Raw genomic sequence first — 113,288 nt, forward strand, 5'->3', positions numbered from 1 at the left:
ACAGACTTGTGAAATTGTCTCACATTGGCTTTGTCACTGCTGGGTGTGTGTGTGTGTGTGTGTGTGTGTGTGTGTGTGTGAGTAGGCAGGAATCACGGGTTTGTCTCTCGCTGTCATGTGATTGGCTGTTTTTCTCAGCTTGCGTGTGATTCCATTTGTGATGAAGATTTCCCGTTTTTGGCTGAAGATGCCGCTACAAAATCACTGTGTCTTCTTAAGCTCTGTTACTTTTTTTTTTTTTTTTCTCTATCTGTGGAGTTCTTCATCAGTCTTTCAGTCTGTGAGGTGCTGTGAGAGTCTCTGTAGTATCACAAAGTGTAATACAGTGAAGTGCTGAGTTTCCTGCACGCACCGGATTTAAGGGTCAATGGGGTCAGGTTTCACCCCGAGAGCCTCTCACACCTTTGCTCTGAATTATAGACTTGATAAGGTGCACTTGACTCTGTGATGACCCCTCATCAGTCTATCGGCCGTTGTGCTCTGCCCTACTTTGTCCTTTTCCCATCCTGATAACACCCAATTCAGGCACTCATGGGATGCCAAAAGCTGTTCCTGACCCACCTCACAAAATGGTTGATTTTTGTAAATTAGTACTTTGTTCTGCTTGTGTTGTGTGTCGGTTTCAAATGCAGTCACAGTATGATAAAGGTCAGAGGCTGAATGGACACATTTTTGTCTTTTACATCCTGGATCTTATTCTTTTACATGTTTGTGTGTGAGTGTATATCAAATAGACTCAAACAAGCATTCATTCCAAGGTCCTTTATTCTGCTTAACCTTTTAACCCAGGGGTGTCAAACTCATTTTAGTTCAGGGGCCACATACAGCCTAATATGATATAAAGTGGACCGGACCAGTAAAATACTATCATAATAACATATAAATAATGACACCTCCAAATTTTTCTGTTTGTAAATGCAAATATTTTCGTGTATTTACACTCAAAGTATAATTTTGAAAAAAATAAAGTGAATAATAGGATAAGAATGTCGAAATAATATCAACTCCAAAGTTTTCTCTATGTTTTTGAGTGAAAAAAGTCAAATTTCGTAATTGAAATGTTTACATCTACAAACCATACTTGAACGTAACATGAACAAATATGAATAACCTGAAAATTCTCAAGAAAAATAAGTGTAATTTTAACAATATTAAACCTCAGTTTATCATTTATTACATGTGCATCACAATTTACAGATTACAGTGGATCTACAAATACACAAAACATTTGATAATAGGCAGAATATTGCTAAAATACTACATACTTCTGTTAAGAAATTTCAGGTTGTTCATATTTTTTGTGAAAAGCCAGTCTGTAAATATAAACATTTTTGTGTAATTTTACTTTTTGACACTAAAAAATAAAGAAAAAAGTAACTTTTTTTCATTATTTATAGGTTATTATGATAGTATTTTACTGGTCTGACCCACTTTAGATTGAACATTCTTGATTGTTAATATCTTCAGTGTAATTTTTGCATTTCACAAATTCATCCCAGGGGCCGGATTTGGCCCCCGGGCTGCATGTTTGACACCTGTGCTTTAACCCCTGACGTGTCTTTGGTGAGCGTTCCAAATGTTTGATTTATTGTAAATATTTATAAAAATTCAACCTGTTGCTCAAAAGGAAAAACTTCAAAATGTGCTGATAGAATAGATCGTGTTCGTGCCATAGACATCTGAGCATGCTCAGTGCATCCCCCGCCACCTGTGAAATGGGGGGGTGCAAAACACAGAGCAGTGAGTTAGACCAACTCCCAGTAATAATTGATGGTTTGGGCTTTGTTTTTGTTTTTTTATACCATTTTCCCTGTGGTTTTTTTTTGTTTTTACTGTTTGTAGTGTTGTGTTTCTTTTTTTTTCTTTTTTTTTACAGCGTTTGGACTGACTTTTTACTGCGTAACTACTTTTTGGAATTCAACCAGGTGCCAAAAAGCAGCTGGACTGATTTAGAAAAAAAAAAAAAGTCCCAAAACAAAAACTACTGGGCCTAAATTCAAATACTTGTTCAGTGTGTTCCAGTTCAGAGCTCATGTTCAACATCCTAAATCTCTTATTCATGTACATTCTGAGTGCCTTATTTAGTAAAAACCTGTAAAACCCTAAAACACACGGTAAAACAAAACCACTGAGGAAAAGAAACACGCACATACTCACAGCAGCTTTTATGACACTGAAACAGACACAAATTCACAGCAGTCTGTTTCAATGAAATAATGTTTCAGCGATTAAAGGGTTAATAAACTAAAGATTTTTTTTTTAGTATTATTAGTATTATGTATATATTTATCATCGCATTACTTATTGCGTACAGTACTTATTTTAACTCATGCTGTATGCCTATGTCTGTATTGTCTTGTGTATGTGTACTGTCTATGTTGTTTCCAGCTGTTTTCCACTTTGGCCCAAGACTAAATTTCCCTTCAGGGACAATAAAGTTGATGCACGTGATAAAATATTCATTGTTGGCCATAAAGTTGAGATAAAACATTTTTACCTCTTCTCATGAAATGATCATGTCAATGTGATTTATTCTTGATAGATAAAGTGCAACTGGGACTCAGTATATAATCATTGCACCAGTCAAAAATGATTACTGATGTGTATAAATAAGAATAAAAACAGTAATGTGTGTGAAAATAAAATTATTCCAACTTTATGGGCAAATGTCTTTTAATTTTTTAATTTGTTATCAGAGAATTAGAGAGAAAAGTTCTTTTAGAGATATTATAAGTGTAAATGTTTAATTCCAAATTTAAGAGAGTGTAAGGCTGGATTTTTTTCTCTCATTTTTGGGTGTTAGACAAATTTTCACGCCACAGAAACAGAGTGATGTTTTTTCCCAGTTCTATTTACAACAGTGTTTATAGGATGTTGTAGTGTGAATGCAGAAGTGAGAGTGGGAGAGAGAGAAGGAGAGGGGAAATGATACTAAAACGTTTGGCCTGTGCAGTGCCTAATGATCACAAGAGCAGCAACATGCATATGAACACACACACACACACACACACACACACAAATCACACAATCTCTGAGTGTGTGTGTCGTGTTGTAGTCACACCCTCCCACTCTCTCTACTTGTTTGATCACAATCTCTGCTACTCCTGGGCTCCACTCAAACAGAAACTTTGAAAAGATTACGCTCGCTTGACATTAAATTGCTGATGACCTTTGTCAAAGAGGCCAGTATACCGAGCATTTTTTGAGTTCCGTATATAATTACATGTCCATGAACAGCGAGCGAGCTTGTATAAAAAATGATCTAGTCATCAGACACTGACATAATTTACTATTAAACTTTCTGCTCTCTAACCGACGTTTGGGTGAAATGGCTTGGATCCATTTTAATTGCACTTTTTAAAACTATGTAAAATATCTGACACACAAACATAAGAGAATTTCATAATTTTAAATTGCTTTTCCCAAGAGAGACACAATGAATGTTCTAGAATTGTTTTACAATGTTTCCTTGACTATTTGCTTTTTGTCTCTTTTCCTGCTTGTTATTGTGTCTTCACCAATTTCAGGAGGCGACAGTAACAATCTCTTTCCTTGAATCTGAATGTGAGTTCTTTTAACAGACAACACAAAAGAAAAATATTATATAAAAGCATGCGGTATATCTCTTGGCACCAGTTTATTACTACTTATGATGAGTTACAACTTCACTGAATTACCAGCACTGGAATTTTTTTTTTTTTTTTTAAACGACACAAGAGAAAATACATCAAATCAAATGCACCAGTGCAGTTTGTTCAGTCCAGCAGGGAGGACTGTGATCACAACTAAATGTAGAGTCTCAAATAAGATCTCACTTCACTTTCAGCTCAGGACTTAGATTCCAGCTTCTATTGACATTGCAAAGAAATCCTTGTGGTTTAAGCTGCTCATGTGACCTGGCCTGGCCTGTCTTGACCATTTCCGTTCTGGTCCTGAGTCAAAGATTTGAGAAAAAAAAAAGGCAGTGACACTTCTCATAAAGTTCACTTTGGTACATAATCTGTGAAGAGCAATATTCCTTTTTTTTTTTTTTCTCTGACTGACTTTCTTGCATAGCTGCCTCTGGAAAATAAAGGAATCCTCCATGACGGGTTTATACCAGGTCACATGTGGTGGGAAATGGGGCATACAGTACAGTAAAAAAGAGCATATGACTTATTGCTGCATTACACAGGACATTCTCATACCTCACGGTGGTTTCACAATAAGATGTGTGAGTGGTCTTTTGTGGTTTCTTGCTTCAAAGTAAAGCACATGATGAACAAGTGATGAAGCTAAAAGAGAACTGAGTCATTATGACTGATGAAATCCTCAATGTGTCAGATCTGGCCAGCTGGTATTACACTTGACTTGCCATAACATGTCAGTACTCAGCGATTATGCTTAGCTCTGTCACCTACTGAGCGTCCAGTGAGCACACCTTTCCCCCCCACCATCCCCGCGGGCTCTGATTGGCTGATTGGCTAAGAACCTGAGGTGTTGCAGCAAATAGCATGATCCGTGGGCCGGTCCATTCTGCAGCTTCAGGGAGGTTAATGAGTGAAGCCACTGGGCTATCAGCCAAACATGAGCAGCAATGCTAAGGCTCCCACAATGAGCCTGACTGTATTACCACTGAGCTCTGTCTAATTATACACTCCAAGAGAGAGAGAGAAAGGGGGCGAGAGAGAATGAGCATATTAGATAAAGGGGGAAAGAAAAAGTTATCAAGTGTCACTGGGTTTCCATTACCCTCAGAAATGCGCAAAATGTAAAGTGTGCAATAGAAAACTGGTAATGGAAACAGAAATGTCGCAAAAAGTGTCAAAGATCGCAAAAAGTTTTCATGAGGTGGTTTTTGAGATGTTTTGGTATAGAAGTATAGCGAAAAAGTCTAATGGAAACACATTTTATGTATTTACACACATCTTTGCGCGGTGGTTTTGCTCAGGCTAAACGTCTCCCCTATGAACCTGAACTCAGAACAGGTCGCTAGTTTGTTTAGAGCAATAGACACTCGCTTTTGTGTAGGAACTTTTTCCCGAGGGCATGACAAGTCTGGTGCCACGAGAAGTTCAATAACATTACACAGTTCATTAAACGTTGCCCGGGTCATTTGGAAATTCTAGATCCACAACTCGTTGGTGAATTCCTGATGTACAATTCTCTCCCAGAAATCCATTATGCGTGATCGCTGCCATGAATAAGGACTTTGCCTTTGGATGATTATACTTTCCCTTCTTCTTTTGTTTAAGACAGTCACTGCAATAGTAGTAGATGAACTGACCCTACAGTGAGGTTTTGTATGAAACTCAGTGTGTCCATCTTCCTTAAACGAGCGTCTTCTGAGAACTATACAGTATTTTATGAGAATTACAACATGTCATGTCATCAGAAGCCAAACACTCTTCAATGGAAACACCTACAAGTAGCAATCGTACTTTGTGGAAATTGTAGAAATATTGCTTTTATTTTGCGGAAAACTGTAATGGAAACCCAGACTTACTAAGAGGGATGAGTGTAGACTGAAGTTGTAAGGGTGAGAGAGAAGGTGTATGCCAGTCAGAGGGAAGAAAAAGAGAGAGGGAGGGAGGGAGTGAGGGAGGGAGAGAGGGAGGGAGGGAGGGAGGGGGTTGGAGAGATCAAGCAAGCTAGAGAGAGAGAAAGAGAGCGCACTCACAGGGAGATAGAGAGAGAGAGCAAAGAGGCGTTTAGAGTGTGAGAAGGAGGAGAGGCAGGAATAGGATGAAGGGAGGGAAGGCTGAGCAGTAGAGAGGAGGAAGAGACTCGCAGCCTCAAAAACTGGATATTCCTACGTGTCTGTTGCTGCCTGATCCAATGAGTAAACTCTTTGCTACCTGCTACGCAAAGGCACCCAGCGAGGTATGTGGCCACACCGCTTCCTCCTCCAAGAGAGTGTGTGTGTATGTGTGTGTGTGTGTGTGTGTGTGTGTGTGTGTGTGTGTAGGAGAGAGCGAGCAGGGGTGTGTTATCAACTTTGAATGAACATACAAACAGATGGTGTTGTGTGTGTGTGTGTTGAATGCTCAAAAGAAACCGGCTGAAGAGTTACTGCTCTGTACATGTCATCAGTGAGAGTGACTTAACTGTAGGGAGAAAATATGTTTCAGTGTGTGTGTGTGTGTGTGTGTGTGTGTGAGTGAGAGAGCATGTGGTGTGCTCTCATGTAAGTTGGCACCTGTGTGTGGGGGTGTTTGTGTGCGTGGATCAGGAAAAAAAAAAGAGTGTGAACAAGAGGGAGAGTGCGAGAGGAGTGTGTGTGAGGAAGACACAGACAGACAGAGAGAGAGGGAGAGAGAGAGAGAGAGAGAGAGAGAGGTGGAGGTTCATCACTCAGCATGACGGCAGATCAGGACTTTCAGAATTAGAGCAGTGGGCTTAAATAGCCTCAGTCCAGAGATAGCCAGGGGCCCTGGAGGAGCCCGCTTAAACTTAGAGGGATGGATATGAGATTGGGGAGGGTGGGGTTGGTCGAGTCAGGGAAAATTTGGGAAGGAGACAGAATGAGGGAGGAGGAGGGTGAAAATAGGAGGTGCAGATGTTGGGGGCAAGGCAGGGGAAGGAATGGGAGTCAGAGAGGATATCGCAGGTGCATGGGGCCTGTATGATCAAACTTTTTATTAATGAATGTACAGCTGTGTTGTGTTATGTTACGTTCAAAATAATCCAACTTACAGTAACGCCTAACGTCACAGACTTTAAATTCGTCCGCTTTCTGCCTTCCTCTTTTGAGAACAGAGAGCCGTGTTTGTTTTTCTTTCACAGATTCTGTTCAATCCCTGCTCATTTCTCGCCATTCTCGAAGGATTATACTACGCCAGTGTGCTTGATTATAATTTCTGTATGTCTATTTCTGCTACATCAGGCGCTGTCCTTCTGCTGCAGTGATATCCCTCCCATATGCTGCGTATAGGAACATTTCACAGGTTCTAAGTGTTCTTTGCTATAGAGGTCTTTCGAGCGACGTGTACAACATTTGTCCCTGCTGACTTAATTCACTTATTTCAATTATGAGGATGATCCGCCAGCGTCTACAGGAAGCCTCTTGTCACTGATAGACTGCTTATAGAAATGATTGTTTTGACTGTGCGCTATTACAAAATGTGCACCATTTGTCACGTGTGTTAGAAAAATCACTCATGCAAAGTGAGTCTCTGTGTTGTCAAGAGGTTTCATGATGTTTAATGTGTGTTTTTACTGTAACTTCCTGAGGGTCCCGCTGCGTAACTGTACCATAGAAGTACCTTCATGAATGATGTAAAGATGACAAAGAAAAACTGAATGTAGGTTTGTGTCTATGTCCTTTCAGGGGGGGAAATACAACTTGCCTCTGAGGGCTGAATGAGTGATACAGTATGTTCTCCTTTCCCATGTTTCTTAGAGTAGTGTCACCCTGTAGAGCAGAACAGGCCTCTTGTGGGAGAAGGTTGAGTGGCTGCTGGCCCTTTAAGAGGTCTATTTTTACAGGGGCACACTCATGCATGGAGCGAGGCGCACAGAGGAGGCAGCGGCACACGGAGACTCTATCTGCTCTGCCTCACTTCTGTGACTCCACACAACACATCCTATAGGACCCTAGCCTTGTGACTGAATGACAGTCATAAAACTTGTTCAGTCCATAGAGGAGCTTTTGTTCCTTTAACACAAGCTCCAACACGAAAATCATCAAAACTTAAGAGGTTTTCACCCGATGAGGAGAACCAGCCCTTTTTCAAGTGGATCTCTCTGAAGTCTAAAAGTGATAATGAGTGGGAGCTTGCAATAAAGACACCCTTATGCACAGTGTACACAAATGTGCCAACATTCCCACATACTTGTTTTGATATGCAGATAGCTATGAAAGAAATCTGAAAACATCCATGCCCCCTTCTTACAAACACATAATACACTTTAGTTTACTTACACCCACACGCTCCTCGAAAGACACCACAAAAATGAGCACATTTCAGAACACTTTTATACAAATAGGCATCCTTGCGCACATACTGCTGTACACCCACGAAAAAAAAATACTTATACATCCTCAATATCTGGACCTAAAATAATCTTCTCCTTATGCAATCTGCATGTTATATAATGCATGGCCTGTCATTATCACAGCGCTCCTTCACGCCCTGCTGTGCCTCTCCACCTACAGCACCACACAGACACACACACACTCACACACACACACCCTACACCTTGTGTTGACAGTCATATACTCTACTCTAGCACTCTCACCCACGTTGAGTGTGTGCTCTCAAACTGCCAGCCAGTTGAGTGAGAGGGAAAGACAGAGAGTGGGAGTGGAAGGGGGACTGAAAGTGAAAGAGACACAGAGGGAAAACTTAGAGAGAGAGGTGTACATTCAAGCATAGACTTCGCATTTGCATGATAATATGAATCTCCGCATTTGTGTGGTGCATGTATGTCTGCTTGCTGTAGATGTACAAATACTCCCATCCATCCATCAAAACCCTTTGTGTGGGCTACAGTTCATCAGTTATTTCAGGATACACAGTCCCACATTATATTCATGCGTCTGTTTTCTTGACTACTTCATTGCTCGTCAGGGTCAGTGAGATCAGTCCTTCACGGGGTATGTGATGGATAATCACTGTCAGTGTCACTCACATTCACACCTTAGGGCAAATGCAGACCAGCATGTTAAACACAGATACTTCCTGCTGTGCATCAGCGGTTTCTCCTACATAAGCTCTTCTTCATTTTTTTTTTTTTTTTTAAATCAGTACATTTTTTTTAAGCTGACGATAAGCAGTGTATGTCACATAAATTTAGATGCACACACATTTAAACATCAGATTCAGACATCACATTTCAGCTGTATTTACATAAGGAGTCTGTCACACGGACTTGGCTGCTGTTCCCAGATCAGCGCGTTCACAGTTAGAGGACCATAACAATTGCCTTGGGAACTTAACTGAGGAACCTAGAGTGTGATGAAGGATCAGAATCATAGGCAAGTGTTTGAACACCGCTGACACTGTGCCAGACTAGTTTAAGGTGACAGACACACCTGTCGGTCAGGGCATCCCATGAGAGGAATCTGCAGAAAGTGTTATTTCATAGGATACATTTACATCCACTTATGTGTGAACTTAGAGCAGTGTATGACTTTCATCCCTAATTTTTCTTCAAATTTCTAAAATCTGAGTGATAGCCTAATTGTCACTGAACAATTTGTCTTTCCGTACTTATGCACCTAAATTACTTCCCTTCAACTTCGAAGATGACTTGCTGTATTCTTGCGAGGCGTGTATGATAAGCCTACATGATATCATATTCTGAAAATGCCATGAAACTGATGTCTAAGTAATGTTTCTCACGATCACACACCTCGTATTATAAGATGACAATTGACTTTCAGTGATTCCTTCCATTACTTCTGACCCGGTAGCTGACACGGTTTCATTGCTTGTTGTCTCAAACATGTTTGTTGCTGCTGCAGCTGCGTGGAACTCCCATTCCCACAATGCACTTTGCGACAAAATTTCCAAAAAGGCCCGAGTGGTGTATCGGTTTGGTATGTAAACAAACAGACTGCTTGTGACGGAGTTTTGGAGTTTTTACAAATTTAAAGAAAAATTAGTGATGAAAGACATACGCTGCTTTAAGATGTGTGTGTGTGTTCATTTGGAATTATGTATGAACGTATGCAATCTGTAAGTTTTCTGAATCTTTTCATTGCTCTTTGTATTTGAACAGATCATTTTCTTTGGCCGTGACTTACTAACCCGTGTGTATGATCAAGCAGTATGTTCGCCTCCTCCTCCACACTTTAGCTACAATAGGGGTCAACGACCTTTCAACTCCACCACCCACCACTCACACCCACAGTTTTTTCAGCCAGGCCTGACTTTCTTTCCGTATGCTGGAGCCCAAGCAAGTGAATCTGTTCCCTCTTTCAGACAGACCCACTGTGCACAAACACAATATAGTGCACGGTATCGGTTTTGGTATCACTGTACAGAAAGTGTAACATCTGAGACATCCTGTAGCCTACAGCATCAATAGTGTCCTGAAAGCCTGTCCTGAAGTTGGATGGGTATTACCTTCCCTACCCTTGCAAAGCGTTCCTATTCATTTATATGTTTATAATCTGCAAAATAAAATCACTTAGCAAAACATCATTCTCTAATTTAATTTCATTTTTGCCATTACCAGCAGAGTTTTTCTCAAATAGATGTGTGATACAGGTTAGGTGAAACTGGGACTCTCCCTATTTTCATTTTGAAAGCAAGCATTAAGCCCACACAATCCTATTTTAATGTAATTTGCATGTTCTTCTATAACAAACAGCATTAGCGATGTGTTGAGTAAATGGCTGTGACTGTGTGACTCTGTGTGTGTGTGTGTGTGTGTGTGTGTGTGTGTGTGTGTGGCTGGGCAGCAGATTTGGTGTGGGAGGGGTTGTAGAGCAATAGCAATAATGGAACTGTATAGCAATGTTGCCTTGAATACCAGCAGTGATAAAGGTACTCCAGACGCATCTGTGAAGTGAGTCTAGACAGTGTCTCTGAAACTGAATGGCACTTGAGCAACCAATGGGAGACCTGGCCATGCTCTCTCCATGGAGATGTCATCACTATGTTTGCTTACAGCTCACTGACATTTTTGCTGGTAAACCAAACAACAAAAAAAAATCAGTTTGAGAGGCAGTTGCCATGGGACAATGCCAAAAACAACAACTCTTTGAAATAAAAGTCCCCCCTCCCCTCTTTCAAACACATTCAGCCTTGTCCTCCCTCTTTCAAGCTGCAGGAACCTCTTCAGATTTGCTGTTGCTCTCCTTTGCTGTCTAACTCTCCTCTCCTCTCGTAAGCTACTGATCTCTTAGCGTGAGAGTAGTAGGCTTCGGTGACTGTAAGTTGGGATAATCATGTCAAACTAGTGAGAGGAGTTTCTATCTACCTATCACAAGACTGGAGATGTCTGTGAGAAAAAAGCTGCAAAAGTAACTAAAAAAAAAAACAAACAAAAAACAAGATTTCGTAGTGTGAAACAAAAGCATGACTGACTGTTATTGCATCTAAAATGCTATTACTTAGGTGTCATTTGGTGTTTGTTTCATGTTCTATACAAGTTTGTGATGTATATGATATGAACAAATTGAAACCAAACTCAGCCTTTTGTGGTTGAAAATAAAGCTGGTGCAAATGCCGCATTTGAGGCATAGAAGACTGAGACGGTGAAAAAGTGCAGAAATGAAACTCCCATCAGAAGACACTTAAATGTCAATGAATGATAACAACATAACAACCGCCTAAGAAAATGTCAGCTACGATGTTTACAGACTACCTGTTAACTGTTCTGCTTGCTCCCCGCTGACCTCTGTGTGCACACTTGTATGTATAGCACATGTTGTGAACATAGAAACACTGCAGCAGTCTGCCACGGTCAGAGAAAGAGGAGAACGAGGAGGAGGAATTTTTGCTTCTGCTGACTGGCTGACCTGCATGTAATTAGTCAAGTCATATTTTTAACTGATATTGCGTAAAAGCCAGCTTAAGGAGCCATAGCTGCCCTATTTATACCCTAGGGGCTAATGGCCTGTACCACTACACAGGGGGATTTCCTCCCAGAACTATACTAAGCCTGCCTTAGGCCGTACCAGTTAGGATTCACGGGGATTAACCCAGCAATACATTACAGGCGTCACCCTCTAGTCTGCATCACTCACACTGTTCCGCTACCTTCTTCTTGCTCTACACTTGTAGTGTTTAGCCTGTTATATTTACAGCTCCGTATTCTAAAAGCCAGCATGCTTGGCTTTTTATGCTACAATTACAACACACGTTAGATCTTATTCCATAAACCATGAATGGTTTTTAAATGTCCCACAGGGAGGTGCGTAGGTTTGTCGAGCACTCACACGGTCTTAACATGACTCCGTGCATGCATGTTTATGTTCTGTGTGCATGCAGCATTCCATGTTTGTGTGTCGCCAGGGGGGTGTTAATAGTAACTCCTGAGCCATAAGTCCATCCTCGTTGTGGCTGAGCCTGCTGAGGGTAGGGCTGCTGGCTCATCCTGTTGAAGAATGGGTCAGGGCCCTGCAGGCTGACCTGGCCCTTTGCCCAATAAGCTATTGCCCGTATCACCCTGTCCTTTTATCAGCTTAGCCCGGCTCCTTGTGGAGTAAGCCTCCATACAAGGCTAGTAGTACTCCCCCCTCCCTCTCTGTCTACATCACACCAAGATTGCGACTGTCACTGTAAGACCTATGTTTGCTCTCTAAGAGTGTTAGGAAAACTAATTCACATTGGAAGAGTGCATGTAGTTTCACAATGCAGTTAACTAAAAAAAAACACACTTTGCAAATAAACTGACAATGTAAAAACAAATAGGTACAAGCCAGAAAAATTAAGTTTACAGCAAAATACTCATATCTATCTATCTATCTATCTATCTATCTATCTATCTATCTATCTATCTATCTATCTATCTATCTATCTATCTATCTATCTATCTATCTATCTATTAGGGCTGAAAGATACATCGTTATCGTATCTATATCTAGAGATATGAACATTCAAGCTATTAATATCGAAAAAGCAGCAATATAAACAATATAGATTTCACAATACTAGGATCGCAATATGATATATCGCGATATATCATGATAACGTTAAAAGGACAATTTTTTGTTTCTTTTTTTAAATGACTATTTCCTCGAAGAATTGAATTACACCAGAAATCTGCACAAATACTAAACACATTTTTATTTGATCACAACAGGATCTAATGCTATATCACAAAATGTTCCTGTGTTCCAACTTAAATTATGTTTTACAGACATTGCAGGTTAAGATCCTGTTCAAATGTTCATATTTTGTTTGTTCAGAACTAACATCAGAACATTATTTATGTGCAATCCCAACAAAGGAACTAACATTATTTAATAAAGGAGTGTTAAAGAATAATAAGTAAAATATAAACAAAAAAGAAAAACAAAAAAGAACCTCCACAATATCTGCATTTGAATAAATACCTAAAAATATCGATACAGTACTTTTTAATATCGATACAGTGTTGTGAAATGAAATATCGCGATATATTGCAGAACCGATATTTTCTTACACCCCTATTGGCTAAGTTTATTTACATCTATCTATCTATCTATCTATCTATCTATCTATCTATCTATCTATCTATCTATCTATCTATCTATCTATCTATCTATCTATCTATCTATCTATCTATCTATCTACTAGGGCTGAAAGATTTATCGTTATCATATCTATATCTAGGTATGAACATTCAAGATATTAATATCGAAAAAGCAACAACATAAACGATATAGATTTCCCCTGCGCTCGCCCTGCATGTACAGCTCTGGTAAAATAGAGCTGCAGTATAATGTTTGATTTGTAATTTATTTATTCGTACTTTATGTTAATGTTGATGACTGGCAGTGAATTCTTATAAATAAAACTACACTTTCCACATTCTTTTGTATTATGATGTTTGTATTTTTCTGAAAAGTGCTTGGTTTTCACCGAACCCGTAATTGTATCGTATCGATATATCTGGCATGAATATCGAGATAAGAAATTTTGTCCATATCGTTCAGCCCTACTATCTATCTATCTATCTATCTATCTATCTATCTATCTATCTATCTATCTATCTATCTATCTATCTATCTATCTATCTATCTATCTATCTATCTATCTATCTATCTATCTATCTATCTATCTATCTATCTATCTATCATGCCCTTTATCTACCCCATGCCCTCCCCTCTCTGCTACTCTTCTCTCTGTTCAGATCCGTTACATTCAGCAACAAATTTCTGCTGCATCAGACGTCCATCATAGCACCCCCACTCAGCCTGAAACGTGATCAGACACCCGATACGAGGTTACGCATAAGGGAAAAAAAACAAAAAACAAAGTAAAGTGCCGTTTTCGATTAAAAAAAAGGACTGGGAGCTAAAACAGAGGTTACATTCAGAGATCAACTGCTCTCTCAAGGCTCACCTGTGGAAGTCTGTGACCCCTGTTGCTACTTCATTCTTCCACTGCCATCATTTCTTTTGTGCAGTGTGACTCACCTGACCTTTTTTGTTTATGCCTGACCTTGTGTATGTGTGTGTGTGAATATCTGTGTGTCTTTGTGACTGAGGGACAGATTAAGCAGTGCAAAGTCTGAGAGTGAAAGACAGACAGAAACAGCATGCATTAGATGAAGGAAAGTGTACGCCAAATGCCTCAGTGGTGCTGTAGATGACTGACAGCACAGCCAGACTCCACTGTGCATTTGTCTGTGTGTTGAATATGCTAAATATCAAAGTGTGCATACATAAGTAGAGCACAACACTCATTTCTATAGCTCTGTATTGTAGTAAATACCCTTTGATGAACCCGGCGCTTGCTTTGTTTCCTTCTCTTTCACTATGATCAGGCTGTGTCTAATTTTACTAAACATTGCCTTGATCATGTCATGATTTATGTAAAATTATGTTTAATCTCTTCTCTCTATCCACATGTTGACTGCAGGGCATAGGAGTCAGAGCTGGAGAGATGTTTTTAATTACTTAATATGTATTTTAATTTGTTTTCTTTCACTTTACTTTCACATGAAAACAATAAAAGCGTGATTTCTTGCTAATTAGCTAACCCTAGGTTCTACTGATTCAAGATTATGCATTATTTGTACTGGATATTTTCTTGTATAAGCATGTTGGGAAATTTATTTCAGATTGCTAACCTTACTTCAGGGTTTCTTTGTGTAATATAATTAATGAAACATCAAATAAAAAACACAATTAGAAGAAATGTTTATGGCCACCTTAATGGTGAAAAGATAGTACAATTTTTCAGATAAATTTTAAACTAATTAAAACTAAATTAATCATTTCCTATATATTACATTTAATTCATAAAATAACTAAGTAATAATTTGAACTTGTTGGTTCTTTGATTTCATATAAATTGAAGCAATTAAAAACAGATGAGCTTGCTTCAATTAAAGTTTTTATAAATACATATATATATTTAGAGCCAAACAATTGCTACTTTAGAAAGTAAAAACCATGTAACAATTAAGGCATATTTTCACAATGTTGTTTAATAAAAAAATAACAAAACCTAAAATAATTTTTTCTTTAATCTGCAATAATTGCAATGCTTGTAATGAACCCACACAAATGCAACAAATGCCAGAGCAGACAGCACTTGGGCCCACACAAACTCAGTGCACATCATCATCAAAAACCATTCACTTTGAAAAATAAGTGATCTTCTCCTAAATATCAGAGGAGACTTTCTTCCTGGCAATTGTTGCCTCACTGCGAGACTGTTAGAGTGTGGCCTTCAAACTGATGTGTCTGAACACATCTCCCGTCTGATTAGCTTTCCATTTTATTGAGGTTGAGAAGTTAGACAAGGTTAACCTCTAATTTACCTTCAGTGGCTGCATTTTTTGTGCATTTTCTGTTTGGGAGGTTAAAGAGCTGCTCTTGGAGTGGTGAAAGCACATGCAGTACATATTGCTTTTACAATGAAACAGGAATATTGATGTGATTGCTTCATTAACTTCCAATTTCCCCTCGTTTTCCAGTTTATGTTTACACAATGTATATTGCATTTCGGCGGCGATAATTAGCCTAAGCTTGTTTGCGTTGATGTGTGGCCCTGTCTTTGATGGAGAAGAGATGGGGTTATTTGCATAACATTGCATTTTCAACCTTGAGCCAGTTTAACATCTTGTAAAAGGTTTCTATACTGGCAGGTTTCTGATTTCTTGCTGTGAATGAACTATACTGCTCTCACCAATTCAGCCCTAATAAGCCATACCCGCCATACCAACACACTTCACTTGTACTGACTGAATCACTGAAGCAAATCATTCAGAGCTCTCCTGCGGTGCTCCTGTTAGCGTATGAGTCTGTGCGTGTGTTTCTATCCGTGTGTGTCCATACATGAAGTCAAATCAAATTTATTCATAAAAGCACTTCTAACAAGCAGGTTCGTCACAAAGAGCTTTGATGAGAACAAAGGACACAAATTCAGATGAGAACTAGAGATAAACAATAAAAGCACAAGTTTAGCAAGTGTGTGTTTGCGTGATGGATGTGAGGTTTAGGTTTGAGTCAGCGGCAGCAGCAGAAGCCTAAGTCTGAGAGTGTGTGTAGGATGAGCCTCCTACCACGTCCCTCCCTGACTCTCATCAACTGTCTCTCTGCCTCCCCTCCATCCTTCCCTCTCTTTTATGTGCTGACATGTCTTCTGAAGAAGTACACAAGTAAGAGAGACTAATGCTTGCCTTGATGATTGATTGGTCCATTGATAATAGATTTCTATATTCAACTGATAAACTTAATTGTCTGGAGAAACTTCAGTAGGAAACAGAACCGTCAAACTACAAAGGAAACGGCTGACACATACTGCACAATGCACAGTCTGTATGTACTATACATATATGTGTATATGTATTTATATATACACACATATCTGCGTGTGTGTGTGTGTAGATGCATGTTTGTATCCCTCACAGTGATTAAAGCAAGTGGGCGGCAGCAGCAACTGGTCTGCCTGTGTGGCTGTGCATAGCAGACATGTTTCTCACTGCTAGATATTACTCATTTCCTCAGCCCTTTGCACACACAAGCACACACACTCTTGACAAACACACACACACATACTCACATACACAACAGACACAGAGACGGATAGCAGGCTTTCAGTTCTTTCCCTCAGTTTGGTGGGCTCGCTGGTGTTATTTCATGCGTACAGAGATCAGAGGCAGTGTGTAGCTGGAGGCTGATGATTTCTGCGGGTGTTGTAACAAGCACTGGTGCTGTGGAGGAGCAGTGTAGCAAGTAAGAAGCTGAGGAGTGGGTTGACCCTCTGGGAGGACTGGAATATGAATGACTGCCAACACTGGGACGTCTGCTCAGCCCGCACTAAGGTCAGTCTCACATCGCATCACAACAACTACCAACTCTATCAACCTGTCTGACTACTCCAACTGTCGCTGACTGCTCTTCTAAAACACGAGGCTCCATATAAGCTGATGCTGTCTCCTCTTTGGTTGAATTTACCACTTCTGTACTATTCAGCTGGTGTTTCTTACATTTCAAAATGAGAAAAACTATCCGCTTATGTTGTACAGTTCTGTTTTTCTGTGGTTTGCATTCATAACTGTTGCGGTAAATTCAAAAGTTCTCCTGAGAAATGCATGAAGAGAAAAGGCGGGATGAGGTGGAGGTTGGCAAATGTGACAATTTTGAGAGCGTGTTGACATAATTTGCACTTTACATAAAACAGCTTTTGCTTATTTTTCTTCTCTTTTTTTTAAAGATAAAAACTGTTGCAAATGAATGTATGTTTACATTGCAAATCAAAAGTTTTGAGGAGAATTTCAGTGGAAGAAAGGTGTCACATCTAAGTGCTTGTGATCTATGTATTTAAATGCTACAAAGACAGTATCTCCAGCTAAACTCCAGCTCTGTGTGCATGTCTGCATAGTGTAGGAGTATTCTGTTAGAAGACATCTCTCTGCAAACTCCTCCACATGCACAATTGGGTTCTTTGTTTTCTTGTACTTTTTTGGCAAGTTTATAACAGGTCTATTTGGACAACCTTTTTCATACCGACTTGTGGAAAAGTCATTTGAGGACAAAAACTGAACCCACTTTTTTTTTTTTTTTTCTACGAAACACAGTTCTGGACAAGGTCTAAAAATAAATATGTGTTGAAAATAGGCAAATGGTTAAAATTCACACCTTTGAAATAACCGGGATAATTTATTATGAGAAAACTTTTTCATTTTTTAAGTCACTTTGTCATTTTCTATATATAAATTACACAAAATTCTTCATTAAAAAGGGCAAAATAATCTTAATAAACTCTCTCTTTTCCATTTAGTCAGTTTCCTGCTCAGGTGCACATGTACCCATCCATCATACAGTATTTGTCATATTTTATTTGGTTGTCATACTGTATTTATTCAGTCAATAAGGTTGTCATGAATTAAGTAATCATCATAAATATTTTAATAATTCATATTGCATAGGTAATATTAAAAAACTAGAACTCCAGATTTTTTATGTTTATTGATCCAGTGATAATTACTTATACAAGAGCTCATCTATTTAACATTTTCAGTGTTGCGATCAAACTTCATCATAAACATTTCCCATCTTGCTCTGCATTCCGTCTCTCCTCTAAGTGTCTGGGACAATGATTGCCCCTCCTCTCACAGCCTGGTTTTCAGTTTTCCACTCAGATGCACAAACAGCTTGCTCCACTCCTAACACTTATTCTGTTTTTGGACCAAGTCACTTGATGAGCAACAGTTTACCCGCCTCTCCGTGGAGTATCCCCATCTAACCTCTCTAACCGACTGGATGTGTGTGTGGACACAGTTGCCATGGTGACAGTGTGGCGGATGGTGAGACGGCAGGGAGTTGGTGAGCTGTTGAGACAGACTTGCGGGTGAGAGCGGGGCTGAGTGGCAGCGTGGTACTGTGTGTGGTGTTGTGGCGGCGGCGGGAGCAGTGGTGGTGGTGACGATGATGGTGGTGGAGGGAACAGCTGGGCTGGCAGCGTGGCAGCCATCACTTCAAAAGAGCTCATTTAAAATGTTTGGAGACGTTAAAACGTTGAAGAATTAGTAGAGCTCCCCCGCACTTCTCACTGAATGAAACAAGGCTGCAAAATCTCTGACACATTCGAGGACTCGAACACAAACACACATGCACACAAAGATCTAAACAAATAAACACATTTACACATTCTCTCAGAAAAAAAAAAATCATTTCACATACACAGACGTGGTTTATATGCATGCACACACAAACACATTTCCCCACACCCCTGCTGTGACAAATAATTAATATGCAAAGACACATATCCTGTATACACCACAACTGGTGGTAATATCAACAGTGTTTCTGTCAGCTTTTGGGTGGGTGGTGACCAGCTTTGCCTATCACTGGGGGAGTAAGTACAGCCGCCTGAGGGAGTATTTGTGTGTCTCTGCTGCGGTCCGTGTGTATGTCTGAAAGAGAAGGGGTGGGGGTGCTAGTAGTAAGCTTATATGGAATATAAAGAACACCCGGGGGTGTTGAGGGGGTGGTTCATAAAAGTGGTGCAAAAACATATCTACATATTCCAATCATCCCCAAGAGTCAGAGATGAAAACTCTCCTGCTGTGAGTGCTCGGTGTGTGTGTTTTTACACACAAATACTGCACTACCTCTGAACTTCATTGGCTGCAAAATGTATTTTTAGCTCACACGTGGGAGTAATGTGTTTGAATGAATCGAGTAAGTTGGGTAGTTTCAGTCCCACCGCAGTGCACACAGGTAATGACTAATTAGCAACAGCTATCAGAAAGCTAAGAGTTTCTAGCCTTCCCAGGGCCGAGTTGTTCTGATGACGGACTCGCTGGCCTATTTCTCTCCATCTGTCTAAAGCAACAGAATGTTTGTTTGCATTTCACTCAGACTGACAGTTGAATCTTATCAACTACAACTGAAGCCAAGACCTGACAGACAGTCCGTTCTCCGTGTTCACGCTTAATCTTAGTTGTGTTTGTTCCCTCCTTTTACCCCACCTTATCTCTTCTCTGTTTGTGTTCTTTTATGCTCCTTCCAGGTGAGCGGTGCTTCAGTACAAAAGAACCTACAGTGATCTGACAGTGATGCTGTGTAACAGCCCTCCCTTCTGTCGGCGCCTGTCATTCTCCCGTGAGGCCCATGTGACCTAGCCTACACCCACACACAGGGGGCCCCCACTGCCGCTGGAGCCCATCCATGAATCCCAGTCCTGATCGCGGCAAAGAGTGCCTCCCTCCTAAGAAGAGGGAGTCTCGGCAAGGATCGGTAGAACTCCCAGTCCTCCCGGACGAGTTCAAACCCCCTGTGCCGCTCAGGATTAGGTCTAGCACTGGGAGAGGGGAGGGTAGCAGAGAGGCCAGCGACAGGGACAGAGCTCTGACTAATCCAAACCCCCATCTCCTACACACCCCTCCACCCCTGCCTGCTCCAGCACCAGGCCTCCCCCTCCCTTTGCCATGGCACCTGAGCTACTCCCCCTCTGTCTCTCTTCCCCTTTTCCCTGGGCAGGTGGGCGAGAGGAGGGGCTCCGGGTCTCCTGCCTGGAGAGATGATCCTCTCTCCTCACCCCTACCCCACCACTCCAGGTGGCATAGAGGAGAGGGGCATCTCTCTTTGCCACCCCCCCCTTCTTCCTCCTCCACTTCCTCTTTTAAGACTCCTTTCCCGGCTGACTCTAGAGAGATGTGGTCCTACATCAACAGTGGCCGTAGAGATTACAGCTCCTCTCTCTTCTCCCCGTCGTACTTGTTTAGCCACCACTCCTTCTATCCTCAAGAGCCAAGCTTAGTTGAAGCCAGAAACAGATATCTGAGCAAGAGGCCCAATGGGCTGGATGGTCCAGGCAGCAGGACTGCCACAACCTCCAGGCCTCTGCTAACAGGTGAATATGGGAATGATAGCAGCAGTGCCAGGCTGGACATCAGTTCACATAGCACGCACGCCAATGGTGGACGGAGACAGCAAGAGAATTTAACATCTCGTGTCCAGTCTGGAGGGGCATTTTTGTCAGACTCTCAAGCTCAAGAAGGACCTGAGCCACATTCCTCACTGCAGGACAGACATCCACATGGAATAGTTAAGACCAGCTCCAATTTACTCTCCCCCAGTTCCCATCCTCTTGGACCAGATCCTAGGGCAGGTAGAGGGGAACTGTTGGACCCTTTGGGAGCCCCAGCAGCTGAGGCCCAGATCTATTACTCTTTAGGATTATACCATCCTACCCCTCAGGCCCAGACCTACCCACTCTACAACCCCTCAGGAACACCTCTGTATAACCTGCACAGGGAACCAGGTCCCAGGCAGAACATTCTAAGGAACTCACCACACTCGCCTCTGGGTCTACCGAACAGCCATGACAGGTCACAAAGAGAAAAAGACAGGGAGAGAGACCAAGAAAGAGACAGGGAAAAAGTCCTTGAAAGAGACCGGGAGCGAAGCAAGGACAAAGACAAAGAGAAGCACCTACAACACGACAAAGACCAAGAAAGAGATAGGGAGCATGAAAGGAGACGGGACAGAGAACGAGACAGAGACAGAGGAGGAGAGTTGTCTCCTTCCCACTCTCACACCTCACCACCTGCCCTTCACCCATCTCCCCCTGCGCTCCTACCTCACTTCACCAAGGGATCTCTGATTGAGTTGGCCAGCGGGCGGTTGAAGCGGGTGGAGGAGCTGCGAACCGAGGACTTCTTGAGGAGTGCCGACACCTCCCCAGAGTTCCACCTCAGCACCTGCACTGTACTGCTTATATCCCCCAGCAGCGCACAGGGCTTCAGCCACCTGCAGGTCCACCTCACAGATCGCAACACTCAGGTGAGCGATCTCTCTAGAAATAAGCATATGTATTGTAACTTGAACATTTGAGTAACTATATCTAATTTTGACTAGTTAATTCATGACGTTGTGTTCAGACCAAATACTTTACATTGAATTTCACATGGATTTTTCACACATAAAAAGTCAATGCAAAGATATATAAGATCAGAAGCTTCCTGATAAAACCTGCTATGTGACTTTTGGCAAATTTTACAGGAGAAACAAAAAACTGTTTATATAACAGGCAACTGTGAAATATGACAAAAAAATATCTGTTCCTCTAATGTTGGTACTTACAATGGAATGTAAACAACTTTCGCAGGAGACTGAAATTTGAAGCTATAATAGGGGAGATAGCAGGTTTTTATTCCCAACCGAAAATGTCACTTAGCAGGTTTTATCAGGAAGCCGACGATATTAAACAGAGTCATGTTGGGTGATGCAAACAAATTCAGTTATGCATACATTGGCATATTTTAGCTGATTTCCATAAAGTTTTCCGCTACATCCTAGACCTTCGGGACACTACATAATTGTTGCTGTTCCAGAGCAACATGATTTAAATTCTTTAATGTTTAGAGACAAACATCAAGTGAGTGAAAAGAGTGAGGTTATTTGATAATTACTGAAAATATGCGTCTGTTATCTAATTCCAGTTGTGCTTTACTACAAACCACGTTAGCGCTAACATAAATTGCAGTAACTCCTGTTAGCCATTGGGCCAAATGTTTGTGAACTGGGAAATAACCCGCTAGCAAATGAACTATATAAACAAAAATACTCAAGCTTCTGTATTTGCATGAGCAATGAGAGGTGAAACTAGTTCTAGAGTGATGATGATATGTTAAAGAACAGAGAGGCGTCATGGATGAATATGTAACTATTTTTTGGTTTTGTGTAGGAGTTACTGAAGGTCTTGGTGGAGTATCCGTTCTTTGTGCAGGACCGAGGCTGGTCTTCATGCTGTCCCCAAAGAACCTTGCAGCTCTATGGCCTACCTTGCCGCCAGCTCACAGAAGGGGATGTCTGTCTGGCTCTGACCCCGACTCCCACCCAAACCCACCGGACACGCACCGGCTCCAGAGCCCATCGCATGCAATCCTCCTCCAGGGCTGCAGGAGAGTCGCGCAGCTCCCACCGGGAGGAGATGCCACCTCCTCCACCTCCTCCGCCTCTCCCTCACCACCCACCTCCTGTTGTGCCGGCCCCTCCACGAGCTGTGGCTGCAGAACCTCCCGCTCAGGAGCAGGCCCGTTCACGCAAACGCCGTTGGTCTGCACCAGACACCCTTCCCTCAACCGGAACTGAACAAAGCCTCCTGGATTTACCTCATGGCTCCAAGCTAATGAAGTGGCAGTAGAAACTTGCACATGCATATATAAAGATGCATACGTACACACACACTTATAAGCACATACACACCCTCCTTGTCTCTTTTGCACCCAACAAGACGAACAATGGAGAGACCACAAGGCAGGGTTGCAGGGAAGGAATAAAAAACACAATTTACGGGTGCAAAGCTGCCCAAAAGATTAACTTAGCCCACTCTAATCTTGCCCTTACTGTTCCCTTTTCCTTTCCTTTCCTTTCCTTTCCTTTCCTTTCCTTTCCTTTCCTTTCCTTTCCTTTCCTTTCCTTTCCTTTCCTTTCCTCAACTTTACTTAGCACAGCCCTGACAGGAGCAGCAGCTGAAGGATCTCTCGATGGCTCCTTAGAGACACACTGAAAACATTTAGTGAGACAATCAAGCACTTGTCTGTGTTCACTCTGTTTTGTAATGGTTGTCCCACACACCTACTTAACGACAGTGTTTTCTGCAGGGTATTGATTTTCAATCAGTGTTATGAAAGTAAACGCTATTGAAGAAGTGCAGATATATATATGAACAAAAATTGACTATATATATATATATTACATTACAGATGTTATATACAGTAAATATGCTAAACAGATTTAATGCAATCTCTGTCAATTTTGCAATGCATTTTTGTTTTTTTTTTATTTTCTTGCTTCTGAGCCGATGTTTATGTGTCGGCCTGGGCAGGCAAGGTGAATGTATGAGCAACTCCTCGCCTTTTTTATTCTCATCACTGGGAGTCATTTCAAACAATTGTTCGTCAAGGCATTACCCTCCAATATGTTCTTAACATTATCTCTGAGAAAGGGAGAACACTAATGAAAACTGCGTAACAGACAATCCCACCCACACAGACAGGTCTGTGTCACATCGCCTCGACACTCATGGTGTTTTTCCATTAAAAACTCAATGATGGAAGAAGAAAAAAGTGCAGTGGCTTAAGAGTAATGGTGCTAATAACACGTTGGAACATGATGCTTTGTGAATACTCTTGACCCCTGTGTACTGTAGGCTTCTGTTCCCATCTCATTTTTTACGTACTGTATATGTTTGAAGGCAGAGAAATTGATGAAAGTATTTTAAACTCAGATACGGGTATCTCCTCTGATTCAGCACACTCTCTCACTTTAGTTTTTTGTGTTTGTTTTTTTTTATTTTTAAAAACAAAACCTTACCTGTTGATTTTCTTTTTAAATGTTATAGCTACAAAAATGTATATTTTTAAAATTGTGAATCTGTTAATATGATGTTCGCTAGAAATAAAAGAAAAAAGCTTTATAGATTTAATTTAAGGTGTCAATTTATTCCCAGCGCATTAAAGATACTGCACACTTAAATAATCATTCAAAATATACATTGTTCATGGGATTAACACAATTGCAGAAAATGTATTTTAACACCAATGTATCATAATATTTAAGTGGTTAAGCTGTTCTTCAGCAACTAATATTTTTTGCTTTCATCGCTTCATAGTAGACAGTGACAAGAAGAATATGAACATGTTAACATAGTGCAGTTACTTTACATTGTCTTCTTTGAATTGCAAGCAAGTCAATAGTAAAGCACCTCTAATGTTTCTACATAAATATATATATATCCATTGATGATAGTCTGTATTCTTTGTTCTCCTCTGAAGATGTCCTTCAGGATGATCACAGCAAACAAATAAAGGTTCACTGATCCACTTGCACATTGTTCAAGCCTACCCCGGTGGAGGGTACTTTTCTCTCCTACGTTGTCACCTCCTTTGCGTTGTGAGGGCAAGTCAGTCATTTCTCCTCCGTTTTCACCAAGTTGAACCTCTGCAGCAGCGCCTCGGCAAACAGAGGCACCACCTGCCCAACAGAAAACACATTTAATGTGGTTCTGAGGACCTCTGCTGGTGCTCAGAAAAACTGCACAATAACTGTAATGGGTGTGTGGATTCTGTGTATACTGTTAACTGCAAAACTTCTGCATAAGCTAAAGAAGAAATATTTAGATGGGACTTGTTATGTACCGAGAATTGATGTTAATGTATTCAGGGCAGACAACAACAAAAACTTTACTGTATAAGAAAAAAAAATGGGTATACAATCTTGAAATACCATTAGAGCTGCTATGATTAATCATTTTAAGTATTAAAATCCTAGAACGATTTTTGTGCTGATTTCCAAAATATTTTTTTTACTAAATTTATCATTATTACTATGACTAATACCATTTATTGTAATGTTTTCCGCTGCATTTTGCTTTCTTTCAGTGAAAATGTATCATGTATTTTCTTATATCTAATTTGCTGACCATGCAGATGTTCATTAAAGCTCAGAGTAAATTCAAAGGTTATATAACAAAACAAACTGAAGAAAAAAGTGAACTTTTCTGCAAAATATATAAGAAACTGAACGTAAAACAAACATCTACAACCACTTTCACGTGTCAAAATACATAGATTTTACTGGTAAATCAATGTTGCAGAACATGACATTTACTACAGAACCTCTGAACGTCCAAAAAAAAAACAAAAAAAACAACCACACACATGATGCTGCTGAAAAGCTGAGAAAGTGCATTTTACTCAGATTATTAAGATATATTAACAGGGTTAGTGGTTTAAAAGTTATTACACATTTTAGATCAATAAGATGCTTTTGGTCTCTGAGGTCTTTGAGGATTAATGGATTAGTCATTAAAAGAAATACTAATTTTCTGGGTCTTTTCTGAGTGATCATGGGCTTCTAATTAGTCAAAGCCAGACTTTTTCTGTAGTGAAAACTTAATAGGAAATATTTTGACATTATATACACTTAAGGCTTGATCATTTGATTGTGAAAGTAACAGGCTGATTTAAATAGTTGTTTATAAGCTGCTTTTTTACATACCATCTCAACCTACCTGTGCCATGATTAGCTTCTTGCTTTTCGGTATGTTGGGGTCTGGGTATTCTTCTCCAAAGCAGAGTTCAATCGTATATGAAGGTGGAGGTCTTGTACCCTGTAAATAGCTCTGGAGCTCTGTACAGAAACAATAACTGCATCTTTACACACAAAATGATGTGATTTTTTTCCGTCTCAGACATGTTTTACTAGCACAGTCTATTCTAAGGTGTTTGTTTTGGTGAAGTACAGTGTCCGCGCAATGACTTACCATTTAGAAATGTAGGAATATCCAGCAGTTTAAAGGTCTTCTCTCGTTCCAGTTTGTTGGGGCGGTCAGTGTGTTGGGCCATGGGTCCGCTCCAGTACACCCTGCCCTGGCAGAACCTCTTGATGAACATCCCATCTGGAGCCACCCATAATAGCACACCCCTCTCCAGATGACACAGGAGGCGGGTCATCGCTTCAGTCATGCCTGACGAGAAAGACATGAGGCCGGGCGAAGGGAAGGACAGCTGTTCGGCGTCACAGGGCCCATAGATCTGGGCGTTTCCCAAGGGGACACGTCCCTGGAGGATGAAGCAGCCATCGGGGCTCCTGGTGGTCACCCTCGTCACTATTTGTCCCTGGTACACCAACGTCACCTGCATACGAAAGTCTGCACAAAAAAAAAAACAAAACAGCGAATGTTTTCACAGTCATACAGCGGAAAAGACTTTACATGTTCAGGTTGAGCAGGAAGGGTGGGTGCCCCTGCTTCTGCCCACCGTCCAAACACATGCACTCAACAGATTAACTGCTCAATCTACGTCACCTGAAGGTGTGAATGTAGGAGTGAATGGATGTTCATCTGTATCCCCTTGTAGGACTATTGTAAAATAAACAAAATAACACTGACTTGTTATTTTTAGATCATATCTTTCCGTGTGAACATACACTTCTAGATGCTTTAGTGCAGGGGTGTCAAACATGTGGCCCGGGGGCCAAAACTGGCCCACAGGATGAATTAGTGAAATACAAAAATTACACTGAAGATATTAACAATCAAGTATGTCAAAATACATTTAGTTCAGTTCCATCTAAAGTGGGTCAGACCAGTAAAATACTATCATAATAAAGTATAAACAACAAAAACCACCTATTTTTCTCTTAGTTTTAGTGTAAAAAAAGGCAAATTACACAAAAAAGTTAACATTTGCCGACTAGCCTTTTACAAAAACCTGAACAAATATGAACAACCTGAAATGTCTTAAGAGATTTAGGAGTAATTGTACCAATATTCTGTCTGTTATTAAATGTTTTGTGTATTTGTAGATCCACTGTGATCTGTATGTTGTAATGAATATGTAAAACTGAGAAGCTGATGCCAAATAATGGCATAAATTGTTAAAATTGCACTTTTTTTCTTAATAAATTTCATTTTGGTCATAGTTCATGTTTTTCCATATGTTTTTTAAAACATAGTTTGTAGATGTAAAAGTTTTGATAATATTATCTTACTTTTTTCACTCTAAAACATAGAAATTAGACATACAGATTTTGGAATTGATATTATATATGTATTATTATGTTATTATTTTAATGATCCGGCCCACTGCAGGTCATATTGGGCTGTATGTGGTCCCTGAACTAACATGAGTTTGACAGCCCTGCTTTAGTGCAAAGGACTATTGTTGCGAATGTGCCTCAGTTTTCCACTGTTATTGTAATGAGGTGCTGATTAACACTGTTTGTGAATGTACATACGTACATGTTACCTGGTTATCTATGATATATTTTCTCTTATCTTTAACAAATTAAAGAGAATCCCTTTTTATTTCTCTGAGGTAGGGTAAAGTGTGCAAAGACCGATTCGGTCTCTGACACCTAACGTCACACTCGCAAAAAAACTACTGCGTTCTGGGTAGTTGTCACCATAATGAAGGTAAAGTGATAAACAAAACTGTGCGTCAGAGATCCAATGAGAGAGTTAAGGATTGTTTCTTGTGTCATATAAAATAACACTGACCTGTTATTTTTAGATCATATCTTTCCATGTGAACATACACTTCTAGATGCTTTAGTGCAAAGGACTATTGTCGCAAATGTGCCTCAGTATTCCACTGTTTTTGTAATGAGGTGCTGCTTAACACTGTTTGTGAATGTACATATGTACATGTTACCTGGTTATCTATGATCCCTGTCGTTCATGGATTAACTTCAACGGCCTGTTTCTGTAATGGTGTTATTAACTTCATGGCATTCATCTGATTTTTAGATCATTTTTGTTTTGTTTGGATTGTTGACTGAAGGAACTGATCAATAGTAGCATCAATAAAAAATCTACAAACCTTGGACTGAGACTATTATTATGTAAATTATGCGTAATGTCACTAATTTGCATCGTAGCTATTGTTTGCGCAATTATCAAGTGAACAATCTCCACTTAATTTAGCGTCTACTTAAAAGCAACAACACAATTATAGATAGATAGATAGATAGATAGATAGATAGATAGATAGATAGATAGATAGATAGATAGATAGATAGATAGATAGATAGATAGATAGATAGATAGATAGATAGATAGATAGATAGATAGATAGATAGATAGATAGATAGATAGATGTAAATAAACTTAGCCAATAGGGGTGTAAGAAAATATCGGTTCTGCAATATTTCATTTCACAATACTGTATCGATATTTTTAGGTATTTATTCAAATGCAGATATTGTGGAGGTTCATTTTTGGGGTTTTTTTGTTTATATTTTACTTATTATTATTTAACACTCCTTTATTAAATAATGTTAGTTCCTTTGTTGGGATTGCACATAAATAATGTTCTGATGTTAGTTCTGAACTAATAGAATATGAACATTTGAACAGGATCTTAAACTGTTATGTCTGTAAAACAGAATTTAAGTTGGAACACAGGAACATTTTGTGATATAGCATTAGATCCTGTTGTGATCAAATAAAAATTCGTTTAGTATTTGTGCAGATTTCTGGTGCATCTCAATTTTTCAAGGAAATAATATTTAAAAAAAGAAACAAACAAAAAATTGCCCTTTTAACAGTATCATGATATATCGTGATATATCGTATCGTGATCCTAGTATTGTGATTTGTATCGTATCACCAGATTCTTGCCAATACACACTCCTATTAGCCAGTAACCCCCCCAATGGTTTAAACAAAACGTATGTTTACCTGATATCTGAAGTGCAGAGCTGAAGCAGATCAAAGGAGACATGACCTTATTTTGAGGTTTCTTTCCAGTGAACTCACAATACATGTGTTCCCTCATCAGATCATCTAAAACAGGACAAAGGAATTCAACAAAACACATTAAACATGTTTAACTTGTACCCACAGTGGGTTGAAGTGTCAGGGTTCAGAATTTGCGATAAATTATATTAGAGCATATTCATATATATTTTGTTTAACCCTTACTTGTCATTGTTTTTTCTTCATCTTCATCTTCATCATTGTCGTCGTCATCATCATCATCATCATCATCATCATCATCATCAACTGTTTTACTTGATTCCTTTTGAGTGCATAAAAGCAAAGAACAAAACCATGGTAACAGACAAAATTCACTGGAGGTTTTCATCAGATTATTCTCCTTCCAAAGTACTGTCAGTTCTTCTATTCTTGAGAGCACATGTGTAGAAATGATTTAAAGGCCATGTTGTACGGTGGCCCAGAGGTGCAACAGCCCAAAAAATTATCCACTATAAGAAAAAAAAGGGAACAGCTCAAAAAATTGTCCACTATAAGAAAAAACAGAACAGCCCAAAAAATTATCTACTGTAAGAAAAAACCAGAACAGCCCAAAAAATTAGCCACTATAACAAAAAAAATAGAACAGCCCAAAAAATTATCCACTATAAGAAAAAAATAGAACAGCCCAAAAAATTATCCACTATAAGAAAAAAATAGAACAGCCCAAAAAAATTATCCACTTTAAGAAAAAAAATAGAACAGCCCAAAAAAATTATCCACTATAAGAAAAAGAAGAGAACAGCCCAAAAAATTATCCACTATAAGAAAAAAACAGAACAGCCCAAAAAATTATCCACTATGACAAAAACAATAGATCAGCCCAAAAAATTATCCAGTATAAGAAAAAAAAACAGAACAGCCCCAAAAAATTATCCACTATAAGAAAAAAATACAACAGCCCCCCAAAAATTATCCACTTTAAGAAAAAAATAGAGAACAGCCCAAAAAATTATCCACTATAAGAAAAAAATACAACAGCCCAAAAAAAGTATCCACTATAAGAAAAAAATACAACAGCCCAAAAAAATGATCCACTATAAAAAAAAATAGAACAGCCCACAAAAATTATCCACTATAAGAAAAAAAGAGAACAGCCCAAAAGGGGGGGGGGGCAGGGACAGATTAAGATTGAGAACCACTGTATTAAGCTAATAAAAAAACTATAAAATCTGGGGATGTTAATGATACGATTTTCTCACAATTTTTTTTAACAGAATGGGGTGCAGACAAATTACGACTGAAAAAGATTCCTTTAATTATTTCTCAGACAAAAAAGTAATTTCTGAAGTAGGGTGTAACTGCAAAAGTATGCAATGAATGCATATTTAAAAAAAAAAAAAACATTTACACTGAACAAAAATATAAACGCACCACTTTTGTTTTTGCTCCCATTTGTCATGAGCTGAACTCAAAGATCTAAAACTTTTTCTGTGTACACACAAGGTTTATTTCTTTCAAATATTGTTCACAAATCTGTCTAAATTTGTGTTAGTGAACACTTCTTCTTTGCTGAGATAATCCATCCACCTCACAGGTGTGGCATATCAAGATGCTGATTAGACAGCAGGATTTTTGCACAGGTGTGACTTAGGCTGGCCACAATAAAAGGCCACTCCAAAATGTGCAGTTTTATCACACAGCACAATACCACAGATGTCACAAGTTTTGAGGGAATATGCAATTGGCATGCTGACTTCAGGAATCTCCACCAGAGCTTTTGCCTGTGAACTGAATGTTCATTTCTCTACCATAAGCCATCTCCAAAGCTGTTTCAGAGAATTCATGAAGAAGACTGTGCGAGGAAAATGGTGGTCACACCAAATACTGACTGGTTTTCTGACCCCCCTGGACCACCCAATACAGTAAAAGTGCACATTTTAGAGTGGCCTTTTATTGTGGCCAGCCTAAATCACACCTGTGCAATAATCCTGCTGTCTAATCAGCATCTTGATCTGCCACACCTGTGAGGTGGATGGATTATCTCAGCAAAGGACAAAGGAGAAGTGCTCACTAACACAGATTTAGACAAATTTATGAACAATATTTGAGAGAAATAGGCCTTTTGTGTACATAGAAAAAGTTTTAGATCTTTGAGTTCAGCTCATGAAAAATGGGAGCAAAAACAAAAGTGGTGCGTTTATATTTTTGTTCAGTGTATATATATTTAAATATAGAAAAACTACAAAATATATTTTCTCTTACCTTCAACAAATTAAAGAAAATCCCTTTTTATTTCTCTGAGGTAGAGTAAAGTGTGCAAAGACCGATTCGGTCTCTGACACCTAACGTCACACTCGCAAAAAACAACTGCATTCTGGGTAGTTGTCACCATTTTGAAGGTAAAGTGATAAACAAAACTGTGCATCAGAGATCCAACGACAGAGTTAAGGATTGTTTCTTGTGTGATATAAAATAACACTGATTTGTTATTTTTATATCATATCTTTCCATGTGAACATACACTTGTAGATGCTTCAGTGCGAATGTGGGAAAAGAAACAAAATGTCATCATCATTTGCAGGTGATACACTGACGAGGTTTTCTTACCTTTGCTGTGACAGCTGTGTTTGCACAGTTCTCCACTTGAAATGAATAAAGCTCCTGCACCCAGACAATGGAGAAGTGTCCATGAGCCACAAGAGAGTTGTAATTTTTAAACTCTTAAAAGTGTAAGCACTTCAGCTGTAAACCAGATGGTTAGTACCGAGGTAAAGTTAGCAGTGGGTTGGATATTCGACAGACATTCAAAGGCCGCCACCTTAGGGACTATCAATAAATTACTGCTCTAAACACTGAACCGAGAAGTAGTCAATGGTGAATTGCAGTATTGCAGTAAATATTTATGACATATCATATATATATACATATATAGTCACGTAAAGTTCACTTTCACTTTCACTTGTCTCGACTGAGTTCAGCAGGATTAGCATTTAACACTTTGTCATACTGCAGACGTTCTCCTCTCAGTGGGTTAGACAATGAGGAAACCACACAATGTTTTTTTTTTTTTATACAATTTAAAAAGTACTAAAATCTAACCTTTGTGTTCACAGAACTGGGGGTCTTTGGGGAGATCTTGTTCAGGATGATCACTTGATCCTTTGTCTGCAGGGAATCTGAGGAGAATGAAGAACACTAAGCTCAATGATTCGTTCAATTATTTTTTTTCGGTTTGTTGCTTTTTCAACTAATTTATAAGTTAAAAGGAACATAGTATGAAAATAAAATAAGCCTTATGTTTGTTTGTGTTTTACCTGTTATGCACTGACCATTGACTGGCTGGATACGATAAACCTTATATGGCTCAGTGATGTCCAGCTGGTTGCGTTCAGGGACCTCATGGAAATCTGTGCTTTTGTTGAGTGCACAGCGGAGACGGGTTTTCCACATAGTTGGATCAGCTTTATCCCTCCCCTCTCTGAACTTGCCCTTGTAAACAGCCCATGCCTGAGCATAAAGACTGACAGATCAGAAACCTATACAGAGTGTGAATACACATACTATGTCCACTTAGTTATTTCTTTATCTGTGGATATGTAGATCTGATTAGCACTAGTTTATTTATATTCATATTTTTTTTCTATATTTTTATCTTTATATTCCTCATGTTATTACTATCTTTCCAGTTCTGCATGTACTAACTTTACTGTAAAGGGTGCTGTGACACTTGAATTTCCATTTTCTTATCTCATTTCTTGTTAAAAAATAAATAAAACAAGACTAATTTGCTTTGTTTGTTGTTTTGCTCACTAACGCCAGTAAATTCAAAGAACTTAATTGAATCTAGTAAGTTTAACTGATTTTAATGTATTATCTTGTAATAATGAAGCTTCATATTTGGTCCTGTTATTGCTATAATCTTTCAGATCAGCTATTATGCTCTGATTATGGTTGGATATTAGAACTTGTCTGTTATGTAGGTCCATATCGTACAATGACAACACTATTATTGATAAAAAAAACAAAAAAAAAACAAAACAAAACAGTGAGCATGTCTTAAAGTGTCTTAACCCTTTCATGCATAGTGGTCACTACAGTGGACAGCTATTCCACAGCTGTTCTCTTGTATATTCATGGATTTTGTTGGGGGGGGGGCAGCTGTGGCCTAGATGGCTGGAGAGTCGGCTTGTGCTGACTTGCCCTTGAGCAAGGCACTTAACCCCCTGTTTGCTCCCCGGGCGCCTAATATGGCGAGCCCACTGCTCCTAGTATGCAGTGTGTGTGATGCATGTATGTATTATCTATCGATGGGTTAAAAGCAGAGGACAAATTTTGGTGTTTTACATGTGTGAACCTACAGGAAAACAAAGATTCTTCGATTCTTCTTGTTTTAGTTGCATATCAACCAACACAGTGGACGCTTACCCACCATCCCATATACCACAGGTGTCAAACATTCGGCCTGGGGGCCAAATCTGGCCCGCCAAAGGGTCCAGTCTGGCCCTTGGGATGAATTTGTGAAATGCAAAAATTACACTAAGATATTGACAATGCTTTTAGTTCAGGTTCCACATTCAGACCAATTCAATCTCAAGTGGGCGGGACCAGTCAAATACTATCATAATAACATAGAAATAATGACAACTCCAAATTTTTACCTCCGCCAAGGAGGTTATGTTTTTGCCAGGGTTTGTTTGTTTGTTTGTTTGTCTGTCCGTTAGTGTGCAACATAACTCAAAAAGTTATGGACAGATTTGGATGAAATTTTCAGGGTTTGTTGGAAATGGGATAAGGAAGCAATGATTAAATTGTGGTGGTGATCGGGGGTGGGGGGGCCCACGGAGGGGCCCATTTCCAACAAACCCTGAAAATTTCATCAAAATCTGTCCATAACTTTTTGAGTTATGTTGCACACTAACGGACAGACAGACAAACAAACAAACCCTGGCAAAAACATAACCTCCTTGGCATGGGGGGGCCCACAGGGGGGTCCACTGATCAGCCTTGGCGGAGGTCTGCGCTCTCCGAGTGCTTCTAGTTTGTCTGTCTGTTTGTTTGTTTGTCTGTCCGTTAGTGTGCAACATAACTCAAAAAGTTATAGACAGATTTTGATGAAATTTTCAGGGTTTGTTGGAAATGGGATAAGGAAGAAATGATTAAATATTGGTGGTGATCGGGGGTGGGGGGGCCCACGGGGGGGCGCAGACCAGAAAATGTCATCAAAATCTGTCCATAACTTTTTGAGTTATGTTGCACACTAACGGACAGACAAACAAACAAACAGACAGACAAACAAACCCTGGCAAAAACATAACCTCCTTGGCGTGGGGGGGCCCACGGGGGGGGGCCACTGATCAGCCTTGGCGGAGGTCTGCGCTCTCTGAGTGCTTCTAGTTCTCTATGTAAATGTAAATATTTTCATGTATTTACACTAAAACAAAGTATAATTTTACAAAAAATGTGAATAACCTGAACAAATATGAACAACCTGAAATGTCTGAAGAGAAATAAGTAACTTTTTTTTTTCCAACATTCTGCCTGTTACTCAATGTTTTGTGTGTTTGTAGATCTACTGTGATCTATAAGTTCTAATGTACATGTGTAAATGATAAACTGAGGCAGAATATTGTTAAAATTACATTTATTTTTTCAGTTTGTTCATGTTGTTCACATCTTTTGAAAGGACAGTTTGTAGATGTAAACCTTCTCATAATATAAATTTACTTTTTTCGCTCTAAAACAGAAAAGTTTGGAGTTGACATTATTTATATATAATTATGCTATTATTTCACTGGTTCGGCCCACTGCAGATCAAATTTAGCTGAATGTGGCCCCTGAACTAAAATGACTTTGACACCCCTGCCATACACTGCAATTCATACCATTACTGTAACATTCCTGTTCCTGATAAACCCAATCTACAGTAACATATCTGAGTATAAATCAACTGCTAATTGTTATTAGACTGTAATTAACAGTTTTTTTTTTTAAACAAAAACATGTTGGTTTTTTTTGCACATGATCTGAGTGTGTAATAACTAGTATTATCGTATGTCAAAATGTGAGCAGCATTAAAAATATTTTTATTTCATAGTTTTTACACAGTATGTCACTTCAAAAATGTATCCAGCTGAGTGGATATTTTTGTAACTTCTTGAAAAATAAGTTCATAAGAAAATGTCAATCACATTGTCTTTGTCTTGCCTAAAGAGGAATAAAAACTCAGAAAAAAAAAATCTTGATTAAGGTTCTCATAATTCATGCATGAAAGGGTTAAAGACGAGAGGGAAACGTGCTCTTTGGACTGTGTTTAATCTTTTTACCTCCGCCAAGGAGGTTATGTTTTTGCCAGGGATTGTTTGTTTGTTTGTTTGTTTGTTTGTTTGTTTGTTTGTTTGTTTGTTTGTCCGTTAGTGTGCAACATAACTCAAAAAGTTATGGACAGATTTTGATGAAATTTTCAGGGTTTGTTGGAAATGGGATAAGGAAGAAATGATTAAATTTTGGTGGTGATCGGGGATGGGGGGGGCCCACGGGGGGGCCCATTTCCAACAAACCCTGAAAATTTCATCAAAATCTGTCCATAACTTTTTGAGTTATGTTGCACACTAACGGACAGACAAACAGACAAACAGACAAACAAACAAACAAACAATCCCTGGCAAAAACATAACCTCCTTGGCGTGGGGGGGGGGGGGGGGGGGGGGGGGGGGCACAGGGGGGGCCACTGATCAGCCTTGGCGGAGGTCTGCGCTCTCCGAGTGCTTCTAGTTCTCTTTTTTTCCTTATCCTCACAGTTAAGAAGTGTTCACTGCTCATTCTTAACATGTAAAACTAAATACATAAAAAATAAAGAATAAAAAGAATAATAATAATAATAATAATAATAAAAACATGACTGGACAAAAACCAGCACTTAATTGTGGAAAATTTATCAAATTTTATGCTTTATAAATGAACTATACCTTCTATGATAGTAATTTTAATTGCTTTATGGTTAAAGAATTATTTTTGGTGGATTAAAAAGTGGTTAAATCAGTCATTTTAAGGGTTAGTACAAATATTACATCAGTTTTCTTTTCATTTCAACAAAAACTATGGCTATCATGTATAATTTTCTGTCTCATATCCCTTCATATACATATAAAGTGCAGATTAAAGGCCTTAACCTTGAACAGAGCTGCATCCTCCGTCTGTTTGTAGTCCTTTTTGGCTGCGTGCTTCCAGGGAATCCTGAACATAGTTTTGTCCTCATCTTCCCAGCAAAGTCCCTCATATTGTTCACTTTCTATCTGCGCTATCAGCCATTCTTTCAGGTGCATTTTCGTCCCTTCTTCCATCTTCAGCACATACTGTTTGTCACAGGAACAACCGTTTACTTACGCACACATCAGAGAACCATGCGTAAAAGTCACTGGAACCGCACGCCCACCTGGCAAACGGAAAACAAATCTGGGTTTTAATTCTGTTTCTTTTCAGGATCCACTGTTATTTTTTAGAATAATACAACCTTGGAAGATTTTTTCACAAGTTTTCAAGACAGCGAGTTCTCACCTCTTCACACTTAAATGCAGAAGTCGCAACTAAAAGTTAGTGCGCTTTTGGAAGCGAAAGCGAAAGTTTGCGCCTCGTCTAATACTTTCGGTTTCCTCATGATGGTTGGGCTGATGAAAGTCTTTACACACTTAGAAAAAAAACAGGGGTGTATGAGAAAAGTCGAGAACAAGCAGGGCAGTGAGTTCAACATGAGTGAAAGGCTTCATGTGGGGAAATATTTGCAGAAAATGGATCAATTTACGCACAAATATTAGTCCAGGAATCAGAAGAAGCCTTTAATCCTTTCAATTATGAGAAACTTAATCCATTTTTTTTTTCCTGAGTGTTTTTATACCTCTTTAGGCATGAAAAAAACAATGCGATTGAGAATTTTCTTCTGGGAAAAAAAACAAAAAACAAAAATAATAATGAAAAAAAAAAATTCTTATGAACCTATTTTTCATGAAGTTGCAAAAATATCCACTCAGCTGGACACCACATGTTTAATTTTTGACGCACAGAAACATGTATTTACTGATAAATTGTGTAGAAAACTATGGAGAGGGCTTGTGATTCTGGGGGTTTGAGATCTACATAATGTTACTAGGTCCAAAATTGAAAATTATATCATATCTAAAAGTAACAATAAAATAAATGTAACATCCCAAAACGTAATTACTTATTTTAAACATGATACTAACAATCTAGCATTTATTGTAAATTTATTCATATTATTTGGAAAATTTCATACACATAAAAACAAATATACTAAAACAAACCCAAATTTTAAAATCTTCCTATTAGAATTTGAAAATTATATTAAATCTTTAGAATTCATATATAATTAAAAAAAAAAAAAAAAAAAAAAAAAAAAAAGCACTAACACATTGGCTATTTATATATATATATATATATATATATATATATATATATATATATATATATATATATATAAATTCAATACTGACTGAACTCTCTGTTGCATTTATTTATTTAAATTTGTCAGATTTATTATTTATTTACTTTTTTTTTTTTTTTTTTTTATAATTTGTATTTTATGCTTTGTATTTTTAAATCTATGCATTATTTTCTTAAACTTATATGTTCAAATGCTTTTTCTCTTTTGACGTCTTGATGTTTGTTTAAAATTTTGTACTGTACACTCAAATGTTGTTAATAAAGTTGTTAAAAAAATACATAATGTTACTAATTCATGTCAGAAAAGATATGTAAAGTCTTAAAACTTTAATAAAGATATGTGTAAAAAAAAAACAAAAAAACAAAAAAAAAAAACGAAAAGAACAACAAAATCCATTATACAAGAGAACAGCTGTAGAATAGCTGTCCACTGTAGTGACCACTATGCATAAAGGGTTAAACTGTAATGAGCCATCACTTTAATGCAAAACTCTTAAACATGTATCCTAATTTTAGACTTAAAAAAGCTAAAATAGGGTAAATAACACATTAAAAAAAATAAATTGAACAATAATAAGCGCACACAACATTTATGGTTCATCAAAAATCTGTTTAAAATGACTAAATACGCAATAATTTTAAAGTTGAGTCTTTTTTTTTTTTTTTTTGCCACACAGGTTTGGAGAAGGAAAGGAACAGCATTTATCACATATAACAGACAATATGCACACATTATGTACATTACATGTTTGAGTCATATTGAAAAGTTCATGTGAAAATGAAAGCACGTGGGCGTAATGGAGTTTTTTTTCCCCAAATGCTCCTCCTCTTCTTCTTTTGTTTTATGATCTGAAAAGTCTTTATACGGGCTTTACTCAAGATAAAAAGATACTGAGAACAGAGAGGATTAACATAAAGGTATGAAACAAGTAGAGTTATAAAAAAAACAACAAAAAAACAGGTCAAAGTACAAAATTAAAGACAAAACAGTTTAGTGTTTCACCAGCAGAGGGCAGTGTGATCATTATAAAGGGGTTTAAACAGCACTAATGATGGAAAACAATAATACACATCCTCCTGGGACCCAGGAAAGTGAAAGTTTTAGCTTTTTTACATTAAACAGTTGTCTTGATTAGAAACGGCATAATGCAACAGTTTTTTTTAGATGCATTTTTAAAATATGTATTTATTTATTTATGGGAGTAGTACTATGGAATGGTTTAGCAGATGAATTAAAAGAGCGTGCAAATATTTTTCAGTTTAAAAGAATGTTTAAAAAACAAATAATGAAGAAGTACTTGGAGGAGATACAGTGACATTGATGCTCTAAACCAGGGGTGTCAAACTTATTTTAGTTCAGGGGCCACATTCAACCAAATTTGATCTGAAGTGGGCCAGACCAGTAAAATAATAACAGTGAAAAAAGTTAAATTAAATTATGATAGTGTTTACATCTACAAAGTTTCCTTAAAAAATCTGAATAATAGGAACAACTTGAAATGTCTTAAGAAAAATAAGTGCAATTTAAAAAATATTCTGCCTCAGTTTATCATTTACACGTGTACATTATAAGTTACAGATCACGGTAGATCTACAAATACACATAACATTTAAAAACAGAATGTTGGTACAATTGCATTTACTTCTCTCAAGACATTTCAGGTTATTCACATTTTTTGAAAAAGTATAGTCTGTTAATGTAAACATTTTCATGTAATTTTACTTTTTTACACCAAAACAAAGAGAAAATTTGCAGTTGTCATTTATAGGATATTATAATAATATTTTACTGCTCTGATCCACTTGAGAATTAATTGGTCTGTATGCATCTGTATGTGGAACCTGCATTAAAATGATGTTGACACCATTGTTAATTTCTTCAGTGTAATTTTTGCACTTCACAAATTCATCCCATGGGCCGGATTGGAACCTTTTTCGGGCCGGATTTGGCCCCTGGGCCGCATGTTTGACACCTGTGCTCTAAACAGTGTGGGTGTGGGTATGGGGTCAGAGTGGGTCCGGGCCTGTTTATGTTCCTATCTTGTGAGGATGTGTTATTGTAATGTTCTGTATTGTTCTGTAATGTTCTGTATTATTTTGTATTGGTGTAGTGAAATGTTGTGATGGGTTGTGTGGTGTGAGGGGTTGATATTATAAAAGCAATACTTCTTCCATCTCCTTTTCAAACCATGTGTTGTCCACTTGTCGTCTGTTAAGTGTTTAAATGTGGTAGCAGGTTTGAAATAAACATGTGAAATGAAATAAATGTCCTTTGCAATTGACAGATTTTTTTTTAAGCAAAACTGTCAAACTTTTGCCCCCTACAGAAGACAAAAATGGATTGCTGGGTCTTAGGATAATATGACAGCTTTTCAGTAAAAGTTGCGGTATTAGAAACCAGTATTCTTGACACTTCATTGGACAGCAGAAAAAAAAAAAAAAATCAAAAACCAATGCTTTAACAGTTATAATTTAAGAGATAAAATCAGTGAAATTTGTTGTAGATTCTAATTGTGCCAACAAAACGCTGTCTGTGTATTTTTTTCTTCAGTGATGTGAGCTAAATATCCTCTTAACGCACTTCTTTTTTTAATTCTAAGTTATTTTAAATAACACCAAAACCTGCAAGCTCTAAAATAACTGTAGATTTGATTCAGTTATCACAAAAAAGCAATGAAAAATACAGATGGATGAACATTTAAGATAAGCCTGTGGCATTGTTTTTTTGGTTGAAAAGTGTTAAAATATTTTCAGGAAATCGCAAAGCACCACCCACACATGTTGTTAACGTTTATCCTCAGTCTACCACCATGTGCAGTGTATAGATTAGGCATGTAACTGCAGTCGGCACATTAGAAAATCATTCCTATAACTCATCTGATCGGTGCTTTGTCTCCAAATGCATCTGTTCTCGCCCACCAACAGCATTAGAAATACACAGAACCCACATCCATCTTACAGGCATAAAGAATAAAAATTGTGTGTTTGCTTTCGAAGGCGAGTACAGATGTACAAACCTCAGGTCATGGGTTAAAGCAGGGGTGTCAAACTCTTTTTTTTTTTTTTTTTTGTTTTCCAGGGGCCACATTCAGACCAGTTTGACCTCCAGTCAAATAATAGCATAATAACTTATAAATAATGACAAGTCTAAATTTTTTATATGCAAAAAATAAGATTAAATTATGAAATCATTTACATTTTAACAAACTATCCAAACAAAAAAGATGTGAATAACCTGGAAAAACTGAAATTTCTGAAGAAAAATATGAAGAAATAAGAAAAATTTGATCAATATTCTGCCTCAATTTATGATTTCTACATGTGCATTACAGATTAGATCTACTAAAACACATAACAGACAGAATATTGTTAAAATTACACGTATTTTTCCTTAGGCATTTCAGGTTATTCGTGTTTGTTTAAGTTATTGACGTTTTATTAATAAAGGATATCAGAGTTTAATGTTCTCTGCAATAAATCAAAGAGAAGAAATTGGAGTTGACATTATTTATAGGCATAACATCATATTATTTTTTTCCACATTAAACCAAGAAGAACATTTGGAGTCATTATTTCTAGGTTATTATTCTATTATTTTCAAGTTCAACACCGTTGACTGTTACTATCTTCGGCACTGTTTCAGTTGAAAACTCATATTTATGTCGAGGCCCAAAACGGAATCTGGCCCGATTCAGAATCGGGCCAGCCCAGAATGGAATTCTATTCTAGGCCAGCCTAGAATGGAATCCTGCTGCTATAATGTTATTTTTATACCATGTTTAATGCAAATGGTCTAAATTATTACAAAAACCAATACATGGAATTTGCAAATATGTGAAAAAAAAATGGAAAAAACATTTTAATTGTAAACTATAATACACTTTATTACCTCCGCCAAGGAGGTTATGTTTTTGCCAAGGTTTGTTTGTTTGTCTGTCTGTTTGTCTGTCCGTTAGTGTGCAACATAACTCAAAAAGTTATGGACAGATTTGGATGAAATTTTCAGGGTTTGTTGGAAATGGGATAAGAAAGAAATGATTAAATTTTGGTGGTGATCGGGGGTGGGGGGGCCCACAGGGGGGCCCATTTCCAACAAACCCTGAAAATTTCATCCAAATCTGTCCATAACTTTTTGAGTTATGTTGCACACTAACGGACAGACAAACAAACAAACAAACCCTGGCAAAAACATAACCTCCTTGGCGTGGGGGGGCCCACGGGGGGGGGGGGCACTGATCAGCCTTGGCGGAGGTCTGCGCTCTCCGAGTGCTTCTAGTTTACAAATAGAACCTAGTGGTACTCCCCACCAATATATGGTACAGTGAAATCGACTGAAATTGACAATAGTTACTCAAGGTATGTAAGACTGAAAATGTAAAATTATGACAAATTATGGAATTATGGATCATTTGCATTAAACATGGTATAAAAATAACATTATAGCAGCAGGATTCCATTCTAGGCCGGCCTAGAATAGAATTCCATTCTGGGCCGGCCCGATTCTGAATCGGGCCAGATTCTGTTTTGGGCTTCGACATATATATGGATGAAGCCGTTCAATCTGAGCAGACTTTTCTATATCTGTCATGTTTACCGGTTTTCTTCCAGTATATTATGACTTTGTAATCTAAGTGAGGTTTGTTGTGTTAGTCGTTTGTCCAGGACAACAGGTGGAAATTAGCTTCTCTGCTAAATCTGGTGCATGTACCTTGTTCTTTGTAACTAAAGCTAATACACACTGTCCTGTACCTAAATAAATAAATGCAAATCGGCTAAAATTTACTTAGGAGGTCAAATGAGTGGCCATTTTTGTTAAAAAAAAAGTTGTAAGAAATGCATAGAACTGTGTTGAAATAATGCTAATGCATTTGTGCACAGACTACTGATATTATTTGACAGTGGAACCTATATTTTCAGAAATATTGGATTTTGAATAGCACATGTATGTGAAAACTTTTGCTGGTGGACGGACGTGACATTACCCATGATGCTCTGGTCAGTACCAGTACTTTGTTACTAATAATAATTATATACTTACAATTGCTAATTATCCTCTTATTCATAAATGTTAGTATTGTGGATCTAAAACAATAACAGCTGACACAAAAACACAAAATGTGGCAGTGGACGGATGTGACATGGTTGTTCTGGATCCCATCATACTGATGCTCGGCAGCCATGTCACCGTTTCCACAAATGATCCCTGTGCAAAAACTAGTATCAGAATTATTTATTGTGTAGTTTATCATCATACTAATTCCGTTTTGGGCCTCGACATTTATATTTATATTTGATTTATCATTAATAATTTATGTATATTATATGAATGTTGAGTAATAATAGTATAAGTCTTGATATAATTACCTCCACCAAGGAGGTTATGTTTTTGCCAGGGTTTGTTTGTTTGTTTGTTTGTCTGTTCGTTAGTGTGCAACATAACTCAAAAAGTTATGGACAGATTTGGATGAAATTTTCAGGGTTTGTTGGAAATGGGATAAGGAAGAAATGATTAAATTTTGGTGGTGATCGGGGGTGGGGGGGCCCACGGGGGGGGGGGGGGGGGGGGGGGGGGGGGGGGCACTGATCAGCCTTGGCGGAGGTCTGTGCTCTCCGAGTGCTTCTAGTTGTGTGATGCAATCCTATTGGCCGCTAAGATTATAAATATGGAGCATCACAGTCTTTTGACCGTCACGTAATTTGATTTAGAAATTCATCTTTTGTTTGTATTAATCTAAGTTTTAAGTAAAGACCACAACCAGAAAAGTTGGATTCCAGACCCTTTCGTTTACTGATACGTGTCACGTAAGAAGAACTCTGAGGTTCACGGCTCGTGAGTTCTACGCTGCACTCACAGGAACCTTTGGCGTGCCGGTTTTGGCCCCCGGGCCGCATGTTTGACATCTGTGGGTTAAAGGATGTAGCTCGACTCCAAGCAAATATTTATACAGGAATGTGCAAGATAGTGCTTCTGCATACACCCGCCTTCAACTTGACAATTTAATTCTGCTCCTTCTCCAGATTAAACACAACATTTCAAGGTGGTTGTTGTTGCTTGTCTCCCAGTTTATTGTTGTACCAGTTCAGCAGTAAAACCCGGTCGAGACATCGGGCACTCTGTAGAACAGCTCAGCCAGCTTTCAATAAATAAATCTTTTTAAATATGACAGATGGTTTTACAGCAGGAGGAATATAAACATGAAAATGTCTAGTACACAGAACACGATACTAGGTACAAAGGCGTTTTCTCTGACTCTGACAGTTCATTTTATTGATGTCATGAAAATGTGCCCCAGGTTTATGTAACAGCTTCGACTAATGAAATATGTAGACGTTTCCACAGGTCCAACTTGTCATAAATTGCTTCCCGCTGCCAGCGCGCGGGATACGTGAACACACGAAGACGAAGAGGAGCAATGACTTTAAATTCAATGCTCACGTTGAAGTACTTTTCTATTTTTCGTCTCCTCAGAGTTTTGTGTGTACTATTATATGAAAGAAAACAGGCAGCATTACATAGAAGAGAAACCACCAGTGACATTCCAGGAAATAAATACACATCTTGTTTTGTTTGAAAAATTATTTACACAGTATTGTACATAGAAGAGTTCATAAAATCAGAACTTCCATCCTGGTCTGTCAGTCATAAAAATATATATTTATATATATAATATAATATAATCTACAGTAAAAGGATGAACTACAATTACAATTACTGAAATAAACAAAAGATTGTCGATTGTGAATGAATATACAGTACAATCACTGCTTTAAATGTCTGGTATACACAGTAGAAAGCACAAACGTGAGTGTGTGTGTGCGGGTTTGTGTTTGTTTGTGCGTGTATGTTTGAGAGGAATCTAAAACGGATTGAAATTCCTGTTTCAGTCTTTAACATTTAAAGACGCGTTGTGGACAAATCGTGAAACAAAATCAGAGCTTGACTCTTCAATGCTTATGCATACTCTATTTTCTGTAACGTTCTCTACGTTTCCGATGCCAAGCCCAAAGTGGTGCCTGACAGCCCGCATTAGCGCTCTCTTCTAGATTGTGTTGTCTCCATTGTGACGGTACTGACAGTCTAGTGGCAGCCACAGGCTCTGACCACCATGTTGCGGTATTTCTTTAGAATGACATTGGAGCTGTCGTCAAAGTAGAGCACGGAGATGGCGTGGAGCTGCGTGGGGGCACAGCAAGGTTTAGGAACCGTGTCTGGGTTAATGAAATGAACCTGCGTAGAAAAGAAAAAAACAACAGGGACCGATCAGCATTATAGTTCATATTAACGCTCCGGTATCCCATCCAGCAAGGCCCTTACTAAGCACCAAGTGTGCATTTTTGGCACACTTGTGGAATAATGTAAAAAAAAATTTCATACAGTTTGTTTTTAATTCTTTTACACTTTTTTCTATTTCATCAACTTGAGCCGTAAATAAAAATACTAAATACTCAATAATTGTCACATTTTTTAACCCTTTAAATGCCGTGTTTGTAATGTAAACAAACCATTTTTTTGGATGCAAAAAACACAAAAAATAAAGTTTTTTCAATATACTACATAAAAAGTGGATCACATATTACTTGATTTTTGCAGCCTGGCATATGTCAATGATGAACTCCAACACTGGTTAATTTGCATTCATTTTTGGCGCTTGGTCAAATGTTAAAAAAATACTAGCATCTGTCACCAAGTGTGCGTAAAATGCACACCTATAAATCAAACTATTAAATATTATATATTGATTTATTTTTCTGCTCTAATTTTATTTTATTTTTGTAAATCAAGGTCAGCCCTAATCATACATATCAAATGGAAGAAATAGTGCGTTTTAGGCACACTTGGGAGATAGATGCTAGTCTTGTAATTTTCTTTTGTTTACAATGTGCACATTTTAGTTGGTGGCCAGAATTTTTAAGATCATGCAAAAATAAATTGTGAAAAATAATATGAAGTTTTTTAACACGAAGTGCAAAGTGTGCCTAAAAGGTGCACCCGGATACCGGAGGGTTAAATAAATCATTAGTGACAAATCACCATTCTACAGTATAAGCTGCAGCTGTTTGCGATCATTACAGACAGTAGTTTGAACAGTGGCTGTATTGTCCTGACAGTTGATGGGATGATTAGACTCTTAACATGACTGCTGGGTTTGTCTTCCCTACTTTGATGGTTACTCACAAGGGTTTGCACAATAGCATGGTTTGTGGCGTTCATGTAGGAGTTCAATGGGAAGGCACACTCTCCCTCACAATAGTACGCTGCGTATCCCTCCGGAGCAATGATCCAGTCCTGACGGGAAAACACAAAGAAAGCCTCCAGTTTAATGTCATCTTTAAGACCAGCGACGACTGGGCTCATTATCAGTACATTTAGCAACAACAAAACAAGGCTAGAGTTGGTCTTCACTGCATTCCATTACAAATATAATAATACAATGATTTAATATACATTTTAAAACTTTAACATTGCTACTAAAATGTATTACAAATGATTTAATCTTACTTTAGGAGCCTTTTTTAGTTATTAAAGAAGAAGAGTAAGGTGTAAAACTGTTTTATATCTTTTAAGGACAGTATTAAAACTGTACATGTGGTCAGTTTTAATACCATCCAACTAGAGTTTTAATTATTATTATAATGTAATGGGCATAAACTAAAGAACAGAATTCCTTTATTGTCATTGTAATAAAGGCGTTATTTTACTGTGAAAATAAAGGTAGCAGTGAAAAAACTGAGATAATAACCAAATGTAAAAAAAAAAAAAAAAAAAAAAAAGAGAAATTAACTGAAATAAACAATGTAACGTAATTTTAAATTAAATAATACTGCATGGTAAATCAACTTTTGTGTGTTTTGGGCTATTTAAACTTCAACTTTCGTAATCTTTTGTTAACTTCTGTTAATTAAAATCTGCGGTTGCAATATATGGTGTATAATAAAAATGGCTTTACAGAATATATAACATTTCCTTTAGAAATCATATTTAATGTCATGTAGTCATACGTTGTTCAGCGTCCATAAATTAAGGTGTTCGTCATAATTGGTTAAAAACTAAAACTAACACCAAAATTGTTTTTTGTCTGAATTGTGTACTTGTAAAACTAACTAAAATGTAAAAATAAAGGTAGCAGTGAAAAAACTGAGATAAAACAAAATGAAAAAATAAATAAACAAATAAAATAAATCAATTAAAAACAAATTAAATGAAAAAAAAATAATAATAATAATTTTGAATTAAATAAACTGCATGATAAGTGAACTTTTTGTGTGTTTTGGGCTATTAAACTTCAACTTTTATAAAGTTAATTAAAATCTGCAGTTGCAACATATGATGTAAAATAAAAATGGCTTTACAGAACATATAACAATTGCTTTAAAAATCATATTTAATGTCATGTAGTCATACTTTGTTCAGTGTCTATAAATTAAAGTGTTCCTCACAATTGCTTAAAAACTAAAACTAACACCAAAATTCTTTTTTGACCGAATTGTGTACTTGTAAAACTAACTAAAATGTAAAAATAAAGGTTGCAGTAAAAAAAAACTGATAAAAAAAAATGTAAAAAAAATTACACAGAAAGAGAAAAAAAAATTGCAACATAATTTTACATTAAATAAACTGCAGGATAAATCTACTTTTTTGTGTGTTTTGGGCTATTAAACTTCAAATTTTATAAAGTTAATTAAAATTTGCAGTTGCAATATATGGTGTATAATAAAAATGGCTTTACATAATATATAATAATTGCTTTAGAAATCATATTAAATGTCATGTAGTCATACCTTATTCAGCATCTATAAGGTGTCTTAAGGTATTCCTCATAATTGCCTAAAAACTAAAACTAACACCTAAACAGATTTTGACTGAATCGTGTACTTATAAACTAACTAAAATGCAAACTTCCATCCAAATCCAGACTGAAAAACTAAACACTATTGCAAAATAACCTTAAATGTCTTCCTTATATCTCACGGAAAAGGCCAAAGAGGAACTAACTGATACAAGGGCCTAGATATATTTATAGCAAAACCGTATGAAGTGAATGAAACGTTGTAAAAGTGCTGTGAGGATCGATTTCCGTACCTGCCAACCCAGGTCTCTGAAACTGACGTAGAGTTCATGCTTCTTACAGGCCTGCTTCTGATCAGTACTGCTGTTTTCTGAGAGAACGATGGAGAAAGACAGACAGAGTGATTATGTATTACATGCGCTATTATCCCAGTCAGCAACAACAGTAACTATTTACTTCAGTCAGACCCCAATTAGGCAGAGATGATAAGGAGCAGACCTAAACACTGCCTAACTATAGGATCCTCACACAAAACATTAACATGTAAACAAGGGCTGAAGGAAATCACCTCCAGATACAGCAGTAGTTGGGTAATTGTTTCAAATGAGTGGGCCACCCTGCTTAGAGGTCACTCTGCTGGGCTTTGAGTTTCCACTGACTGAAACAGATGTGCACACAGAGCACACTCACCACATTTTTCATAACTAAAAGTCTCCCTCCTCTGCTTTCACTCATCTTTCTATTTCTTTTCTTCCTCTTTATGCTTTCAAGGAGACTGTTTTTGATCTAATGGTATCTCTTTCTCTTCTTCTTCTGCTGACCTCTGAGGCTCTGTGGTACATTAGTGCTTGAAAGCGGTTCACGTTGGAAAGGATCATGAGCGACTGGTTCTCATCATCCAGTTAAAGACCACTGGTATCCAAAGTTCCAAACAGGCCCATTTGGCCCATGTGTTGTGGCCCTGCTTGCCCCACAGCACACCGCAGATGTGTTCTGCCATAAAAGCCTGTGCTGCTTTACCTCCATGCAGGGAACTTGGCCCCGACTGCTCTGTAATGCTTGGGTAAATAAACAAAGACAGCGGAGGGATATTTGAAGCTCAAGCATTACAGTCTAGTGTTTCAGCACTTCACATAAACACAACCCTCACACCTCCAAAACAAAGACACTGATATGCATCGCATGTTTTATTGTTTGAGAATCACATAAATTCCAATGTCAATTTATTGTTTGTCCTGCATGGTTTGAAGGCAGTATGCATGCCTAGGTGTGTGTGTGTGTCCTTGTCGACACATACTGGATGCATCTTCCTGTTTTATGGAAATGGGAAGATATCTCATACAGATCCAGAAGTAAAAATCATCTGTGTTCCATTCCACGGATTCCTCATAGAGCCAACAAAAGCCAAATTAAACCAGGAGTCAGCCCAGCACAACGGGAAAAATCAGTGCTGACTTTATACACAACACACACACACACACACACATTCACAGACACTTTGGGTCTTTACCTGCAACGTTGGCCACTCTCAGCGCTTCTTGGCTCTTTGCCCCTTTGGAGCGGTTGGGGTTACGTTGTTTGGTCCCCCCGGGTGCTGAGCGAATGCTGCGCAGGTGCACCTCAGTGGCTTTGAAGAAGGCCACCATGAAGGGCTGTTTATTCTGAGGTCCACTGCGGCCAATCAGCCCGGCCACACGTGGATTGATACTTTCTCCTTCAGAGGGAGACAGAGAGCGCAGTCAAACAGGTGTTGGCATGTTCATTTTATTCGTTAATAGTAGTGTGTGAAGTGGAAAAAACAACACAGATATCTCTTTATGGTATGGACTTGTTTAGAGTTTCACTTGCACATGTATGATTCTTTTCCTCTGTGAATTCCTTTCCCTTTTTCTCATCCTTTTTTAATCCTTTTATGACTGCCATTATAACAGGTCACATGGGTGTCTTCATGTTTTCTTTGCAATAAAAGTGTCAGAAAAGGTCTTTTTTTGCCAATTCTTTTGCACCTTTGTTTTCAGGGAGAACTTAACTTTCAATATCTGGAAACTAATTATCATTATTATACATAATAAATGTTTAAAACAGTGTGTTGTAGTAAAAAAAAAAACAACAACTATAAATGCCCATAGCGAAAGAGATTTTGAGGTTGCAAAAATAAACTTTCAACTATTTTATATCTGCTCCAACATGCTTTTGGGTCTTGAACATTCAGTATCCATATTATGGCTTCATATTTGTTGTTTGGTTTTTTAGCCTGTGTGGAAGTCCCTAAAACAGTTCCTGTCTACTTGTAATCAAGTCCCACACTACTGCCGTAAAGTGTTACATAGTGTCGGAAAGCTCAGAATCTCAGCTTTCTGACAGCATTTGAATTTTGTGGATAGCGCAAACAGTTCAGGAGTTACAGTAATGTGAGTTGTTAAAGGGTTAACCTCTATAATGCCAAGAACAAATGTAGAGCTGAACATCAAAGTTCCTGTATTTGTTTGCGTAGGTGTGTTTGCACACGCCACAGTCCACAGTGGATGCGCATGGCTATCCATAGAAGAATGTGTGTGTGTGTGTGTGTGTGTTTGTGTGTGTGTGTGTGTGTGTGTGTGTGCGTGTGTGTGTGATAGCCGTTTGGTGATAAATCAAGGCTTCTGGTTGCCTCTGGCGACAGGATGTCCCATGCGCCTGTCTATACATGCTCAACTGTAACCCTTCAGACTCAATCCAACACATACACAAACCCACACACAACCTCCACAGAATGAAAGTAATACACTGTCTGTTTTCTTCATCTTGGAACATCCTGCCATTCAGTGAGAGATAATATTCTCAAACACTATCTTGTTCTCTGCAGATTCAGCTGATTATGTTTGCCTATGACGAACATCCAAACCTCCAGCTGAGATTTTATCCTTAGGATAATGTCGTGTATTTTCTGCTCGTCTGCTAATGAGGCTGTGGGTATGATGGATGATGATGATGGTGATAAATGACGGATGACGAATTATGAGAGGCACGGTTTGATTTATCTTTGCTGTGTTTACACAAAGGAAACTGATTCTTTAGCCTTTAACATCCATGATCAGGGCGGATAGATGATGCATTACAGCTCACCTCTTTGTTTGCTGAACATCCAAGAAGAGTTTGGCATGATTTGTACAGTGGTAATTACCTTTTTATTGAGTTAGTCTTACTAGATGTGCTGCTACACATCTTTTTTTAGTAAACTAGACACAAAAACACAAATTTTCAAAGTTAAATTTTAGGCAGTAGCTACTGCCACAGTACTGTGGCACGAAAAATGTGTTTGTCTATTGCCACAGAGCCAATCAAATGTTAGCATTTGTACTAGAGCCAACCATGGATACTGTTACCTGAACTCATTAGCCTCTTGTTGCCACAGAACTGTAGTGATACATGGCGTATACTTCAGTGCATTCTTTTGTGCATTTTGCTACCACAGTACTGTGGCAATTGATGGAAGAAACGACAAATTAGTGATAGTATATAGTACAGAATAGGAATTATTGTTGTAAATGCTTTATATGTTGTTTTATGGTGTTCTTTGCTCTGTGCAGTTAATGAGGCTGGAGAAGGTGGGTGGAGCTACATGTTAGATGTGACTGTGTGCTGTGTGACTTCTCAGTTTTGTGTCAGTTCTGTAACAGTTCTGTGTATTGAGTGCTGTGGTCTGAATTCTGCACTCTGAACGTTGTCTCTGTGGCTGATTTATATCAATGTTGGATTTACCTACTGGTACCCTTGGCACCATGCTCCCCTGCCCGTTTGAAAATCTTCAGAGAAAAAAAAGAAACTGCTTCAGCTGGGAATTGAACTCAAGTCTTACATGTTGTAATCGGATACATTACCGAGTGAGCTAAATCTCCACTGACCTATTTGCTATCTGATTGTCTTGGTACTTTTTCGGGATGTACGTTACCAGTCTAGACATGATATAATGAGGGTTCTGATTAGCTATGTGGTAATAGACAAACCGATATTTCGTGCCACAGTACTGCGTCAGTGGCCACTTAGTAAATTTTATGTTTGAAGAGGGGTGTGTATTTAGCTTCATGGCCATTTTCACAAGACTTCATATCGTTTTATTTTCTGTTTTACTCTTGTCTGTTCTTGTCTTGTCTAAAGTTGTAATGTCTTCATCTTTGGCCGTCTGTCTAACCCTAACTGGCACCTGAAAACACCTGTGCTTCCTAAATGCAGCGATGTGCACTCATCTAAGAAACACTCACCATTTGTACTCTCCAGGGCCAGCTGTAGACCCAGATTCCTGCCAGGGTTCAGGACCCAGTGGTTACTGGTGGCTGTTACATCAAACACCAACCAGCCCTCTTCTGCTGCCCAGATCACACGAGAGTCCAGCAGAAAAAGATCGGATTCCCTGGACATCACACAGACAACAACGAATGCACTTGAAAACAGATATAACATAAATCATCAGGAACTAAATGCACAATTAGAAAAAAGGGGCTGAACCCTGGTGCCACGGTGTAAAGCTAAAGGACCGAAGCGCCCAGCGAAGTGTGGGAGTGGGGAGAGGGAGCCAGAGGAGTGTGACGGAGTGAAACACAGCGAGAGGGAGATAAAGCAAGAGAGAGGGGTGGGGTGGGGAGGGAGGGAGGGAGGAGGGCTCCAGATGGTGAGGCCCAGGGGAACACTTCATTTTCTTAATTGACAATAATGGCTTTATAAACGACCGGTCCTTTCATACACTACACACAGTCCATCACTGGCTGGAATTTTGTGGGAGAGCCAGAAAATCAGGAAAAAAAATCAAGTGGGAGAAAAAAACACAGCTGCAAAACAGGAACAAACTGTGTGAAAACTAGCACGTGAAATAGAATGTATCCAAGACGGTCCTATTGTCCAGAAATGAACTCTGGATTTTCTGCTCTTTCACCATTAGAGACTAAAATCCCTTGTTCTTCATGTGGCCATTCATGTATCCCGACCTATTTTCTAACTGGGCAGATAGTGTGTCAGAGCGCCCTGGTTCATTCATGTACCCAGGCCTGTCTCTGGCAAAGGAATAAATGACTTTGTTGTTCCCTTTGGACAACAGAAACCTTTAGGAGAGTTCGGGGGGAGCAGGACATGGGCTGTTTCAGAGTTATATACACCTTCTGGATGGCCCAGATTAGCCGCACAGAGAAGGTGGAGCAAAGTCCTGTCCTGATTAGGGAAGCTGCCAGATCACCTCTATTCAGGTATGAGTTTTAACAACAGATTCTATATTTAGTCAGTGAAATATTTGACAACAGTCAAAATTCTAAATAAATCTTTTTACATAAATAATCTAATAATAATAATAATCACAATGATCTAATTCATTAATGAAAAACACAGTTGGCAGTAGTGCAGATAATGTGAATGAGTCATGATTTTGCAATTTCATTTCTGCAGAAAAAAAAATAAAAATGACGATGGTAACATGATTTTTTTGTTTGAACCTGCACCAAAACACATGATTCCATCTGGAGAATATGATTTGTACGCCAAGACATATTTTACCACTTTCATCAAAGTGCAGCTCAGGCCGTTTGGATAAAGCATTTGGTCTTATAATATTATATCAATTAAATGTTAAGTCTTAAATAATGGTTTGATTTTGTATGACTAGCTAAATAACTAAATTAGTAATTGGTAGCTTTCTACAGGGTGGGGAAGCAAAATTTACAATGAACATTTAGTTGTTTTTTCTCAGCAGGCACCACGCCAGTTGTTTTGAAACCAAACATATATTGATGTCATAATCATACCTAACACTATTATCCATACCTTTTCAGAAACTTTTGCCCATATGAGTAATCAGGAAAGCAAACGTCAAAGAGTGTGTGATTTGCTGAATGCACTCGTCACACCAAAGGAGATTTCAAAAATAGTTGGAGTGTCCATAAAGACTGTTTATAATGTAAAGAAGAGAATGACTATGAGCAAAACTATTACCGGAAAGTCTGGAAGATACTATTAAAGAAGAATGGGAGAAGTTGTCACCCGAATATTTGAGGAACACTTGCGCAAGTTTCAGGAAGCGTGTGAAGGCAGTTATTGAGAAAGAAGGAGGACACATAGAATAAAACATTTTCTATTATGTAAATTTTCTTGTGGCAAATAAATTCTCATGACTTTCAATAAATTAATTGGTCATACACTGTCTTTCAATCCCTGCCTCAAAATATTGTAAATTTTGCTTCCCCACCCTGTAGGTTAACAAAAAACAAACCAAACAACATGCAAACATAATCTAACACAGTACAAATCCATGATGATATCAACACCCACCTGTCAGAGTGTTCCTCCAGTACCTGGTAGACACTGATGCGGAAGGTCTCATTATCATATCGTTCGTGGATGAAGTCTTTATAAATCCGAAACTCTGCCGCAGTGACCGCTTCACCCTCGGGGATCCGTGATAGATCAAATCTAAACTCTCGATGATGCCGCCGCACTGGTAGGAATTCCCTGTCGTGTTCCACTGCAAAACACAAACATTAAAATTATTGTACATAAAAAATGTCATCATAGAGATCAGCTGCAGAGAATGAGTTACATCAGCTTCGGTGTTTAACCTCCTGGCAGGAATACAGAGCCACACAGTTCACATAAAGGTTTATGTGTGTATTGGGAAGCATGTTATAAAGAAAAAAAAACATCTGTTTGCGGCAGTAATATAAAGTATATAAGTTATAGTTACGCCACACTCCATTATCGTCACTTGTTAGCAAGAAGCTGATAAAACTTGTCAGACCCCGGGTTAGTCCCAGATTAAACATCTATGTATATGGAGTACACATGTTAGCCTATGATGGAAATGTTCATGATGACTGGGAGAAATGCATCTGGCGCACACAGAGGCATGATAGAGAGATGCAGGCGGATTCTGACAGCTTTATGAGCCCCTTTCTTCTCCCTCTCTTCCTCTCATAGCCCCAGAGAGTCATCCAGTCTGCCCTTCATCTGGTTCTCATGAGCTGGGGGGCTCCATGATCGGTGTACCCCATCTCTATCCCCTCCTCTCTCATCCCCATGTCCAAGCCTCAATACCCACTCACCCCGCCCCTCTAGATCCCCAAGACATGGCCCCCTTGACCCTGTAGCTCTCATGTCTCAGCAGGACATCCCAGGGGTCAGAGCCTTGTCTCTCATCAGCGCCCATCTCTTCCCACACTTCCTTCTACATCAACTTCCAGAAAGACCCCCCACAAATACATCCACACAAATATATACTTACAGATGCATGTGGAATCACAAATTACAACTACAGAAACATGTCTTTTATCCAGGAAAAAGGCTAAAGGTTAAGGTTTTACCCATACTAATACACACACAGCACTAATACTGAATTCAAGTTTAGTGTTAAACATTAACCCTTTCATGCATGAATTACGAGAACCTTAGTTAAGATTTTTTTCTTGAGTGTTTTTATTCCTCCTTACACATGAAAAAAAAACAAAAAACAATGCAATCAATTTTTTTTTCATGGAGTTACAAAAATGTCCATGCATCAAATTTTTAAAGTAAACAAACATGTGTTTAAAACCCAATATCAGAAAGTACGGAAGAGGATTAGGGCCACTGGAAAAAAATACAATAAACTAAGGTCCAATATGTATTTCTTATTATTATTATGAGGAAAAAAAGTCAGAATTCTCAGATTAAAGTCAGAATTCGGAGAAAAAAGTTAAAATTCTGAGATTAACGTCAAAATTCTGAGTTTAAAGTCAGAATTCTGAGGGAAAAAAAGCAGAATTCTGAGTTTAAAGTCAGAATTCTGAAAAGAAAGTCAGAATTCGGAGAAAAAAGTTAGAATTCTGAGATTAACGTCAAAATTCTGAGTTTAAAGTCAGAATTCTGAGAAAAAAGTCAGAATTCTGAGTTTAAAGTCAGAATTCTGAGATTAAAGTCAGAATTCGGAGAAAAAAGTTGGAATTCGGAGATTAACGTCAAAATTCTGAGTTTAAAGTTAGAATTCTGAGTTTAAAGTCCAGTGGCCCTAATCCTGTTCTGTAAGAAAGTAATATGAAAACAATGAAATAAAAACATTTTTAATGCTGCAAATCTTTTGTTTTCTCACATTTTAACATATTCTAGTCCTAGTTATTACTCACGTCATGGAAATAACATGCAAAAAAAAAAAAAAAAAAACCTTTGTGTCTAACAAATAACAGGTGATTTACACTCAAACATGTTAGTGCAGATCAGGTTTATGGAGAACAGCAAAGTGACAGTACTGGTCTGAATATCAGTGAATGGGATGGTGCGTAAACAGCCACTGTGTTGGCTGATATGGAACTAAACCAACAAAACCCATGAATATACAAGAGAACAGCTGGAGAATAACTGTCCGCTGTAGTGACCACTATGCATGAAAGGGTTAATCAGTAAATTAGATGAAGTACTTTACTAGAAAAAATGAGAAAGAGGGTACAGAACCACAAAAACATGCTATCATGCACCCTGTTTCATCATCCTAGTTGTACAAGGCTGACAGGAGGGGATTCTCTCCAGCTGACATCTCTCTGCTGTTGCCAAAAACAGCAAATCAGAGACTGTCGATTACAACCAAACACATATTTATCTAAGTTAAATGCCTCTGAACTCAGTTTGGCAGGGAAAATAAAGGCTCCTGATGTTTGCCAAATCTTCATGACACTGACAAACAGGCAAAGAAAGAGACAAAAGTACACACATACACACACACACACACACACAGATACTATATTTCATAGAAAGTACCATGACTGCATACTTGAGTCTTGACCAAAGTAGGTAAAACGATGTAAATGTGAAAATGAATGTTTCCCTACACAGCTCGTATGGCGTCATTTCCTTCACCGCACACCTGCCACTTTGTCTTCCTCAGGACCGTTTCCCCTCTGTCCCCCTACAGACTCTCTTATCTACATCCCTTTTTGTTTATGTCTCTATTAAACCCAGTTGCTGAAGGACATTATACAAAGGCAGCACTGTGAGATGATTGGCCAGAGCAGGAATAAAGAAAGGATCTAATTACTCTTCAGCGAGGGACTGCTCTGCTCTCTGTTGGTCATTAGACAAGCCTGGCTTTAGGCTGCTATTGTCCTTCCTCTGCTACAGGCGCGTACGTGGTTTAAAACAGACGGACTCTCGCAGAAAACAATAAAGTTCAAGGCAAGTTGTTGTTCACAGTAGACCTGTAAGTCATTATCAACTCAGTAACATCCCTTTTTACTGACCTCCCTTTTTATTGCAGCCCCCTTTTCTGTCCACACTCGTCAACTATCAGGCTCTTTATCAAGCTCTCAGTCGCTTTTTACAACGTTACGCTGAATGTGTTGACAATGCATACATTTTACTGTGTTAATGCCGTGAGCTGCTGGCAGTCACAAGCATGGTAACACTCACCTCACACTCATTACTCTACTGTGTGGAGTTCTCACTAGCCTCAATTAAACCTTATAGTGTTAGCATTGAAGCACATCACTCTATTTCAGTCTATTATTTAGGCCAAATATCTGATTGATTCCAGTCATACAATGTTTTAGATTATTTTTTAAAGTAGTAGTGTCACAGATGAAAGGGATGGCAACCAGGATGTGGAAAGCTTAGGATAGTACACACAGCCTGGCTCTCCAAATGTGAAACAAATCTGCTACAGGTGTCTTTAAAGCTCAGCCATGCACTTCATCTTGTTTATTCAATCCATACAAAAAAACTAATTTCAAAGATCGGAAATCATGTTGATGCTGTATGCTGTTGAAGCATAAAGTCTAGTGCTGCAACAACGGATCGAATAAATCGATCCAAATCTATTCTTAAAAGAGTTGGCAACCAATTCGGCAGTCGATTTATTGGGTCTTGAGCACGTTAGTATTTAGGGGTGTGTATTGGCAAGAATCTGGCGATACGATACAAATCACAATACTGGGATACTGGGATCACGATACGATATATCACGATATATTATGATATTGTTAAAAAGATAATTTTTTGTTTGTTTCATTTTTGTAAATTATTATTTCCTTGAAGAATTGAGTTACACCAGAAATATGCACAAATACTAAACACATTATTTGATCAGAACAGGATCTAATGCTATATCACAAAATGTTCCTGTGTTCAAACTTAAATTATGTTTTACAGACATTACAGTTTAAGATCCTGTTCAAATGTTCATATTCTATTAGTTCAGAACTAATGTCATAACATTATTTTTGTGCAATCCCAACAAAGGAACTAACATTATTTAATAAAAGAGTGTTAAATAATAATAAATAATAATAAAAAAACAAAAAAACAAAAATGAACCTCCACAATATCTGCATTTGAATAAATACCTAAAAATATTGATACAGTACTGTTTAATATCGATACAGTATTGTGAAATGAAATATCACGATATATTGCCAAACCGAAATTTTCTTACACCCCTATTAGTACTAAGGCGTACCTACATGCTGTGTAGTGTAACAGAGGACAATACAGAGCAACATGGCTAAAGCTTTGGATGCCAGATTTTGAAAACGAGGTTTTACATTATGTTCACAGTGGCCACGGCAGCTCCGTTTGGCCAAAACGTAGCGCACCGTTTATGTAACAAACTAAAGAATATGGAAAAAAAAAGGCCAAAATCCCACGGCACAGTACGTTTCGGGCAAACGGGGCTGCCGTGGCCACTGTTAACATAATATAAACCTAGCATAACCTCCTGAGACCCAGGAAATGTTAGCAAAGTACAAACTTTTTTTGTTTTTTATTAAATAAGTGCCTATATTGGAAACATCATGATGCAACAGTTTCTTCAGATGCAGTTTTTTTAATTTTTATGGAATGTCCTTTGTGGTGGACAGTTTTCTTTTCTTTTTTTTTTGTATAAAGTTGTGAAACTCTTGTCCACAAATGTCGACAGAAAACCCATAGCTGGGTCTTAGGAGGTTAAGATAGCCTACGTGTCATGATTATTTTAACCCGCTAGCTAGTTAGACACTATCGTTGGAATCATAACGTTTTCATCCATCTCCGTTTATCAGGCCACCAGACTAATGTTACCTATCGTTGACTGGAGCTAATACATACAACACTAGTTTGATAGCCTATAACCGGAGCTGGTTAAAGACTATATCTTGCTAGTCTCTAGCCATAACAAGTCTAGGTAGCAGGCTAGCGTTTGCTAACTATACTGGAAGCCATTGCGGGGATGTAATCATTAGTGACTGTCTTGTCTGCAGCCTATATTGCTTTGGGTTAAATATCAATCTTTGAGAATTGAGTCTTTTGTGTTCATCCGATGAATCGATTAGTTATTAAAATAATCTACATGTTAACTGATTATTAAAATTATCATTAGTTGCTGCCCTAATAAAGTCCAATGTATTGTAGACCATAACTTTGGTGAACTCAACTTAGCGTACATTCGATCATTACACATTTAATATAAAAGTTCGTAATAAGAATGTGACATAATTGTACATTATTTCACAGTCTTGCTTTAAAGCAGCAGGAACCAGAAATCGGGGATAAATGTGCAAGAATTGGGAAATGCACACCATTCTACAGCAGCTTTTTCCTCTCTGTCCAAATGAAAAGGTTAACCTGTTAAACCCTGGGCCATTAGTTTCCTGATGGAATCATTTCAATGTAACACAAAACAATTGATTTAGCTGATAGTAGCAACCTCATTCATATAAAACCAAGTTATGATCAGAAAACAGCAACTGTAAGACAGTTTTTCACTAATCTGGCTTGTTCAGTGAGTTTTAGTTAATTTTAGAAAAATAATGTTGGATGCTGAGTGATATACTTAGTGTTAGCTAAGTACTGCAAAGTTTGTTGCATTGGCCTGTTGTTTTTATGAAATTATTCCTGACACACACTTGTCTTGGACTGTTAGCTTGTTTTAGATATTTGCCCATTTAAGTGCTTGGTGTACGGGTTTTGTTCCGTTTGCCAAAAATTGGTTTTGCTGAGCTTTTAGCTGATGTTTTTCTCATTACATGGATAGCATGTGCATATTGCATAAGGCAACACAGACACAACAGCAATCGGGTGTAAGAGGCCACATGATAACATGATGATGTTTAGTCAGGGTTCCTACAGGTTCCTAAAAGTTAAATTTAAGACTTTTTAAGACTGCTTAGATTATAATTTCACGCCCATGTCTTGGCCATACTGGCAAAAATTTGTGATTCCTAGAATTTAGAAAACTTTATTTATTCCAAGTCATTTCTCACTGGGGCTCCAAATTTTGCAACAATTTGTTCCTAATTTCAATATAAATTGTCTGCTTGGAGTATAGTATAACGTTAGTTTCTTTACAGCTTGGGCATTTAACAGGCACATTTAAACACAATACAGTGAACAAGTTTATGGTAACATTACTTAAGACCTATCATATCAAATTTAATACCTTTTAAAGACTTTTTTAAGCTATTAAATGCAGATTTGTAAATTCAAGACTTTCAAGACTTTTTAAGACCCCGCTGCAACCCTGTTAGTGCCACTTTAGAAAGGTGTGAACAAAAATGTAGAGTGATATAGCACTACCATATTTAACTGCCTTATCCTGGATGCTAAATGAATAAATAGCTAAAATTACATTTTGACAGCTAGTCTATGTGGTTTTTGATTGCGTTTTTGTTTCTATTTTTCTGTCATATTCAATAGACCATATATATAAATAAGTACATTTTAAAGTGTTTCAGCCCTTTATCACATTATCTTTGAATGAACACAGACTCAAACATACAATTTTATGGAAAAAAAAAAAAACAAAAAAAAACTTTTGTATAACACAACTGAAATATCCACCCATACCATCTTACATAGATGAACATATCGGTGCATCCTAACCCTGCCTCTCTGAAACACCTCACACCAGAGGTCAGCTTCCCTACAGCCTGTAAACAGGGTCAAGTGGTCATGCAGAAGTCTTATTACAACACACTGAAAGGTGTTTTGCCCTATGATGCCAGAAAACTGTCATGAACTGAAGCTTTAAACACATAGATAAGACTGGTTCCAAAAAGGAATGCAACTTCTATATATTTGATCAAAAAACAACAGCTAGGCTACTCCATGTTTTTGGTACCCTCTCATTCATATTGGTTTCTCCTGCATAGCTTTGTGCTCCAGGGCCTGCTTAGTGCTTTACCACACCAGTGACCTCTCCCTTCTCCAACAGCCCAGTGCAGGTGCACTCCCTCTGGGGAGAAAACCAGACCTGTTCTTTAGCCTCCAGAGCAGCCACCCGCCCCTTTACTGTAAAAGCTCTTTATCTTTGCTTGTGAGAACAGCTGGCTGCTGCTGTGAAACACCCACACTAACTATTTCTCTCACTTTTCTTTCCATTTCCACCCCTTGTAGCATGCATTTCATCTGTTCTATTTAAGAGAAAATTCAAGCAGCCAACAGAGTGGAGCTTTAGCTTTAGCCACGATTCTGTCTTTGTCTCTTGGTTTCTTTCTCTTGCAGGCCATTACAGCAGTATGGCAGTCATTAGATGAGGGGAAGAAGCACAGTTAAAGGCAAGTGGGTGCATTTATGACTTCCTCTGGGAGGAAGTGAGTAGCCATCACCCCACCTGTGTCACAAACATACGCACACCACAAACACAACCTCACATGCCAGATGAGCGCTTCGTTCTGCTTAGCCGGCGACCAGATCGGTCACTGCTCCTCACACGGATGGACACACACTCACTCAAACACACACACACCAGCTACGATCGCCTGTGAAGTGAACAGTCTTGTGCGTCACGGCACGGTAACGCAACCATTATGGGTTTCTGTAATCCATAATTAGAGCTGCATCAACACACAAACACACAAAGCACAAACACACCAACGTATACACATACACACTGAGCTACTTTTATCATTTGGTCTGACATCTAATTTGCTTTTTAAACAAACTGCTGATGATGCAACGTAATCCCACATCATTTGATTTGTGTAGGCCACACACGTGCACAGCAGCACACATCAAACACAAGAGGATGATGATGACTTCTCCATCCTCTAAACTTAAAGCACACCTGGCAACCAGAGGCTTACTACCGTTAAAACACTGTTAGCATCTTAAGATTTATGCTTCACTGCAGGGCATACAACTTCCTTATCATACTCCACACTGTAGAAACTTTTCATATGTGCATGCTAAAACACAAAATCTCAGAGTTTTTTCATGTCTTTTTCCTCCTCCTCCTTCTTCTTCTATTCTTTTGCAGGATTTCTCTCCCCTTTCCCCCTCCTCTCCTCTCCCCTCTGCTCCCCTTCTCCTTCCAGGCCTGCAGACCTAAGACACTTCTCCAACACCTCAGGCTCCGGAGCAGCAGCAGACAGATCTGACTGCTCGCATTAGCTCAAGTGTCGGGCACCTTCACACCCCTCAGTCCCGACCTGCACACTTCCGCTGCACAGCAGGGTGGGGGGATCTCACCCCGGCACTTCTCTCAACTGTTCGGCTTAAGCTTTGCCCCCTGCAATTGCACCTTTAGTTTTTGTGATTTAATTCTGTCATCACCATCTCCACCTTACTCCACATCCCTTTAGACCATTTATACCAGGAGTAGACCAAATTATTTGTCAATATGCCAATAATAATAATGATAATGGATTACATTTCTACAGCGCTTTTCAAGGCTCCCAAAGCGCTTTACATTATTGATCCATTATTCATTCGCTCTCACACTCCCCCTCTGGTGGTTGTAAACTATGTTTGTAGCCACAGCTGCCCTGGGGCAGACTGATGGAAGCGTGGCTGCCAATTTGCGCAAAACAGCCCCTCCGACCACCACCAAACATTCAAACACATTCATACACCAGTGTGAGTGACAGTGGAGGAAATGTGGGTAAAGTGTCTTGCCCAAGGACACAACGGCACATGACTAGAACTGTCAATCCTTTGGTCATTGGATGATCTGCTCTACGTCCTGAGCCATGGCCGCCCAGTGGCAGTCGACATGCCTGATGGCCTTTTTACCTCCGCCAAGAAGGTTATGTTTTTGTCAGCGTTGGTTTGTCTGTTTGTCTGTCTGTGTGCAAGATAACTCAAAAAGTTATGGATGGATTTGGATGAAATTTTCAGGATATGTTGATACTGGCACAAGGAATAAATGATTACATTTTTGTGGTGATCAGCAGTGGGGGAAATGAGGGGGCCACTGATCTGCCTTGGTGGAGGTCTGCGCTCTATGAGTGCTTTTCTAGAAGAGACAGCGCAGACCTATGCCAAAGCAGATCAGTGGCCCGCCACCCCCAATCACCACCAAAATTTTATCATTTGTTCCTTGTGCCAATATCAACATTTCCTGAAATTTTCATCCAAATCCGGGGCACTGATCTGCCTTGGCGGAGGTCTGCGCTCTCCAAGTGCTTCTAGTTTAAAAATGTTATTATCATTTTAATGTTGTTATTTAATCCCATTTTGTGCCAAAGACACAAAGGAATCTTAATGGATGAAAAACAATAGTGAAGGTTAAACAACTGTCTTCAACAGTGAGTTGAAACCAACTTTCCGCCAAAATATCGGTGCATCTACTACTGTTAAATCTAGCATCACAAATGATTCCCAAACCAAGAATCTTGTGGTGCAACTTGGAAAGGTCAAAGTAGTCAAACACAGATGAAACTCATCATGCAGATTGACCGGTGCTCCATAATGATCTCTCTTTCTTTCTATTGCTCTCATTCCAATGATGTTTTAAAGCACAGTATTGGGAACAAGTGGTCATAGTTTCCGTAAGCTAAAAGAAGAGAGGGGAAGAAAAATGGAGCATAAGTAAGGGGGGAGATGTTTGTACTATAAAGAGTAAAGAGGTTTTGATCTCCTGGGTACTGGGTGACTACCCACAGTAGGGCGATTACCACGTTTGGAAACATCCTGCCCACTGGCGACTCCTGATGACATCATGTTTGTGTGATGTATTTATACTGCTGTAGGGCCTGACAGCGCTGGCTCCCTGGGAAAGGGTCAACAGAGTTTCATGCTATAACTTACTCACACTTAACGATCATTAACTCACCGCAGTGTGTGTGTGTATATGTGTGTGTATGTGCGCACAATCACATACACATGCCTTTGAGCCTGCATTCATGCCTGTGTGCAACTAGAACCAGCAACCACAGGAAGAAGACTCTTTACATTTAAGACTTGCGGTCAAACCAAACTTTTGTGAATTCTCCAGCCTCCAGGCCATTGAGAGGTAAACTAAATGCAGCTTTTCTGACCTCTGTCTCTCTAACTCTCTCATTGCAGCCATCAAACATGTTTGCCCTCTGCACCCATAAACTGGAACTCCAGCTCATGCTTCACTGGGCATCATGGACCAGAGATTTATACTGGATATGTAACAGCCTGGAACTCTCAGGAACACAGTTTACCTCACTATAAAGTCTCTCTTTATGAAAACATGAATATTTCCTGCTGATATCTACCCATACAGATTTTGTTTTGTTCTTCTTTTTTTTTTTTTTTCTGAGATTTTTTGCCATCCTAAAACAATCAGAGTAAACAGATTTGTGTGCTTTGTTTGTGTGTGGCCTCAGCTGCAACATCTTTTTCTAAGGAGAGCTGAGGCTCCAGGGACTTAAGGTCCTCCAGGACAAATTGAGTCATCTTGGAAGTCGTTACAGAGACATCACCATTCTTTATGAGGTCTGTCAAGATTGCAAATTACTGAAAAGGCAACATGGAAACCACATCCTTAACCTACGGCGCTCATTGTTCTGTCGTGTGATATAATGTGTTGACATGCTGGGATAAAGGCGTGTGGAGAGGTCGGTACCAAGCAGTGAAACATCTTTTTCTGTTAATGCCCCTGTTACCAAACGCACTTCCTCTCCACTGCTGGATGGAACAACTCAGAGAGCCACAGTCACAGCCTTTCAGTTTCCCCCACTCACTCTTCCCCTCATCCCCTTGTTATATGTTCTTTAATTTTGCGGCCACATGAGCCACACCCTCCTCCACCAGCCAAGCCACCCCTTATTATAGACCTCAGGAAAATCCACATACAATACGCACAGTGGCACAAAGAGACAGATTTCCCGGTGACTACATAAAACCTTTTATGATTTCCTCCTGCATCCCAGAGCAGAACCTTATGCACATATGAGGGGCACGCTGGCACCCTGAATTTAACAGCTTGTTGTTTCTTTTGCTTAATTACAGCCTGTTCCTTTTTAAAATAAACACGAGGGAAACACAGCTGCACGCTTGCCTAAATAAATAGAAACCTGCCACATGCAATTCATATTCCATGCTGCACAGACGCAATATTTCATCACTTATCAAACACTTGCTCACAGTTATTGCTGAGCTTTTACAAGGGTTGATTTGGCTGTTGGAGCCTGCTGAGGAATCTGGTCAGTATTACTGGCTTCCGCTAACGCAATCTTCCGCTACGACAACTACATCACGCAGTGCAGCTGGTGACCGAGCGGGGTAGGTGGCTCTAAAATGGTGTTTTTACTGCGCCTGAACACACACATAACTGCTTTCACACAAAGCACAAGATGTTCCTCGAAGTAAAAGGAATGGTCTCAGTTTAAAGAAATGTGTGGCATCCACTTGTGATGCACTTACACTCTTCACCTATTCCTCATATCTTATTTCTTCTCATATATCTTTTTTCTCTCTCCTCTACTTTCTTCCATTTGCCTTCTCCTCTTCTCCCCTCCTCCCCATCTGTGTCCTAGTACCAAGCAAAGAGTGTTATATTTGTTTTTGCAGCAGTGGAGCTGTTGGTCCCAGGATCTCTGGCTGTGCTCTGGCCCACATCTGCTCTCTCGGCTTCACTGCTTGGTACCCACCATCGTAGAAGTGCAGGGGAGTCTAATGTGCTGCTGGCCACTGATAAGGCAAGGCCAAAGTAATCCAGATGAAAGAGCAGTGGCTGAATGGATAGATTTATCATTCGCTCTTTTTATCCTCTGCACTTTTACAGTCTAAAATAATATATATCTCTTACTTTTTTTTTGCCTTTCTTTCCATATTCATTTTGTAGTCTTCAAATTAGAAGTGAAAGTGATGTCAGTCTACCACAAATTTGAAAAAAAAAAAAAAAAGATTATAACTGCAGAAAGAAAAAAAATGAAGAACCAGAGCAGGAGAGTGAAATTATTAGAAAAGTTAATATGAGCCCAACATTCCTGGCAGGAACAAGCTCCGTCCATCATAGAGGGAAGCTAGAACGCCTGCTGTTCCGTACATCTGGGCCTTTTGACCACTCGCCACATTGTCAAGTCCCACCCGCAGAGCGTTTCATCATTTCTCCCAGCAAGTGCCTAAGCCCGGCCAAGAGCGCAAAGGCTGTGCTATGTGCATCCAGATGTCATTCTGGACTCCTGGGTTCAACAGGTGAATCTCAGGTGAGATAATAAATGAAAAAAATACCATAATTTATCCTGAATCTAGCAAAATTGTGCGTTTTATAAAGCTGCCAGGAGCTAACTACATGAGAGATTCTTTGTCTCCATTTGTGGTATTTATTTACACACCAGACTGCCGTGTAATACATCAAACTGTTGAATGCATTAGAGAAATTACCTGACAAAAAGGCAGGGCTATCTGTACCAACTGTTACATTCCTCTGCTGCTGCTCACTCCCTGTCCAACAGAAGGCCATAAAACATGCACTCAATAACACTAATTAGCTCCAGAAACATTCCTTTTGGGCAAAAAAGTGCATGCGTCTTTTCCTCCATGTCCATGCATGCATGCATGTACGCATGCATAGCCTACTGGGAAGGTGTACAGAAGCAATTACATAAATCTACAGAAGGAAGAAAAGCTCCCTAACAGTGTCAAGGACAGGATAAATACACAGAGGACTGACCGGCCTTCAACACATTCTTGCATTTTAATTTTGAGATCCTCATGAGAAAAGCCTTCTCAAACACATTTGGGGAAGCAGAGCTGGTGTGAAGGTGTGTGAACGTGTCACGAGGACAACTCAGGTAAGATAATGAAGTGGGTGGACGTGTTTATGAAAGAGGCACAAATTTAGTACATAGAATGAGAAACATTGCATTTTTGGGCACAGCAAAAGTGTGTGTGCATGTATGTGTGTGTGTATGTGTGTGTGTGTGAGAGGGAGAGTGAGAGGTGGGGTGTGGAAAAACACACAAAAGAACTTGAGAAAGTGTTGAAATGTTTTATGTCTGGGAGCACGGGAGGTTGAAATCTCTAGAGGAGAGGGCCAGAGCAGGAGGCTGGAGACTAAACACCACACAACACCACAGGGACTGTATTATAACTAACTAATTAAAGCTGGGAGGTCAGTGCTGATAATCAATACTGTTAGTCCAGGAAGGTAAGGAGGGAAGTGTGGTGTCGGATGGTCCTGTGTGTGCGACGTACTGGAGGCAAGGCCAGACACGGAGCGGGAACAGATTAGAGGTGATGGTAGAGGTCGAGATGTGGGGACTTGTTGGACTCTGCAAAGATAAAGTTTCTCTGCACAGCTGCTTTAGCCTTCAGGGAAACATCTGTATTAACCTCAGCACCACTGTGGAGAGGAATGTAAGAGGCAACAGAGAGAAGGGTGGAGAGAGAATAATCCGGGCTGTGAGATATGAGCGTGTTTTTAAAAAAAGTCATATTGGAACTGTTTGCTTAAAATTTCAAGTGCGAGCCGCTCGGCCTCTTCGCTGTAAAACAAGAGCAGATTTAAGCGTGTGCCTCTGGCATGACTGCGGTGTGACGTGACTGCTTCTGAGCATGCAGCCGTGAGTGTGTGAGCAGTGACACAATACTGTCTAAAAGCCAAAACCTCTAGTAAATCAAACTAATTTAGCAGTTAGACATTTATTCCTCTCTGCTCTCCATTACCTTCCCATTAAAATGTTCAGTAAAGCATAAAGAGCTGGCTGACAATTGTGTGGCAGCTCCGATGGGAGTGGACAAGGAGGCGTGAATAGTAGAGGTGGCCAGGTGGTGCCCTGTCAGGTCACCAGGGTAACACAGAGGATAATTACCTACTAGTGTGGTGACTCACTCAGCACGCCAAGTCTGATACCATCTGATCAGAGCCTCAATGAATACATACAGGCCGCGCTTTAATGTAACGCCTAAAAACTGTCCATGTGCAACATCAGAGCTCGTTTTTTATGCGAGATGACGGCTGTCCAACTCGCACATATTGCAACAATGAGATAAAGAAAGCAGAGGAGCTATGTTTGTTTTTCCCTTTTCAGTTCCATTCAGTTAAATGTATCACATCTGCTGCTGATTAACAGCAGCAGAACCATTGGCAATTACAGGAAACCTGGTAGTTTGTTTCTCAACGACTTGATATTTAATCATATTTAAGATGCTTTTTCTTTTTTTTTACAACAGCACCTCCTCTGCATCTACAGACGTCAAGACTCACCTAACAGCGTCACTGTTATATAGCCTACATAAGGAACAATCAGCCGCTGTTAGGACACTGAAAACGCCCTTAAATATAATCTTATATAATAGTGTTGTTCCTGTAAATGTTACTGATAAGGTGATATATTAGTGTCAAATCCATTAGCGATATGAACATCTAAGTCTGTAGCATAAAAATAGGTTTCATATCATTTATAGATTTACATACATCATATTTGCCACCTTATTTGACACATTCAGTGTATTTGTATATTACATTTGTGTATGGAATGTTTTACTTGTTGTAACTTGAACATATAGTCAGGAACATAAACAGCACAAGCTAAATCCAAAACATAAATATGCTTTGGGAAACGTTCACAAACCTAATTCTATGTTAATGTGTTGGATTAGCTGAATGATTGGATGAGACGATCAATAACGATTAATCATCACCTAACACTCACCTTAAGCTACACTATTAGATACTAGTTTGCGTGACAACAAGTTAAATAAAGAGGCTGTGACTAATACATCTCATGATTACATTTTACAGTAAAAGGCCGTAAACCCCCCCCCTCCCACACAAACACAGGTAGTGATGCTGTTACTGTTTCAGTCATCCAGGATGCAAATAGCAGACGTCCAAGTCACAGCCCTTTCCTGTGGTTTGAGATGTACAAACGGGCAGTTAATGTTAGGCATTATGAGTGTTTCTGCGTGTGTCTGGATGGCTCAGTGTGACTGGCCTCTACGAGAGTTTAACATGAACTGAACTGAACTGAACTGAGCTGCAGTGCGCCAGCTCAGCACTGGCCAACATAGTGGCCAAAAGCTCTGGAAGCTGTGGTTTGTTAAGGAGGAAATGCCTTAATTCACAGTGGCTGAGGGTTAATGCTGCCAGAGACCACTGGGACTGCATTAAAAGATTATTACAAAAAGGATGTGTTTATGTAAGAATATGTAAGAACGTGTGTACAGAGAGATATACACACAGAAAGATTAATTTATTAAATGTTTCAAACTAAAACAAACCCTTTTCATGTTTTAAACCTTCTTTTCCCCTCTTCTTCACAAGAGAAAATGCCACCTTGAGAGGATATATGTATTGTGTTAACTTGTTAGCGTGTTATTGTGGCATGTCCTGCACACACCCAGTGTCAGGGTGACCTGTGTTACATTTAGCTGTGTACATTCTGAATGTATGCTGTAAGCCATTTACACAGCTGGGTCTTTTAAACTGAAGTGACTCAGTGAGGGGACGTCCCTGGCCTGGGGTCTGTCCCAGAACCCACACCCGCCCTTGCTGGCTACAGTGCAGCACACAAGTAGACAACAAAGTGCATCAGCTCCCTTCGTGGGCAGCCACAGAGGACGATGTAGATGTTATATACTATTTAGATTAATGTGTTGTTAAAAATAAATAAGTGGGAGAATACACCAAAGCCTTTTTACACTGGTGTGAGGAGTTTGCTGTAAATACAAACTACAAAGCAGTGCATGCAAATAGGCCAGTATGGAGTGAACAAAGTCTGACTAATATACCTTGGCAGGGTAGTTATAGAGACATGCAGTTTTAAATAACAGCCACACTTATTTTGCTCTCAGAAAAGCTAAATAAAAAAAAAAAAAAACCCACAAAGAGCAAATGTGGAGAGGAAGGAATTTGGAGAGGAAATAGTCAATTCATTTGATAGCCATCACTTCTCTGTCTGTCTGTCTGTATGTGTGTCTGTCATGTGAAGGGTAATGAACCAGCATATTATCTACTGGTTTGAATCAAGGCGCCTGGGCGCATATTAGATGGTATCACATGAGGCTCAGGGACAAACCTAACAATGAACCATACTGACAGATCCAACACGTGGCAGATAGCGCCGACAGTGCAGCGACAAACGCCCACTTTATATCCAAATGAGTGACACATATGGGAGCACGGATCGCATACTGTGGAAGACTCAACCTCAGCAAATGCCAACAGAATTACATTAGGTAAAAGACCTCATGAAGGGAGTGTGACGCTTTAATATATGAAATAAAACTGTTCTAATTCTTTAGTGTGACCCTTCCTTGTTTAGATTTTCTGTTTGCTTAAAGCATCATCAGGGCAAAAGAAATGGACCCAATCATCTCAGTTCTTTCCTTCTTTCTTTCTGTCTTTCTTTCTTTCACAAGCTCCCTTCTTCAAGACAGAGGCCCTTGACTTTGAGTCTCTGTGGTCAAATCCATCTGTGTCACAGCCTGTCAAAAATAGTCACAATGCAGCAGCTCCCTCAGTAATTACACAGTGCAGTGGAGGAACCAGTGTCACCTCCCTCTTACTTGCCAAGACACTCCAACAATGATCTTTCCAGGATTGAATGTGAACTTTCAGCTTTTTGCAAAATTTTACTAAACAATACATTAGCTTAAGAGCTCTGGACTCTTATTTCATTTATTCTGTGTCATTATGCTCCAAGCTTTAAGGCTCCTACTCTTCTTGTTTTGCCAATTTATCACAAAGGTTAATGAGTTCAAATAAAACACAACTACTCAGCTGGATCTCAACTGGGGCAGTTGCTGTGACTGATTTGTTGGACAAATTGAATTATTATGGCTTGTTTATCTACCCCTATATCTGCACCACCTGCTAATGTTGTGATTATTTGCACTTAACAACCTCAGGTTGTTTCTGAAAGCAATAAAATGGGTCCAGACTGTTTGATTTCAATAAACGTAATGATTAGATAAGAACAGTGGTGTTGAAACATGAAGACAGTAAAACATGCATGTGCAACAACGAAAAAACACATTTCTATTTGAAAATTTACTGCAGAAAAAGTGGGCCAAACCAAGTCCGAACCATTATTGAACTGTATTATTCTGTGATTTGTGTATCTATAAAAGGGATGTCTCTAGATTAGAGTAAGGCAAGGACCCATTGCACTTTGCACCTATTCTGCTGTTGACTTACTCATTCTTTAGATAACATGTGGTTGACATATTAGCTGCTTGCTGGTCCATCATCAACAGTTCCAGCACCTGAAGTTTAGCAGGTTGCACAGCTGTTGAAGAGGAATAAACTGGAATGTGACTCAATGGGTATTTGCTGGAATGACCTGATGCTAACATGGTTATTGTGCTGCACTCCTGTGTATTCACAAATGGGCACTTTTCTTATTACAATCATTCTTTTAAAATGACCATGTGCTGTTTCAATGAATGCAAAAACAACATCAAAACTCAGTGAACTAAAATACATATAAGGAACAATAAAAACAGATGTATGCGGCATCAAAAACTCACAATAATGCAATCATCCTGTTAATGAAGTCACAAAAGTTCGAAAGAATCATCTGATAATAGATATAAGAAACCAAGTTATCCAATCAAATTCAATGTTAGCATTTACATGCTCCTATTTATAAAAGTGTCTAAAAAGTCTCTTTTGCTTCTGGTCTGTCTAATGGCCACATTATTAGTAACAGTATCAGTAAATTATTAATTGTGCAATACTCTTTTTAATATTGTTAATAGTGTGGCTGGCTGGGCAGTGCTTTAAACTTTGGTTAATATTACAACAAGTGCATTATATTGTGTATGGATTTTAGCTGAATGCATATCTTGTGGAATAAATATCTTTTTTTTTTTTTTAATGTTTCTTTTCTGTGCATGTGAGCAGTGAGAGAGAAGAGGGCATACCTAAATTGACAAAACTCATGACCATGTCTGCATCGTTCAAGAAGTTGTTGTCTTGCAGGCTGGCTATCGGGGGCCCCTGCGTGGTGAAGACGGGTTTGTAGGGATAAGAGTATCTGTCCTCGTCCCCCTCTGTGGACATGGCGTTGTACAAGTCCAACATAAACATGGGGGCTGCATTGTGTTTTCCGTGGAGGTGGGGTCGCGGCCGGTGTGGCAGCCCCAGGATCGACAGGATCTCCCGCTGCATCTCTCTGCGCTCCTGGCTCTTAAGACGACGGTGGATGAAACTGGAGTGGAACTCGTTGTCCAAAGTAAAGTTCGTAAAGGCCGAATCCGCTAGGACGCAGTAGCTCCAAATTAAGAGCAAAGCCGGAGCGCGTTTATCCAAAATCGGTGCCATGGTTAAGCGTGCGTAATTGCGCCCCAGTTCAGTTCGCCCAAAGTCTGGAAAATGGATATTGAACTTGGAGCAACTGGCAACCTGTGTTCAATATCCCCCCAAAAAAATCAAATATGGGCCCTCATGTTGAGGGAAGTTCTCCAAAAATGAAGCATCAACGTCACTTTAAATTTTTTTTTTTTTTTTTTAATGTGCCGTTTTTGAGCTTTGACGCGGACCTCAGTCCTCATCCACAACCTGTAGCCAACAGCTACCAAGTGGAGTGTGGAGTGTGTGTTTCACCGGTATGAACAAGTAGTGAGGAGGCGCCTTGAGCTGGGAGGAGCAGTAGAAAGAGAGAGAGAGAGAGAGAGAGAGAGAGAGAGAGAGAGAGAGAGAGAGAGTATTTGTGGTTGTCAGATGGAGATAGAGCTAAGTTGGCTTTTGTTACCACTTGGAAAAGGGCTTGAGGCTGCATGTGCAAATACAAAACGGATTAGGAAGGTATTTGTGTCATGATGCTTCAGTTTATGATAAAGCACATCTCATCATTCCTTTCCCACTAGTCCACAGTGCTGTCCATTCCACTTGTGTGTGTGTGGATTCAATAATAATAGATGTGCAGACAGTGGCAATAGTGTTAGTGCACTTATGGAAAATAACAGACTTCATATCAGCAGGTAATTATTTGCCTCCGTGGGTGAATACCTGAATACTGGGAGAGGTTGTAACATGCAATTGCAAAGCTGCGGCTACAACAGTTACTCAGTGATCTGCAGGTGCACTCTCTAAATACCTCAGGTCACGTGGGTCCACACATAAAAGTCAGTTGTCTTTTGATGTCGAAGTCCCCTTACAGCGTTGCCGTTTCCCACTGCACTTTTTCTGGGGGAATATTCAAGCTCTCTGTATTGGAGAGGAAGTTTGTGACAAAGGCAGCGGTGGAAAGACAGAGAACAGACGGCAAAGGAGGGGTGCAGATGTTTGGCAGCTGCTTCATCACTCCATCTGCCCCCCTGGCCCCAGCACCTCTTAAACACCACACTTTAATGGAACGCTCTTGACCCTCTTGTGCGCTCTGCTCTCCCTGACACAGGCAGAGGGATTTCAGATGGCCCTTGTACAAGAAACAAGTCCTAAAAATTTTTCACTGCACAGAACTTTAAGAGTTTTAAAGGCTCTGTAGTCGAGATGTTTCGGGCTATGCGATACAGCCTGCCAGGTGATTTTTATGACAATAAAATTAGACTTCAATGGCACAGCAAGGGAGGCTGCCAGACGGCTTAAGCTATGATTGCAAACAGAAGAAGGGAGGAAAGGAGGTAGAGCGTGTCTTGGGGTCTTCTACACTTAGCTCACCCTCCTGCCCATTTAATGTGCTTGTTCTAGTCTTCAAAGGTGCTCCACTCCTCTTTCTTTTTTTTTCCAATGACAATTCAGCGTGGTTGAAAGCCTGAAAGCTTACATAGCCTGCCACTACTCATTCTGTATATGTAATCCTCTATTTGCTTTTAAATGGCCTTTCAGTAGTAGCCTGTAACATATAAACATCTCCATCCGGTTCCTCAGATAGAATCAGCTAATGGCCGCAGGTGTTTACATTACCGCAGTTTCCGACAGAGGACTTGAAAGGGTCTTAGTTTCGGCTATAACTATACATCTTCCATGCTTTCTCTCTCACACACTTTCTTTCTCTCGCTCTCTCCCTCTCTCTCTCTTTCATTGTCTTCCATTCATTCTCTTGGCCTCTCACCCTTTCTCTCCTGCTGCTGTAAGGTTGGTGAGGTCAACCCCCCAGTTATCCTCCAACAACCCCCAGCCCCGGGCTTAGTTTGTGCCCAGAAAGGGGCTGACGATCCTGGGCAGGACAATAGGGAACAGACCCCCCTTTGTCTGGGCCTCCATGGGCCTGGTGACAGTCACAGTAAACAGTGGGCACAGGCTGAGGCCAGGCTGGGTGAGCTGCACTGAGGGGCCTTTGACAAGGAGAACTAAAGCACAAAAGCAGACCTAAATCTACTATTGACAGCACATATGTAGGAAAAAACTGTATCTACCTTATCTTACTGCATCCAATGTGTTTTCCCAAGATAACACAGAACTGTATATGTGCCGCTAAATGAGAGTGATTTGTTTTTAGTATTATTCTAGTGCTGATCTGTGTAACACTGACAGCTGTTGGTCATTAATTGAACTGTCAGGACAAACTTACTTAAGTAATTATTGTCACATGCTTCTTCTTGCTTTCTTTGAATAATACATTTCGCTCAGTTCTAATTAGACATTTGGCCTGAAGCATTTGGATTGAATACGCACACACACTCCCCATTGGGATCTAAGAAAACCTTACACAAATACACACCTCCCCAGTCTAGCAGGTTGGAGCATGATACGAAGTTATAAAGAAGACCACACACAGCAGTGTGAAGCATCTCTGGAAACTCTTTCACGCCCCCGCAAACACAAGAAAATTTCACACCCTTCATCTCTACATTATACTGGCCTCTGTTTTCTCCTTTTATATTCATGGTTATAGTTGGTCCTCTTCCCGTCTGCCCAGTTATCTCAGTTAAGGAGCTCAAAGCATGTGGTCAGAGGTCAGATTAATATTTATTTCATGTGTTGCCTCAGAGAGCAGCAGGCAGCAGTCCTTTGAAGGCCTGTGGATATGGGGAGGCAGATGAGGGGAGGGCGGCGGTCTGATCAGGCGGACCCACAGACCATACAGTAAAACTTTTTTTTTTTTTCAGGGTAAACTGACCCTCAAATAAAGCAGTGTGGGGTCGGGGTGCAAGGACAGGAGAGGGTGGAGGCACATTTTTTCCTCTCCCCCATGTCTGCCTGTCCTGTCCGCCCTCGTCTACGTTCTTGGCGTAACCCCACTGTGTGCGCTGTACAAACCTGCGGCCTGTTAAAACAGCCTAACCAGGTGGAGTTGAGCTATTGCAAATGTTCCCTTTCTGGTGTCTCACACTTCCAGGGGCCTCATGAACATATGAGACACAGCTGTGAGACAGGCAGAAGAAAGAGAGGGGGTTGGTATATAAAACAGCTCCAAAATGCATTCAATATTACACTTACACGCTTTGGGGTTAAATAGCATTTTGAGAATGCGCAGACGGTATCAAATCTGCTTTGAATATATGTTATATGATTTGATTTTTATTGTTGATTTAATAATGTATAAGCTGTTATAATGTAGCTGGTTAAAGAGAGTCAATTTGTTACTCATTTATGAATATATGTATACAGTACATTAATCTTTTAAAAAAAAGCATCATGTCTTGTGATGCATATAAAATTATGTATTTTACACATGAAATCTATTTAATCAAAATAAGTGAATAAAGTGTAAACTATTTTAAGCTCCCTTTCAGGAGACACTATACCAGATAATGTTAGCGATGGACATGTATGCAAGGTACAATAAAACTACAAGGTAATGTAAACATGTTATCACTGCAGACTTCCTAAAAGCTACAACAGAGGAGTGAAATAGAACATGAAATTGGTCTCTAATAGGTCAGAAAATTACTTTCATGACAGTGATGCTGACACACCACTTTTTAAATGACCTTTCAGTAACAGCTTGTATTCAGCATATCTATAGCCGAATAAATGATTGATTTATGTGGAGTATGTTGTTTTGTTTTTCTATCACTCAGTAGCTACTTTTTCTTGTATCCAGTATGTTCTGTCACTCCAGTGTCTCTGCAGTTGGATATGACACCCAGAAACACCTGAGATACTTGGATCTGATTTATAGCTCTCACCAGTCCAGCCAGACCCATCAGTTATGGCTGGTGTCCCTGACAGTCAGAGATACCGTTTTAGTTAAGCTTCCCATAATGCCCAGCTTAGTACAGCTTATCCAATGCAGGATGTTATCACTCTGTCACTGGTGTCATCAGCACAGAATCTAAGTTTGACACTGAGCTGGTCTCTTCACCCCACCACATACTTATCAGCATCCATTACTGAGGTGTGAGGGCCTGATAAAGGTCTGTAAGGTCCATGCAGGTCGCATTTAGATTCTTGTCTCTGCAGCGAGAGGCCTTGCCCCTTTGACTCCTGCACTCATCACTCTGTAAGGCTGTGATGGCCTGTCAATCACAGAGGACCTTGGGTGATCAGTCAGCTCCTCTTTAAGGGATGCTGGTCTGAGGAGCCATTAGAAAGGAGGCAGCGTAGCCAGACTGGCCTGGGCCAAAAGCTGATGAGAAACAGAGGAGAGCCTGAGGTAGGGAGTGGGGTGGGTGGGGGGGCAGAGGAGCAGGAGGTAGATGTGCTGAACTATGTGGATTGTGAAGGGAGGGCAGCTCTGTTTTCTATTTGTGAGGATTAGGTTGACAGATCTGTATTTAGTTTCTTTGGGCCTCTAGCCTCAGCTAATCCCCCTCACCTGCAGCGGGTGCCCCCCTTCTCTTTCCTCTGACCCTGCAGCCCTCTACTTCCCCCATGTTCCCCCCTCCTGCCCAGCACAAACACTCATCCCGAGACAAGCACATGACTCGTTGCACTCTGTCTCCTCAGGTTAGGGCCTCACACTCGACACAAATCTCTCCTGGGCCAAAGGAACAGCAGGGGTCTCAGCCTTTCTGGAACAGAGGAAAAAGGACCCCCGCAACCTGTGGTCTTCCATATTAACATTTTTTTCGGCTTGGGTGAGGGGTTGTCCCTCATCACTTAGAGATAGCAATTACTCAGAAATTAAGAGCCATTACTACGGAAGCAGCTTGTCAAAGTCACTCAGGGGACAAGGGGGACCTTTGGTAAAGCTGCACATTAGGAAATATTCAGGGTCAGGTCAGGGGCACAGACCTCTTCTCTTTAGATCCTGGCTCCCACACACTGACCAGGCCTTCACACTGTGAATGAAAGACTGCAGTGCCTCTGCAAACACACACAGCATGCCTGCCAGCAGCTCTTGAAGGTGGGGACTGTGGATGATCTAATCGTTCGCAGCACATTTCTCAGTTTAACAATAAATTGACACGATTGCAAGATGATGCAACACAGAGTCACCGATGCAGACAGGGATTTGGGAGGGGACATGGAGTAATATGAGGGATTTCCTAAAGATGTAATACTTAAATGAATTTGTCAATAACTGTACTATACACACTGACATTTAGATTATATTTTTACTGGCGTCATCACAAACATAATCAACTTCAGATTTTAAAATTCCGACCACACAGCAGGCAAATACATCATATATGTAAATTTGGTTTCTTTGGGACACAAACCACAGTCACCACTTCCCACCCAACTTCCAAATCCACCACACACAAACAGAAAAACACACATACACACGATAGACACACCTTTTGGACAAGTAACAGCAAGCTCATGTAAAGGGTCTCATTACTGAATGCTACAGAGTTTTCTAAATCCCACGAGTAGGCCTACAAAACACACACACATACACACACATATACATTCATTTGTCTTATTATTAATGGATAGATTGTAAACGTGCACTGACCTTAACTTGAAGAGGAAGACTACAAGTTTCTTGCAGTAAATTTCCAGGCAACTATCCGGTAGGATACTATTCAGTTTGGTGTTTGTGTCACCAGCTGTGGCGTCCTGATAACACACACACACTGAGGGCAAAAATATAAAAGAATGAATAACAGCAGAATACATTTTCTGTTTTGATCTGTGAAAGCATATCGTAAATGCAGGTTTGACCACTTACTGATTTTTCAAGAAAAGCTGCATTACCCCTATAAAAATTCTAAAAATATTTTTGACCAAGTGAGTCTTGAATTTGAAATTGGTCAAAATAAGAATAGAATAGAATATGGTTTAATGTCTTTGCAAAACACAAGTAGTACAGTGCAACTATTTTTTTTTAATTTGTCACGTTTATCTTAACATTCACTGTAACAACAAAGTCACACTTCCGGTTTTGAATTCAGCCAATAACCAGCAGCAGCGCAGATCACGCGAGATTTCAACTCACTTTACGCGGGAACTTTGTCTTCTCAAATAAGTAGTCATAAGTAATATATATAAGGTGTGAAAATACATCATGGAAACTCACCTGGCTGATTTTTTTTCTGAAATAGTTAAGCTTCGCGCTCAACTACTGAACAATCTGGATGTTATGACAGCTTATCAGCGCGGTCAAGAGGAAATCAGCAGGTTTGTATACCTGCCTTTGCTACTAGCTAACATCAGCTAATATAGCTTTAGCTAATCTGTGTCAGGTGTTCCCATTTCACCCCAGAGTTCACCTGTGGAACTAGCATCACGATTTTTATAAGTAATCTAGTTTTTTGTCTTTAGTCAGTCAAAACAACTCTACAGAAAATTCTCTCCTGATGTAGGCTACATTAATGAGGGCTATTGTTCAAGATGTGTAGATTTGTTGTAGAATAATCAATATTCACAATGAGCAATGATATTTAATTTAATGTAAAGAAAATGCTAATTATTGTGATATAGCTTGACCATTGATATAGCTGTGATAGAGCTTGACCATTTTTACAGTATATTATTTATAATTTTATTATTATATTTGTAGAAACCAGTTGCCATGATTATAAGATTACATATATTGAGTATAATTATTTTGTGTTGTGATAAGTTTCTGTTTTCAAAGTTGTTGTTTTTTTTGTTTGCACCATCAAATGAAATGTTTCAGTGTCTTGATATTTTACTTAAATCTACCCAAACATGTTTTGATGTTTAACTAATATCTTTTCATTATAATTGATTGAATATTCTACCTCTATATTTCTTAAACATGTTTGTCGTGGTCTTACCATAAAAATTTACCCTTTGGTCATCTTATTTAGCTCATTTGGTCATTTTATTTAGTCGAAGTCAACCGTTAAAATAGAAAAAAAAAGATAATTTGGCATTTATCCTGATAGATAATATCATGGTTTGATATAAATGTTTTGTTGTGATAACATTATCAGTTAAATTGTCCAACCTCAGTGTAGATTTTTTAATGTGATGATAAAGTGCTGTGATTTGTCAAGTTATTTTAATTTCTGGACACCGAAACTCCTCTCTGTGAATTTTTGCCTTAAACTGTAATAACAACTGATTTCCCAGAAAGTATTTTACTCACTATTAATGTATTAATATTACAATATTAAAGTACATGCACTGTGGTAGATGCCATCCTGTTTATAAAGTTAATCTCTTTTTTGTTATATAGTCATTCACATTTTAACTTTATTACTTCCAGCAGGGAAATTCTGACCAACATTGAAAACATAATCCTAGGAATAGTGACTAGTCTGTCGAAAGATGAGGCCCCTGTCCTGACTCTGCCCAACAGATTCAGCTGGGCCAACGTCAGGTAAGATGATGTAAACACACTGAAGCATAAAGTTTTTCTGCCCACCATGAACACTGCAGTCATTTTACACACCAACTGCATGGGATCCAAGTAATCCGCCTGACCTTTAAAAGATAAATACAAGCTGACATGTTGTGTAAAGAAATAAATAAACATTTACTAACTTTTTTGTTTGGAGGTCAGGCCACACAAGATGATCCTACTGGCCTGTAATGTCTTTAAAAACGAACTACACACTTCAGCTAAGTCTGAATCTGTGTAAAGGGTGTTTAAAGCCAACAGGGCAACTGGGTGGTAAAAATACTACTTTTAACTTTTAACAGTTCAAGAACATTGAAGTTGAAATAACTTCCTGCTTCTTAGAAGATGACATTCTGATAAGGACTTGAAAAGCACACACACCGACCTTATGCCAAGAACACAGTCTGGTCTTGTTTGGATCAAACCTCCTTGCAGCTTAAAACACATCCTAGCTCAGCGTTTTTAAATATGAGCACCACCACGGACAGAAGAATGAAGATGATGTTTTACAAGGGAGGCTCTGTGACAGGTAGCCCTCAGGCCCTGGGGATTTTTAGGTGATTTACAGGCAGAGGATCTGATTTTCAAAGCTGTAAAACTGCAGTGCGTGACTTGTTTAGATTTCTTTGATTTTTTTCCTTGATTTTTTTTTCCAGATTTGACAGCACCATTGGGATCCAGATGAGTTCAGGAACTTCTGTCACCACTGTTAGGAGTGACTGTCCTTCATCTGTCACTAAATTTGGTTAGGACACGCGCACACCTGTTTTTATTGTTTTAAATGTTCTTCATATGTGCCTTTAATGCCTTGAAAGCCGTCATTCCTTTATTCTGCTTTTCATGTGGCTTTCATTTATATTCATGGTAAACATCTGCATAAACTGCAGAAATGGCCGTAAAAGTCAGACTTTGAGTTTTAGGTGACAAATTGGCAGAGACAGAACATGTTGAAAGAGGGTTTTAGAGCTCGGTTTACCACATGGATACCCTAATTAGGAACAGAGTATTTTTGTACTCCAGTATGTTGTATCATAGTGAGTTCAGTGTTTAGTATTTTGAGGATAATTATTCAAAGTAAAAAGTTGTGTGTTTTTTTTTTCTTTTTAAAGCACAAATTCTCAAGATCCTCTCAGTCATCTACAGACTTGTGCAGAGCAACTCATATGCAACAAAAAGGTTCTTATCTTGTCATTTTAATATTTTTTAGTTAAATTCTGCATGTACATTGTATGTGTTTTTTTTCTTTTGTTAACATGGATTCTTTGTTAATTTTCCATCTGCAGAGACATCTATTACAACAATACACAGCTGTTTGGTTCACAGGCAACTGTCGATAGCATAGTGGATGATATTTCCTGTATGCTTAAAGTTCCTCGCAGATCCCTCCATGTGGTAGGAGAATGTGATGCTTGTGTAGCAGAAATGCAGACACTGAAACTTTGAATCAAAATGTGTTTTTGTCTTTAGTTTAGACCTCACACAGATATCATCTTCCAGCCAAACATTTTAAGAATTCTGCTCTGGTTTATATGTGAGGAAACACCTGTGGGACACTATTACGGTTCAATTAAACTAAGAAGTGTTTATAGTTTGTTTTATGAACCTGCATTTACTCATTTGTTCATAATGCAATTCCAACATTTTACCATCAGTTGGCCACATCCAAGGGATTAATCTCAGGTGATCTGCGCTACATGGAGGAAGATGGAACACACATTGACTGCCACTCCAGCTCTGCTGTAAGTCCAATTAAACTTAACTGCTACACTGAAAAAATACTTTATTACTATGGATTAAAGTTTTATTTATGTTTCATTTTTACCACAGTTAAGTTGTTTATGGCCTTAAGGCACAAAAAATCCCTTGTTGAATATTTCAGAAAATATTTTGGAAGGTTTTTTGTAAAACTCTAAAAGCTACATTGTTGTGGCTTTGTGGTCTTTTTCTCTTTTTGTGTCATGTTGCCACTCTGTATGGTAAATGATGTAGAACGAGCAACAAACAGCATGCAAACATTGCTCTTCACCACCACTAGTTCCACAACACTGCAGGATACCTTACAGTGCTTCCTGCCAAGACTTGTACTACAAAGCTAACATTTAAAAAGAACACAATGGTGATTGGGTCTTTTTCTATTACAGTATAATTTTTAGAAATTTACATTTCTGAAAATACAATGAGCCATTTTGTGTGGTTTTTGTTTTGCTTTTAGGCTGTTGCAGTTTCATCAAACATTGGCGGGATTAGGAGTATCCTCTCTTGTGCCTTTCAGAGTGTGTTTTTCTGTGCCATGAGATCTAGTCAGATCAGTTCTGTGTGTTTTATTGGCATGAATGTCATAGTGAAAAGTACTGCCAAAGCAAGGATAGCATCAAGAATTCAATAAAGACATGAGAAAATAATAACTTCTTTATGCTGGTGTGATGTCAGGTTTCTGTTTTCCTTGACTGTGTACAGATATTGTATCTTCTGCCAGATTTATCATGATAGTTGAGAAGGACGCGACATTCCAAAGACTGCTGGATGACGACTTCTGCACCAAACTCTCTCCGTGTATCATTATCACTGTGTGTTTCCTTTTGTTGACAAGTGTATTTAGGATTTTGTGAAGTGACCTTAAAGGGCATGATGGCGGGCGTTCCATGTAAATAACAGGTGTGTTTGTGGGAGTCAGGGTAAAGGCGTACCAGATGTGAACAGCAGGCTGATGGTGAGAAAGCTCTGGGACACGCTGCATATTCCCATCTTCGCTCTGGTGGATGCCGACCCTCACGGTACACATCTGAGTCCAAACCTGTTATGCCTCTCACACATACCTCGCATATTTAAGCACGTTTAATAGCACTTGACTTTCTTTTCATCTCGACACACACAGTAGGGTTGCATGTGTCACTGAGCCGGCAGATGTTTGCACCTGTCCAAGACGACACAGTGCTTAGTCTGGCTATTATTTCCCCTGGCGTGATCTTGTCCAGGCGCGATGGCTCAGTTTCCATCCGTCTCCATACCTCTCTTTTTCCCACTGCATGGCGAGACACATATGTAATGCTTTACTTTGTTCTAACCTCTGTTACACATCTCAGAGGATAATTGCTCTGGTATGTCAGTGATTGCAGCGTGTCTCTGTCTCTCTGACTTTCCCAGGCATTGAGATCATGTGTATCTACAAGTACGGATCATTGGTGAGTCCTGCCATGCCACTTATTATCCACTGTGGCCTGTTCAGTGTTCCTCTGTTTGTAATATGTAATTTACAGTAAAACGGTGGACCAATTGTGCAACCCAGAATATTTGAACTGATGTGGAATGGATCGAAAATGATGAGTGACTGGCTGGCAGTGTCTTTGTTTGTAATCATCTTCATGTTTACTCTCTTTATTGTGAACATGTGTTCGGTAAAACCACATAATGTAATGTACAGCGCTGTGTGTTTATTTTAGTTATACACTGCCTATAAGTATGTTTTGCGTGTGTGTGTGTGTGTACATGTGCATGTGCATGGGTTTTTCCACAGGCCATGTCATTTGAGGCTCACAGCCTGACCGTCCCCAGCGTTATGTGGCTAGGCCTCCTCCCCTCTGACCTCCAGAGGTTTGGACTCACCATTCGCTACTTCCTACTTCCTCCTCCCGCCTCTAATTGGGATTATATTCTGGGGATATTTAGGTTGTTTGTTTTGGTTTCTGTTGCTGTTTCCCTCACTTTTCTCCCTTACAGGCATCTTGCATCTGAGAGCATTTTAAATATACGTCTAGCTGAAGAAATTTAGGCTAAACGGAGCTTTTTCATATACATTAAAAAGCAGTCTGCTGCATGTTTTCCCCTAACTTTGCAAAGTTGCACACATGAAAATAGCAGGAAAAACAGAACGGGGGCTTCATTCATAATCAGGGCTACCCGCAGGCTGTTTGCAGTAACTTCAACTCTGTTCCTCAGGTTGCGGATTCCCACGGATGTGCTGATTCCCCTCAGCAAGAGGGATCAAAGCAAACTCAGTAGTCTCCTGAAAAGGCCGTTTTTAACCGACCAACCAGACTGGCAAAAAGAGGTGAGAACAAAGATGGGACAGAAGAAAGAGTTTAAAAATGGAGGATGCAGTGTTTTATGTGATGAACTTACAGTTTTTCTCAGTGGCTTTGGTACATTTCTCAGATCAGAATTGAAATTCTCAAAACTACTTGTTCAGTCTTCACATCATTGTGTCACTTGTGCACATCAAAAAAGCAGTTTCTCCTTTGAACAAGTTGCAAATGCTTTGATACAACCATGCAAATGATTATGTACAATTCTCTGCGTTTTCCTACATTATCAGTTGCTTGTGTCATGTTGATCCAAATGTATTCTAATGGGTCTCTGTTGAATAGTCTCACCCCCACAACATTTAGGCATTAGTTCATCGCATAAGTCTTAACATGCTAAATGGTTGAACAAGTTGTCATAATATGTCCAACATATTTCTATATTAGACTTTTTTTCTAAATCTGTCCTGAATTGGTAAATGGCTCTGAGGTGAATCTTTACAGACAGGAACGTTAGGAGGTGTAGGAAGACTGCACTGTAATTCCTACAGCACTGCATGTACAGTTTCCCCTAAGGAGATTGTCTTATGTTCACATTTCTACTTTAGTTTTTTGTTTTTTTTCTTTGTGCTATGCAGTGCAGTATTTTCCTTTCTGTATCGTAATGACATGGTCTGTCAACAAATTACAGTACAAACAGTAAGAGCGTAAATGTGAATCTCGTCCAATCTCTTGCAGTCAATCTCCCACATACACTAAGGTGTAACTTACAATTTACAATAATTGTCATCCGAACTTTAGCCACAGTTTATATCAGAACATCCCTCCAGAGTCCACTGTTATATTGACAACATGACCAAGCAATTGGACTGTCTTATTTGTACACAATGACACAAGGACTTGTCATTCTGATGGCAGTGACATGTTCATTGACACAGATATTTACTTTTGAGAGATGAACTAAGGATTTTGAGCAAGAGACTGGCTTTTGCAGGTAATCCATGGTGCACTTACTGTTTTGCAAATGTTGAGGATGATTCGAGAAATGTACCAAACCGATTGAGAAAAACTGCAAGTCCCTTAAGTTGGTTGGCTTGAAAATTCTTTATCTACCAAGCAGCATTTATTAGTATTATTGCTGAAAGGTTTACACTCTTCTTATAGGCCAAGAATAATGTCTAATTTTCACCAGATTTGCTGTAGAAAACCATATCATGTCTGGTTTTTACTTTTTTTTCTGATACCATGAAACGGGTAGTGATCCAATATTTCTGACGTATAGACATCATGCTCGTTTTATGGATTCATGGAGTTGTCCAGTAGAATGCCTCATTTGACCTCTAGCAGATACTACAGTAAGAAAACAATGAGATTCTTTTAATTTTGATTGAACTGTTGAAGATCACAGAGGTGGGACCTGGAATATTGGTTACATTTTTTCAGTGGCTACAGAATTTGTCAGATCTTCAATCCTCATCTTGGTTTTGTCTTACTACCATTTTCTTCACATAAATCCTGACAATAGGTATAAAAAGTTAGATAAAGTTATGAAAACAGATTTTTGTGTGTTTTTAATAGGACATAAAGTTTTTCAGTTGCACCAAATGTTTTTTACAGCTGTTATTTTCACTTCACATCAAGTTTGGCCCTCGCATCACAGGCTGCAGCTGTTTTTTAATTCAAGTTCTTCTGTGGATTCTCTTTTAAGTACTTTTCATATCAGTTAACAGTAAGTTTCAACGGCCTGATTCTAAATCTTTAAGTATTTACAGCATGCCGATGAGAGGATACGGCTGTGAAGGTTCATTTTGTTACCATCAAACTCTCCACTTCCAGCCTCTAACGCCCTGTTTGGTTACATGTTGATCTGATTTTCCCTGTGGTTTTCTTTTTCAAAAGGAGAGCTGTTCTTTAGAGGTTTATACAGTGTTAACATTTTGCTCATGTGACACACGACAGAGGAATGTTTCCAAGAGGACTCTCAGCCCTCTTGTATTAAGCATACAAAGGATACGCAGAATGAGTAGGTCTTTGTTGAGTGGCTGTCAGGGATAAACGTCTGATGATTTATGCTTGTTTGCACGGCTTCCTACCGCCTGTTCCTTAAAACTGTGTCTCTGCTCTGGTCGTAGATGGAACTGATGCAGCAGAATAAGGTCAAAGCTGAAATACAATCGCTTGCAGCCATTGCTCCTGATTTCCTCACCAGCATCTACCTGCCCAACAAGCTGCGTTATGGAGGCTGGGTAGGAGCACAATGACACCATCTAGTGGGGTGGAAAGTGAACTGGAAAAAATATTGCAAAACTCAAGACAAGTGAGCGATGCAGAGTGACTGATTATGAATTTGTATTTGCTTAGTTTATGTTTGTGTTATTTATGCCTCAAATGTCTTGGCGTTATTAAAGACTCATCCCTTTTAGTTGTCACATGGCATTGTTTTCTTTACATCCTTGTTGGTCTTAATGAGGCATTTTTGAAGCCCTGAACATACATGAAAAGTCTTATTTTTTTGGGCCAGAATCATGAGTGGCAACAAAAAAATTTGATATTTTACACATTTCATAAATGAACCTTCAAAAATGGCTCTGTAGTGCCCCATAAAGACCGCTACTCCAGGCATAATGATCCAATCGGAACAAAATTTGGTACACATAGGCTACGTTCAGACAGCAGGTCTTAATGCGCAATTCTGATTTTTTGGTGAAATCCGATTTTTTTGTGTACTCGTTCATATTAAACAATAAATGCGACTTCTATCAGTTTCGAGTTTGAACTGAATGGGACCCTGAAGTGACCCGCATGCGCAACAGAGGTCCTGATGTAATTGGTGACCACTCAGGTATGCACTGTGTTTACAGAAGCATGTATTTCCCGCCTCCTCTGCCCTGCAGAATTGTGATGTTTGTTGCATTTCAATGACGTAAAGGTCAGATAAATGCAACCTGGCCATTCAGACTGAAGTCACATTGCAAATTATCAGAGGCGTAGCACATTTAGGACCACATGTGAAAGTGACCTTGGTAACAACACCAGGAGTCAGGTGACACATTTAATTGGTTCATTTGGAAATTGCTGATCATTATATCTGTCCGAAACAAATGTACCTTTAGTTGTATCAGGCATTAAAATGAACAAAAGGTTGAAGAAAACACGAGGGTTATTAAACCACCCCTCATTTTCTTCAATTTCTTGTTCATTTTAATGCCTGGTACAACTAAAGGTACATTTGTTTGGACAAATATAATGATAACGACAAAAATAGGTCATAAGAATTTAATTTCAGAGCTGATATCTTGACATTTTCCGTGTTTTCTTGATAATAACCAAAATCACTTCAGTTCTTACATCAATAGCTATGGCATTGTACTGACAAAAACAGTGCTTTTAGATAGTCCATGTTTTCTTTTCTGTCTGTTTTAGTCACATGATACACACAGGAGTTAGTACTTGATTGCATAACCATTGTTTTTGAGGACTTTTGATGGACGTTAGAAACAGGATGAAAACCTGTAGTCTGAAAAGTAACTTTGAAATGTCTGACTAAGAAGTAGAATAACAGAGAGGAAGTAAAACTATATACAGTGGAAATACTCAAATAACTCAAAAATATATGATATATGATAATTATGTTACAGCTATGTTAATTATGCGTGATAGTTGAGTTAAGTACATTGCTCTATTTTACGACTGGTTTAACAAAAGAGAAAACTTAATTCATTGTGGAAGGAACCAAACTGAAAATCTTAAGTTATTCCAAGAGATTATCTGGTTTTAGTTTGTGGTTTAACTACCAAAGATGTTTTACTGATTCAAGAAATTGCAAACCGTAGAAAATAAATATCTGTGAAAAATCTCACAAATATATGTAAATAAATGTGAAATAATAGAAACCATCAAACCAGTTTCCTTTTTCTGCCTCTGCAGCTGCTTTTCTGTCCAGTGTTTTGGATAAATTCCAACACAGCTTAAAGTTAACATCAAATGTCTTGGCTGTTGGTGTCTCATAATGTAATTATTATGGAAATATTAAACAGTATTTCAGAAACAATCACTTATTTGCTTTTATCATCAGTGAGAAGAGATGGCAGAAAAGGGCTGCCACAGTATTATGTAATTCTCATAAATTTTTTTGTGGTAAAATGAGGTTGTGTGTTTATTTAAGTATGTTTACTACATAAATCATTTGTCATAAACAAACTATTTGGAAGAGACATGCATTTCAAGAGCTTGTAGTCATCACAAATTCAGATTAATCATCTTACCAACCTGCTCATGTTAGCATAAATGTAAACATATTATAATAATATCGGCTGAATTTCACATTTGTGGCCTAAATGCTGAAACTGAGCAGATATAGACGTAAATAGCTCTGTTTCTTTAAAATTCCATGTATGTACATCTTAAAAGTTTGACCACATACTTCTGAATGATAATGCACTATGGATTATGTTCAGACAATTTTTTGCCAGTAAAAAAAATTACAAAAGACGCAAAGAAGAGAAGATCATCTATCTCACATAGAACATATAAAATCAATAAAGCTAATGCTATCTGTCATTCATTCATCTTCTGAACCCGCTTTATCCTCACGAGGGTCACAGGGGTCGCTTGGAGCCTATCCCAGCTACATAGGGGCAAAGGCGGGGTACACCCTGGACGAGTTGCCAGTTCATTGCAGGGCTGATATATCTAATGCTATCTGTTTATCATAAATATGTAATGCTTAATTTCCTCATAGTTCATTACAGTGTATGGTGCTGTACACTTGTCAGCTCTACCTCTAAACTCAATATTGAAACGAGTTCTCTCTTTGTGGGTACACAACAAAGAAGATCAAAACTCTTATTTTTACTGATATGTTTTCATAATCCAGTTTGCATTAGAAGGGTCATCATAGAAACAGCCTGTGTGTATGTAAAGTAAATTAATACAGTCACTGTAGCATCATATATTTGTACACTTTTGCCCATGAAATTGGAATGAAATCTTTTTCTTTTTTTTTGACAATGCGATTTATCCTTCATGAAGTGTAACTGCGACTCAGTATGTCAGTATGTGTGTGATAACAAACTTAGTCCAACTTTATGGGTAACACTGTATATATTTACAATTGCTCAGCATAATGGCTCTAATGGTAATTGTTTTATTAAATAAACAGAAAACTGAATAATTGTTCAAAAATACAGGTTGTGGTAGTGAGGTGAAATATAAAATGAACCTCTAATACAGTGTTTTCATGGAACAAACCTTAGAGTTAGGCTTATAACAAGAACTCTTAGGTCAAAATGTAGTATTCAACCTGATTTGAAAGGGATCACGTGGGGTTTTAACATAACAGTAATATGAGAATTTGGTCACATCATTCAACACTATACTTTACGACCCTGTGTCAGCTTTCAAAAGTTAGTCAGGTATTCGACTACTGTGCAAAACTCTTAAGCCAACATTAGGTTTGTTGGTTTGGTAAAATTGTATAGATCACACATATGCATTTGTCAGTGTCTGTAGTAAGATCCAAACTGGATATACAGGAGGTATGTACAGCAGTAAAAATACAGGTTTTAAGAAAAAACAGCCTCTATAAACCAAAGTGGTAGTGTTTAGTTTGACTTCCTTTTGTACTTCACAAGTCTTTAACCCTTTTGGAAAAAGAATCGGTAGGTCTGACATTACCTATTATTATCTCCTCTTATTTGTTCCGTTTTTGTTCTAATGCAGCCATTGGTGTGCATTTTGTTTTGTAGTATGAAGGAAGTGTGGAGGAGAACACTAGCAATAAGGAGGTGCTCAGGGTTAAAGCCACTGGCATGGATCTGATTCACACTGACAACTGATTGGCTGTGTACAAAATGCGTAGTTTCCGGGAATGAAGCGAAATACTTCACCGTCACTTCTGATTCTAAGACAAATGAGGGAATAATCATGATTAACAAGGTAAAAAAACTGCAGTTTCATAAAGAGTCAATGAATTCTAAACACTGGAACCTTCTTTGACTTTGTACCTTATATGTTATTCTTAAATCTGCATCCCACTGACTATGAAGAACTCAAGGTGCTCAACTTGGAATTTGCTGTTTACAACAAAGCAGAGTACAGCTTTGGCAGTGGAAGTATAACAGGAGCCACGGGGTCAAAATCTTATCCAATAAAGACCAATGTAATCAATCAGAAGGAGGGCCCTCATTTTAAACCAAGTGTGAAAGTGGTGACGCTCTGAGGACCACAGCACCATCTCTTTAAACCAGTGGTTCCCAACCTTTTTTGGCTCGTGACCCCATTTTAAATCACAAATTTGTGGCGACCCCAGACATTCAAAACAGAGATTTTTTTTTTTTTTTTTTTTTTGCTAAAATTAATTTGTTTTTGATCATGTAATAGTTTGCTCTGAGAAACTGAAGCACTGTGGTACTGTTTATCTTTCAAATGTTCATTGTGGTCAGTTTCAGATGCTACAGCTCTTTCATAATTCATAGTTTGAGTTCTTGTTTGTTCAGTATTAATTGTCAGCCTTGTAAATCCACGCTGGACTGACTGTACATATCCTGACCAAGGAAAATAAAATTCTCACTTTGTGCAGTAATCTGAACCTGGTTTTTCTGCCTCAATCCTTGAAAATATACATTATATAGACTAAATGTCATCTAAAATTAACGTTTATTTGCAACATAGTATAGCAAACTATTACATGATCAAAAACATTTTTTTTAGCAAAAAATGTTGTGATGCTAAAATGGGGTCACAAGCCAAAAAAGGTTGGGAACCACTGCCCTACATGCACACATGCTCTCCCCCTGTCACTCACTCACCCCTCTCCTAACCCCAGCAAACTGTGTCCTGCACTGAGCTGCACTGTCCAACTTCTCTGGGACTGCAATTCATTTGCACATTATTACTATCTTATTGCACACAATATTGCACAAAATTGTATCCTAAGAGCACATACTGTTTGCACTGCTACTGTACTAAACTGTACATACTGTATTTTGCATGTCTTTCTATACAGATTGTACATAGTCTTGATATACTAATTCTTTAGGGTCTCTCATATCAATGTACATATTCTTGAGTGTTTTTATATTTATACTTTCTCTTGTTATTTGTATCTAGCCAAGAACTACCTTTAAGAAAATTTTTGTTATGTGCACATAATGACTGAACATTCTTGAATTTTAATAAAAATGGTAAAATTTTACCAAGTCAAAATTAAGTCAAAAATGCTGGTTGGATGTAATTTCCAAGGTGCAGTCTTGGGTCAAAATTTCAAAATTTTGTGAATTAATGACAAAATGGAGTTCACTCAAAAAAAAAAAAAAAAAATGCTTGTCTCAGAGCTACCCGATCAACTTCAAAACACTGTCTGCACATTACAATACATTCACCTCTGGTGTTGTTTCTAATGGAAGATTTATAAATCTATTGTGTGATTCTACATAAACCAATATATATGTGGAATAACACTTTATCGCATAACTGAAAACATCAGATCTAACCAGCACTTTTGTCATTTGTTTTCCAATTAATCTTATTAAAGCATGTGTAAGATTTAACACACTTAATCGCTTAGGCAGATAATTTCTAAAAAAAAAAAAAAAATTAGAAATCAGTCTTACACTAACAAAATTAACAGAAACATTAAATCCTAATTTTGAAATTAAATCCTTTTAAATACCCTTAAATCTTACACCAGTGTTTTTCAACCTTGGGGTCGGGACCCCATGTGGAGTCGCCTGGAATTCAAATGGGGTCACCTGAAATTTCTAGTGATTGATAAAAATAAAAACTTATTAATAATAAAACTATATGGTGAGTTGACAGAGACAGTCCCAATACATAAAAGACATGACAAACTGAAACAGAAACTGAAACACTGTGGTTCTGTTTATCTGTCAAATGTTCATTGTGGTCAGTTTCAGATGCTGCAGCTCTTTCATAATTCATAGTTTAAGTTATTGTTTGTTCAGTATTAATTGTCAGCCTTGTAAATCCAAGCTGGACTGACTGTACATATCCTGGCCAAGGAAAATAAAATTCTCACTTTGTGCAGTAATCTACACCTGGCTTTTCTGCCTCTATCCATAATAATATACATTATATAGACTAAATGTCATCTAAAATTAACATTTATTTGCAACATAGTAAAGCAAACTATTACATGATCAAAAACAAATTAATTTTTAGCAAAAAAAAAAAAAGTCTCCGTTTTAACTGTCTGGGGTCACCAGAAATTTGTGATGTTAAAATGGGGTCACAAGCCAAAAAAGGTTAGGAACCACTGTCTTACACGTTTATGGCAAATCAATTCATAGATGCTGTTTCATGTATTGACCAGCAGGTGGGGACAGTGTTCAATAAATGAAAAGACATGTCTGGTGCAGCGTGAGGGGCAAAAGAACAACCCAAAGCAACTAAAAGAGATCAAATAAACATAGGCGATGATTTAAAAAAAAAAAAAAAAAAATGCACATGAGCGAAAGTAGAACAAGTTGAGCCTGTTGTTGGAGATAAGATAAGTGTGTAATACATGATTTATCTGTATCAGAGACGTTATTATTCTTATTATAATAATCTAAGTTTTAATTTTAAAACGCAGTAAACATTAAAAAATAAATAAATAAATGTCAAGAATCAATCGGTTGGTAAGCACTCAGTAAATAAAACTGTACAAATAATAAATTCTGTTTTCTACTTCCGGTAAGCGCAGACTCAGTGGGCGTGGCTCTGTGATTGTGCAACATATTACTCTATACGTCATCAGCGTGTCTGGAGTTTTACTTAACATGTACAGAGATCATATAAGAGGACTGAAGACATTGAAGAAGGGGACACTGAGCTTTAGCTGAGTTTAAAAAGGAGAATCAAGGTGAGTTTTACAGATAATAATACATATAATGTGATAACATATTGTGGAAAGTATGGATATAAAGGTGTAGCAGAATTATGCAATAGAAGACTGTCATTGAGGGTATGTCACATGTTTCTTCCATATGTTACATTGAATATAAATGATAGTGAGTTACTGGATCTTTGCCTGAAAATAGTGAATAAATATATGATGAAAATGTTTTTACCTTTGTTTCATACATGTGAGTCCGTTTTACAGTTCAGTGTCTGATGCTATGTGGTCATTGTAGGAATGATTTGTCTCTACAGTGAAATTGTAACCTCTGTTCGCACTGATAAATTAGTGGCTCATTGACCACCCCTACCTGTGACCTGTTTCACAATGGTTGTCTCAGAGATGTAAGGGTCAAGTTACCTTAAGGCCAAGTGGGACACAACAGTGATGCAGAGTAGGAATAGTTTAGAGTTGTGTTTGTGAAAAGAACATTCGAGTGTCTTGTTTTTGTAAGATGACATGCGTGGGTTCAAGCTCTGTCTCCAAAAGAGCAGACAGATGGCTCGTCTCTTGAGTAAGGCCGTGCAGTTGTAGTAGGGAGAGACATCCTTGAGAGGCCTGCCTTGTTCCACTTGTCAAGGACAGCTGACTATACAACAGAGTGAATCATAGTAGTCTCTCAGGCTTTTAACATTAACATCCTCTGCCGTCTCACTGATCACAGCTTAGCGTGGACTCAGTCATGTTTCGAAATGCATTTTTCTTCTGTTCCATCAAATTGGACTGGGATATATTCAGGTAAAAGAAAAGCTGTTAACTTTAGCTTTTAAATAATTATTATGGGGTTGTGATAATAAATTTACTGTGTTTATTTTGTGACTTTATCTTTGCTGTCCATCTTAGGTATATCATCGAAATGATTCCTGGCATGGGTGTGATGCTTTATCTCACCTATAAATATGCTGCATACTCAGAAAAATATGTCTACTCAGCTTTCAGTGGAAATTCTTTTGTAGTACATATTGCAATGCTCAACATTATTTTTTCGCACCTTGTTTAGGTCAAGAGTAGCTCATATGGATGTGATGATCCGAAGATGCCCTTTCCTCACCGTTATGCCAAGTGCTTTCCTACAGATGGCGGGGAAGTCATCACTTGCAAGCTATGCCCTTAAATGCCCTGTGATGATGGACCTGGCTTCCAGACCACTGGCCAGAGCACTGTCCTTCACAGGATCTGTGTCTAAAGGAACAAATGACGGTCAGTTTACAGGTGAATATTTCTAATAAATTAATAAAAAGTATGGAATAAACAGTTTTTCGTAAATTTAACTGTACTATTTTGTTCTGTAGATTCGAAGCATAAATCCAAATTGGACTCTAATGACCAGGATTTGGGCTCCAAATGTCCTTTCCTGGCTGCAGAGATGGTGCAGAAAAGTAACAAGGTAATTAGGGAGGCCAGCAGGGAGCTACAGGAGGATGTGCAAGACATGCACTTTTTCCACAAAGGTAAGCACAATTACATCTGTAATTGGATCCACATAGTGATGTCACTTACGTAATCCGTTGTTTTAGGTATTTACAGCCACTGGTGACACTCCGAACCAACATTGTGCATTAATTGATTCTTAACAGGTAAAACTGATGTAAATTCATCAGTGGGGCATCCTATCAAAGCTGACAAGACAAGGACACAAACAGATCATTTTAAAGCCAGATCTGCCAAAGCGTCTCACCTACTCAAGGATCATTTTTCTGAAGGTAAAAGTCCAGCAATTATTCTCAAAGATATCATGCAGTAGATGAGTTCATTAAAGCTCATTTTCCGACTCCAGGCATCACCTTTGACTATGACAAGTTTTTTGAAAAGAAGATTGAAAGCAAAAAAAGAGACTACACATATAGGATTTTTAAGACAGTTAACAGGCGTGCTTCCTCCTTCCCAATGGCGGATGACTACTCCGAGTCCTTAGATCTGAAGAGAGAGGTGTCTGTGTGGTGTAGCAATGACTACCTAGGCATGAGCCGCCACCCAAAAGTCACCCAGGCCATCATGTGAGTAGACTCTGGTATCACAAACACAAAAACTTTGAATGGCATCTAGTAGGAATCATCACATAACTATAATAATAATAAAGGTTTTTTTTATTCATTTTTCATAGAGATACTTTAAAAAAGCATGGTTCTGGCGCAGGAGGCACAAGGAACATTTCAGGGACAAGCAAATTTCATGTGGAACTGGAGTATGAACTGGCTGACCTGCACGGCAAGGACGCTGCACTACTCTTCACTTCCTGCTTTGTAGCTAATGACTCTACATTGTTTACCCTGGCAAAAATGCTACCAGGTAAAAACATTTTAAAAAATGATGCTCTTTTTCTGCTGACTGATGTCTACTTACTCATATCTCAACATGACTCAGACAAGAACATGTCCTTTTCTTTCAGGTTGCGAAATCTACTCTGATGCTGGTAACCATGCCTCGATGATCCAGGGAATTCGAAACAGTGGGGTCAAGAAGTTTGTCTTTCGTCATAATGATGTCAAACACTTACAAGAGCTGCTTGAGAAATCTGACCCCTCCACTCCAAAAATTGTTGCGTTTGAGACAGTGCACTCAATGGACGGTAATTCACAGCCACCAATGAATCAGTATTATTTTTTTATTTATATTTTTATATATATCATTTTGCAATTTCAGTTATGTTAAAACACAAAAACAGAAAAACAAAGGCTCAGATGTGTGTGACAACTAATTAATTAATTAAACTATCCAGTCCTTACTTAAAGAAAGAAAGAGGGGCAGAGGCAGAGGACAGTCACTGGTGTACAGATATAATCCTTAGTCCAATCTAACTTCCTCCAAGTATGTGAGAAACTGGGTCCAAGCGCTTGAAAAAGTGTTCAGAGAAATGTCCTCAAAGACCTGAGCTCTTCCATCTGTATTATTGAGAAGATAACATGGACCCACATTCGAAAAGAAAGAGGATTTGGAGACTTCCATTCTTTTAATATCAGCCACTTAGCAATGAATCAGTATTATTTAATAGCGAATAAGACATTAACATTTTATTCATTTAACATTACTGATTCTCTATTACCACAAACCTATTTGTGTGTTTTATTTTTGGTATATTTTGTGTATGTTAGGTTGGTAAGTGATCTCTTATATTTTTTACAGGTGCTGTTTGCCCTCTAGAGGAGATGTGTGACGTTGCACACAAGTATGGGGCTATTACATTTGTGGATGAGGTGCATGCCGTGGGCTTATATGGACCCAGAGGAGGAGGGATTGGGGACAGAGACAGAGTCATGCACAAGATGGACATCATCTCTGGTACTCTTGGTAAGAGCGCACACGAACAGGAAAATGTCTCACAATGTGCCTTTCGGTCCCATATGTCTCCGTCTGACTTGTTGTGGTGATCGTTTCCAGGCAAAGCATTTGGCTGTGTGGGTGGCTACATCGCAAGCACCAGCACCCTGGTGGACACAGTGCGCTCTTACGCTGCAGGTTTCATCTTTACCACTTCACTGCCACCCATGCTGTTGGCAGGAGCAAAGGAGTCCATTAAGATCCTGAAAAGAGAGGAGGGCCAGGTGCTCAGGAGGAAACATCAGAGGAGCGTAAAGTTGCTTCGCCAGATACTGATGAATTCAGGCCTCCCGGTGGTCCACTGCCCAAGCCACATCATCCCTGTTAGAGTAAGGAAACATAAGTAATTACCTCCTGGTGGACAAGGAGGGACATGAGCAAAGCAAGAACCGATTAAGTTTTGGAGTAGATTCAGAGAACGGGCAGGAATCTGGATTTTCCCCCCCTAACATATCAAAAAAGGGTTACGTATACACCTACAGAATATCTTTGTATTTTTTCTACTTAACTGGGTGTGGGATTGACCTACAGCAGGGCAACGACTCCAGCTGCACAACTTTATTACCCCTGAAAGGGAGACAAGGGTTATGTTTTTTGGTTCTGTTTGTTTCTTTGTTTGTTAACACTTTAGTAGCAAAACTATTGGTTGAATTCATACCAAATTGGGTTTATAGATTACCAGTGACCCAGAATAGATGTGATTACATTTTAGGAAAAGTAGCTTAAAGTTCACATTTTTTATGATTTTTTAAAATCTTTTTTTTTCCCTTTTACTTATAATGGCAGAAATGTGTCTATGCTGACAGCAGCACATGCATAGACATGATGATATCAGCTGGATCCATGCCAAAATAAGATACGATACATGTGAGGGGCGGGGTTTGTTGTGCCTGGCACCACATGTTTAACTCTAAACTTAGGCCAATGCATTTCAGCTTGTGGCCTTTATCAGGTTCAGGAAATACATAACTTTTTGCCTTTAAATAGGATATAAAATGTGAAACCAATGAAAGAGAAGTCTGCAAGGAGACAATAAATACTATGCATCCACATAGTGGTTGATCAGTAGGGTATCAGCAAAGATGGGATGAGCTAATGCCATATTAGGACTACAAACATAGAGGCTACAGCTATAAATACAGGTGAATTTTCAGAAAAAAGGTGTGGATATGAATATTTGGTGTAATCTGCTTAAAACCCACATCTATATCTATAACAACTATATATGTGGAAGAATAAAGTACTCTGCATGTAAAAACAATATTAAAAACCTTCATGTACAATGCTATGAATTAAACATACAAATGGAATCAGCTGGTGTGGACCAGAACAGAAAGTACATTGTAAAATATTTGTTATACATATTGTAAAAAAAAAAAAATAGATAGTGCAAAAATACCATTGAAAAATACACTTTGCAGCTTATAATAAAATAGTCTCTTTTACAGATACCCAGGCACAATCATAGGAACAGAGTTATAGGGATTGACCCGGTCAGCTGAAACCCTTTTCTCAAAGGTCTCTCTTACGAACTGTCACTCTGAAACGGTGAAATCCCTCTGACCTTAAATGTCATATTTGTGTTGGCAGGTGGCAGACGCTGAGAAGAACACAGAGATCTGCGATATAATGATGTCCCGTTACAACATCTACGTCCAGGCGATCAACTACCCCACTGTAGCTAAAGGAGAGGAGCTGCTGCGCATCGCCCCCACTCCACACCACACCCCACAGATGATGGAATACTTTGTTGGTATGGACACAGGGTTGAGTTTATTTCTCTGTCACATAAATCAGAGCCATCCAAAAGTTAATTGGACATTATTTACCCTGTTTTGTAACTGCTTAAGATCTGCCAAAGACCTGTCGTCACCACCTGTTTTGTCCTGTGTTTCGTCTCCACAGACCGGCTGGTGGAAACATGGAAACAGGTGGGTTTGGACTTGAGGCCGCACTCGTCAGTAGAGTGTAACTTCTGCCAGCAGCCTCTTCACTTCGAGGTGATGAGCGAGAGAGAGAAGTCGTACTTCACAGGTCTCAGTCACATGATTTCAACAGGGTCCTGACGTCCATGCAATACTGAACTTCAATCATAAACAAGCTATTTATTGTATTTATCATATCTCTGGATGTAAAATATCACATAGCTCTAATAAAGATGGGTGGAAATTTGATATACTCCGTTGTGTCTTTGCATCTTCTTACATCTCAGCTTTACATCTTCAATATTTTACATTAAGAGATGGATGTCAAATTTTACCAGTATGCATTATAGAAATGAAGATCAGACTAACTCTCTTCCCTCAAGGTTTTTTTTTTTCTTTTTTTTTTCTTTGTCTGTGCTACTCTTGTGTTCATGGTTGCCTTTTGTACTTGAATATTCAAATACTAAATGTCCGTGACTACTGTACTGTTAGGCTTTTTTTTCTTTTTTCTTTTTCTTTCTTTGTATTATGGTATTATGATTATGAATGCTGCTTTGTGTGTATACATATATAAGTATTTATACATAATTTTTTTTTGTCTTATTTCCTAGAAGTGTGGTTGGCTATGTGTACAGGCTTGTTAATATTATTATTATCCATTTGTTACATACTTGTTTAATTTACTTATATTACCTTTTTTTTCTTTCTTCCTTTCAGTGAACATTATTGATAGCATTTTTTTTCTTCTCTCAAAAACAAAAGAGAACAGTGTACTTTGTATTATTAATTTCCTGCATAATATCGTATGAGACTGTTCTGAATAAACATTTCAACTTAAAAAAAAGAAAAAAAAAAAAAAGAAATGAAGATCAGAAATGGTCAGTCAGCAGATGTTGATAATTAAAATCAGTGTCAGCTGACAATCATGCAGACAACTGTGTTAAAAGCAAAATATAGCAAAGACCAAAGGCATTTTACACCATGATTCAGAGCGTCTAAAAGCATCTAAAGGTCAAATGAATATTTTCAACCTACTATTGGTTGTGACAGTTCTGCAAGAAGGGGGGGTGTGCTTGTAGCAGCCAGCAGCTAGGAAAGAATCATGTTGTGCTCTGTTGCATTTTCTGTTGTCGTATAATTCCTTGGTTCAAAAAATAAATAAATAAATAAAAAATCACTCATTAGACATTGAGCATCTGAACTCCACTGGCATGTTTCCATTTAAGTTGTACATCACAAACTAAGCTATCTTAATGCACATATGTGTTAGGTAACATCAGATGTAATTGAAATAATCCATCTAAACATTTAATGCTAGAATATTTTTCATCTGAAGTGTATGAGATAACAGATGGGGTGATACATAACACTCTCTAACTCACTCCGTTACAGATATATCATCACAATATCTCAAGTCAGCAATGAGGTGCAACCATATCTCACAAACACCCAGTGTTTATCGTCAGCCTGCACCAACAAAACCCTCACATAACTATGTTCTAGGTGTACATACATGTTGGAGCAGGCTTTTTCATCATGTCTACTGCTTTGAACAGAATCATAAATGTCTGTTATAACACATGCTGCAATGTGACGTAGCTTCCTTATGTAAATAAATCCTTCCAAGGTCAGTTATAACACCATGACCACAATTGCATTTAACATTTTGTAAGTTAAAATTTGATGGAAAAATAGTTCTCTTTGTTTGTTTGTTTGTTTGTTTATTTAGTTATTGTTTCACAGAGTTTTACATTTACAATAAATACATAAAAGCTGTTTTATTTGACTTAAAATAGCCTGAAAGTCATTTATTCATCCAAAACTAAATTATACAGTACTGAATTATTAAATGAATAAATCAAGTTCCTCTGATCTTACTATCCGATTCAGGGAAGAGCTGCATTCATGTGGTCATTCATTCATAAAGTCTGTTTGAATTTATTTCCACCACATGGAGGCATACGAGGTCTCCTGTTTGCAGCTGGGTGGCTGTAACCAGACACACCTCCCTTCTTTGTGGATGACTCATAGGTGGTGCAACAGCTTCCGTGATGAACCACTAGATGGTAGTGATAGAGAAAAGGATATTGTCTTTCCAGTTAGATTAGCAGATTGGAACAATGTGCAGTAAAAGTTCTTCTACTACACAGTGTATATTAGTGTAGTAGACATATAAGAATTGGAGGTTATTGAGCATTTTACGTCTGATTTATGAGTATGTGGACACTGAAATCTGTCTTTCAACGTATATTGTTTTTTATTAGTTCTATATATTGTTTCCTCCCATGGTCTTTGATCATTATATTTAGATGAAATGATCCAGATAAAAAAAAAAAAACAAAGCCTTTGCTCCCACATGCAGAGAAACATCAATGAAGAGGAAGCTCTCCTCCCATCTGTCTCATCTCTGCGTGCTTCTCACTGTACATCTGCACATGACAGGAGTGTGTTTGTGTGCCCACCGGGCATGTGTGAAAGCGCTCAGAGCAGCTATTGACATGTAAAACCTGGGATTCTTTGCACCAAAGACATTTCCTCTCTTTTCCTCTGAGAGTTAGAATGAGCTCACGTTTGAAGCACATTATGTAACCAGAGTGTTGGTGGAAGTAGAGCAGTCAGGTGACTACCACTATCATGCAAGTTCAAGCTCAAAGTAAACCTAGTATATGAGACTCGTGGAATATCATCTAGTTAACCGTATCTTCTTGTGTGTACTTTTACACACAGCTATATGTCAGTGAATTGGCTTAATTGGCTAAAAAGAGGTCATCCAACCCCACTTGCACCTAAACTAAGTCACTGTCATACATAATTTCCTTCATTAGTCTTTATCTACTTTAAATGCTTTGATCTGTGTTGAAAAAAATGCTGAGGGGTTGTCCAACACAGCTTCACTTCTCGAAGGAATTCAACTTGAAAAGCATTCATGCGGGTGTAAGGTACCAATAGGCAGTGTGAGTGTGTTCATGTGTGTGTCGGTTGACAACTCTTATAGATATGCACTGAAGAAGCAGGTGTGAGAATGGCGGTGTAGTGTCATACTTGAATATTATGGTGTCTCATATTGTGTGCCTGTGATCCGCGGATGGTTGAAGGCATTTGTGTGTGTAAATATGTGTGCAGGTTTAGCTCTATTTCTCATTCTGTGTTAATCCCAGTGCTCTGCACATCTGTGTCTCCCCCACTCACGTGTGCAGGCAGATGAGCTGTATGGCTAGATTCCCACTGCACACATCTCTATCCCCCTCTCTTGCTCTCATCCCACATCATTCAGCATTTCCTAATTTAATTTACTCATCAATAGTCAACCACTGGAATATTGTGGTTGTGGTCTGAGAAAAGCACTCAGGATGCTGTAAATGTCTTCGATAAGCTTTACATCAGCGTTTTTAAACATAATGAGATACAAATATACTTACATTTACAGCAATGAAGTGCAATTTAAAGTAGTACTGCATGTGGACGGTGGAGTTCCCCCTTCAAAAGGAAAACTAATGGCCTCATCATATAGGAATCCTCTATATTAACAAGTAATTACACAAGTTATGCCATCCTACAGTGTACCTAATGTCTGCTAACATATTAAAAATAGGTTAGGCCTAAACTTTTGTATTTTTTTCCATATTATTACACGACAGCAAAAAACAAAACAACAAAAAACTCTGCACTATGCACCTTATCCAGACATCTGCAATACAGTAAGTTGCTTATACACACTATAGCTACCCCTTTAAGTTTACATTTTTTAGATATACATTTATATTCTTATATTTTCTTTTTATCTTGTGTGCTGCATGTATAGTCTTTTTCTATTTTACTATGGGCTGCAGGTGCAAAAACACGTCACTGTGCATTATTTTATGTATAACTGTGCATGTGACAAATAAATCTTATCTTATGCAACATTTTTAGTTTGTTTTATAGACACTTTAGAATAGAATAGAATAGAATAGAATAGAATAGAATGCCTTTATTGTCATTATACATATGTACAACGAAATTATAAGCCCATTATTAACCCCATTTGTGATTGATCCTGTAACAATTCACCCTTAAAAATGTTAAAACACACTATGAGACCTCATGAATAACTACAGAACTACAGAAGATAAATAATATATATATAGATTTATATAGTTAACCTCCTGAGACCCAGGAAAGTGAAATTTATTTATTTGTTGTTTTTTTTTTGTTTTGTTTTTTGTTTTTGTTTTTTACATTAAACAATGGTCTTGATTGGAAATTGCATAATGCAACAGTTTTTTCAGACACATTTTTAAAATTATTTTTTATTTATTTTTTAATGGAATGTCCTTTGCAATAGACAGCATTACTTATTATCATTACTATTATTATTATTATTATTATTATTATTATTTATTTATTTTTTTAGTAAAACTGTCAAACTTTTTCCCCTACAGAGGACGAAAAATACATTGTTGGGTCTCAGGAGGTTAAAATAAAATAAAATATATACAATCAAGCTCAATATGAATGAATGAATGAATGAATTTTTGGTTTGTATATTAAGCATTTCACTTAGTACAATAATCATAACAAATTTTTTTAAAGGAAAAGGCTAAACGCAAAAGCTTATTTATTTATTTATTTATTCATTTATTTTTACTATCCTTTTCTCGTGATGCACTGCTTACATTAAATTAAGTGTGTACCGCATCGAGCATTCACAAAAAAAAAAAAAAAAAAAAAAAAAAAAAAAAAATATATATATATATATATATATATATATATATATATATATATATATATATATATATATATATCTTGCACTAATGATGTTAATAGGTCAGAATTCAGAAAGCATTTGAGGTGGTTATGGAGGCACACACATTCCCATAAAATAATAATAATGTCTATATAAAGTTGATTTGCAGAATAAACCAGTAATAATAATATAAAGTGCGTGACCCCAGAAGCTAGTGAACTTTCAGATGTGTTTCTGCTGCGGCTTTAAGTCAGGAATAAACTCCTCCCTCTTGAGTTGCTCGACTGTCAACTAAAAAAAAGCCTCCTATGCATCGGAATGGTATAAGGAGAATGTGCATGGAGGACCTTGGTACGATGTGGAGTGGCTGAAGTTGTTCAATAGATTATCGGCTGTAAAACACTCAAGTGTAAACTTCCATGCGGTAAATCCGAGTGTAAACAGCTCCATTAGTCATGGGGAAGGGTCCGAGTCTGTGACTGATGGAAACGGAGAAGAGGAAAAGAGATGAAACCACTTCGGGTCAACATGTTAACGCTCAACAACATGTAGTTCTGTCGTCCTTCCGTGGACAATGTAGTAAGTGTTTACGCTCGTATGTAGTGTGATATTAAGTCCGATATGTCTAATGTGACGACGAGTAAAAGCGTGGAATGGCTGCAACTCCAGTTAGAGTCCGGGGGCACTTCTCTGCTCCTGCTGGACTGCCGTTCACATGAGCTCTATGAATCATCCCACATAGAGACCGCCATAAACCTGGCCATACCGGGACTGATGCTCCGCAGGTTCAAGAAGGGCAACATACCCATCCGGACTATCATCTCCAACAACGAGGATAAAGAGAAGTTCATCCGTCGGTGTAAAACAGACACGGTGGTCCTGTATGATGAGTGTACGGCGGACTGGCAGGACAGCGGACCCCCGTCTGTTTTGGGTCTGCTCCTCCAGAAACTATGGGAAGACGGTTGTAAAGCTTATTACCTGGAAGGTAACTAGTTTTGGTTACTTCTATTCAACCCCAGCTAGGATAAAATTGTCCTTATTCGTAACGTTTACAGTTGTAGTGAGCCGGTAGCAGCGTTACAAGACTGTGGTTCATTTACTGTGTTTTTAATTGGACGAAAAAGATGCTAAAACAAGCTAATTTTAGCGACAGTTAAGCGTTAGCATTGTAAAAGTGAATGATCGTGTGTTTATAGAGACCTGGGAAGCCGAAGTTTAACGTTTGAGACTCTATGCAGGTTTTTTTAACCGGTGTTTTTGTTGATTATATGTTATTTTTAGGGGTGTTTGGACACCTATGTGTTAACGTGGGCTCTGTGTTGTACGGTGCGTGTTGTAGTTTGTTGCCTGTTCAAAAGTTTGTGTCACTGAGATTCTCAATTAAAATTCCAAAATGGCCGCGCCATGTTTTGCTCTAGCACGAACAGGCGTGCGTTTCATGAATGGTATTTGTAGGAGGAACTTGAGTTTCTTTTTTTTTCTTTTTTTTTTCTTTGTAATTTTTTTTTTTTTGGAATAAATATTAAGAAAATAGCTGTACACTGTTGCCCATATAGTTGGAATGAAATTATTATTATTATTATTATTTTTACCTCATGAAATAATTGCGTCAGTGTGATTTATTCTTAATGGATAAAGTGTAACTGGGACTCAGTATGTAATCATTGCACCTGATCAAAACTGATATCTGATGTGTACAAATAGGAATGAAATTACACATGTGTCTTACAATAAAATTATTCCAACTTAATGGGCAACAGCATTAGGACTAACACATTTTTTAATATGTACCAGACATTAGGTACACTATACAGAATGGCATAACTAGTGTAACTCCTTGTTAATAATGAATAAACAAGTCTGATTAGGCCATTAGTTTTCCTTTTAGAGGGGGAACTCCACTGTCCACTCACATACTGTTATAAATGTAAGTAGATTAGTGTTTCTCATTAAGAGGAATGTGTCTGAAAACAAAATGATTCCAACTTTATGGGCAACGGTGTAAAAAAAGAGTCATTGTGTATGTATTTTTATTTTGTGTTTATTTTATGTTTATTCATTTGTTTCATACATCTCACCAATTGTGTTGCTTCTGTTTTAGTGTTTTTACTTGCTTCGTGTATCCTGCTGTTGTGCCCTCTGTCAAAGCACTTTGTAAACTTTGTTTTTAAAGGTGCTACACAAATAAAGTTATTATTATTAAAGCTCTGCTATCATATTGTAACCTTGTACTCTATGTTTCATCCAGGTGGATTTGTAAAGTTTCATACAGATTACCCAGATCACTGTGAGACCCTCTTGGACAGCTCCTGTCCCAGCTCCTCTCCTCCACTGTCAGTACTGGGTTTTGGGAATCTTCGGATCAGCTCGGACTGCTCAGATGGAGAGTCAGATCGAGAACCGAACAGTGCCACGGAGTCTGAGGAGAGCCCCATACCCAGCAATCAGCCCGCCTTCCCCGTAAAGATCCTACCTTACCTTTACCTCGGCTGTGCCAAAGACTCCACTAACCTAGATGTGCTGGGCCAGTACAACATCAAGTACATCCTGAACGTCACGCCCAACCTCCCCAACATGTTTGAGCATGATGGCCACTTCAGGTACAAACAGATCCCCATTTCAGACCACTGGAGCGAAAATCTGTCCCAATTCTTCCCAGAGGCAATATCATTTATAGGTAAGTAGGTTAATATCTGATCTGATCCTCAAACACATGCAGGTCAAATAGGGTAACTGTTTGTACAGGACTCTTTAACAATAGGATTAATAACCGTAAATGTAATGTCTGGGGAATACATACTAAACTAGTTCATGATGCTGCTTTGTGAGTCCAGATACAGATACAGATATACAGATTACTCAATAGTCACGTGTACAGACTGCTGCCCTAATATCTTAAAAGTCAGCATGTGTGTTTTTTGATGGCACTAAACCACTATGTTTCGATTTCGTTTTTTATCGTCTGTTTTTTACCACAGCTGCACTTTAAGACATATCTTCTCTCTTGTTTGTTCGGTGTTTGTCATGAACTAGTTTCCAAAAGGCTTTGTGGTAGAAGGAGGAAATGTTGTTTCCGCTCTCAGAAGTTGTGTTCGACTTGTATATGCATGTTATGATACAAAAACAAGCCTGGGATAAGGTGTTGTTTGGTTTACAGTTTTTTTTTTTGCTTTTGTCTTTTTCAAAAAGGATATGCGGCACATTCTTTTAAACGGTAAAGTGTTAAAACCATAAAAACTGAACTTTTCAGTCTGCAAGAGAAGGCATCAACAGGGTTACTATCACAGTTTTACACCCAGACACATAACAATGACACAAATATTCTGAATAATCTTAAGGCTTTTTCTCTTCTTTGGGGAACTAAACAATATTCTGACCATAAATGTCCCTTGTTTCACCAGATGAGGCCCGGTCGAAGCGGTGTGGTATCCTGGTCCACTGTTTGGCCGGCATCAGTCGCTCAGTCACAGTCACCGTGGCCTACCTTATGCAGAGACTCAACCTCTCTCTAAATGATGCTTATGACTTTGTCAAGAGGAAGAAGTCCAACATTTCTCCGAACTTTAACTTCATGGGTCAGCTCCTCGACTTTGAAAGGACACTGGGGTTGCACAGTCCCTGCGACAACCATTCCACCAGCAAGGAGCAGCTATTCTTCACCACACCGACCAACCACAATGTCTTCCAGCTGGACACGCTGGAGTCGACATGAAGATCAATTTGACAGCTTTGCATTGTTTCCTGTGGTGTCTTTGGGGCATCCGGAGCCTGTCAAATGCCTAACTAGCTGACAGTGGCAGTAAGTCAGCTACAGTATTTCTGCACCAAAAGGAACTACACTGATCTGATCATGTAATGGTGCCTGTATGCAGTGAAGATGCTTCATCAGTCTCAAATGCCTTAATGCCTAACACACTCTCCACCATACACAGCGTGAATGAACACCCATGTACAGGACATTTCAGAACTTTTCTATTAAACCACGGACGTTTGACTGTTATTTGTTATTCACCAGCTGTCAAGTCGATGTTTATGTATTGTTTTTCTACCAGTTATGATTATATGCCTTGGTTGTCTCTGGCTAATCCGAATGTTTTCTGGGGACCAATCAGAGATATTTTGATGGTACTCTAGCTGAGGGAATTAAGCTACTACAGTGATCCGGCCATTAACTGTTGTCCATTTTTGTCTTCTGAGGACTGTTTGCAGCTTATGTACAAATGAAAGAGGTCACCACACAAAGCATTACTACTTTTACTTGTACACAGTACACTTTGTAATGTGGGTAAACTCCTTTGTGTTAAGCACTTATTATTTAAATATAGGATCAAATCACCACCTCCTGCATTATGTTTAAAGTGAAACCTAATTTTCAGTCAAGCTTCTTTACATTCTGTTGTTTATATCTGCATTATTAGTATGTCATTACATTCTGTCCAGGACCTCATTTTCCCTGTTAACCTTTGGGTCACATTGCTTACTGCTACTGGGGCCTTGAACCTACCTTAACACGAAACCGAACAATGAGTTAATTTCCAGGTTTGGTGCAGTGTATAGGATAGGCTTTGGCCACGAGTAAAAGAAACAAATACATGTAAGTAATAAGTGTATAAAGAAACGGATGTTCACCTTATTTCTTACTGTGGTGGTGTTCGTTCTGCAGCTACTCATTCTGTGGCACAATAATGTTAAGGGAAACAATGTATAATTAGCTGTTCTCTATTGCCAGTCTCGTCTCAGAACAAATGAGTGAGTTTAATGTATGAGAGGGAATGACAGGAAATGAGCTTGGCTAATGTGTTCTTACCTCACTGAGAGACATTTTCAGGGATTTTTATACAAGACATCTGTATCTCGTCACGGCCTCTTAAAGTGCATCCAAGAGCTGTTTTGTTTGGTACGTTTGTAAAGATGTATATAAATATGTGGTTGTTTTGGGGGACATTTTCTAAAAACCATGAAGGATGTGAAAACAACCCTATTTGACCATTATGTAAAGTGTATGTAAAACTAAATGTCCAAGACATTGTGTACAAGTTTATACAACAAATATATTGTATATTTTTACTTGAAAACCTTGGAGTTTGGAGTCATTCACTGAAATTTGATCGCACACTTTCACTAAACAAAACCGAGGTGGTTCAGCGGCTGAGTCAGGCCCTCTGACTAGTTGCACTGTTCAGTCCGGCCCCGAGGCTCTAGGTGTGGTCAGATGTCTGTTTTGTGTCAACTCTGATGCTTGGCTTCCTGTCTCCCACAGGCTTTTTGACACAAAGACAAGTGACAGGGCCAGATCTGTCAATACCACAGAGTCGACACACCCACTGCATCACTCAGACAGCGCTTAGAGGAAGAGGAAGATGACACAGCATGTGCTCTACCACAGATACACAGAAGTTTTGCGTCAGGCCTCCCAACAAAACTGGGCAGTAATATAATAACATTTAATAAGAGTGTTGTACAATAATCATTTAACTGTATTATCCTCTGTTTACATCTATTTTAACTGTTCACATCCTGCTTTTATAACTTTACAAGCAATATCCTGTAAAGCCATAAAAGTATTGTTGTGTAAAAAAAAAAAAAAAAGAGGAAATGAAAGTTCCTCATTCACATTCATGCTGCTGTTGCTGTTCTATACTTTGATGTTCACATTGTTTGCCAGTTGCTCATTTTGTGACGCTAGTGACAATGTGGACATTGTTTTTAACTCAGCAGCTTCTATAAACTAGGACACAAATGAGGAAAACAGATCTCTAGTTTCACCGCATATTATTAGACCATTATTTTTTTGTTTTTTTTTTATTATGTCCTGAGTTAGCCAGAGACTCTTTAATGTTAAAGTGAAAAACAGTTCCAGTCTCCACCCCTTTATATGGATTGGCTCCAAATGTTAAGTTCATGTCCTTCTGTTTACCAAGTTTCATGAAAGTCGGCGCAGTAGTTATTGAGTAATCCTGCTCATTCATAACATCTCATTTAAACATTTTTAGATACAGTGATCAAATATTCATCGCTAGTGGTGGAAATAAGTTGTGCCTGCTTAATGACAATTAGATAACATCAAGTATGAGAATAGATTTGTTTATGAAGCTTCTGTGCAAAATGTGGTCTCCATTTCAGTCTTCATGCAGTTTATGTTTCGATCCAGCTCCTTTAACATATGATTTAATTTGTATTGTTTCCACCTTGTCTGGGAGATTTATTCATATGTTTTTCAGTAGATGACAGAAAGATTATGCAGTGGATTCCCCTCCCTGAATAAGTTATGTTATGAACTGAAGCCAAACTCTGACAGTCAGGAAGAAAATAGATGGGGAAATTTTCTACTTGATATGTGAAGCAGTCCGTGGTCCAATAACTGTCACTTTGTGGGATTTAATAACTCAAACACTGCACTGAATCAGTTTTAGTCCCAGCGTGGAGGCTAAAAGGACTGAGAATATTCTAGTGGGTTCAACCTAAAATCTTCAACTTTCACAGCAGCTGTACGGTACATGAAGAGACTTGCCTAGCAACACCTCACAGTTGTGATAATAAAAGCTGTTGAGTGATGGATTCTCCAGCATGACTGAACCTGGCTGTCCACATACCTACAGGGCAAACCTGTGATTAGCTCTGAAAAGACACCCACGATAAGGCAGAGGTGATGCGTGGCAGATAGGAGCGTAGTGCCTGGGGATGATGGGAGTGAGAACCATGCATCAGAGAGGTGTCTGTACTGCTGTACATGCTGAATATAGAGCATATATATGACAAGCAGCACATCTCTGCTACCACTTATTGTAAATGTTGCATATAAGAATCAGAATATTAATCCCAGGGGGAAATTATTGGGTGTTACAGTCACTCCATTCTAGTATAATAAAAAGTAGCAGGAAAGAATCATCAATACAACAGAAAAGACAAATATTTAATATAAATAAAGCATATATATAAATATATAAACACACACACAGTCGAAAAAAAAATAACTAGACCACCGTTGTTTTCTTCAATTTCTTGTTAATTTTAATGCCTGGTACAACTAAAAGTACATTTGTTTGGACAAATATAATGATAACAACAAAAATACCTCATAATAGTTTAATTTCAGAGCTGATATCTATCCATTTTCCATGGTTTTTTTGATAATAACCAAAATCACTTAAGTTCTTACATCAATAGCTATGGCATTGTACTGACAAAAACCATGCTTTTAGGCATTCCGTGTTTTCTTTTCTGTCTGTTTTTGTCACGATACACACAGGAGTTAGTACTTGATTGCATAACCATTGTTTCTGATGACTTTTGATGGTCTGATAATTTTTTCCGTGACTATATACCAAATATAAACACTCTAAAACACTCTATGAAGACACAAATTTAGAAAAGCAATTTGTACAATATGTACTAGACAATATATGATCAATCTGTTAATTAAAGAAATATACATAATAAGTGTGCAAAAACATTGCTGTGTGTAATTCTAATTATGCAGTTATAACGTGGAGTTAAACAGAACAGAACAGAACATCACACACTTGGTTCTTGTGTGGGATTTCCTCACAGCTGCTCCTCAGTAGTTTTAGGCATCGTCTGTACCAGTCCACATGTATCACCTGAGAGTTAAGCATAGCCTTTTGCATTCTGTAATTATCAATAATTTCATATGCTTCTACCTGCTTCAAAGTCAAAGTGTGGGGTCTTAGCAGCTCCTGTTTTTCCCCAGTACTAAGCCGTAAGAGAAAACAAGCAGGGGAACTCGCAGTTACTCGAATAAACACAAATTACAGAGCTTACTGCGACTTGTGAGGAATTATTTCAGTAAAAAAACAAGAAATGACTGTGATTTACACATATTAATAACAAGGGGTTTCTGCTTTTGTGATCCTGTGGCAGTTTTTGCCGCCACAGTATGTTCTGTGTGACAGATAAACTGAGTATTTTTGTCCTGTTTTGATCACCCATGAGGGGAAGCAGAGGCTAATGTAGTGCTTACTCAGCAGTAGTTGCTGGGGAAGCAGATGTGCAGGAGACTGACAGGATTTTAGCTCGGAGCAGAGGTGGGAGGGGGTATGTGTCTGTTTTCAAGCATGCTTATTGTGTATTTGTGCGTGTGTGTGTGTGTGTGTGTGTGTGTGATGTTGAAGTAGAGAAGAGCTAAGCAGAAGCCAGTCAGAGCTGGTTCACACCTGCTGTGGTTAAGAACATACTTAGCATACTGCATGACTGACGATAATTTCACAGCTGCTTCTGCCTCTAATGCACAATAACCAGAATAGTTCATTTATCCAGCTCTCCCTAGTTGAACACAGAGACTCACGTTCATTTTAGACGACAACAGATTTACCCCATAGACTTAACGGAACTAATTAGAATTTATATTACAATGAATGATAATAGCTGTAATTGTGTAGCCATTTATTAAAGGGTTAAAGAGACAGCAGTGTCACAAATTGTATGTTAAAAAAAATCATCTTTAATGTAGGAATTTGTGACTCTTGTGGTCTCAGTCTGTCCTCAGCAGTGGTTCAGGGCCTAGGAGAGTAATCCTAATCTCAGTATTTGGCCAAATGTTGTCTGTGACATCATGCCACTGAAGAGGGGATGATATCATGGATGTTATTCCGCTCACTGAGACTTTTTTCCTCTCTTCAGCATTTAGACAGAAAGGGATCATTGAAACATGTTTTGCTCTGTTTTTTCCAAATGGTTTCATCTTCAGTTCACCTCCTTTAACCGGTGTCACCTTATAGCCTTGAATTAAACACTGAATACCCTTTAGACTATGCATCTATGTTTAACCATATTGTAATGGTATGTATTATCATGCCAATCGTGTTATCCCCTGTTGTTGGGGATTACCACTCAATTCTCAGAACTCTTGAATCACATCAGAGGCAATTGTACTATTTCCTTCTTCCGCATACTTTTAAAATGGCATTAGTATTGATACAGAGTCAGAAATAGGCTCTTTTATTCATACAGAGAAAGGACTTATTCTATATCTAGAAAGGCTTAACTGTACATGGGGTTTATCTCCATGTCTACAAAGTTTTATCATGGATTATTTAATGTTTTATGCTCATGTGCTACATACAAAGGCATCACAACAAAAAATTAAGATTGCGACATTCATTGAGTCATGTTTGACTTTCTGGCTGGCGAACAGGAAGTATCTTATCTCAACAGGAACCTACTACAGATACACTATCTTTTCAAAACAGCCCTCATGATTCTCACAGCAAACTCTTATGAAACATAAATCTTTTCAGAGGGACATGTATGTCCTCTAAGGAGGAGGAGAAGTGTGAGTTTTGGCAAAGAGAATACTAGGTCATGTGTAAAGTAGAGCCACATGGAATACTAGTGGCAGAGCGAGGCAGCCATCTGTTAATACCAGAAGTCTCTCATTCTGTGGCCAATTTCACCATCCGGTGATGTACAGTAGCCCGCGCTCACCAAGCTGAGGAACAAAGTCATGTTTGTTTGTAGTTTAATCTGTGGCATAGTGAATGAAAAGGAACATTTCTCTTGGTTTAATAGACCCAACAAAAAGTAAAGGTCATCTGTCTGTCATGTGTTCTTGCTCTGGGAGTACACAGGGAGGCCATGCTGGGTGCTGTCTTGCTGTCTGGTATGCCATTCGCACAAGGCCATATGTTGCTTATACTACAGAACCGCTGAGCGAGTCAAAAAGTATGTCTGCGTCTTGTTATGTGGTATTCAACAACATTGGTTCACACAAGAATAATGTCACGACTGAGACGGCAGGAATCTCCAAATGCCAGAGTCTGAAAGTTAATACTTTAGAATTGACTGACCCATGTTTTTTCCCCATCTTCATTTCCTTTTAAAGTGACAGGATTAAATCACCAACATGTTTTGACTCTAAGGTAATGCAAATTGTTATGACTATGAGCTCAAGACATCAAAAAACAAAGGAATAAAATGTTTTATACAGTAACTACATAACACTGTGACTCAAAATTTTAACATTTAAATGCTGTAAAACACTCAGATATATCATAATTGTCAGATCCCTGTCTGTCTGTCTGTCTGTCTGTCTGTCATACTTTTAGCTGTTGAAGTGACATGTAACTTATCATTCCACAATTCTGGTGTCTCTACTTTTACATGAATAAATGACTTAAATATTCCTCTGAGTATTTTACACACATGGTAGTTTCCTTGTATGAAAGTGGCAAAAATAGATAAACCCTCCAGTGGTGCATTAAAACAAAACAATCGCCGTCATTCATTTGATTCAGTGAATAGTTATTGTGGAATCTGAGAATTCTGTCTTTTAGTCCTGCTGTTCTGTAGGCCATTATGACCGAGCAGCCCAGAAACAGTACTTCAGTGTTCTCGACGCTAGAAGTGGGATGGAGCATCATGATACAATATTCGGTCTGTTCAAGTTTGATTTGCAGTCCTTCCACTCTCTCTTTGTCTAAGCGTTCCACTTCCTCATAGTGTATTTATGGCAACAAAAACAGCCTACTATTCTCCAGAAATTCATCTAAGACCATTTATTTACAACTAATCACTTGTTAGTCCTGTAGTAATTAGAGTGGCAGCAGTAAATCACTCTTTTAGTCTTTTTAAACATCAAAAATAAGAAAGCATTATCACATGACTTGAATCAGAATAATAGCTGACAAAGGATCTCAATAGCCTGCAACCTGATATTCATATATTTCATGCTTGGTGATTGAGAGATTTCCAGAAATGAGCTTTGATATCCGGCATTGGACAACTTCCAACACCATGTGATGTGGAGAAGCAAGAAAAACAGGAATCCTCTAAACCCAAAAGCCTGCTGGCTTTAAACAAGGTCTACAGTACATGTGTGGGCGGCGGAAAGATGGTATGAGTAGTTAACGCCTTCCAAACTCCAAACCCTGTCCGGGGTATTCCTCACTCTTCCGGGGATTTTGAGAGTCTTTTATACACCTATAAATCATACTGAGCTGGCTAAAGATTAGAAAAATCTCACACTGTTGGCATAGCTTCGCAGCACAGTTTCAGTACAATTTCATGGTGGATCATGACTCTTATGTGATCTAATCGTATGAATGGATGATTTATAAAGCAATAAAACAGTTGAGCTGTATGTGTGTGTGTGTGGGCATGTTTTTCTATATTTGTTGCTTCCCAACAGTGTAGGATTTGACAGCTTCCTGGGGACCAAAAAGCAAGACCATATAAAGTAAATCATTTATTTTAAGGGTGAACACACGGGTTAAGATTAGGTCTGATAGGGTTAGGATAAGTCTCCAGGAAATGAAAGTATGTGATGTCGCCACAAGTGATAGAGAGGAAGGATGTGTTGGTGTGCGGCTAAACATCTGACTCAGTTGCAAAATAGAATATAAACAGGATGCACATGCATAGACGCTGAATAAATCTGAATGAAATTAGTTATGTAACACCGGCAGCTTCCTGTTACCTATGCAAATCCTCTCTGTCTTCACCTATAAAGGGCAGTATAACAGGTACAGGACAATGAAGAACCATTACAGACAGTGGTTCATAACTGCAGTGTGTGTTAATAACAGCAGGCATGAGTCATCAGTCTTGTCTTACGTAACTGCGTCACTTCTCCACCCAATTTGCTGCTA

The 113,288-nt window shown here is 38.7% G+C and overlaps 6 protein-coding genes across 10 annotated transcripts; 4 read left to right on the forward strand and 2 right to left on the reverse strand.

The window, feature by feature from the left end:
* The first annotated feature begins 5,656 nt into the window (after positions 1–5,656).
* On the forward strand, positions 5,657–22,885 carry LOC115422388 (ataxin-1-like). 2 transcript variants are annotated; one of them, XM_030138696.1, is made up of 3 exons: positions 5,657–5,862; positions 19,608–21,382; positions 22,287–22,885. In XM_030138696.1, the coding sequence occupies exons 2-3, from the start codon at positions 19,766–19,768 to the stop codon at positions 22,743–22,745; spliced, it is 2,076 nt and encodes a 691-aa protein (XP_029994556.1). In that variant the 5' UTR covers positions 5,657–5,862; positions 19,608–19,765; the 3' UTR covers positions 22,746–22,885. The 2 variants fall into 2 exon arrangements, with proteins under 2 accessions (XP_029994556.1, XP_029994558.1); XM_030138698.1 differs by lacking the exon at positions 5,657–5,862 and adding an exon at positions 15,035–16,914.
* A 500-nt stretch (positions 22,886–23,385) lies between these two features.
* On the reverse strand, positions 23,386–36,464 carry irf10 (interferon regulatory factor 10). 3 transcript variants are annotated; one of them, XM_030138699.1, is made up of 10 exons: positions 36,360–36,464; positions 35,975–36,237; positions 32,120–32,312; positions 31,905–31,981; positions 31,413–31,466; positions 29,031–29,127; positions 28,788–28,892; positions 25,869–26,255; positions 25,617–25,735; positions 23,386–24,577 (listed from the first exon to the last, which is right to left on the reverse strand). In XM_030138699.1, exons 2-10 carry the CDS (start codon positions 36,143–36,145, stop codon positions 24,512–24,514), a joined length of 1,269 nt encoding a protein of 422 aa, XP_029994559.1. In that variant the 5' UTR covers positions 36,146–36,237; positions 36,360–36,464; the 3' UTR covers positions 23,386–24,511. The 3 variants fall into 3 exon arrangements, with proteins under 3 accessions (XP_029994559.1, XP_029994560.1, XP_029994561.1); XM_030138700.1 differs by having other exon boundaries at positions 32,135–32,312; positions 35,975–36,422; XM_030138701.1 differs by lacking the exon at positions 31,413–31,466 and having other exon boundaries at positions 29,031–29,136; positions 35,975–36,422.
* A 6,837-nt stretch (positions 36,465–43,301) lies between these two features.
* Positions 43,302–71,738, reverse strand: bmp7b (bone morphogenetic protein 7b). Its single transcript, XM_030139813.1, has 7 exons — positions 71,069–71,738; positions 53,339–53,531; positions 51,289–51,437; positions 48,558–48,761; positions 47,341–47,417; positions 45,436–45,546; positions 43,302–44,487 (listed from the first exon to the last, which is right to left on the reverse strand). The coding sequence occupies exons 1-7, from the start codon at positions 71,466–71,468 to the stop codon at positions 44,338–44,340; spliced, it is 1,284 nt and encodes a 427-aa protein (XP_029995673.1). The 5' UTR covers positions 71,469–71,738; the 3' UTR covers positions 43,302–44,337.
* A 5,749-nt stretch (positions 71,739–77,487) lies between these two features.
* spo11 (SPO11 initiator of meiotic double stranded breaks) lies at positions 77,488–85,072 on the forward strand. Its single transcript, XM_030138809.1, has 13 exons — positions 77,488–77,600; positions 78,658–78,771; positions 79,449–79,537; positions 79,902–79,968; positions 80,076–80,184; positions 80,445–80,531; positions 81,005–81,041; positions 81,250–81,359; positions 81,467–81,566; positions 81,937–81,974; positions 82,307–82,383; positions 82,729–82,840; positions 84,944–85,072. The coding sequence occupies exons 1-13, from the start codon at positions 77,488–77,490 to the stop codon at positions 85,070–85,072; spliced, it is 1,182 nt and encodes a 393-aa protein (XP_029994669.1).
* A 7,175-nt stretch (positions 85,073–92,247) lies between these two features.
* Positions 92,248–97,209, forward strand: LOC115423118 (5-aminolevulinate synthase, nonspecific, mitochondrial-like). 2 transcript variants are annotated; one of them, XM_030139843.1, is made up of 11 exons: positions 92,248–92,448; positions 92,711–92,922; positions 93,003–93,161; positions 93,288–93,413; positions 93,488–93,707; positions 93,815–93,999; positions 94,100–94,279; positions 94,834–94,998; positions 95,089–95,357; positions 96,619–96,781; positions 96,934–97,209. In XM_030139843.1, the coding sequence occupies exons 1-11, from the start codon at positions 92,393–92,395 to the stop codon at positions 97,092–97,094; spliced, it is 1,896 nt and encodes a 631-aa protein (XP_029995703.1). In that variant the 5' UTR covers positions 92,248–92,392; the 3' UTR covers positions 97,095–97,209. The 2 variants fall into 2 exon arrangements, with proteins under 2 accessions (XP_029995703.1, XP_029995705.1); XM_030139845.1 differs by having other exon boundaries at positions 92,250–92,448; positions 92,711–92,910.
* A 4,767-nt stretch (positions 97,210–101,976) lies between these two features.
* On the forward strand, positions 101,977–106,304 carry LOC115423042 (dual specificity protein phosphatase 7-like). The gene is made up of 3 exons (XM_030139744.1): positions 101,977–102,667; positions 103,931–104,359; positions 105,084–106,304. Exons 1-3 carry the CDS (start codon positions 102,301–102,303, stop codon positions 105,392–105,394), a joined length of 1,107 nt encoding a protein of 368 aa, XP_029995604.1. The 5' UTR covers positions 101,977–102,300; the 3' UTR covers positions 105,395–106,304.
* The last annotated feature ends 6,984 nt before the right edge of the window (positions 106,305–113,288 follow it).

Source organism: Sphaeramia orbicularis, chromosome 7 (genome assembly GCF_902148855.1).
Source record: "Sphaeramia orbicularis chromosome 7, fSphaOr1.1, whole genome shotgun sequence".
Taxonomy (NCBI): domain Eukaryota; kingdom Metazoa; phylum Chordata; class Actinopteri; order Kurtiformes; family Apogonidae; genus Sphaeramia; species Sphaeramia orbicularis.

Coding starts and splice junctions, on each gene's coding strand:
- LOC115422388 (XM_030138696.1), top strand. CDS start 19,766: ATGAATCCCAGTCCTGATCGCGGCAAAGAGTGCCTCCCTCCTAAGAAG. Junction 21,383..22,286: donor TCACAGATCGCAACACTCAG/GTGAGCGATCTC, acceptor GGTTTTGTGTAG/GAGTTACTGAAGGTCTTGGT.
- bmp7b (XM_030139813.1), bottom strand. CDS start 71,468: ATGGCACCGATTTTGGATAAACGCGCTCCGGCTTTGCTCTTAATTTGG. Junction 48,762..51,288: donor GGCCCTGGAGAGTACAAATG/GTGAGTGTTTCT, acceptor CTCCCTCTGAAG/GAGAAAGTATCAATCCACGT. Junction 44,488..45,435: donor ATGCTATTGTGCAAACCCTT/GTGAGTAACCAT, acceptor TTTTCTACGCAG/GTTCATTTCATTAACCCAGA.
- LOC115423042 (XM_030139744.1), top strand. CDS start 102,301: ATGTCTAATGTGACGACGAGTAAAAGCGTGGAATGGCTGCAACTCCAG. Junction 102,668..103,930: donor TAAAGCTTATTACCTGGAAG/GTAACTAGTTTT, acceptor TGTTTCATCCAG/GTGGATTTGTAAAGTTTCAT. Junction 104,360..105,083: donor AGAGGCAATATCATTTATAG/GTAAGTAGGTTA, acceptor TTGTTTCACCAG/ATGAGGCCCGGTCGAAGCGG.
- spo11 (XM_030138809.1), top strand. CDS start 77,488: ATGGAAACTCACCTGGCTGATTTTTTTTCTGAAATAGTTAAGCTTCGC. Junction 81,360..81,466: donor CTCCGTGTATCATTATCACT/GTGTGTTTCCTT, acceptor TGTGGGAGTCAG/GGTAAAGGCGTACCAGATGT. Junction 81,975..82,306: donor TCTACAAGTACGGATCATTG/GTGAGTCCTGCC, acceptor GTTTTTCCACAG/GCCATGTCATTTGAGGCTCA.
- LOC115423118 (XM_030139843.1), top strand. CDS start 92,393: ATGTTTCGAAATGCATTTTTCTTCTGTTCCATCAAATTGGACTGGGAT. Junction 92,449..92,710: donor TTGGACTGGGATATATTCAG/GTAAAAGAAAAG, acceptor CACCTTGTTTAG/GTCAAGAGTAGCTCATATGG. Junction 94,280..94,833: donor GACAGTGCACTCAATGGACG/GTAATTCACAGC, acceptor TATTTTTTACAG/GTGCTGTTTGCCCTCTAGAG.
- irf10 (XM_030138699.1), bottom strand. CDS start 36,145: ATGGAAGAAGGGACGAAAATGCACCTGAAAGAATGGCTGATAGCGCAG. Junction 31,982..32,119: donor CAATGGTCAGTGCATAACAG/GTAAAACACAAA, acceptor CATTCTCCTCAG/ATTCCCTGCAGACAAAGGAT. Junction 31,467..31,904: donor CCAGTTCTGTGAACACAAAG/GTTAGATTTTAG, acceptor GTCTGGGTGCAG/GAGCTTTATTCATTTCAAGT.